The sequence below is a fragment of the Rhinoderma darwinii genome, chromosome 6 (assembly GCF_050947455.1).
Source record: "Rhinoderma darwinii isolate aRhiDar2 chromosome 6, aRhiDar2.hap1, whole genome shotgun sequence".
NCBI classification, from domain to species: Eukaryota; Metazoa; Chordata; class Amphibia; order Anura; family Rhinodermatidae; genus Rhinoderma; species Rhinoderma darwinii.
Genome location: NC_134692.1, coordinates 11,366,527 through 11,508,344, shown reverse-complemented (window position 1 = coordinate 11,508,344; position 141,818 = coordinate 11,366,527). Strand labels below are relative to the sequence as shown.

Sequence of the window (141,818 nt, the reverse complement as noted above, 5' to 3'; positions counted from 1 at the left end):
AGGCAAAAATTGGGCAACAATGTAACCTACTGGTCATGCAACATGTACGGCATTAAACCAGAACGCTGTAGAAATACAGTCCGTCAGGGCATGCTGGGAGTTGTAGTTCTGCAACAGCTGGAGAGCTACAGATTGGGAACTACTGCTTTAAAGTAAGGTTGGAGCTGGGCAGCGATTACTACAGCGAGCTGGTTTGATGCAGGAAATTTTGCAGGACCAGCAGGTTACATAATGTCGGACAATTTTTGCTAACTGCAACTGATAAAAAGTTGCAAAAGTTTTCACACCCCAGACTCCTGACTGCAGTAAATGCACAGTTGTTACACAAACTTTGTCGGTGACTTATGAGAGGAGAAAAAAAACAAGAAAAACTATTGTCGGCCAGCGCATGGAACAACTGATCATTAGCTCTAGTCTAAATTTTAAAGATGTAGTGCAATTTAAAGGGGTCGACCTTCTGATGTTTTAGATAGTAAGCTCCTCTTTCCTTTTGTAAGAAGTCCTCCTCTGTAACTACCTCTGGTAAGTCAAAGGGATTCTGCTGTGATTCATTATGAATACTTTTTAGGTTAGTTTTATTTACTTATTATAGTTACAGTATTTCTTCTCCTCCATTCACATCCAAAGCTGCATTGATAGTTCTGCTGATTGCACTTGGAAACAGACTTCTTTTTAAAGAGGTTGTCAAGCTGGGACATCCTTTTTACATATAAAAGGTCCTGGATAAAGAGACTATATATGGGGGGGAGGAGGTCCCGCAGAGGGGTCCCCCCCATGATATGCGGTTATCGCCAGGAGAACCGTCTTGGTAATCCTAATATAATTTTAATAAGCCATTTGAATCAATGTACAGAACGGACGCATTGGCTCCTTAAGAGGGAGAGGCGCTCTCTTCTCCCCTCCTAGCTAATGGAGGGGGGTTTGGAGCAGGGGGGACCCCCCTTTATTACATCCAAATGCCTAATAGGAAAGCAGAAAATCCCTTTAACTGAAATCTACAATCAGAGATGTCACCAAACAACTAAGTTCTAATTGTGTAACCGTCAACTGAGCTCCGATTGAGGTAACTGCAAACTAACCGCTTTGGATGTGATTGGAGGATAATATAATTTGCACAAGATAAGTAAATAATATATGATCAAGTCTCATGATACGATGTGTTGAGACCGGACTGCTCCGTCACTCTGGAATCGCTTTGAGTGACAAGACATCTGCGAGGTCTGCGTCCCCCCCCCCAACCCCTGGTTTCCATAACCTCCTGGGAAACTCGCCCCGAATTCCTGAATTCATCATGGACAATCTACCTATTCTAAAAGAGGGTTAACCTTAAAGCCACCGGGCCCCAGTGCAAAATCCGTAACAGGGCCCCCAATTTCTAGGTGTCATTTATTGTACTGCTCCTCATATGGGACACAGAGTCCTAGGGCCCCGCTGCCAACAAAACCTCTGCACCTCCTAGTTACCCCCTGATTACTTGTATAATAAAAAATGTTCTGCAACTTTATAATATACATTGTGTTTTAAGCCTTCAATATTTTTTTTCAATATCACTACTTGCTGTCAGTGAATGGAAATATCTGCACAGGCTAAAAACCTGTGCAGATCATGTCCAACTGACAGTTGCAGGGCTTGCTACAGTGTATCAGAACTCATTGACCTCGGACCCCCCTAGCCTATTAGCCGGGGCAGAGTGCTTCTTTTTCTCTAGACTACCACTGTGCACTAGTCAAGCAGTTCTTCAAGTGACAATATCTCATAGTGGAGGTGCTAAGCAATGGGACATTATCCCCACATCAGCTACAGTAGTTTCTGGGGGCCCTGACTCGGAAAGGTTGCAGAATTTCATTAACGGGGTTGTTTCATGAAGACAGTCCATATCGAAATGCTCTATTATGCCATATGAGCGTCATAACGGAGTGGGGGAGGGGGGGTTATGCCTGGCGGGCTGCTGCTGCGCATGTCAAAACCAGATGTTTGCCAGGGGCTGGCGTGAGCCGGACTGGCAGCGATTAACTCATTGCGGTGGCAGCTACTTCGGTGGCCAATGTAGATTTTTTTGTAACAAGTTATGAAATGATTGTCAGCCCAGTGGTCAAAAACATACAATTATGTGTCTGTTGTGTGCAATAGGGATTTGCTAATTTTTTTTTACAAAAAACATTCACTGGCGACTGTTCACCCTTAGGCCGAGTTCACACGTAAATACTGCAGATTTTCCGCAATGGATTTTTTTTTCAGAAAATCGGCAGCGTAATAGAGTAGCAGCCGAGTGGATAACATTTGAATAAGTCTCATCCACGCGCTGCGTAAATGATGAGCGGAAAAAGCGCTCAGAAATTGACCTGCGATGCGTTTTTTTTAATGTCAATTGAATTTTCGTGGTCGATGCTTTTTTGTCGCAGGTTTTCTCTATTGAATTTAATGGGGAGATGAAACCTGCAACAAATAGTAGATGATGCGGTCTTTGCGTAGAAAAAACTGCGATTCCGGGGCAAAAATAGCAACTCATAAAAAAAAATTAAACCTTCTACTTACCCAGAATTCTGTGCTTCTTCTCCAGTCCGGCCTCCTGGGATGACGTTTCATCTCATGTGACTGCTGCAGCCAATCACAGGCTGCAGCGGTCACATGGGATGAAACGTCACCCCAGAGCTGCAGGACGGCAGAGGGACGCGTCGCGTCGCCATGTATACGAGTAAGTATGAAACTTTTTTTTTTTACATGCATTTTTCCGCAGCAAACATTTTGGCCCAAAAACTGCACCACAATTTGGTGCCGTTTTTTGGACGGAATTCCCTGGGGCGACCAGGACGGATACGCTGTGTACTTTCATGCATCGTATCCGCCCTGTGTGAACATGTTTGAAAAATCGTCCCTATTGTATATATAGGAACAGATCACGGCTTATAGAGGCCATGGCCAACACGAGTGGGGTGCCAGGATTTTTTTTGGAAAGGGAAATGGAGAGAAATATTGTCATTCTATACAGTGGGGAAAAAAAACATAATACCATATAGTACATAATAATGCCATACAGAGAACACATGCCAATGCCAAAATGATAGTCCTAGTAGTGATCAAATAAGAATTATAGTAATAATCCCACAGGTGGCACCAGGACGTAAGTGTAGACTAAAATCTGTGGCAAGGCCGATGAGCCCCCAGGGACATTTGCCCCATTTGCTCATTCTACAATCCGGTCCTGGTTTGGTTGTATTTATAGGATTTTTATATTAAATTGTATGTCCCCAATGTTGGACTACCTGCAAGCTACTGTTCTGTAGATCCCGATGATACCCTTCCGGGTGGCAGCTGAAGCCCGTGCCGGGCCATCACACCCAACGTCCTAATAAGCCACCAAGAATCCTATATGGGAAATACTTCCCGGTTGACGCTGCAGATACTTGGTGAACTCATTGATACTTGGTGAATTCCTCGTAGAAACTCTTAATGAATAATATCCTGAGTTCCTAGATCATCCACGCTCCCTGCACGAGAGGCGCAGGTTATTAGAAACCCCCAGAGCAAGCGAGTGGAACACCAAGGTTAATGGATGACAGAGGATGGGTCTACAGGGAGCAGACAAAGGTTGTCCCGGCCATTGGAAGGAGTCTTGTCCCTATGACCCTCCTCCTCATATCCACAAGAAACCATGGGCTCAGCTATTCCTCAATGACACCTTAGAAGTCGCTACGACCTGGCACAGAGATGTCTATGATCTGCTGTGGGACCGAAAGTACCCGGCAATCTTCCTACCGGCCGCACGAGACCCCTCCATGGCTGCTCAGCTTCTTCTTTGCACTTCAAGTAAGTGAGGGCTGCATGGATCGGTGGTCTGTAACCTATGGCCCTCCAGCTGCTGCACAACTACAACTCCCAGCATGTTTTAGTTTCATACAACAGCTGGCGTACCATAGGTTGGAGACCACCGGCTTTACTGCAAGTGCTGGATTCTGTCACAGTTTGATATATAATTATTACGCTTTCACCCTCCAGCACCTTCTGGTCCAGTCCTCCCTGCTGTGTACCTGCCACAGCCTCTTTCTTCAGCATCGTCCGCTGACGCCCCAAGATCAGAGTAGTTTATTGGCTCGGAGCATCTTCGTCTGTGGTATCGGCACAAGTTTACAAAGTAGTCTGGGAACGAGGTATTGTATTAAACGCAACGGGGCAATATAAAGGGGTTTATTAGTTCATGTCAATTTGGTAAAATCTCTGCACATTCAGTTTACACGCTGCGTAAATACTGCGGATTTTCCGCAACGGAATTCGTTGCGGAAAATCCGCAGCAAATACGGTAGCAGCAAAGTGGATGAGATAAAACAAGTGTCATCCACACGCTGCGTAAATACCGAGTGGAGAAACCGCTTAGAAATTGACCTGCGGTGCGGAATTTTTTCCCGCATCATGTCAATTGTATTTGCGTAATCGCTGCTTATTTGCTGCTGGTTTTCCCCATTGAATTCAATGGGAGGTAAAACCCGCAACAAATAGAAGTTGTTGCGTTTTTTTGCGGCGGGTTTGCAACGATTCGACCGAAAAAACAAACGCAACTCAGGAAAAAACAAACCAACTTATACTTACCCAGAAGTCTGTGTTTCTTCCCCCAGACCGGCCTCGTGGGATGTTTTTTTTGCCCAGGATTCCCTGCGGCGCACAGGTCGGATACGCTGCGTGCTTTTACGCATCGTATCCGCTCCGTGTGAACTCAGCCTTAGAGACTCAAAAACCTATCCTGACCTAGTGCTACCCATAGAGCTGAGGGTTGGTTACAATGTATCAGTGCAAAGAATCCTTTGTCAGCTGAATGCAGCAGCAGCACAAATCTCTTACCTGTCCTGGACTCTAGACTGAGCGCTTCATCTTACACAATATAGCGGTCAGCCAAATGAGCGTTTAGCTGACAACTATGTCCCCCAACCTGCTTAGCTGCCCCCATACAGATTAGAAATCAATGGATCAGACCACTTTTCAGCTAATGTCTACGGCCAGCTTGATACATTGAATCAAACTGCAGATGTGTGAGCAAGAATATGTTTTATGCCTGTTTTCATTCACTGACAGCTAGCAGATCCCTTAAAAATTGTAATGCATTGACACACAAAGTATATAAAAAATGTATCTTAATCAATGTATAGTGAATAGTTCTGCAACTTTCTAATATACTTTGTGTTTTAATCCCTCAATATTTTTTTTAAAATCTCTGCTTGCTGTCAGTGAATGAAACATACTTTGAGGCTGAAACCCTGTTCATCTTGTTACAGCTGCAGAACTTTATATTATACAATGATTAAGCTTTATTTAAATAAGACTAAACTGCAAAATAAATCTCTAAATCTCTGTGGTTCGGGATCAGGTCCATGATTTAATTTTGCGAAGAGCCAAATCCAAGCATCTCCTAGTTTATCCCGTAATCCTGTTAACTATTAGAGCTGCCTTCCCCATTCATTCCTATGTAGGGAGGGGGGCAGTGACCATATCCAAATATAGATGTGACCTTTAGGCTTGTAATGGCCAATTACATCACATATTTTCACATATGGTGATTTAGAAGTTAGTGGTGGCATTCCTGTAATATTTCTGCTGGAGTCTTAGGCAGAAAGTAGACCTATAATTAAATGTTATTTAATGTAAATATGTCCAGATTTATTTTTTCTGATGCCGAGCTCCAAATCCTCTGATTCCCTTCACACAGCCCTTGAGTACAATCATAAAATTCAGTCTTCCTGCAGCCACCACTAGAGGGAGCTCACTGCATAGAGGTTCATGGTGTACTCAATAAAAAAAAAATCATATGCAGTGAGCTCCCCCTAGTGGATATGCCATGTATATCTGAGATGGGAATACTCCTTTAATGACCTTTTAAAGGGGCTGTTCACCTTTTACTCTCATTGGAACATGTCAGATGATAGCATCAGCTGGGGTATTTTAGCACCCACAGAATGAAGGGGCACAGCGTTGAGTCCTTGGCGTTCTCCATATTTTCTACCATTAAAACCAATGGGACTGTAGGAGAGGTTGCCCTAGGCTAAGGAGGGCCCTCCCGGTGGGTCACATGACACTATTTAAAGGCTATGTACATGTTTACAACCATGCATAGTCTTGAATAAAAATCTCTCACCATGGTTACAGACTACAAACAAACCCTGTGTAGTCTGACCCTGCAGTCATGTGTTATTCTGCACCCCCTGCCTCCTCTCCTTGATAACGTTCAGACAGTAACAAAGGAGGAGGATGGAAGAGAGTAACTCATGATTACATTCTTGTTTACATCCAAAGGCTGAAAGCCTGTCATAATCATGTCCAACATACACAGGTGCAGTGCTCGTTACAGTGTATCAGAACTCTCTTGTAATGAATCCTGCACCTGTGATAGTAGAGAACCCCTTTATGTTGGTGGTTTCTTCCAGATAGTTGAAATGTTTTTAACCTTTGTTGTATTTTTGGCTTTGTTATTTTGACGTAATACTAAATGTGACAAATACGTAAAGAATGTTCAGCCCGAAACTTCACAGATTAACTTTTCTGTTTATGAATAAACATATGATCATGTAACTCACTCAGAATATGATGTCATTTGTTGATATGAAACATAAGATATGTAATTATATAGGATTTCTGATTGAATGTGATAAAAAAAAAAAGATCATTAATAATACAAATGACGGTGCTCTGCCGGGGCCCCTGGCTGCTTCTCTGCATCTGTTGTCTACAACTTGTGGCTCTCTAACCATTAGGAAACTACAACTCTCAGCAAGTTGTACTTCCACAACAGGTGGCGAGACAAAGATTGAACTCCATAATAAATGTATTGCAATGTGTAAGCAGTGAGCTCCCCCTAGTGGTGGCTGCAGGGAGGCAGAATTCCATTATTTAAATTAACACTAACTTTTCAAACAACTTATTCTAATCTACTAGTATACCTGATATAGATCAACTTCGTTAATTACTTACTGTTAAAATTTTGTGGTATTATGTATGCAAATTCTGTGTGTAGTTACTGCCACTAGGTGTCTCCTTTCCTGTAATCTGCTGTCCACCCCCTGTTGTCAAGCAAAGCCTGTCCCTCATAAGGGTATGTTCACACGGCTTATTTACGGACGTAATTCGGGTGTTTTACGCCTTGATTTACGTCCGAAAATGCGCCTCGATAGCGTCGGCAAACATCTGCCCATCCATTAGAATGGGTCTTACGATGTTCTGTGCACACGGTCATTTTTTTTACGCGCCGCTGTCAAAAGGCGGTGCGTAAAAAAGACGCCCGCGTCAAAGAAGTGCCTGTCACTTCTTCAGACGTAATTGGAGCCGTTTTCCATTGACTCGATGGAAAAGCAGCTCCAATTACGTCCGTAATGGACGCAGCGAAAAAGCGCCTCAACATGCCATTACGGCTGAAATTACGGAGCTGTTTTCTCCTGAAAACAGCCCCGTAATTTCAGCCATTACGGACGCTGCCGTGTGAACATACCCTTACAGAGCAGAGGAGACAGACTGCAGGAAGTGGGGGGGGGGGTGTCTCTTCACTGCCTGCCAGTGCAAGTCTTTGGAGATGGGAGGGGGGCAGGAGGAGGGAGCAGAGAGAGAAAGACACAGGCTCTCTGCATGTTGTAGTCTATGGAGAGTGGAAGAATGAGCAGGAGCAGAGAGAAAGACATAGACAGCTTCCTGGTAAGATCTATATGTCACCCCAGTGCTGGATTCTCAGCTACACTGCCCATTGCTGCTGTATAATCTCCTCCATGCTGCTGCAGTTTCTTTCATATATATATATATATATATATATATATATATATATATATATATGTATATATATGTATGTGTGTGTAGTAGATAGAGACAGGAAAGCAGGATTCTCTTTTCCTATGTGTGCTGTGTATAGAAGATTGTTATGCTATATGAAGTGTTAGTGGATTTTATATATATGCATTCTAAATGTAAATATTGTCGATTTATTGTATACATTTATTTTTAATCATATTATAGGTTTCTGGATTTATCTGTTTATATTCTGTATTTTACATAAAGAGATACCTAGATATGATCATAAGGAGGGGGGTGCGTGCTGATTTTTTTTTGGGGGGCAATGACATTTCAATATTCAATCAAGATAATGTTAGTGATGTCAGAGCTGCATGTGAAAGGAACATGAGCCAGTGCACAATGTCAGGAGGGTGATATGGACATGTGGAAGGTCACAGATTGGCAGTTTGAGGAAGCAAGGTAAGCCAAGCAGCGCAGAGTATTTTAGGAGGGGAGTGTGATTAACATGTGGGAGGCAGTGACATGTCTTGGTGATGATGATATTGAGGGCAGGATTAAAGGGACAGTTTTATGATGCGATTAGGGGAATGGAGACAAGTGGGAGATCAGAGTCCAGCAGTAGAAGGATCTGGGTTCCCAACAGTGCAGAATAGTGAACCTCAAACTATTGCAGAAAGATTATGGTGACAGGGTGACTCTTCTATAACACAAAGGTCGCACTGTCATCCACCTTGCTTTGTCAGTAGACTCAGTTGATACTTTGTGAACTTTACACTGACCACACAAGCAGCTTTCCTCTTGTTATGTATCACTGAGTAAGGAGACAATCCAGTCATCTGCACTTGTATATTGTGTTACTGTGAATACACAGACTGCAAAGAATCAGACAAACTGGGGTCACCTATAAGAACTGCTGCAGCCAATATTTTTGGGTTAGCGGTGGCATAAATAATATCCCATGAATGTGCCCAATAGTTTTATATTTTTACATTGCTTGGACATTCTTTTCCTCATTCACATTTGGCCAATGGTTTTCTGATTGTGGATATATCCAGAAATGTCGTAGATTCGCACCTGATTGATAAAGTCAATGTAACATTTTTCCCTGTAGTAATAACAGGTCAGACCCGGCGGGAGAAGGATTTTCTAAGGCCTGAGATGTTGCACGCTGCATTGTCAGATCGATCATTTCATCTATTTTATGACATGTGATTTATAAAAGGATATTTCCATCTTTGCCACCATTTTTTATTGTTGCTTCAACACATCTAAATAAGAAATGAGGTAACCTTGTTAATAGTCATGATTTAAAAAAAACAAAACAATTTTGTGTATACAGCTCCTATGCAGATCTATGAGTCTCCATAGTTACAGACTATAAACAAACCCTGTGTAGTCTGATCCTGCCGTCATATTGTCGTCCACCTCTTCCCTACATTTTCCTGACATACATTTGATAGGTTATAAGGAGCAGAGGACAGATAGATGGCAATATAACGGTAGGACCAGAATACAAGGGGTTTGAGTATAGTCTGTAATCACAGATCTGCATAGGAGCTGTAGACACAAAACGATAGGAGAGTTTAAGACTATTTGAAATGTTATATTCATTTAATTTTTAGATGCATTTGAGCAATGCAAAAAAATCTGTCTAGTCTATTGGGCTGAACACATCAGAACACAAATCTCTCTCCTATCCCGTTAGTTTGCTACAATGTATCAGTGCAGGTAAAATATATCAATCTGAAGTCCAGGCTGTTTAGTTCAGAGTATTATCTAGTTGTAGCAAACCCTCAGCTGTGAGATGCATAAGCTCAGGACATGTTTTCAGTCTCTGTATGTAATCAAGAATGTTTCCATTTGCTGACAGCAAGCAGAGATATTGGAAATGATGAGGAATTGAAACACAAATTGTATTAGATAATTGCAGAACTTTTCATGAAATGCTTTAATAGACATAATGTCCTCTCTTTCTTTGTTCTATTCTGGCCAATGGTCCTACCTTATCTTCAGGGTACACCACAATTAGGGGGTGCGGGTCCACATGAACGGTCTAGCGGTCCTCAGAGTGATGATTGGCTAGGACTGCTCCTTGATCAATAACTCTATTTCCCATGATTTAGGTTACCCCTGGTGCAGGCTCCGACCTTCGAGCTGCTGGTCCCGGCTATAATCCTCAGCAAATACTCTGATGTGAATGAAACGAGTGGTGGAGCTGGTGAGTCTCGTGCCGCCATGTAACACAATGAGATACAATGTCAATACGTGGGAGTACATTGTATCACAGGCCCCATGCACACCACCGTATTTTTTCCCTCCCGTAAATACTGGCCGTAAATACGGGTCCGTTGTCATCCGTATTTTTGTACCCATAAAAAAAGGGGGGGGGGCTGGAAATGATGTCACAATCATGTCCAAACCCCTTAAAAGGGTCAAATGATCGCTCAGACGCCATTTTCTCTGCTTCTCTTCATTCAAAAATTGAAATCCCCTGACGTCGCCTAGCAACTCTCCCGTAATTACGGGTGCGCACACGTAGCCACCCGTATTTACGGGAGCCCCATAGACTTCTATGGGCTGCCGTGCCGTTATTACGGCCTGAAATAGGACATGTTCTATATTTTTCAACGGCACGGGCACCTTCCCGTACGCAAATTACGGCGTTTTTCCGGTCGTGTGCATGGGGCCTTACTATGTAGAAGTAGTCTCCAACCTGTGACTCTCCAACTGTTGTGAAACTACAACTCCCAGCATGCCGCTGCCAGGGCATGCTGGGAGTTGTAGTTTTTCAACAGTTGGAGAGCCACAGGCTGGAGACCACCACTATATGGGATAGATTTACAGCTCTTGTTGCTCGGTATGTAATTATTCCCTGAATTTATTGGACGATATACATTGGGATCAACCAAAAGGTTTGCCAGAGGGTAGACCGAATATTTACCTATCTGTCCCCATCTGTCCCCTTGTGTCCCCATCTGTCCCTATACTGCTGAACTCTCTCCTTCCAGATGCTGACGCATCAGTAAATTGTACGGGCAGCTCATGTGAACTGCGGCAAAGTGACCTCCAGCCAATCAGAGAGGTCAGTAGAAAAGAATGATATATATATATTTGGTCATTTGTTTTCTAGATTCTGTTATTGTTATTTTTAGGGTATGAATATTTATACCTTCCATTTTTTTGTATTTAGTAAATGTAATAAATTGTAGATCCCTTTGTTTAGATTAGTATTTACATTGGTACATAAAGAGGTTGAGGGGTACAGCAGGGACCCCCTTTTATCACATAATAGGGCTTTTGGAAAGGGGTTGTCTTCATGTTAGTAAATATATTTTTCGGTTCATTGATGGCCGTTTGAATCCCCTGGGATACAATGTTACTAAATCTGAAATAGTCCAGGGGGTGAATACTTTTCATAGGCGCTGCAAGAAGGGCACAGACATTGGTGAACTAGGAAGATAAAGGGCACGTTCAGACGTGGCGGAATTGCTGTGGAATTCTGCAGCAGACTTTTTTTTTTTCCATACTTTCTGTGGCTTTTTAGGTAACGTAGTGCAGTCGTTGCGGGAAAATACGCCGCGGTGGCGAATTTTCACTCCGCAGCAGGGAAGCAGTGGATTTTCACTGCGGATTTCAGCCTTTGCAATGTAAAGTCTGAAATCTGCAGCAAGTCCGCTGTGATATCCGCAACATCTGAATTGCCTGTCAATTATGCAAATCTAGCTGCAGATTCGTTGCGTAATTGCCACGAATTTGCGGCAAAATCTGCAGTAGAAACTTTCTGCCACCTCCGAATATGGCCGGAGGGGGGGGGGGGATTTTTCACCTATCCGCTGGACCCCCACCGATCGCAGCTGGACTACGTATGCTCCGCCTCTGCTCTATTCAAACTCCTCCTAGTTGCCTTCTTGCGGCTGGAGGGAACAGGGGTCCCCAGTTCTGGCGATCGGTTGGGGTCCCAGCGCTCTGAGACCCCCCACCAATCTAGTATTTTTCACCTGTCCAGTGGATAGATGGAAAATACTGGAAGCTGGAATACCCTTTAAGGAGGTTTGATAGAGACCATGAGGCTGGTATGGGGCCCTTGGAGAGAGGGGGCCCAGCCCTGGTTGGTCCCATCCCTTTTGCTATTGGGTGGTGAGAACCTGTGCTGGACCCTTCTACTGATGAACTGACTTGGGGTGGGGAATTGTCCCAAGGGTCATGGAGGGGGAAACAAACCTCAGGCCCCTTTGTTCTGGGTAGTAAAACATTTGGCCCGTCCTTTTCAGTCACTATTATTATCATCGGCTTTTGCAGGTTTCGGGAGCCCTCCTCGTCACTGGACTCCTGCAGGTTTTCTTCGGAGTCTCTGGACTTTGGGGCTGCATTTTACAGTTTTCTGGCCCGATGGTCATTGCACCAGTGCTCTCCATTATCGGACTTTCCTGTTACAAACCTGCGGCCGTGCTCTGTGCCTCCAACTGGGGTATCTCCATGAGGTGAGTGTTCAAAAAAGTTTTACCTGGTAGCGTGAGAACTTATACTCCAGTCACATACAGAGCTGCATTTATAACACTGCTGTTACATCATGTTTTATACTCCAGCCACATCCAGAGCTGCATTCACAATTCTGCTCTTATATCATGTATTGTACTTCAGTGACATCTAAAGCCACATTTACATTTCTGCTGTTCCTGGACATCATGTTTTATACTCTAGTGACATCCAGAGCTGCTGTTGTACTCAGGGTTATAGATCACACCTCCCTGCTGCCCCCTGCTGGTTTGGTATATTTAAGGAACATCAACCTCTGTTGTGCTTTATAGTAGATGTAGTTTTTATACCAGGCACTCTACACTAGTCTGAAGTAGAAAAGGCTACTTCCCCCACAATGCAATACAACACAGCGTTGACTGATTCGTAGTGGCAATCATTATTTTCTAGGTTAAATTCTGAAATGATGTTTTTTGTGTTGCAGCTTCATTGCAGTAAGTGGATTATTGTCCCAGACCCTCCGCTGCGTGCACGTCCCCCTGTATACCTGCGGAGCGGTGGAGAAGCGGTACGCCCCGGTATTCCGCATGCTCTCTGTAAGTCCACAGATTAGGGACAGTAATGTGCACAAGGCGTTAAACTGAAAAACTCTCATTTACATTTGTCCCTATTTCTTTGCTGTCCTGACAGATTTTCCTCCCTGTTTCTTGCATCTGGATTGTCTGCAGTTTTTGGGTTCATGATCCGGTGGAGTTTACAAGTGACGTCCGTCTGGTACAGAACACATCAGACACGCCGCACCGCACGCTCTCCGCACTTATAGGGAACTCCACACAACCGGCCCCATGGTTTCAATTTCCATATCCAGGTACGAATAATAATCCTATCATGTGTGATACTGTCTGCTGAGCTGCTGTATCTAATCCTATCATGTGTGATACTGTCTGCTGAGCTGGTGTATCTAATCCTATCACGTGTGATACAGTCTGCTGAGCTGTGTATCTAATCCTATCATGTGTGATACTGTCTGCTGAGCTGTGTATCTAATCCTATCATGTGTGATACTGTCTGCTGAGCTGGTGTATCTAATCCTATCATGTGTGATACTGTCTGCTGAGCTGTGTATCTAATCCTATCATGTGTGATACTGTCTGCTGAGCTGTGTATCTAATCCTATCATGTGTGATACTGTCTGCTGAGCTGTGTATCTAATCTTATCATGTGTGATACTGTCTTCTGAGCTGTGTATCTAATCCTATCATGTGTGATACTGTCTTCTGAGCTGTGTATCTAATCCTATCATGTGTGATACTGTCTTCTGAGCTGTGTATCTAATCCTATCATGTGTGATACTGTCTTCTGAGCTGCTGTATCTAATCCTATCATGTGTGATACTGTCTGCTGAGCTGGTGTATCTAAGCCTATCATGTGTGATACAGTCTTCTGAGCTGTGTATCTAATCCTATCATGTGTGATACTGTCTTCTGAGCTGCTGTATCTAATCCTATCATGTGTGATACTGTTTGCTGAGCTGGTGTATCTAAGCCTATCATGTGTGATACAGTCTGCTGAGCTGTGTATCTAATCCTATCATGTGTGATACTGTCTGCTGAGCTGGTGTATCTAATCCTATCATGTGTGATACTGTCTGCTGAGCTGTGTATCTAATCTTATCATGTGTGATACTGTCTTCTGAGCTGTGTATCTAATCCTATCATGTGTGATACTGTTTTCTGAGCCAATGTATCTAAGCCTATCATGAATGATGCTATCTGCTGACCCATTATATCTAAAAATATAATATGTGTGATATTGTCTGGTGAGCCACTGTATCTAAGCCTATCATGTGCTATGCTGTCTGCTGAGCTACTGTTTCTAGGCCTATCATGTAGGATATGGTTTACTGAGCTGATGTATCTAATAAGGCCTCGTGCCCACTTCAGTCTTTTTCTTCAGGGTGCTAGCCGTTTTTCTGACGGCTAGCACCCTGACACATTCATTTCAATGGGGCCATGCACACTTCCGTTTTTTTGACGGTCCCAGTGCTCCGTTCCGACCAAAGTAGAGCATGTCCTACTTTGGTCCGAGATTCCGTGACCATGAGGCCCATAGAAGTCAATGGGGCCGTCAAAAAAACTGAAGGCACATGGAAGGCATCCGTGTGCCGTCCGTGTCTGACGGAGCCGTTGCAACGGCCGGGCGGGCAGAAATACATTACAGATATATTACACTAATCGGCAGCCACTTCTCTCTATCCAGCACTGATAGAGAGAAGAGGCTGCTGATAAAAATAAAATAAAAAGCAGTACCCCGGTCGTTGTCTTGGTGACGAGTCCCTCTTCTTCCTCCAGTCCGACCTTCCTGTATGACGCGGCAGTCCATGTGGCCGCTGCAGCCTGTGATTGGCTGAAGAGGCAGTCACGTGGGATGAAGCGTCATCCCTGGAGGCCGGCCTTCTGACATCATACAGACTTGCGTGACCACCACTACAGCCTGTGATTGGCTACAGCGGTGTCATGGGATGAGGCCGGACAGGAGGAAAATGTGGGGAGTTCTGGGTAAGTATAAACTGATTTTTTTATTTTTTATTTCATAAATTGTATTTTGTGAGCGCCGAGCATGGTCATTCTTCAGCGCTAGTCGCTGTCCAGGGTGCTGAAAGAGTTAATGCCAATCAGTGCAGCCCATTAACTCTTTCAGCACCCTGTACAGTGACTAGCGCTGAACAACCCTGCACTTTCAGCGCCCTGGACAGTACCATGCTCGGCGCTCGGAAACGGAAACACGGGAGTGCACATGGAAATCACACGGCCGCTAAAACGGGTTCATGGACCCGTCAAAAACGGCCGTGAAAACGGTGATGGAAGTGTGCACGAGGCCTAAGTCCTTCATGTGTGATACTGTCTGCTGAGCTAAAGTATCTAATCCTCTCATGTGTGATACTGTCTGCTGAGCTTGTGTATCTAATCCTCTCATGTGTGATACTGTCTGCTGAGCCTGTGTATCTAAGCCTATCATGTGTGATACTTTCTGCTAAGCCGCTGTATCTAAGCTTATCATGAGTGATACTGTTCCAGAAAACCGCACAGAACTACATTCCCCATCATGTAATATCATTGAATAACCTCTTCTCTATGACACTGTTCACACAGGAGCTTTGGGTTGGCCACATCTGAGTCTGGAGACGGCTGGTGTGGGAGCAGCGATGGCCCTGATCTCCAGCCTCTCCTCTCTTGGATCTTACATCTTATGCGCTCGGATGTTGAACTCTCCCCCTCTCCCGTCACATTCATGTAATCGAGGGATCAGTATGGAGGGGATAGGGAATATCTTGTCTGGAATTCTAGGCAGCGTGTGCGGAGCCGGATCCAACATCCCCAGCGCTGGTATCACAGGAGTCACACAGGTATATAAACCTCGTATAAGAGGAAATTGGAATATATGGAGAAATCTCTGTATGTATAAACTGAGGAAACCGAGAACTGGCCGATCATAGAACATACTGATATATTATTATCCATCGGGGGCAGTATTATAGTAGTTATAGTCTTGTATATATAGGAGCAGTATTATAGTAGTTGTATTCTTGTATATAGGGGCAGTATTATAGTAGTTATATTCTTGTATATAGGGAGCAGTATAATAGTAGTTATATTCTTGTATATAGGGGGCAGTATTATAGTAGTTATATTCTTGTATATAGGGGGCAGTATTATAGTAGTTATATTCTTGTATATAGGGGGCAGTATTATAGTAGTTATATTCTTGTATATAGGGGCAGTATTATAGTAGTTATATTCTTGTATATAGGGGGCAGTATTATAGTAGTTATATTTTTGTATATAGGGGGCAGTATTATAGTAGTTATATTCTTGTATATAGGGGCAGTATTATAGTAGTTATAGTCTTGTATATATAGGAGCAGTATTATAGTAGTTATATTCTTGTACATAGGAGGCAGTATTATAGTAGTTATATTCTTGTATATAGGGGGCAGTATTATAGTAGTTATATTCTTGTATATAGGGGCAGTATTATAGTAGTTATATTCTTGTATATAGGGGGCAGTATTATAGTAGTTATATTCTTGTATATTGGAGCAGTATTACAGTAGTTATATTCTTGTATATAGGGGCAGTATTATAGTAGTTATATTCTTGTATATAGGGAGCAGTATTATAGTAGTTATATTCTTGTATATAGGGGTCAGTATTATAGTAGTTATATTCTTGTATATAGGAGCAGTATTATAGTAGTTATATTCTTGTATATAGGGGAAGTATTAGGGCATGACCACACGTGGCGGATTTCCTCCGCAACTGTCCGCATCAATGCCGCACAGAATCTGCGTTGCAGATTCTGCTGCGGATCTGCACAAAATGTGCAGTAAATTGATGCGGACTAGCTGCTGCGGACTGCGGTAAAAGTACTTCCCTTCTCCCTATCAGTGCAGGATAGAGAGAAGGGACAGCACTTTCCCTTGTGAAAGTCAAAGAAATTCATACTTACCGGCCGTTGTCTTGGTGACGCGTCCCTCCTTCGGCATCCAGCCCGATCTCCCTGGATGACGCGGCAGTCCATGTGACCGCTGCAGCCTGTTATTAGCCTGTGATTGGCTGCAGCCGTCACTTAGACTGAAACGTCATCCTGGGAGGCCGGACTGGAGACAGAAGCAGGGAGTTCTCGGTAAGTATGAACTTCATTTTTTTTTACAGATACATGTATATTGGGATCGGTAGTCACTGTCCCGGGTGCAGAAACAGTTACTGCCGATCGCTTAACTCTTTCAGCACCCTGGACAGTGACTATTTACAGACGTCTCCTAGCAACGCTCCCGTCATTACGGGAGCCCCATTGACTTCCTCAGTCTGGCTGTAGACCTAGAAATACATAGGTCCAGCCAGAATGAAGAAATGTCAAGTTAAAAAAGCAAGACGGATCCGCAGCACACATAACATGTGCATGACAGCTGCGGACTTCATTGCGGAACTTAGAATCTCCATTGAAGTCAATGGAGAAATTCCGCCATGAGTCCGCCACTGCTCCGCAACAGACAGAGCATGCTGCGGACACCAAATTCCGCTCCGCAGCCTATGCTCCGCAGCGGAATTTTACGCCTCGTCTAAACGAACACTGCTAAATTAAAGTGTAAGTCAATGGACAAACGGCTCCGCTGCGGATTAACGCTGCGGAGTGTCCGCAGCGGAATTTAAGTGAAATTCCGCCACGTGTGAACCCAGCCTTATAGTAGTTATATTCTTGTACATAGGAGGCAGTATTATAGTAGTTATATTCTTGTATATAGGAGTAGTATTATAGTAGTTATATTCTTGTATATAGGGGGAAGTATTATAGTAGTTATATTCTTGTATATAGGAGCAGTATTATAGTAGTTATATTCTTGTATATAGGGGCAGTATTATAGTAGTTATATTCTTGTATATAAGGAGCAGTATTATAGTAGTTATATTCTTGTATATAGGGGTCAGTATTATAGTAGTTATATCCTTGTATATAGGAGCAGTATTATAGTAGTTATATTCTTGTATATAGGGGAAGTATTATAGTAGTTATATTCTTGTATATAGGGGAAGTATTATAGTAGTTATATTCTTGTATATAGAAGCAGTATTATATTAGTTATATTCTTGTATATAGAGGCAGTATTATAGTAGTTATATTCTTGTATATAGGGGCAGTATTATAGTAGTTATATTCTTGTATATAGAAGCAGTATTATATTAGTTATATTCTTGTATATAGGAGGCAGTATTATAGTAGTTATATTCTTGTATATAGGGGCAGTATTATAGTAGTTATATTCTTGTATATAGGGGGAAGTATTATAGTAGTTATATTCTTGTATATAGAAGCAGTATTATATTAGTTATATTCTTGTATATAGAGGCAGTATTATAGTAGTTATATTCTTGTATATAGGGGGTAGTATTATAGTAGTTATATTCTTGTACATAGTGGGCAGTATTATAGTAGTTATATTCTTGTATATAGGGGCAGTATTATAGTAGTTATATTCTTGTATATAGGAGCAGTATTATAGTAGTTATATTCTTGTATATAGGGGGTAGTATTGTACATAGGAGACAGTATTATAGTAGTTATATTCTTGTATATAGGGGGCAGTATTATAGTAGTTATATTCTTGTATATAGGGGCAGTATTATAGTAGTTATATTCTTATATATAGGGGCAGTGTTATAGTAATTATATTCTTATATATAGGGAGCAGTATTATAGTAGTTATATTCTTGTATATAGGAGCAGTATTATAGTAGTTATATTCTTGTATATAGGGAGCAGTATTATAGTAGTTATATTCTTGTATATAGGGGTCAGTATTATAGTAGTTATATTCTTGTATATAGGAGCAGTATTATAGTAGTTATATTCTTGTATATAGGGGAAGTATTATAGTAGTTATATTCTTGTACATAGGGGGCAGTATTATAGTAGTTATATTCTTGTATATAGGGGGAAATATTATAGTAGTTATATTCTTGTATATAGGGGGCACTATTATAGTAGTTATATTCTTGTATATAGGAGGCAGTATTATAGTAGTTATATTCTTGTATATAGGGGCAGTATTATAGTAGTTATATTCTTGTATATAGGGGCAGTATTATAGTAGTTATATTCTTGTATATAGGGGCAGTATTATAGTAGTTATATTCTTATATATAGGGGCAGTGTTATAGTAGTTATATTCTTGTATATAGGAGCAGTATTATAGTAGTTATATTCTTGTACATAGGGGGCAGTATTATAGTAGTTATATTCTTGTATATAGGGGCAGTATGATCGTAGTTATATTCTTGTATATAGGAGCAGTATTATAGTAGTTATATTCTTGTACATAGCGGGCAGTATTATAGTAGTTATATTCTTGTATATAGGGGGCAGTATTATAGTAGTTATATTCTTGTATATAGGGGCAGTATTATAGTAGTTATATTCTTGTATATAGGGGGCAGTATTATAGTAGTTGTATTCTTGTATAAAGAGAGCAGTATTATAGTAGCTATATTCTTGTATATAGTGGGCAGTATTATAGTAGTTATATTCTTGTATATAGGGGCAGTATTATAGTAGTTATATTCTTGTATATAGTGGGCAGTATTATAGTAGTTATATTCTTGTATATAGGGGACAGTATTATAGTAGTTATATTCTTGTATATAGGGACAGTATTATAGTAGTTATATTCTTGTATATAGGAGCAGTATTATAGTAGTTATATTCTTATATATAGGAGCAGTATTATAGTAGTTATATTCTTGTATATAGGGGCAGTATTATAGTAGTTATATTCTTGTATATAGGGGCATTATTATAGTAGTTATATTCTTGTATATAGGGGCAGTATTATAGGAGTAATAGTCTTGTATGTAGGGGCAGTATTATATGAGCAATAGTCTTGTATATAGGGACAGTATTATAGTAGTTATATTCTTGTATATAGGAGCAGTATTATAGTAGTTATATTCTTGTATATAGGAGCAGTATTATAGAAGTTATATTCTTGTAAATAGGAGGCAGTATTATAGTAGTTATATTCATGTATATAGGGGGCAGTATTATAGTAGTTATATTCTTGTATATAGGGGGCAGTATTATAGTAGTTATATTCTTATATATAGGAGCAGTATTATAGAAGTTAAATTCTTTTATAATGGGGCAGTATTATAGTAGTTATATTCTTGTATATAGGGGACAGTATTATAGTAGTTATATTCTTGTATATAGGGACAGTATTATAGTAGTTATAATCTTGTATATAGGAGCAGTATAATAGTAGTTATATTCTTATATATAGGAGCAGTATTATAGTAGTTATATTCTTGTATATAGGGGCAGTATTATAGTAGTTATATTCTTGTGTATATATAGGGGAGTATTATAGTAGTTATATTCTTGTATATAGGGACAGTATTATAGTAGTTATATTCTTGTATATAGGAGCAGTATAATAGTAGTTATATTCTTATATATAGGAGCAGTATTATAGTAGTTATATTCTTGTATAATGGGGCAGTATTATAGTAGTTATATTCTTGTATATAGGGGCAGTATTATAGTAGTTATATTCTTGTATATAGGAGCAGTATTATAGTAGTTATATCCTTGTATATAGGAGCAGTATTATAGTAGTTATATTCTTGTATAATGGGGCAGTATTATAGTAGTTATATTCTTGTATATAGGGGCAGTATTATAGTAGTTATATTCTTGTATATAGGGGCAGTATTATAGTAGTTATATTCTTGTATGTAGGGAGCAGTATTATAGTAGTTATATTCTTGTATATAGGGGGCAGTTTTATAGTAGTTATATTCTTGTATATAGGAGCAGCATTATAGTAGTTATATTCTTGTACATAGGAGGCAGTATTATAGTAGTTATATTCTTGTATATAGGGGGCAGTATTATAGTAGTTATATTCTTGTATATAGGGGCAGTATTATAGTAGTTATATTCTTGTATATAGGAGCAGTATTATAGTAGTTATATTCTTGTATATAGGGGGTAGTATTATAGTAGTTATATTCTTGTACATAGGAGGCAGTATTATAGTAGTTATATTCTTGTATATAGGGGGCAGTATTATAGTAGTTATATTCTTGTATATAGGGGCAGTATTATAGTAGTTATATTCTTATATATAGGGGCAGTGTTATAGTAATTATATTCTTATATATAGGGAGCAGTATTATAGTAGTTATATTCTTGTATATAGGGGCAGTATTATAGTAGTTATATTCTTGTATGTAGGGAGCAGTATTATAGTAGTTATATTCTTGTATATAGGGGGCAGTATTATAGTAGTTATATTCTTGTATAATGGGGCAGTATTATAGTAGTTATATTCTTGTATATAGGGGACAGTATTATAGTAGTTATATTCTTGTATATAGGGGCAGTATTATAGTAGTTATATTCTTGTATATAGGGGGCAGTATTATAGTAGTTATATTCTTGTATATAGGGGCAGTATTATAGTAGTTATATTCTTGTATATAGGAGGCAGTATTATAGTAGTTATATTCTTGTATATAGGGGACAGTATTATAGTAGTTATATTCTTGTATATAGGGACAGTATTATAGTAGTTATATTCTTGTATATAGGGGGCAGTATTATAGTAGTTATATTCTTGTATATAGGGGCAGTATTATAGTAGTTATAGTCTTGTATATAGGGGGCAGTATTATAGTAGTTATATTCTTGTATATAGGGGGCAGTATTATAGTAGTTGTATTCTTGTATAAAGAGAGCAGTATTATAGTAGCTATATTCTTGTATATAGTGGGCAGTATTATAGTAGTTATATTCTTGTATATAGGGGGCAGTATTATAGTAGTTATATTCTTGTATATAGTGGGCAGTATTATAGTAGTTATATTCTTGTACATAGGGGGCAGTATTATAGGAGTAATAGTCTTGTATATAGGGGCAGTATTATAGTAGTTATATTCTTGTATATAGGGGCAGTATTATAGTAGTTATATTCTTGTATATAGTGGGCAGTATTATAGTAGTTATATTCTTGTACATAGGGGGCAGTATTATAGGAGTAATAGTCTTGTATATAGGGGCAGTATTATAGTAGTTATATTCTTGTATATAGGGGCAGTATTATAGGAGTAATAGTCTTGTATATAGGGACAGTATTATAGTAGTTATATTCTTGTATATAGGGGCAGTATTATAGTAGTTATATTCTTGTATATAGGGGCAGTATTATAGGAGTAATAGTCTTGTATATAGGGACAGTATTATAGTAGTTATATTCTTGTACATAGGGGGCAGTATTATAGTAGTTATATTCTTGTATATAGGAGCAGTATTATAGAAGTTATATTCTTGTAAATAGGAGGCAGTATTATAGTCGTTATAGTCATGTATATAGGGGGCAGTATTATAGTAGTTATATTCTTGTATATAGGGGCAGTATTATAGTAGTTATATTCTTGTATATAGTGGGCAGTATTATAGTAGTTATATTCTTGTACATAGGGGGCAGTATTATAGGAGTAATAGTCTTGTATATAGGGGCAGTATTATAGTAGTTATATTCTTGTATATAGGGGCAGTATTATAGGAGTAATAGTCTTGTATATAGGGACAGTATTATAGAAGTTATATTCTTGTTAATAGGAGGCAGTATTATAGTCGTTATAGTCATGTATATAGGGGGCAGTATTATAGTAGTTATATTCTTGTATATAGGGGGCAGTATTATAGTAGTTATATTCTTATATATAGGAGCAGTATTATAGAAGTTAAATTCTTGTATATAGGAGGCAGTATTATAGTAGTTATATTCTTGTATATAGGGGACAGTATTATAGTAGTTATATTCTTGTATATAGGGACAGTATTATAGTAGTTATATTCTTGTATATAGGGGACAGTATTATAGTAGTTATAGTCTTGTATATAGGGACAGTATTATAGTAGTTATAATCTTGTATATAGGGAGCAGTATTATAGTAGTTATATTCTTGTATATAGGAGCAGTATTATAGTAGTTATATTCTTGTATATAGGGACAGTATTATAGTAGTTATATTCTTGTATATAGGAGCAATATTATAGTAGTTATATTCTTGTATATAGGGGCAGTATTATAGTAGTTATATCCTTGTATATAGGAGCAGTATTATAGTAGTTATATTCTTGTATATAGGGGCAGTATTATAGTAGTTATATTCTTGTATATAGGGGCAGTATTATAGTAGTTATATTCTTGTATATAGGGGCAGTATTATAGTAGTTATATCCTTGTATATAGGAGCAGTATTATAGTAGTTATATTCTTGTATATAGGGGCAGTATTCTAGTAGTTATATTCTTGTATATAGGAGCAGTATTATAGTAGTTATATTCTTGTATATAGGGGGTAGTATTATAGTAGCTATATTCTTGTACATAGGAGGCAGTATTATAGTAGTTATATTCTTGTATATAGGAGCAGTATTATAGTAGTTATATTCTTGTATATAGGAGCAGTATTATAGTAGTTATATTCTTATATATAGGGGCAGTATTATAGTGGTTATATTCTTGTATATAGGGGGCAGTATTATAGTAGTTATATTCTTGTATAATGGGGCAGTATTATAGTAGTTATATTCTTGTATATAGGGGACAGTATTATAGTAGTTATATTCTTGTATACAGGGGCAGTATTATAGTAGTTATATTCTTGTATATAGGGGGCAGTATTATAGTAGTTATATTCTTGTATATAGGGGCAGTATTATAGTAGTTATATTCTTGTATATAGGGGGCAGTATTATAGTAGTTATATTCTTGTATATAGGGGCAGTATTATAGTAGTTATAGTCTTGTATATAGGGGGCAGTATTATAGTAGTTATATTCTTGTATATAGGGGGCAGTATTATAGTAGTTGTATTCTTGTATAAAGAGAGCAGTATTATAGTAGTTGTATTCTTGTATAAAGAGAGCAGTATTATTGTAGTTATATTCTTGTATATAGGGGGCAGTATTATAGTAGTTATATTCTTGTATATAGTGGGCAGTATTATAGTAGTTATATTCTTGTATATAGGGGCAGTGTTATAGTAGTTATATTCTTGTATATAGTGGGCATTATTATAGTAGTTATATTCTTGTACATAGGGGGCAGTATTATAGGAGTAATAGTCTTGTATATAGGGGCAGTATTATAGTAGTTATATTCTTGTATATAGGGGCAGTATTATAGTAGTTATATTCTTGTATATAGTGGGCAGTATTATAGTAGTTATATTCTTGTACATAGGGGGCAGTATTATAGGAGTAATAGTCTTGTATATAGGGGCAGTATTATAGTAGTTATATTCTTGTATATAGGGGCAGTATTATAGGAGTAATAGTCTTGTATATAGGGACAGTATTATAGTAGTTATATTGTTGTATATAGGGGCAGTATTATAGAAGTTATATTCTTGTAAATAGGAGGCAGTATTATAGTAGTTATAGTCATGTATATAGGGGGCAGTATTATAGTAGTTATATTCTTGTATATAGGGGGCAGTATTATAGTAGTTATATTCTTATATATAGGAGCAGTATTATAGTAGTTATATTCTTGTATATAGGGGGCAGTATTATAGTAGTTATATTCTTGTATATAGGGGGGCAGTATTATAGTAGTTATATTCTTGTATATAGGGAGCAGTATTATAGTAGTTATATTCTTGTATATAGGAGCAGTATTATAGTAGTTATATTCTTGTATATAGGGAGCAGTATTATAGTAGTTATATTCTTGTATATAGGGAGCAGTATTATAGTAGCTATATTCTTGTATATAGGGGGCAGTATTATAGAAGTTAAATTCTTGTATATAGGAGGCAGTATTATAGTAGTTATATTCTTGTATATAGGGGACAGTATTATAGTAGTTATATTCTTGTATATAGGGACAGTATTATAGTAGTTATAGTCTTGTATATAGGAGCAGTATTATAGTAGTTATATTCTTGTATATAGGAGGCAGTATTATAGTAGTTATATTCTTGTATATAGGGGGCAGTATTATAGTAGTTATATCCTTGTATATAGGAGCAGTATTATAGTAGTTATATTCTTGTATATAGGGGCAGTATTATAGTAGTTATATTCTTGTATATAGGGGGCAGTATTATGGTAGTTATATTCTTAACATTGGTTAATCCTGATTTATCTATTTGTTTTCAGGTGGGCTCCCGCCACTCTGCCCAACTAAGTGCATTACTGTTCGTTCTTCTGGGCTGCTCTCCAAGGTTGGCGCAGCTCCTGATGACTATCCCGTCTGCTGTCCATGGTATGATCAATGACACCATGAATCATAGTCTCAATTATACTGAATACCATTATAAAATAATCTGAAGTAACATTGTGCAGCAGCGTATCTGATCCTGCAATGTGTGATACTGAGAGTCACAGAATATTTTTATATGATGGGGTTGTTGGATCAGTATTGTCAGAGGATCATGGAACAGAAGTCTCGGGTTATGAGATTATAACTTGCTTTTGCAGGGGGTACTCTCTCTCTGACGTTCTCCATGGCAGTGGGTGGTGGAGTCTCCTTCTTCCAGTATGCGGATATAGACTCGGGAAGGAACATCTTCATTGTAGGCTTCACCATGTTCATGGCTTTGTTGGTTCCACGCTGGCTTAATGCTGTACCGTCAAAGCTGGACACAGGTGAGACCAAACGCTAATGTCCTTCGACATTGAAATAACTGACCTGGTCATGGCCATAGACTCATACTTCTCTTTCTTCTTTCCCTTTCTAGGCTGGCCTGCTCTGGACATGCTCTTGTTGTCACTTCTTACCACTCCTATATTCCTGGGGGGGTTATTCTCATTTATTTTGGACAACACAGTAGAAGGTGAGAGCAACCAAAGTCCCAACATACTCATAGTGCGAGAACCTTGTTGCAATTGTGGCATCTGCTGCAAATACGCAGCAAAATCTGCAGCAAAATCCTCCACAAATTGCTGCAGATTGTGGACATACCCTTAAAGGGAAACTCTAGTAAAACAAAAACACACAATAAAAATAAAAATCTCTATTGCTATTATTTATTGGGGACTTCAGCCTTTTTTTTTTCGTGGGTTGTTTTGCAAAGTACGACCCCAATATGTACAAGACCCTGCGGGACATGGCCTAAGCTTCACGCTCCAGTAGAGACCTGCTTGTGTCTTTCTGCAGGAGCTGGTGGCAAGTGATGTGCCAGCCGCATATCCACTCACATCTGTATTGTGCATATCCTGTTAAACGGGTTTTCTGGGACTATGACATTGGTGGCCTATCCTTAGGATAGGCCATCAATATCTGCACGGTAGGGTCCGCCCCGCCAATCAGCTGAATAAAGAGGCCGCAGCCCTGCATTTCATTATTGTTTACCAGGCACGGCGCCACACCTTTGGTTGTGGCTCTGCCTGGTACTGCAGCTCTGGCGCATTTCCTTGAGATCTGTAGCCCCTTTATTTAGTTAATCGGCCACCAGTGGTCAGATATTAATGGCCTGTTCACCTTTGCAACTAGTCTTTATTGCTCCGAAACAATATAATGAAGCAACTTCGCATAGTGTGTTAGTTAAAAATCTATTACCGTTTTGTGTATACAGCTTCTATGCAAACCTAGGTGTCTCCATGGTTACAAGCTATAAATAAATCCTGTTTAGTCAGTTCTTGCAAACATTCTGCCTACTTATTAAATGTATGTTAGGAAAAAGTAGAGAACAGATGGAAAGGAGTGTGACTGCAGGGTCAGACTACACAGAGTTTGTTTGTAGTCTGTAACCATGGAGACACATAGGTCTGCATTTGCAAAGCTGCTTCATTTTTTTTCTTTTCGACCACTTTTTTTCTGTTTTAATCTTGGCTACATTGTTGCAGTCGTCTTATTGGGGTCAGTTTATAATGATACAATCAAAAATAGACTATTAATTTATTCTCTTATGCCCAGGAACTCGGCAGGAACGAGGTCTTCATTCGAATGTCTCCTCCTGGGACTTGGCATTCAAAGAAGAGCCGAACAAGAATCAGGAAAGAGAGCTGGCGCAGGCTTATGGGCTCCCTCCTGTATTGGCACGCCTCGTCCCAGCCACATATCCATTTAACCAGCTGTGCCCTCCGCCAGCTCCGTCCATGGTGATTGTGGAAGGAGAAGATGACAAACTTTTATCAGGACGTCCTGTGACTGACGTAGAGCTGGGAAGTATGAGGAGCACGGACAGCCCTGGAGCCCCCGCGTAGTCGTTACTCCAATATTTATAGTGTTGTTTTTCTGATTTTGTTTTTAAAGGTTTCTTTTTTGTTTTTTATGCATCGGACCATGACTGTAAGGCTATGTTCACACGGAGTATTTTGGGGGAGGAATATCTGCCTCAAAGCTCCAAACGGAATTTTGAGGCAGATATTCCTCCCCCAAAATACTCCGTGTGAATAGCAATGATCGCGCCGTTTTTCGCCCGCGACCATTGAGCGCCGCGGGCAGAAAACACGCTTTCTCCTGCCTCCCATTGAAGTCAATGGGAGGTCGGAGGCGGAAGCGCCCGAAGATAGGGCATGTCGCTTCTTTTTCCCGCGAGGCAGTTTTACTGCTCGCGGGAAAAAGACGCCGACGCCTCCCATTGAAATCAATGGGAGGCGTTCTCGGGGAGTTTCTGCCGAGTTTTGCGACGCGGTTTCCGCGTCAATAAACTCGGCAAAAGACCCCGTGTGAACATAGCCTAACTCTTCTTTCTTATAGAGGATTCCTAAGTCCCCCATAGACGGCAGCCACAGATAAAATAAAATGTGTCCTTTTTATCAGTAATGTTTTAAGATAAAGTATTCATCCTGCAATTTTTAAATTCCATTTGCTTCTGTGCTTGACATTTTCTTCTCTTCATTTGTTGCCAATTTGTTAATAACGTTTAAAATATTACAGTATGTGAAAGCCACAGTGCCTCCATAACAGTGACAGTGTCCACATGATAAACCACAGTGTTTGCATAACAATGACAGTGCCCCCATAATCGGCAACCGTGTCTCCATAACAATGACAGCCACAGTGCCTTCATACCAGTGACATTGTTCCCATGATCGGCCACAGTGTCTCCATAAGGGTATGTGCACACACACTAATTACGTCCGTAATTGACGGACGTATTTCGGCCGCAAGTACCGGACCGAACACAGTGCAGGGAGCCGGGCTCCTAGATTCATAGTTATGTACGATGCTAGGAGTCCCTGCCTCTCCGTGGAACTACTGTCCCGTACTGAAAACATGATTACAGTACGGGACAGTTGTCCTGCAGAGAGGCAGGGACTCCTAGCATCGTACATAAGTATGATGCTAGGAGCCCGGCTCCCTGCACTGAGTTCGGTCCGGGACTTGCGGCCGAAATACGTCCGTCAATTACGGACGTAATTAGTGTGTGTGCACATACCCTAACAGTGACAGTACCCCCATAATCATCCACCGTGTCTCCATAACAGTGACAGTACCCCCATAATCATCCACCGTGTCTCCATAACAGTGAATGTGACTGTGCCTCCATAACAATAATAGTACCCCATAATCAGCCACCAAGTCTCCATAACAGTGACACCCATGAGAGTAAAAGCCACAGTGCCCCATAACGGTGAGAGTCATAGTAATAACAGTTACAGTATCATAATTTGCCAACGTGCTCCTATAACAGTGACGTCCACAGTGTTTCAATAACCGTGACAGTACCCCCATAACAGTGACAGCCACAAGAGTGATAGTCGCAGGCCCCATTCCCATAACAATGACAATGCACCATAACAGACACAGTGCCTCACAACAGTGCCAGCCATAGTGCTCCCACAATGACAGTTACAGTATCCTCATAATCAGCCACTGTAACCCTCTAACAGTGACCACCACAGTGTCTCCATAATAGTGACAGTAACCCCATAACAATGACAGCCACAATGTACTCATATAAGTGATGGCCACAGTGCCCTACAACAGTGACAGTGCCCCCATAACAGTGACTACTATTGTTCCCCCATTATGACAGTCACAGCCACAGTACCCCCATTATCAGCCAAAGTGCCCCGCTAACAGTGACAGCCACAGTGCCCCATCAAAGTGATAGACACGGAGCCCCCATAATGACCGTTATGGCCACAGTAGATCCATAACCATGGAAACCACGGTGCACCTTCAATGGCAGAAACACCCCCCCCCCCCAATAAAATAATGGCAGCTGTGTGATCACAATGACGGTAACGATGCAGTGGTTTTAACTGCAGTCCTACGTAAAACCAAAAGATTACACATTGTGATATCACCGCTAGCTGTGGTATAAGACAAACTCAGCTCTGCTACTTCTGTGTAATCGGTGAGGTCTGCTTTTACTTTCTTTGTCACTTTTTCATTATGTTATCTTGAAAATTAAACTCTGGGCAAAATGGATACATTGTTTTAAACAACACCAATGAGAGGAGAGGCTCCTTGTGTCATGCTCCGCCCCCGCGGCCCGGTACTAGACAGAACACAATCTTCATATACAGTGAGGTCCAGAACTATTTGGACAGTGACACAATCTTCATGATTTGGGCTCCGCTGCCAACATATTGGATTTGACATGAAACAACTGAGATGCAATTGAAGTTTAGACTTTCAGGTTTAATTCAAGGGGTTGAAAAAAAAATATCCTTTAAAACGTTTAGGAATTGCCGCCATTTTTCTACACAGCCGCCTCATTACAGGGGCTCAAAAGTAATTGGACAAATTAACATTACCAGAAATAAAATGGTTTATTTTAATACTTTGTAGAGAATCCTTTGCAGCAATGACGGCCTGAAGTCTGGAACCCATGGACATCACCACACGCCGGGTTTCCTCCTCTAGCTGTTGCTTGTTTATGGGTCTTTCTGCCTTAAGTTTTGTCTTCAGCAGGTGAAATGCTGGATCGGGTGAGATCTGGTGACTCGGCCATTGCAGAATATTCCACTTCTTTGCCTTATAAACTCCTGGGCGGCTTTCACAGTATATTTTGGGTCATTGTCCATCTGTCCTGTGAAGCGACGTCAAGTCACCTGCTGCATGTGGTTGAATCTGAGCAGAAAGTAAATCCCTGAACACTTCAGAATTCATAAGGCTGCTTCTGTCTTCAGTGATATCATCAATAAACACTAGTGACCCAGTGCCAGGCAGCCATGCCCCCACCGTGCCACCTCACTGCCCCCACCGTGCCACCTCACTGCCCCCACCGTGCCACCTCACTGCCCCCACCGTGCCGCCACACCGCCCCCACCGTGCCGCCACACCGCCCCCACCGTGCCGTCACACCGCCCCCACCGTGCCGTCACACCGCCCCCACCGTGCCGTCACACCGCCCCCACCAGGCCGTCACACCGCCCACACCATACGTTACAGAGGATGTGGTGGCTTTCGATCATGAGCCGTTCCAAGCCTTCTCCATACTTTCTTCCTCCCATCATTCTGGTACAGGTTGATCTTAGTTTCATGCTGTTCCAGAACTGGGCGGCTTATTTACATGTTGTCTTCCATGGACGTCCTGGCCTTTTGGAGTTCATGAGATCACCAGTGCGCTCTTATATATATTTTTTAAAAGAATGTACCAAACGATTGATTTGGCCACTCTTAACATTTGTGCGTTTCTCTGATGGATTTCTTCAGTTTTTTTCAGCCTAACGATGGTCGGTTTCACTTGCATTGAGAGCTCCTTTGACCTCATGTTGTGGGTTCACAGCAACATCTTCCAAATGCAAATGCCACACCTGGAATCAACTCCAGACCTTTTACCTGCTTAATTGATGATGGATTAACGAGGGAATAGCCCATGCAGCCCATTAAATAGCTTTTGAGATAATTGTCCAATTACCTTTGGTCCCTTGAAAAAGAGGCGGCTACATATTAAAGAGCTGTAATTTCTAAACCCTTCCTCAAATTAGGATGTGAATACCCCCAAATTAAAGCTGAGAGTCTGCACTTTAAGCCCATATTTGTCATATAACGGGATATTCAATATGTTTTAGTAAACAGCTAAAATGGCAAAACTCGTGTCCCTGTCCAAATAATTCTGGATCTACCTGTACATTACTTATCCTGTAGTATCAGTTTTTCCGGTTTGTTCCTTTGTGCAGTTTAAAAAGATTATGTAAGGAATTATCTCACCAAGACAACGTCTTTTTAAACAGGTCCGGTTTCTCTTACACCTGATCAGCGGCTGTCACCAGGGAAGCCGCATCTGGCAACTCATTACCCCAATAGCGGTACAGTAGTCTTCTCTGATTTATTTAGGGGGGGGGGGGGGTCTCAAGAAAGGTACTCTCGTTATAAAATTCATAGGCCCTGGTAGAATATATGCACAGGCAGGGGTGGACGGCAGCAACAGAGGCCCCTGTACAAGAACAGTTTATAGGCTTTAGGTTTTAGAACTGGTAATTTGATGGTATATATGGTATGTCCACCCTGAGCTTACCTAACACTAGTTGTGATGTCACAGCAGCTTTCTTGACAGAAAGAGAGTTGTGATATCACAGCAGGGTAGAGTTGTGATGTCATAGAAGCTTATCTGACAAAAAGAGAGTTTTAATGTCACAAGACATTACCTGACTAACACTTTTTCTGATGTCTCAAAAGCTCACCTGACAGAAAGATATTTGTGGTGTCACCTGGCTAACACTAGTTGTGGTGTCACAGTAGATTACCTGACAGAAAGAGAGTTGTGATGTCACAGCACGTTATCTAACACTAATTGTGATGTCACAGCAGCTTACCTAGGGGGCAGACAGTGGCGGATTAAGTAAACCATGGGCTCAGGGCTGTTACCCAAACTTGGGCCCCCCTTGCGCACCGCTGCCCTGCCGTGCCATAGCTATTTTTAAAACTACCTTTTTGGGCAAGCATTAACAAATGGGTGTTACGATTCCCCTTGTCACAAGGCTGTGTCCCTACATACTGACAGTATCACACTGTGCAGGGACATGTCCTCCTGACAAGGGGAATTGTCTATCAGTCCTGGACTGCAGAAAGAGTTTTTGTGAAATACAAGGATTTACTATAATAAACATGTCAGGAGAGGCGACAGATTCTCTATAAATCTAGTGACTCACAGGTGACGACATCTCAGATTCTAGTAGTTTTTTTCCTCTTTTCTTCTCCATCCGGTCCAGCGCTCATGACGACTTCTCCCGGCCATGACTCATTTCTGCAGAATTTGCCACTCAGATGTCTGCGGCTCCTCACTTTTCCAACATTTCCACACCTATAAATGAAAATAAAGTTATCATGGTGCCACATACTGTGCCCCTAAATATAATAGCACCAAACACTGCGCGCCTGAATATAATAATACCACACACTGTAAAACACCACATACACACAGCCCCCTGTACATAGTGCCACACACAGCCCTCTGTACATAGTGCCACACACAGCCCCCTGTACATAGTGCCACACACAACCCTGTAGATATTACACACACCCATAGATATCGCCATACACAGCCCCCTCTATATATCACACATCCCCCCCGTAGAGAGCGTTACACACAGCCCCCTATAGATAGTGCCATACAGCCCCCTGTAGAGAGCGCCACACAGCCCTCCCCCTCTTGTAAATAGCACCAAAAAGCCCCCCCTATAAAGAGCGCCACACACATACTGCTGTGGATAGCACTACACAGCCCCCCTTCTATATAGTGCTACACAGCGTTCCCCCTTGTATATAGTGCCACACAGCGCTCCCCCTTGTATATAGTGCCTCACAGTGCTCCCCCTTGTATATAGTGCCACACAGCGCTCCCCCTTGTATATAGTGCCTCACAGCGCTCCCCCTTGTATATAGTGCCTCACAGCGCTCCCCCTTGTATATAGTGCCACAAGGTTATGTACACATTTAAAAACTTTATATTATAATTACATATATATATATATATATATATATATATATATATATATAGTGTGTATCAGTGTGATTGATGGATTTTATTAAAAAATATTTTTTACTTTTTGAGATACAGCTGCTTTGTATCCTGTATCTGTCAGGTCAGCCTCGGGCCCCGAGCGGCCGCCCGAACCGCCCATATGATAATCCGCCACTGGGGGCAGATATTCACAACAGAGGCCCCTGGGCAAAACCATTATCTGAGCTCCTTGATTTCACATTCCTCCGAACACTTTCCATCCAAAACCTGATGTAATAATGTGGTCTGCAACGCCACCTAGTGACAGAAGGGAAAACTTACACATAGATTTCTGTATCAGGAGTTGATTCTAAAAAGAAGAAAATAAGAGATCTATCGTATTTTACTTTTACAATTTAAGTTTTTATATCATTTTACACTTTTGGTGCTAATTCCTGGATCCTCTCCTGGTTTTGCTCATAAAAAGTCATCAAAAGCTGCACCAAAACTGCCTTGTGTGGATGTGGAAAACTTTTCAAAAGCCTGAATGTAGCCAGTAATCTAATATTATAGAAAAAGAATCCTGATGATGCAAAATGATTAATTTATTACTCGCTGTGGGACTAAATCTTTGGGTGTATTCCCACCGTTAGATCTGAGATTGGAATCAGACAGGATTGTGCAGTAAGGGAATGTTCACACGTGGTGGACAGTCCGCAGTGGAATTCTGCAGCAGCCATTTTTTTACATTTTTAGGAAACTTCGTTCAGACGTTGTGGAAAACAACAGTACGGAATTTAGGCTACGGTGCAGAATTCTCCCTCCGCAGCAGCTCATGACGTTGCGGAGAATAAGCTGCAGATTTCAGCCTTTGCAATACAAAAACTGAAATCTGTGGCAAGTCCGCTGTGATATCTGCAACGTCTGAATTACCTGTCAGATTCGTTGCGTAATTGCCCCGAATCTGCACCAACATTTGCAGCAGAAAAATTCCACCACGTCTGAATAATATTAGTGATGACAGGGCTGAGGTAGAGTCAGGATATGAAGATGGGGGTGGAAGAAAGCATAGTCACCAGCAGCACAGAGTATTCCAGAAGAGGAATATGTTGTAAGTATCCATGACATGCTATCCAGAAATTAAAAGTTATGGAAATAAATACTTTCATCATGCTTCTGTAATATATGCTCTCCCTATGTGGATATATATATATACGGTATATATATATATATATATATATATATATATATATATATATATATATATATTTATATATCAATTGACTGATTTAAATACAATTATATAAATAGCATTACTCGTTAATTATAATAAGTAAAGAAGAATGGTGAGAATAATCAATATTTCGGTTTACACAAATGTTAGTAAATACCTCCAGTACTGACAAAGTGACACTGCACTGCTCAAACGATCCTCTAGATGTCGCCATTACAAATGTGATTCTGTATTCACCAAGGAATGTTTGTTGCGCTGCACCGTTTCCGGGGGAAGGTTGTAGTAGACGGACTGGTTGACAGCAGCAGGTGAGAAAGTGGCCCTGGGTATTATGGGATGGTTAGTGTCAGTTGTGTGCTGTGTGTGAGTAGCAATTGTATTCATTGTGTATGTGGACTGATCCATTGTTACTGCAGCCTGATCCATTGTTACTGCAGCCTGATCCATTGTTACTGCAGCCTGATCCATTGTTACTACAGACTGATCCATTGTTACTGCAGACTGATACATTGTTACTGCAGCCTGATCCATTGTTACTGCAGACTGATACATTGTTACTGCGGACAGATACATTGTTACTGCGGCCTGATCCATTGTTACTGCTGACTGATCCATTGTTACTGCTGACTGATCCATTGTTACTGCAGACTGATCCATTGTTACTGCAGACTGATCCATTGTTACTGCTGACTGATCCATTGTTACTGCTGACTGATCCATTGTTACTGCTGACTGATCCATTGTTACTGCTGACTGATCCATTGTTACTGCAGACTGATCCATTGTTACTGCAGACTGATACATTGTTACTGCTGACTGATCCATTGTTACTGCTGACTGATCCATTGTTACTGCAGACTGATACATTGTTACTGCAGACTGATACATTGTTACTGCTGACTGATCCATTGTTACTGCTGACTGATCCATTGTTACTGCTGACTGATCCATTGTTACTGCAGACTGATACATTGTTACTACTGACTGATCCATTGTTACTGCTGACTGATCCATTGTTACTGCTGACTGATCCATTGTTACTGCAGACTGATACATTGTTACTGCAGACTGATACATTGTTACTGCAGACTGATACATTGTTACTGCAGACTGATACATTGTTACTGCAGACTGATCCATTGTTACTGCAGACTGATCCATTGTTACTGCAGACTGATCCATTGTTACTGCAGACTGATCCATTGTTACTGCTGACTGATCCATTGTTACTGCGGCCTGATCCATTGTTACTGCGGCCTGATCCATTGTTACTGCGGCCTGATCCATTGTTACTGCAGCCTGATCCATTGTTACTGCAGCCTGATACATTGTTACGTTGCTTGAAAACAGAGGAATTGCTACAGAGAGGATATTGGAAAATGGTGTCACTTTTCATTATACAAAGAATAAGCTGCAATATCCCTTTAATTATATCCTCCCCCAAATGTCACAGCGCTGCACCCCATAAGCTGCAGCCAAGGATTACATCTGAGCTTGCACCCCATAAACATTATAACATGGATGTCCTAGGATAAGGCCGGGCACCGGGTAATGTTATAGAAGAATGAAAACCGGGAAGGGGCGATCACATAGCCCCCTCCCCAGACTGCAGCAACAACCTGAAATGAAGTTGGGTTGTCATAAATGTACATTCCTGTTAGGGGCTCCTGTAAAAAAATGTCGCTGGTTTATTTAAAGGTGTAATATGGCAGCGGGTGCCGGGCGGTCTCTACATAAAATAGACAAGGGAAAATTATATTCCTGTATTTAGGTCAAGGTTTAGATCCTAGTTTAGCTGGTGTGTTGGTGCAGAGGGGAGCGGATGATATGGACCCCCATCGATTACATCGGGGACCTTGTTAAATGGGTGGAAAAGGGTTAGAAAAACCTGGCTGCTTTCTTCCAAAAACAGTTCCGCACCCGTCTGTGGGTTGTGTCTGGTATTGCAGCTCAGCCACATTGAAGAGAATGAGGCTGAGTTGCAATACCACACAAAACCAGTGGACTGGTGTGGTGCTGTTTCTAGAATAAAGTAGCCAGGTTATTCTAATCCTGGACAACCCCTTTACATTTTTCCTGCAAATATTGGGCTCCTCTTGTCACAGTCACCTCCCCCAGACTGTTCATCTGCTGAAGAAGCACTTATAACCGATTGATAATTCTAATAAGGGGTTTATTCTCCTGAGGACACTACTATAAAAGTGGAGTCGCTGTGTACATACATTACATTACTTATCCTGTACTGATCCGGAGTTACATCCTGTATTATACTCCAGAGCTGCACTCACTATTCTGCTGGTGGAGTCACTGTGTACATACATTACATTACTTATCCTGTACTGAGCCTGAGTTACATCCTGTATTATACTCCAGAGCTACACTCACTATTCTGCTGGTGGAGTCACTGTGTACATACATTACATTACTTATCCTGTACTGATCCTGAGTTACATCCTGTATTATACTCCAGAGCTGCGCTCACTATTCTGCTGGTGGAGTCACTGTGTACATACATTACTTATCCTGTACTGATCCTGAGTTACATCCTGTATTATACTCCAGAGCTGCACTCACTATTCTGCTGGTGGAGTCACTGTGTACATACATTACATTACTTATCCTGTACTGATCCGGAGTTACATCCTGTATTATACTCCAGAGCTGCACTCACTATTCTGCTGGTGGAGTCACTGTGTACATACATTACATTACTTATCCTGTACTGATCCTGAGTTACATCCTGTATTATACTCCAGAGCTGCACTCACTATTCTGCTGGTGGAGTCACTGTGTACATACATTACTTATCCTGTACTGATCCTGAGTTACATCCTGTATTATACTCCAGAGCTGCACTCACTATTCTGCTGGTGGAGTGCCTGTGTACATACATTACATTACTTATCCTGTACTGAGCCTGAGTTACATCCTGTATTATACTCCAGAGCTGCACTCACTATTCTGCTGGTGGAGTCACTGTGTACATACATTACTTATCCTGTACTGATCCTGAGTTACATCCTGTATTATACTCCAGAGCTGCACTCACTATTCTGCTGGTGGTGTCACTGTGTACATACATTACATTACTTATCCTGTACTGATCCTGAGTTATATCCTGTATTATACTCCAGAGCTGCACTCACTATTCTGCTGGCGGAGTCACTGTGTACATACATTACATTACTTATCCTGTACTGATCCGGAGTTACATCCTGTATTATACTCCAGAGCTGCACTCACTATTCTGCTGGTGGAGTCACTGTGTACATACATTACATTACTTATCCTGTACTGATCCTGAGTTACATTCTGTATTATACTCCAGAGCTGCACTCACTATTCTGCTGGTAGAGTCACTGTGTACATACATTACATTACTTATCCTGTACTGATCCTGAGTTACATCCTGTATTATACTCCAGTTTGTTTTTTTTTACATTAGGTGACTACAGTACAAATAAACAAAACTCTCTGTGCAGACACTGAACAAGCAGGGAACGCTGGGAGATTTCAGCCTGCATAATTGTAAAACGAAATTAAAGTTTTGTACGTTCATTTACACTGCGTGCAATCTATTGTTTGATGTTCTCAACCATTGTGAGGTTTGCTTTGTATAGGAATTGATCTGACTTCATGATCTTGATTTCTCCAATTTTATCCTGACAGGACGAGACACTATGGCGCTGTCGCAGGATATAGACGCTCGCCTCTTGAAGATGCCATGGCAGACCCTACACATTAGTGACTGCAGTTTCTTCACTAAAGTTTATTTTACAGATTCCTCATATTGTCTTCTTGTGTCCGACCTCAGCGGCGCCTGGTGTGAGGAGGCTTCAGCTGATGTCATACAGGAGAGGTCGAAGGTGAGGATTTGGCGGTTCCTTATTGCAGCAGGCACTTGGCGGTTACTGAAGTAGTCACAGGACCTATAGAAATCCTGCACCTGCATGTTATGTTAGTCACACACATTACTTGTTGAGCTTGACTGATACACTGTGCATGAAATGTGCGTAGAGTGCTGTGAAAAAGTATTTGCCCCCTTCCACATGATCTCTAATTTTGCATCTTTTCTCAATTAATGATTTCTTATCTTAAAACATCATGTAATATTTGGAAAATGGAACCCCATCTTGTAATGATCCTAAATTACAGCCTGGATTATACCCCAGAGCTGAACTCTCCCAGCGTCCCCTGCTTGTTCAGTGTCTGCACAGAGCTTGCACTGCTAATTTGTATTCTGACAAGTGTCATCTTTACAAAAGTGACTGTACAGCCCTCTCATGTAGCGAAAACTGACCGTCCCCCTGCATTATAGACGTTCAGCTAAGCTGTTAGTGGTGTGTCTGTCCACAAGCTTGCTGATTGTTTCCAATGACAGTTTATTGTATAGTGGTTAGCGTAAACATAACACGTCCCAGAATGCAAATCGCCAGAACAAGCTCTGTGCGGACTCTGAACAAGCAGGGAATGCATATAGATTTCAGCTCTGAAGCCTGCAGAATTGTGAATACAGCTCTGGAGTATAACACAGGCTGTAAAACTGATAGACTGTTAGAAGCTATCCATGACTCATCATGTTCTCTCCCATCTTTCTCCTGTAGGAGCTGAATAAACGCTTGAAAGCTCCCATCGCCTCGTTTCTCGGCCACTTGTCCCAGTTCATACAGCCGATGTTGGATTCTAAGGAGAAGACACCAAACGCATTGTCCTGTAGCCGCACCCAGGGGGCTCTGATGCTGCATGTGAAGAGTCAGCTCTCAGGACTCCCATTCTACTGGGACTTTTACTGTAAAGAGGCGCGCGTCAGCACGGTGAGAGATATACAACAGTGGACCCAATATATAAAAATATGTGAACCCCCTCCTCCTAATTATTGATTTCAGGTGTTTCAGCCGCACCCAATGCAAACCAGTGTATAAAATCAGGCACAAAGACATGTAATCTACATAGAAAAATATGGCTAGTAGCATGGGTCGCACTGAAGAACTCATTGACTTTACACAGGGCACTGTTGTAGCATGTCACCTTTGTCCTAAGTCAGTAGGTGAAATTTCTGATCTGATGGATCCGCCCCGGTCACCTGTAAGTTTTTTATTATTATCTGCTTTGGTCACCTGTAAGTGCTATTATTATCTGCTAGATCAGCACCGGTCACTTGTGTTGTTATTATCTGCTAGATCTGCCCGGTCACCTGTAAGTGTTGTTATTATTTGCTAGATTTGGCCCGGTTACCTGTAAATGTTGTTATTATCTGCTAGATCTTCCCCAGTCACTTATGTTATTATCTGCTAGATGTGCCCCGGTCACCTGTAAGTGCTATTATTACCTACTAGATCTGCCCGGTCACCCGTGGGTGTTATTATTAACTGCTAGATCTGCCCCGGTCACCTGTAAGTGTTGTTGTTATTATCTGCTAGATTTGGCCCGGTTACCTGTAAGTGTTATTATCTACTAGATCTGCTCCGGTCACCTGTAAGTGTTATTATTATCTGCTAGATCTTCCCCGTCACTTAGGTTATTATCTGCTAGATGTGCCCCGGTCACCTGTAAGTGCTATTATTACCTACTAGATCTGCCCGGTCACCTGTGGGTGTTATTATTAACTGCTAGATCTGCCCCGGTCACCTGTAAGTGTTGTTGTTATTATCTGCTAGATTTGGCCCGGTTACCTGTAAGTGGATTTGGCCCGGTTACCTGTAAGTGTTATTATCTACTAGATCTGCTCCGGTCACCTGTAAGTGTTATTATTATCTGCTAGATCTTCCCTGTCACTTAGGTTATTATCTGCTAGATGTGCCCCGGTCACCTGTAAGTGCTATTATTACCTACTAGATCTGCCCTGTCACAGGTGAGTGTTATCAGTTCAGCAGTAGACCGCGCAAACTCACAGAGCTGGGCCGCCTATTGCTGAAGCACGTGGAGCATAAAAATCGCCTCTCCTCAGTGGTATAACTACAGAGATCCCCTCTTCTTCTTGAAGTGACATCAGCACCAAAACTGTGCGCCCAGAGCTTCGTGAAATGGGTTTCCACTGTCTAGCGGTGTTGTGCCTGTCAGACCACTGCCGATAGATTTCAACTGGCAATCTGCAGATTTTGAATGCAGCCCTAGATGTGAATGATGCATAAACTATAATATATCTCCAGCCATAATCGGGTTCAATTCTAACAGATTGAAGAATAAAAATAAGGAATTTTAAGTTTAAATTATGTGGTGATCCGGTAGTTTGCTATCTGAGCACTAGATGGCGCCATTTCTCTAGCTTCGTTTACAGTGATTCTAACCTGTTCTGCTCCGTCTGTTGATTTTTTTGTGGCGCGGAGGTTGCTCACTGATGTCTCTGGATGTGAAAGCAAATAAATATTTCTGGGGAAAGGCAGGGTGCTATTTATGCAGGAGTGGGCAACCACACCATGAGCCACTGGTCCCTATTTGTCACCAGCATACATACATTTTTGATTATTAGGACCACATAGCCATGAAAGCCCCAGGTTATCATGATGTAGGGGATTTGTAGACCAATTGACTGCGTTTTGTTGGCAATGAATGTTACAGGTCACGTGTATCGGACAGTTTTATCGCCAGTTCGGTATTTAACCCTTAGTTCTATTGTGGTTATAACCAATCAGGAGACCATGTTCCTCTGTTTGATTGACAGGTGTGCCGCCACTTCCTGCAGCCTCTGATTTCCATGACGAAGACCTTGGATTCTCAGTGTCTGGAGCTCTGCACCTTACTGAGGAGGAAGGATGAAGAAATTCAGGATTATCAGGAGGGCGGAGCGGTGCTATCCCGGGGTAAGGAACGTCCTCCGACTGAGACCACTGACCGCTAAATATCTCATCTATACGTTGGGAATGTAGAATATATCTTGTAGGACGAACTCTCTTATTATGAAAAGTATTGGTTCCCGCTATAAATATTAAAGAGAGAACATGCAGCTTCACTTTTCTATAAGACATTGATTCAAATCACCATCCACATCAATGTCCACACATATCTGCCGCTATTCAAATCACCATCCACATCAATGTCCACACATATCTGCCGCTATTCAAATCACCATCCACATCAATGTCCACACATATCTGCCGCTATTCAAATCACCATCCACATCAATGTCCACACATATCTGCCGCTATTCAAATCACCATCCACATCAATGTCCACACATATCTGCCGCTATTCAAATCACCATCCACATCAATGTCCACAGATATCTGCCGCTATTCAAATCACCATCCACATCAATGTCCACACATATCTGCCGCTATTCAAGTCTTCTGGGATGTAGAAATCGGTGTATTTGGTTATTCGGATCCTCCTAAGGTCTCCCAGGGGACATGTTGACGGCAGAATCTGTCAGTAGTGCAGCCTCAGACTATGGGCCTGTACCTTTAAAAAATCACATATCCCAAAAAGTGATTAAATCGCATCATAAATGTGGTTCTCCCCGTGTCCGCCAATTTTTGGCACAATTTGTGCGCGTTTTCCTTAGTAAGTCTCCCCTGTGCGGACCCAAATCCCTATCCTTATCAACGTCTGCGTGCTGATTGCCCTGAATTGCGGACATTGATGCGGATGGTGAAGATGATGGGGAATCTCTTTTTAATATTTTGTTGAACATTTTATTCATTGCAATTTTTTTTTTTTGCAGATCGCTTGAAAACGGAGACTTTTGATGAGAATTCCTTCTACAGGTCTTTCATGAGTAAGGTAAGAAGTCTCCACGCATCAGACAATGAAGATTGGGGTCATGAGCTGGAAATGAAGGGGCTCCTCCCGTTCTATGTAAATAAAGTTTAACCAGTTTATAATAAATCATTCCACTAATTTCTAATATACTTTGTGGTTCAAATTAGCGTCGTTTTCAAGATCTCTGCTTTCTGCCAGTGAATAGGAACACTCATGTTTACATCCATAGGCTGAAAACCTGTACAGACCTGATACTTCTCACAGCTGAGGGTTTGCTACAATGCGTCCAGTCTAGATAATCCGTATTTCTTAGTTATGTTTGATTCTTCGTGCTATAATATGCCCACGGCGGTCTAGTTATACAGTCCTATATCCACTGCGCCCAGATCTTTGCTCATCCCGGCAGATTTGCTGTTTAGGAATCTGTGAAATATGAGTGACAACCATTGTGGATGGTATAATGATGGTCTTACTGGTCGTCACCCACCCACCCTATTGTTATGGGGAAGAGTCTTTAATATATCACTTATATGAGGGGCTCCGCGGCCCGGACTACTGCACTCCGAGGGGTAAATAACCCTTTATTCGTCTTTTGTAGGATTTCGTGAATTGTGTTAGTCTTCCTTATGTTGTAATGTATGTGATATATTGTAAGCTGATATTTGGGGTGGCATCAGTTGGCATGAGCTTGGCGTTTCGTGGTATGACTTCAGCACACGCCTTATACAAGGTGGGTGTATATAAACACACGGGGCTGCAGGGACTTGCCTCCTGCCCGCGCGTTCCCATAGCCTGGGATGTCATGATGTTTATTCTAACCACGTGTCAGATAATCCACAAGGTGCCGAGAACTGATAGGTGATAAAACAGACACTACACTGGGTAATATTGAAAACTGGTGCACAGTCCACTCAATAGGGGGCGCTGCACCCAGAGCGAATGGTGGGCCCTTCCCGATACTGTCAAAACTACTGGAAATAGTTCTAGTTCTGTCTGTATTTTTGGACTCTTAGACACTCCCAAGTTAAGAAAACACAAATAAGAAAAAAAATATTTCCGACGACCCTGGTGGTTTAGGTTAGTGGAGAGGTAATTGACTGTTTCCCTGGCGGTCCGGTGTAGTGAAGGGGTTAACAACTGCTTCCCTGGTGGACTAGAGTAGTGGAAGGGTTATTGCCTGATTTCCTGGGGGTCTAGGGTCGAAGAAGGGCTGATACCACCATCCCTGATCATTATTACGATTTCATTGATGAATCTTGTGGCAGCACGGAGGTCGCCACTAGGAGGCGCCACTTCAGATTATTCCTCTAGGCACACACTGGACTTCATTAAGTATAAGGGCGTAAAAGGACAGATGTAAGGGAGTATGACTGCAGGATCAGACTACACGGGGATTGTTTGTAGTCTGTAACCATGGAGACACATAGACCTGCCTAGGGGCTGTACACACTAGACTGTAGGAGATTTTTAATCAAGACTATATGCAAAGTTGGTTTATTTTTTTTATTTAAGGTGCATTAGAGGAATTAAAGAAATTGGATACAAAAATTTGCTGATTGTTGGGACCCCGGCAACCAACTGTTACCACCAAAGGTTTTTTGGTTATTGAGAGAACAAGTCACGTGACCCTCAGCCAATCACCCGCCTATCATAGCGACATCTCTCCTTACACCACTTAGGCCGGGTTCCCATGGGTCAGATATGCTGCGTAAAAACTGCGTAGCGTATCCGACCTGGAACCCGCAGTACATACAAGAGCTCATACTTCAGACGTATGAAGGTTCCTATTGAATGACAGCAAGCAGAGATCTTAAAATCTCTGAAGAATTGATACAGAAAATATATTGGAAAATTCTATAACTTTTCATTATCCATAAAATAAATTTTTTGCGCTGAAACTGGAATATTCCTTGAAGAAATTCTCGAATTTCCTTCCGTCCGCACATTTCTCGGTAGCTGTCTTCCGTCTGTAGGTAATTTTCTGTATACTCTGCAGCAGCCAATCACAGGAGGCTTTTCTAACCAGGTGACTGAGCCAGGTATGAGAATATTCTGCTGCGCGGGGCGCGCGCCTTGTGTGTGTGGGCACGGCGGTAATTAAACACGATGTTTGTAGAGTAAACAAATTAAAAAACTCTTACCCGCCGCGCCAAGATTAACAGCCGGCAAAGTCTTAATTAGCCTTAACCAATCAAAGCTTCCGTCCACAGATCACCTGTGTCTTAAAGGGGCCGCGCGTAGGTTTGTTGACGGCGACGTCGCTTGTTGTTTTTGGATCCTGCTGTTTTTGCGGAAGCTTTGAGTGTGTGAATCGTCTCTCGCCTCTTTGGTCTCGGCCGCCGCTCGATTTACAGAATATTATTTCTAGCCGTTGATTGTTTTCATCGCTGTGTCGGCGCTTTTCTTCAGGCGTAATAAGCCGCGTCTAATTGTTTGTGTTGCGGAGAGATCATTAAGGTCTCACAACATTGTCAGCCGCACATGGAGCTGGCGGTCGCCCAATGGGCGGAGCCTGGGCTACAATGTAACCTTTCTGCTGCGACTTATGCTGATGTTTTACATGTAAATGTTTCCCGTAATTTCTCTTTATTTGGCATTTTTGGTTCTAAACGGGGAGGGGGGGGGGGGGGGATTGCAAATCCTCCCCTCCCTTTTTTTCCATTATAAAATGTTGTTGCTGATTACAATATAAAATGTGGGGGGAGGGGAAGGTTTACATTAATAGTATGGTGTGCACAATGTTACTTTTTGTTTGATGTTTCGATTCTATGTCGAACTTTAGGGTACAATTCCTGTATTTATTTATTTTTTTTACGATTTTTTTTTTTGCAAAAATGGAATTGAAAACCGCGTAACATACGGTATCGATCGCTGCTTGAGACGGTTTCTGAGTAAAAAAAACAACCCGGATTCTCTGCCTCAGGCCTCGTTTGCACGAGCGTGATATACGTGCGTGTGACGCGCGTGCTTTTCACGCGTGTCGTACGCACCTATATTAGTCTATGGGGGCATGCAGACAGTCCGTGAGTTTTGCGCAGCGCGAGTCCGCTGAAAAAAACTCACGACATGTCCTACCTTTGTGCGCTTTTCGTGCATCACGCACCATTGAAGTCAATGGGTGCGTGAAAATCACGCATGTCACACGGAAGCACTTCCGTGCGAACTGCGTGATTCGCGCAACAGCTGTCAAAAGGATGAATGAAAACAGAAAAGCACCGCGTGGTTTTCTGTTTACAAACATCCAAACGGAGTGTCATAATGATGGCGGCTGCGCGAAAAGCACGCAGCCACGCATCATACGCTGATGACACACGCAGCTGTTAAGTGCCTTTTGCGCACGCAAAACGCCACTTTTTTTGCGTGCGCAAAACGCACACGTTCGTGTAAATCAGGCCTCAGGGTATGTTCACACAACAGATTTGGAAGGTATAAAAATCTCACGTGGAATTCAAGCGGAATCCACATCAGAAATAAAAAAATGGACGCAGATTTCCGGTTTATGTGCTCACGGATCCACGTGCGGATTAGCCCAATAAGTTGCGCAAATCCGTTGCAAAAATCTGCATCAGTAAGGCCCCATGCACAAGACCGTAAAAATCTCCGTAATTGCGGTCCGCAATTACGAACCCATTCAGCTATTGTCCACGGACACCTTTCCGTATCACTACGGATAGGTGTCCGTGCCGTAGAACTGTACCGCATCTTTACGGGCTGTGATTACAGGCACGGCCGTGTGCATGAGGCCTAAGTAACCTGTCACTTATTGACACGGATTTTAAATCCGCATCAGAAAATTCCGTTGCCGTTTGATTGGCAACACGGATTCGGTGTCATCAGGAAGAGAAACATATCTAGCAGCTGCTCCAAATTTATTATGCCATGTGCGCCATTTTGATATATTTTGCTCAATTTGCTTAATTTTTGGGAGATTCCGACATGCTGTCATCCCATCGCGAGATCTCCCCGTGGTCTTGTACGTGTGTAACCGTTTTTGGCTTTGATACATATCTCGCAATATCGTGGCACCTGTTCACACTGGCATCATGGATTCCGTTATGACTGATATGATGGATCCATTTTGATCAGTTTTGTAAAGGATTAGAACAGATCCAGTAAATTTATAATTGGATCAATTATGTTTCCCGTTTTTTTTCCCGGTAGAATAGCGCTGCCGATTACACTGTTCTGCCCAAAAAATTTGAGCTTGTGCTTTAAAATGGCGCATTAGTTATCTAAATTTTGACGCTATTTTTAGTGCATTATTCCCAGGAATCCTTGTACAAGAAATTTCCTTTAATCCGGAATCAGTAGGACTTTATAGGTGCTGGATTATCAAATATTCTGGATTATCAGACAGTCATGGGAAAGGATATTGAACCTGATAGGTAAAGGATTATCAGGTCATGGGAAAGTGTATAGGAACTAATAGGTGCCAGATTAGCAAATACTCTGGATTATCGGACAGTCGTGGGAAAGTATATAGGAACTAAACGGTGCCAGATTATCAAATATTCTGGATTATCGGACGGTCTTGGTAAAGGCTATGGAACCTAATAGGTAACGGATTATCAGGACATGGGAAAGTATATAAAATCTAAAAGGTGCCGGATTATCAAATTTTCTGGATTATCGGACAGTCATGGGAAAGGATATAGATAACCTGACAGTTTTGGGAAAGTAGGAAAATGCTTAGAAACCATTAGGAATAAATCCCCAAATTGTAACCAAAATTTGCTGCTTTCTCACGTTCCTAATTGGTTCTCTCTTCTGCTTCTGAAATTCTACATTAAATTTCTGTTATTTGCTGCAAGAAAATGCCGGATTATTAGATTTTCTGGATTATCAAATGCCGGATTATTAGATTTTCTGGATTATCAAATGCCGGATTATTAGATTTTCTGGATTATCAAATGCTGGATTAAAGGAATTTAACTGTGTAAATATCTTTGACAAGGCATGAATACAGACCATGACCAGAGATTGGTGAAATATAAACATTCAGTAGTCTGGGAAAGCTGGGTGATGGCCTCGGTCGGAGCTGTAATGGCAGCCATATTATTTGTCAGCAACCAATACAACTTTTTTGGCGAGAACCATACGGAAAATATCTTAATATGTACACATTGGCGGAGCTATGAGCGAGGCGTGAGACCCTTTGTGCCCCGTGATTTTACTAGCACCTTTCAAGTTCAAAGGCTTCATCTCCGGTCAACCCGCAAAAAGAAAAAAAAAATGGACGCCCTCAATTAAACGACGCCACTGGCGAACCTTAATCTATCCTCGGAAAATAAGAACCTTCTATATAAGATTTTACGTGTAAAAAAAAAATTATTCTTTTGATAGTCGATAATCTGTTTGGCCGTTTTCATCAATATTTTTTTGGTAAGCGCTTCGGTCTATTTATTTGCGTATGCAGAGAAGGTCGGCCATTCATGTAAACCATAAAATCATTAAAATAGCCACGTATCCATATTTAGCCCGTGTGCTGAGGCCGAGAGGTAAAAGCTAATAGATGCCTAAGTGATGTTTTTGGCTTTGAAACGGCTTTAAAATTTGTTCTCGAGGAGTAAAAAAAAATAAAAAAATTAGAAAAAAAAAATAATCCTGGCCCGATGCCGAAGCTACTGTACAAACTTAATAAAACTTTGTGTGTATGTGTCTGTATGTATATAAACGTATATAAATTTTATTAGTTAAAGGAGCCTGTTAAAATATGTGCATGTGGCTGAGGGAAGTATTCAGATCTTCAGAGGAATCGCTGGCTGCCCAGTAGCAGTCAATTAGCCGCTGGAAGGAGACACGCTGCTAAGTCAACAAATTAGAGAGAGTCAAAAAGTGAATGTAACAGTCTGCTGAAACGCTCCCTGGAGGCCGAGGTGACAGAAAAGACTTGTTAGAATGTGCCAAAGTGTATACATAAATAGATTTAGAAAAGGGGGGGCGCAGGGGGGCACATACATTTTTTTTTTTTAGGTACAACAATAACTTTTTTTATTTGAAAAAATTCTATAAGTAATATCTCTTTAAATCGAACCAGATTTCCAGGCTCCTCCCATTTATTAGGACTCATTCTCCTTGTATTCCCAATATCCTTTTTTGTTTTTCTAACTGGTGATTATTATTTTTTTACTTTTAGTTTATAATCATTCTGTCCTTGCTGTAGTCTGCTGAGCTTCTGTTTGTACACAGCAACCAAATCTGAACAAGCAGAGCTGCAGTGTAAAGCATGGAGGAGGAGCAGAGCATTAGCCTGACCCTTTAGTGAGACAGGAGGTAGATTTCAGACTACCTCAGACTCCAACAGACAATGCAGCTAAGCTGGAGTCACTAATCGTATCAGGATCAGGGGGAGTACTACCTGTCTAACCTCAATAGCAGTTTGTGATTTGAGAGGGGTTCTCCCACAAAGACGTAGGACATATGGATGACATAGGGGGGGGGAGGGTTGGGAGCCACTAACCAAGAACATCTCTCACTATGACAGACCTAACCCCTCCATGTTTCATGTGAAGGCCCAGCATGTAATACTACATTCCTCCTGCAGGGGCCACTGTGAGGCCAGCCGCGTCTTTACGCCGATACGGCTGGCGGACGGGGTTTTCTGCAGGCAGGCCCATGACGGGCCAGCTTCAATCTGTAATAGCGGTGTCTTGTTGAGACAACCCCTGTAATGATTTTGGGGATAGTTTGGGGAGTCTATTAAATTAATAAAATATTATTCACGCCGCTTCCCCAATGGTCTCTTCTGGAGGATCTGATTTGCCGGATCCTTGGATACTAAGCAACAGAGAAATGTTTTGAGTATAATTTGTCATAAAGAATACATATATATTGTTACAATTTAAGTGTTTTCAGTGATGTTAGTAACAGGGGGCGGGGCTGTGACTCCTCCTCTTCCTTTGACAATGGTTGTCACCCTCCATAGAAGAACTAGAAGGACCAGTGATGGATCTGGAGAAATCCTGGTCAGAATTTAAAATGATCGCACATGTAAACCGTGGATAATCCAGGGAATTATTAGGGAAATGATCTCTGTCTTGCGGAGTTACATTTTTAATTGGCCGTGTATTGTGTACGATTCTGTAGAACGGTTAATGTAATCCCATTTATAATATGAGGCTTCTTGTATAAAGTCTCCGTGGTTATATTGGTGTATATGAGCAGTTTGGCGCTAGTCGGCGCGGTCGTATGTAACCATGGCTGTGATGTTACCGGACAATAATAAATACCCCACCTGCTGTTTACCGTCTGAGTACTGAGAGCACGTCCTTGTTACTTTCCCTCCTTTGGCCTTGTTTGCGGCGACCCACATTTTCCTAAAAGGCGCTGGGCTGTGAGTCACCTCTGTGTTTACCCACAAAACGGACCCAGAATAGGCAGCGAGCGAGCTCCCCCCACACACGCTTCTTTATACACCTCGGCTCCGGCTCCAGGGCTGACCTTCCACGTTCATTGCTCGGTACACAATGTGTATGTGAGTCTTCAACACAACTCCATAGTGTTACCCGCACACAAAAACCACGTTCCAGGATCAACACCAATTATGTAGCTGAAGATTTCTGGGCATAGGACAGTCATAGAATCGTCTGCTCGTCTGTAGGATTTATTCATACAGAGTTCGTGGTGATGTCCTATGATCGGTGTTCTCCGCTATGGACAATCCCTACTTGTTAGAAGGGTCCATGGACAATAAGTAGATCACAAAGTGTCGTCCTGCTGAAAACCCCATCGATCGGCTGTGATCTGTGGGGAAATCTGGCAGTAAGTGCTCAATTTCTCTGCAGCGCCGCCACAGGAGAAATGAAGTATTACACAATGCCCATTCATATCAATGTGTAGTCTGTGTAATACAGGACGGGTCCTCCAGAGAGAGACGCAGAACTTACTGTACAATGAATAAGCTTTATTAACTAAAACCAAGAGACCCCTTTTAAGTATTGGTAGGGGCCATAAGGGTGAGGATGAAATCGTGGGAAGAGGCATTGGGCATTCTGGTAAAGGGGGGGAATAAGGGGTGCGGGGAGTTACCTGGTCTCTCGCTGGATCATTGGGGGGGTTTCAGATCCTGCAATATAACTGTTCATGTACTTTATATGTGGCAATTTGATGTAATCAGGGGCCACAGTGACATGGCAGCGGACAGGACTGGCCGATTAGTCCGTAATAAAAGTTAGAAAGAGAAGATTCAGTGTTGGCCGTCCTGGAAAATGAAGAAACCTCAGAGAGTTAAAAACAGCATCACAGTAAACAGTGGAGGCCGGGACAGAACCTTTATTAATACCGCTCTGACCGCTCTCGTCAGAGACATTAACATCCTTATATGTGACTGATATCAGCCGCTCCTCTTATAACACTCCAGTACTATTATATCCTCCAGAGACATTACATCACATGTGTGACTGATATCAGCCGCTCCTCTTATAACACTCCAGTACTATTATATCCTCCAGAGACATTACATCATATGTGTGACTGATATCAGCCGCTCCTCTTATAACACTCCAGTACTATTATATCCTCCAGAGACATTACATCATATGTGTGACTGATATCAGCTGCTCCTCTTATATCACTCCAGTACTATTATATCCTCCAGAGACATTACATCACATGTGTGACTGATATCAGCCGCTCCTCTTATAACACTCCAGTACTATTATATCCTCCAGAGACATTACATCATATGTGACTGATATCAGCCGCTCCTCTTATATCACTCCAGCACTATTATATCCTCCAGAGACATTACATCATATGTGTGACTGATATCAGCCGCTCCTCTTATAACACTCCAGTACTATTATATCCTCCAGAGACATTACATCATATATGTGACTGATATCAGCCTCTCCTCTTATATCACTCCAGTACTATTATATCCTCCAGAGACATTACATCATATGTGACTGATATCAGCCGCTCCTCTTATAACACTCCAGTACTATTATATCCTCCAGACATTACATCATATGTGACTGATATCAGCCACTCCTCTTATAACACTCCAGTACTATTATATCCTCCAGAGACATTACATCATATGTGTGACTGATATCAGCCGCTCCTCTTATAACACTCCAGTACTATTATATCCTCCAGAGACATTACATCATATGTGTGACTGATATCAGCTGCTCCTCTTATAACGCTCCAGCACTATTATATCCTCCAGAGACATTACATCATATGTGTGACTGATATCAGCCGCTCCTCTTATAACACTCCAGTACTATTATATCCTCCAGAGACATTACATCATATGTGACTGATATCAGCCGCTCCTCTTGTATCACTCCAGTACTATTATATCCTCCAGAGACATTACATCATATGTGACTGATATCAGCCGATCCTCTTATATCACTCCAATACTATTATATCCTCCAGAGACATTACATCATATGTGACTGATATCAGCCGCTCCTCTTGTATCACTCCAGTACTATTATATCCTCCAGAGACATTACATCATATGTGTGACTGATATCAGCCGCTCCTCTTATATCACTCCAGTACTATTATATCCTCCAGAGACATTACATCATATGTGACTGATATCAGCCGCTCCTCTTATAACACTCCAGTACTATTATATCCTCCAGAGACATTACATCATATGTGTGACTGATATCAGCAGCTCCTCTTATATCACTCCAGCACTATTATATCCTCCAGAGACATTACATCACATGTGTGACTGATATCAGCCTCTCCTCTTATATCACTCCAGTACTATTATATCCTCCAGAGACATTACATCATATGTGACTGATATCAGCCGCTCCTCTTATAACACTCCAGTACTATTATATCCTCCAGAGACATTACATCATATGTGTGACTGATATCAGCCGCTCCTCTTATATCACTCCAGTACTATTATATCCTCCAGAGACATTACATCATATATGTGACTGATATCAGCCTCTCCTCTTATATCACTCCAGTACTATTATATCCTCCAGAGACATTACATCATATGTGACTGATATCAGCCGCTCCTCTTATAACACTCCAGTACTATTATATCCTCCAGACATTACATCATATGTGTGACTGATATCAGCCGCTCCTCTTATAACACTCCAGTACTATTATATCCTCCAGAGACATTACATCATATGTGTGACTGATATCAGCCGCTTCTCTTATATCACTCCAGCACTATTATATCCTCCAGAGACATTACATCATATGTGTGACTGATATCAGCCGCTTCTCTTATATCACTCCAGCACTATTATATCCTCCAGAGACATTACATCATGTGTGACTGATATCAGCCGCTCCTCTTATAACGCTCCAGCACTATTATATCCTCCAGACATTATATCATGTGTGTGACTGATATCAGCCGCTCCTCTTATATCACTCCAGTACTATTATATCCTCCAGACATTACATCATATGTGTGACTGATATCAGCCGCTCCTCTTATAACACTCCAGTACTAGTATATCCTCCAGAGACATTACATCATATGTGTGACTGATATCAGCCGCTCCTCTTATATCACTCCAGTACTATTATATCCTCCAGAGACATTACATCATATATGTGACTGATATCAGCCGCTCCTCTTATATCACTCCAGCACTATTATATCCTCCAGAGACATTATATCATATATGTGACTGATATCAGCCGCTCCTCTTATATCACTCCAGTACTATTATATCCTCCAGAGACATTACATCATATATGTGACTGATATCAGCCGCTCCTCTTATATCACTCCAGTACTATTATATCCTCCAGAGACATTACATCATATGTGACTGATATCAGCCACTCCTCTTATAACACTCCAGTACTATTATATCCTCCAGACATTACATCATATGTGTGACTGATATCAGCCGCTCCTCTTATAACACTCCAGCACTATTATATCCTCCAGAGACATTACATCATATGTGTGACTGATATCAGCCGCTCCCCTTATAACACTCCAGTACTATTATATCCTCCAGAGACATTACATCATATGTGTGACTGATATCAGCCGCTCCTCTTATATCACTCCAGTACTATTATATCCTCCAGAGACATTACATCATATGTGTGACTGATATCAGCCGCTCCTCTTATAACACTCCAGCACTATTATATCCTCCAGAGACATTACATCATATGTGACTGATATCAGCCGCTCCTCTTATAACACTCCAGCACTATTATATCCTCCAGAGACATTACATCATATGTGTGACTGATATCAGCCGCTCCTCTTATAACACTCCAGTACTATTATATCCTCCAGAGACATTACATCATATGTGTGACTGATATCAGCCGCTCCTCTTATATCACTCCAGTACTATTATATCCTCCAGAGACATTACATCATATGTGTGACTGATATCAGCCGCTCCTCTTATAACACTCCAGCACTATTATATCCTCCAGAGACATTACATCATATGTGACTGATATCAGCCGCTCCTCTTATATCACTCCAGTACTATTATATCCTCCAGAGACATTACATCATATGTGTGACTGATATCAGCCGCTTCTCTTATATCACTCCAGCACTATTATATCCTCCAGAGACATTACATCATGTGTGACTGATATCAGCCGCTCCTCTTATAACGCTCCAGCACTATTATATCCTCCAGACATTATATCATGTGTGTGACTGATATCAGCCGCTCCTCTTATATCACTCCAGTACTATTATATCCTCCAGACATTACATCATATGTGTGACTGATATCAGCCGCTCCTCTTATAACACTCCAGTACTAGTATATCCTCCAGAGACATTACATCATATGTGTGACTGATATCAGCCGCTCCTCTTATATCACTCCAGTACTATTATATCCTCCAGAGACATTACATCATATATGTGACTGATATCAGCCGCTCCTCTTATATCACTCCAGCACTATTATATCCTCCAGAGACATTATATCATATATGTGACTGATATCAGCCGCTCCTCTTATATCACTCCAGTACTATTATATCCTCCAGAGACATTACATCATATGTGACTGATATCAGCCACTCCTCTTATAACACTCCAGTACTATTATATCCTCCAGAGACATTACATCATATGTGACTGATATCAGCCGCTCCTCTTATAACACTCCAGCACTATTATATCCTCCAGAGACATTACATCACATGTGTGACTGATATCAGCCGCTCCTCTTATATCACTCCAGCACTATTATATCCTCCAGAGACATTACATCATATATGTGACTGATATCAGCCGCTCCTCTTATATCACTCCAGTACTATTATATCCTCCAGAGACATTACATCATATGTGACTGATATCAGCCGCTCCTCTTATAACACTCCAGCACTATTATATCCTCCAGAGACATTACATCATATGTGTGACTGATATCAGCCGCTCCTCTTATATCACTCCAGTACTATTATATCCTCCAGAGACATTACATCATATGTGTGACTGATATCAGCCGCTCCTCTTATATCACTCCAGCACTATTATATCCTCCAGAGACATTACATCATATGTGACTGATATCAGCCGCTCCTCTTATATCACTCCAGCACTATTATATCCTCCAGATACATTACATCATATGTGACTGATATCAGCCGCTCCTCTTATATCACTCCAGTACTATTATATCCTCCAGAGACATTACATCATATGTGTGACTGATATCAGCCGCTCCTCTTATATCACTCCAGTACTATTATATCCTCCAGAGACATTACATCATATATGTGACTGATATCAGCCGCTCCTCTTATAACACTCCAGTACTATTATATCCTCCAGAGACATTACATCATATGTGACTGATATCAGCCGCTCCTCTTATAACACTCCAGCACTATTATATCCTCCAGAGACATTACATCACATGTGTGACTGATATCAGCCGCTCCTTTTATATCACTCCAGTACTATTATATCCTCCAGTACTATTATATCCTCCAGAGACATTACATCATATGTGTGACTGATATCAGCCGCTCCTCTTATAACACTCCAGTACTATTATATCCTCCAGAGACATTACATCATATGTGTGACTGATATCAGCCGCTCCTCTTATATCACTCCAGTACTATTATATCCTCCAGAGACATTACATCATATGTGTGACTGATATCAGCCGCTCCTCTTATAACACTCCAGCACTATTATATCCTCCAGAGACATTACATCATATGTGACTGATATCAGCCGCTCCTCTTATAACACTCCAGCACTATTATATCCTCCAGAGACATTACATCACATGTGTGACTGATATCAGCCGCTCCTCTTATATCACTCCAGTACTATTATATCCTCCAGAGACATTACATCATATGTGTGACTGATATCAGCCGCTCCTCTTATAACACTCCAGCACTATTATATCCTCCAGAGACATTACATCATATGTGAGACTGATATCAGCCGCTCCTCTTACAACACTCCAGCACTATTATATCCTCCAGAGACATTACATCATATGTGACTGATATCAGCTGCTCCTCTTATAACACTCCAGCACTATTATATCCTCCAGAGACATTACATCATATGTGACTGATATCAGCCGCTCCTCTTATAACGCTCCAGCACTATTATATCCTCCAGAGACATTACATCATATGTGTGACTGATATCAGCCGCTCCTCTTATATCACTCCAGTACTATTATATCCTCCAGAGACATTACATCATATGTGACTGATATCAGCCGCTCCTCTTATATCACTCCAGTACTATTATATCCTCCAGAGACATTACATCATATGTGTGACTGATATCAGCCGCTCCCCTTATAACACTCCAGTACTATTATATCCTCCAGAGACATTACATCATATGTGTGACTGATATCAGCCGCTCCTCTTATATCACTCCAGTACTATTATATCCTCCAGAGACATTACATCATATATGTGACTGATATCAGCCGCTCCTCTTATATCACTCCAGTACTATTATATCCTCCAGAGACATTACATCATATGTGTGACTGATATCAGCCGCTCCTCTTATATCACTCCAGCACTATTATATCCTCCAGAGACATTACATCATATGTGTGACTGATATCAGCCGCTCCCCTTATAACACTCCAGCACTATTATATCCTCCAGAGACATTACATCATATGTGACTGATATCAGCCGCTCCTCTTATATCACTCCAGCACTATTATATCCTCCAGAGACATTACATCATATGTGTGACTGATATCAGCCGCTCCTCTTATAACGCTGCTGAGCTATTATAAGCTGCAGGCTTTAGTACTCCTATAGGCTGTGCCCATAGGGGCTTTTTACCCGGATTTCTCAACTTCTGCATGAATAGTTTTGGGCAGAGGGAAGTCGCACACTGCATAATTAGGCAGATTTATTCAGGAAAATCTGGGTGACAACACTTCAGCTATAATGGCGGCCATATTGGTTGTCATCCAGGCTTCTTCAAAAAGGGTTCTAACTCGGCCACGGCTGAATGGAATTTTTCATAACTTGACAGACGAGGACGACTGAAGGACTTCTATTAACTGGGGATATTTTTGCTTTTTGTGGAAATGTACTTTAAATATCCGGTCAGTGAACACGTAAGGTTGGCCATTATAAAGTCATTAGTGCAATCACCTTTCTGAATCCATCCCCCCTGCTGTGTAGCCATAACACGTGTCGCTCGCTGGCTTCAGGGTCTGCGCGTTTCCTATTATCCCTGTGTCGGGCGTCCCTGCGCTCGTGTTTATTTGGCTGCCGTCTCCCTGTGATAATGGGATGGATACAATGACAGGGCTGTGGTTACTCTACCCGGCGAGTGGTCAAAGTGACAACACAATGAAATGATTTCAAACCCATTGTGGCAATCGGCGTCATGTTTTACATGTTACCAGGGGGACGTTACATGACCTTTTGGCCACCGCCAGACCTGCGTTACAATGTGTCATTGATTTCTATCCACAATTCTATTACAGTTCATTTCCTCCGAATATCACGAAATCCTTGAGTCGTCCTCTTTGTTACATATTCTGTTCAGTTTCTAAAAAAAAAAAAACTTTTGAATGTTCAGTAAAATTCCACCAATGCTGCACCTGGTGGTCCGGAAATCCTGATAATCCAGAATAGGAAAAATGACATGATTGTCCGGTACTTGTCCTCTGCGGGGGATGGGCAGCTGGATTAGGCGGGGGGTAAGTCATACTCTGCACCTGCATGCTGTACCTTAATCTATCGGTCTCCAGGCCCAATAATTCTCAACACAATCAATACCAATGAGGCCACCAGCATGCAGATGGATCCCTATGTAAGTGTCAGAACAAACATTCCCATCATGCCTAGGGGTACTTGTAAACGATGACGTCATCACATCGATGCCCAGTAATGTGTTGTCCACAGTGACATCATATCACACGGCACTACGGAGAACATGTCTGCGGACATTTACTTGATGGAACAGCTAGGGCGCTTAGGACTTTTTAAAGGTAAAAAAAAAATATATATATATATATATATATATATATATATACTACCATTCAAAAGTTTAGGGTCACTTAGAAATTTCCTTATTTTTGCAAGAAAAGCACAGTTTTTTTTTCAATGAAGATAACATTAAATTTATCAGAAATCCACTCTATACATTGTTAATGTGGTAAATGACTATTCTAGCTGCAAACGTCTGGTTTTTAATGCAATATCTACATAGGTGTATAGAGGCCCATTTCCAGCAACCATCACTCCAGTGTTCTAATGGTACATTGTGTTTGCTGTGTTAGAAGGCTAATGGATGATTAGAAAACACTTGAAAACCCTTGTGCAATTATGTTAGCACCGCTGTAAACAGTTTTGCTGTTTAGAGGAGCTATAAAACTGACCTTCCTTTGAGCTAGTTGAGAATCTGGAGCATTACATTTGTGGGTCCGATTAAACTCTCAAAATGGCTAGAAAAAGAGAGCTTTCATGTGAAACTCGACAGTCTATTCTTGTTCTTAGAAATGAAGGCTATTCCATGCGAGAAATTGCCAAGAAACTGATGATTTCCTACAACGGTGTGTACTACTCCCTTCAGAGGACAGCACACACAGGCTCTAACCAGAGTAGAAAGAGAAGTGGGAGGCTCCGCTGCACAACTGAGCAACAAGACAAGTACATTAGAGTCTCTAGTGTGAGAAATAGACGCCTCACAGGTCCTCAGCTGGCAGCTTCATTAAATAGTACCCGCAAAACGCCAGTGTCAACGTCTACAGTGAAGAGGCGACTCCGGGATGCTGGCCTTCAGGTTAGAGTGGCAAAGAAAAAGCCATATCTGAGACTGGCTAATAAAAGGAAAATATTAATATGGGCAAAAGCAGACATTGGACAGAGGAAGATTGGAAAAAAGTGTTATGGACAGACGAATCGAAGTTTGAGGTGTTTGGATCACACAGAAGAACATTTGTGAGACGCAGAACAACTGAAAAGATGCTGGAAGAGTGCCTGACGCCATCTGTCAAGCATGGTGGAGGTCATGTGATGGTCTGGGGTTGCTTTGGTGCTGGTAAAGTGGGAGATTTGTACAAGGTAAAAGGGATTTTGAATAAGGAAGGCGATCACTCCGCAACGCCATGCCATACCCTGTGGACAGCGCTTGATTGGAGCCAATTTCATCCTACAACAGGACAATGACCCAAAGCACACCTCCAAATGATGCAAGAACTATTTAGGGAAGAAGCCGGCAGCTGGTATTCTATCTGTAATGGAGTGGCCAGCGCAGTCACCAGATCTCAACCCCATAGAGCTGTTGTGGGAGCAGCTTGACCGTATGGTACGCAAGAAGTGCCCATCAAGCCAATACAACTTGTGGGAGGGGCTTCTGGAAGCATGGGGGGACATTTCTCCCGATTACCTGAGCAAATTAACAGCTAGAATGCCAAAGGTCTGCAATGCTGGAACATCTTTTCTTACAACTCGACATTTTGTCGTTAAGAATAAATTGACAACTGGGTGTTAGCAGTTTAGGGGGGGGGGGGTCTCTACACAGACTGACAATGTCCAATCAGTGCCTTGGTGACACCCAGTTGTCAATTTATTCATACATTCTAGGAGGAATAACAGAGTAACGGCACTGCGCAGAGTTCTAAGAGAAGACACCTCAGAATTGTTTTTCATGGGTAATGCAAGTGTAATATATCCTAGCGAATACCCCTTTAAAAACTCAAATTAAAGGAACACTCCAGGCGTAAACGATGCTGTGTTATGACTATTGTAGGGCCAAAGTCTATTCAAAGTGAGAATGTCTGTGTCATGCACCTCCCCCGTAGGCACCGCACTGGGCATTACCGTGTATACGCTTTTCTTGTGGTGTCCCATTAAAATAAAATAAGCTGAAAAATCTTGTATATTCATATGATGCTTTGTATCTACTGCACATATATATTGCACTTAATAGCCAAGGTCACGTCTTTATAGTAAGTTTTATCTGTTATGGCTTCCCTTAAAGGGCCAGTAAACCTATAGAAGAAAGCTTTTAAAAGTAAAACTTATAGTAGGGCTGGGCAATTAATCGAAATCAAAATTCAGCTCAATTAATCGACGCCATCTTGCAAATTTCGGTTTTATCAATTATTTTTCCCCAATTTAAACTCTATCTGCATCTTCATGACGCAGATACAGTTGAATCCAATGGTAGAGCAGGAGATCTGTTCTAGCATTCACTATGTATCGCCGGACGTGAAGCAGTGACGTCATCGCGCCTGTCAGCGCCGTGCCGCACAGACCAGAGGGATCTCCTCCACTCGTCGTTGGAGCAGGGTTAGGTGAGTATGTATGTTATTATTTTTGTCAGGCACCATTGGGATCAGCTATGGGGGCATTATACAGCGTGGGGGCAGCTATGGGGGACTTTTTACTGTTTGGGGTACAGCTATGTGTGCAATTATGGGGGCATTATACTGTGTGAGGGCAGCTATAGGGGCATTATACGGTGTGGCTGTCAGTTATGGGGGCATTATACTATGTAGCGTCAACTATGGGGCATTATACTGTGTAGGTTGCAGCTATGGGGGCAATTATGGGGGCATTATACTGTGTGAGAGAAGCTATAGGGGCATTATACTTCGTGGCAGTCAGTTATGGGGGCATTATACTATGTAGGGGCATTATACTGTGTGGAGGGCAGTTATGGGGCATTATACTGTGTGGAGGGCAGTTATGGGGCATTATATGGTGTGGAGGGCAGTTATAGGGGTATTAGTATGGAGGGCAGTTATGGGGGCATTATACTGTGTGGTGGGCAGTTATGGGGGCATTAGTATGGAGGGCAGTTATAGGGGCATTATACTGTGTGCAGGGCAGTTATGGGGGCATTATACAGTGTGGAGGGCAACTATATGGGCATTATACTGTGTGGAGGGCAGTTATGGGGTACTATACTGTGTGGTGGGCAGTTATAGGGGCATTATACTGTGGAGGGCAGTTATGGGGTTCTATACTGTGTGAAGGGCAGTTATAGGGGCATTATACTGTGTGGTGGGCAGTTATGGGGGCATTATACTGTGTGGGGGCAGTTATGGGGTATTATACTGTGTGGAGGGCAGTTATGGGGCATTATACTGTGTGGTGGGCAGTTATGGGGTATTATACTGTGTGGTGGGCAGTTATAGGGGCATTATACTGTGTGGAGGGCAGTTATGGGGACATTATACTGTGTGGTGGGCAGTTATGGGGGCATTATACTGTGTGGAGGGCAGTTATGGGGTATTATACTGTGTGGAGGGCAGTTATGGGGTATTATACTGTGTGGAGGGCAGTTATAGGGGCATTATACTGTGTGGGGGGCAGTTATGGGGTATTATACTGTGTGGAGGGCAGTTATGGGGTATTATACTGTGTGGAGGGCAGTTATAGGGGCATTATACTGTGTGGGGGGCAGTTATGGGGTATTATACTGTGTGGAGGACAGTTATGGGGTATTATACTGTGTGGAGGGCAGTTATAGGGGCATTATACTGTGTGGAGGGCAGTTATGGGGTATTATACTGTGTGGGGGGCAGTTATGGGGTATTATACTGTGTGGTGGGCAGTTATGGGGTATTATACTGTGTGGAGGGCAGTTATAGGGGCATTATACTGTGTGGGGGCAGTTATGGGGTATTATACTGTGTGGAGGGCAGCTATATGGGCATTATACTGTGTGGAGGGCAGTTATGGGGGCATTATACTGTGTGGAGGGCAGTTATGGGGGCATTATACTGTGTGGAGGGCAGTTATGGGGTATTATACTGTGTGGAGGGCAGTTATAGGGGCATTATACTGTGTGGGGGCAGTGTCAGGGGGTATATTCTATACTGTAGTATACAGCAGGCTCGGGATAATAATGGCATGGCATGCAAATAGGGGTGTGACCTAAATAATCAATCAATAATGGTAATCCAGGTTACATGTTCAATTAATCAAGATTGCGATTTAGGTCATAATTGCCCAACCCTGACGTGTAGTAAAATTTTCTAATATCACTTACCAATATGTTTGGAAAAGTTTTAGGAATTGGATATAGGAAAGATAAAGGATTGAAGACTGTGCGCCCAGCCTCTGCCCAACCTGACACGGCTGATAACCGGGAATAATAAATGGCATTCACCTCCACATTGAATTGGGGAATAGATAGAGTTTGGTTTCAGTGTCATAAATGTTCAGTTGATAAATGTGTAGGGTACACACGCGTTTCTCTTGTTTTCAGTGACAGAGGAAGCCGTCTTGCATTGCTGGAAGTGAGGGGCTCTGTCTCATCTCCCTTGTTTATGTGAGATAACTCCATGACCCCAAAACTGTCCTTTATCTCGCCTCCAAAAACCTGAACGATGGGACTTGGAAAGCTTCCGGGGTTGAACCATTTATAAGATATTGCTTTTCCTTTTAGGTGGGGGTCCTACCCAACACATTTAAGAGATGAGCTGAAATTTCTCGGTCCTCTTCGCTCATTGTTTGTTTAATATGGCCGGAGTGAAGCCGGCTGACCTGGGAGGAGATGGGTTGGCAAACGACATTGTGTTCCAGGCAAAAAATAACTGTGTGTATTCTTGGAGAGGCAGGAAACGCTCTATTAAGTGTATCCGAGGCAGAGGGGACCTGGTGTCACCCCCAACCCAACCTCTACTTAATCATTGGAAGTGTAGGAGAAATGGAAGGAGTTCAAACAGAACCTTACTGGAAGGATCCTCCTCTAGTATTCTCCTACTACTTCTGAAGGAAACTAGTGCTATATTTACCTGGGACTCTCGTTTTCTAGCGTTGATTACCAAACTTTCTAAGCCCCAAGCCAACTACAGATACAATTGAGTAACCTTAAACATCAGAACTGACGACACGCCATTTGACCGTAGCGGCCAATTGACTTCCATCATCAGGTGGGGTGTCGTTGGTATGTATAATACGTCATCATGTACAGGGAGAAGCAGAAGGCGGCATTAGATTGAAAAAGAATCAATACAGTGGGTAGAGTATCAAGACCCCTATGGGCAAGGAACTTGTCCATCCAATTTGGGTGCAATATCATATATATATATATATATAGTGGAAAAATGTTGGTGTTTAAGTTTACATAAATTGGTTACTTCCTTGACATCCCAAAGTAGAAAGTGTAAATATGTGGGATCTAGTCTTTTTTTATGTACAAGAATATAACTCCTATAATACTGCCCCTATATACAAGAATATAACTACTATAATACACTCTGCACATACAAGAATATAACTACTATATTACTGCCCCTATATACAAGAATATAACTACTATAATACTGCTCCCTATATACAGGAATATAACTACTATAATACTGCCCCTATATACAAGAATATAACTACTATAATACTGCCCCCTATATACAAGAATATAACTACTATAATACTGCACCCTATATAAAAGAAAATAACTACTATAATACTGCCTCCTATATACAAGAAGATAACTACTATAATACTGCTCCTCTATATACAAGAATATAACTACTATAATACTGCCCCTATATACAAGAATATAACTACTATAATACTGCCCCTATATACAAGAATATAACTACTATAATACTGCCCCTATATACAAGAATATAACTACTATAATACTGCTCCCTATATACAGGAATATAACTACTATAATACTGCCTCTATATACAAGAATATAACTACTATAATACTGCCCCTATATACAAGAATATAACTACTATAATACTGCCCCTATATACAAGAATATAACTACTATAATACTGCCCCCTATATACAAGAATATAACTACTATAATACTGCCCCCTATATACAAGAATATAACTACTATAATACTGCTCCCTATATACAGGAATATAACTACTATAATACTGCCCCTATATACAAGAATATAACTACTATAATACTGCCCCCTATATACAAGAATATAACTACTATAATACTGCCCCCTATATACAAGAATATAACTACTATAATACTACCCCCTATATACAAGAATATATCTACTATAATACTGCTCCCTATATACAAGAATATAACTACTATAATACTGCCCCCTATATACAAGAATATAACTACTATAATACTGCTCCTATATACAAGAATATAACTACTATAATACTGCCCCTATATACAAGAATATAACTACTATAATAGTGCACCCTATATACAAGAATATAACTACTATAATACTGCCCCCTATATACAAGAATATAACTACTATAATACTGCCCCCTATATACAAGAATATAACTACTATAATACTGCTCCTATATACAAGAATATAACTACTATAATACTGCCACCTATATAAAAGAAAATAACTACTATAATACTGCCTCCTATATACAAGAAGATAACTACTATAATACTGCTCCTCTATATACAAGAATATAACTACTATAATACTGCCCCTATATACAAGAATATAACTACTATAATACTGCCCCTATATACAAGAATATAACTACTATAATACTGCCTCCTATATACAAGAATATAACTCCTATAATACTGCCCCTATGTATAAAAATATAGCCACTATAATACTGCCCCTATATACAAGAATATAACTCCTATAATACTGCCCCTATATACAAGAATATAACTACTATAATACTGCTCCTATATACAAGAATATAACTACTATAATACTGCCCCTATATACAAGAATATAACTACTATAATACTGCCCCTATATACAAGAATATAACTACTATAATACTGCTCCTATATACAAGAATATAACTACTATAACACTGCTCCTATATACAAGAATATAACTACTATAATACTGCTCCTATATACAAGAATATAACTACTATAATACTGCCCTCTATATACAAGACTATAACTACTATAATACTGCCTCCTATATACAAGAATATAACTACTATAATACTGCTCCTATATACAAGAATATAACTACTATAATACTGCCCCCTATATACAAGAATATAACTACTATAATACTGCTCCTATATACAAGAATATAACTACTATAATACTGCCCTCTATATACAAGACTATAACTACTATAATACTGCTCCTATATAAAAGAATATAACTACTATAATACTGTCCCCTATATACAAGAATATAACTACTATAATACTGCCCCTATATACAAGAATATAACTACTATAATACTGCCCCCTATATACAAGAATATAACTACTATAATACTGCCCCTATATACAAGAATATAACTACTATAATACTACCCCTATATACAAGAATATAACTACTATAATACTGCCCCCTATATACAAGAATATAACTATTATAATACTGCTCCCTATATACAAGAATATAACTACTATAATACTGCTCCTATATACAAGAATATAACTACTATAATACTGCCCCCTATGTACAAGAATATAACTACCATAATACTGCCCCCTATATGCAAGAATATAACTACTATAATACTGCCCCCTATATACAAGAATATATCTACTATAATACTGTCCCCTATATACAAGAATATAACTACTATAATACTGCCCATATATACAAGAATATAACTACTATAATACTACCCCTATATACAAGAATATAACTACTATAATACTGCCCCCTATATACAAGAATATAACTATTACAATACTGCTCCCTATATACAAGAATATAATTACTATAATACTGCCCCCTATGTACAAGAATATAACTACCATAATACTGCCCCCTATATGCAAGAATATAACTACTATAATACTGCCCCCTATATACAAGAATATATCTACTATAATACTGTCCCCTATATGCAAGAATATAACTACTATAATACTGTCTCCTATATACAAGAATATAACTACTATAATACTGCCCCTATATGCCAGAATATAACTACTATAATACTGTCTCCTATATACAAGAATATAACTACTAGAATACTGCCCCTATATACAAGAATATAACTACTAGAATACTGCCCCTATGTACAAGAATATAACTACTATAATACTGCCCCTATATACAAGAATATAACTACTATAATACTGCCCCTATATACAAGAATATAACTACTATAGTACTGCCCCCTATATACAAGAATATAACTACTAGAATACTGCTCCTATATACAAGAATATAACTACTAGAATACTGCCCCTATGTACAAGAATATAACTACTATAGTACTGCCCCCTATATACAAGAATATAACTACTATAATACTGCCCCCTATGTACAAGAATATAACTACTATAATACTGCTCGTATATACAAGAATATAACTACTATAATACTGCTCGTATATACAAGAATATAACTACTATAATACTGCCCCATATATACAAGAATATAACTACTATAATACTGCCGCCTATGTACAAGAATATAACTACTATAATACTGCTCCTATATACAAGAATATAACTACTACAATACTGCCCCTGTATACAAGAATATAACTACTATAATACTGCTCCTATATATACAAGAATATAACTACTACAATACTGCCCCTATATACAAGAATATAACTACTATAATACTGCCCCCTATGTACAAGAATATAACTACTATAATACTGCCCCCTATGTACAAGAATATAACTACTATAATACTGCTCCTATATACAAGAATATAACTACTACAATACTGCCTCTGTATACAAGAATATAACTACTATAATACTGCTCCTATATATACAAGAATATAACTACTACAATACTGCCCCTATATAAAAGAATATAACTACTATAATACTGCCCCCTATGTACAAGAATATAACTACTATAATACTGCCCCCTATGTACAAGAATATAACTACTATAATACTGCCCCCTATATACAAGAATATAACTACTATAATACTGCTCCTATATACAAGAATATAACTACTATAATACTGCCGCCTATATACAAGAACATAACTACTATAATACTGCCCCTATATACAAGAATATAACTACTATAATACTGCCCCCTATATACAAGAATATAACTACTATAATACTGGTCCTATATACAAGAATATAACTACTATAATACTGCCCCCTATGTACAAGAATATAACTACTAGAATACTGCCCCTATGTACAAGAATATAACTACTATAATACTGCCCCTATATGCAAGAATATAACTACTATAATACTGCCTCTATATACAAGAATATAACTACTATAATACTGCCTCTATATACAAGAATATAACTACTATAATACTGCCCCCTATATACAAGAATATAACTACAATAATACTGGTCCTATATACAAGAATATAACTACTATAATACTGGTCCTATATACAAGAATATAACTACTATAATACTGCCCCCTATATACAAGAATATAACTACTATAATACTGCCCCCTATATACAAGAATATAACTACTATAATACTGCTCCTATGTACAAGAATATAACTACTATAATACTGCCCCATATATACAAGAATATAACTACTATAATACTGCCGCCTATGTACAAGAATATAACTACTATAATACTGCTCCTATATACAAGAATATAACTACTACAATACTGCCCCTGTATACAAGAATATAACTACTATAATACTGCTCCTATATATACAAGAATATAACTACTACAATACTGCCCCTATATACAAGAATATAACTACTATAATACTGCCCCCTATGTACAAGAATATAACTACTATAATACTGCCCCCTATGTACAAGAATATAACTACTATAATACTGCTCCTATATACAAGAATATAACTACTACAATACTGCCTCTGTATACAAGAATATAACTACTATAATACTGCTCCTATATATACAAGAATATAACTACTACAATACTGCCCCTATATAAAAGAATATAACTACTATAATACTGCCCCCTATGTACAAGAATATAACTACTATAATACTGCCCCCTATGTACAAGAATATAACTACTATAATACTGCCCCCTATATACAAGAATATAACTACTATAATACTGCTCCTATATACAAGAATATAACTACTATAATACTGCCCCCTATATACAAGAATATAACTACTATAATACTGCTCCTATATACAAGAATATAACTACTATAATACTGCCGCCTATATACAAGAACATAACTACTATAATACTGCCCCTATATACAAGAATATAACTACTATAATACTGCCCCCTATATACAAGAATATAACTACTATAATACTGGTCCTATATACAAGAATATAACTACTATAATACTGCCCCCTATGTACAAGAATATAACTACTAGAATACTGCCCCTATGTACAAGAATATAACTACTATAATACTGCCCCTATATGCAAGAATATAACTACTATAATACTGCCTCTATATACAAGAATATAACTACTATAATACTGCCTCTATATACAAGAATATAACTACTATAATACTGCCCCCTATATACAAGAATATAACTACTATAATACTGGTCCTATATACAAGAATATAACTACTATAATACTGGTCCTATATACAAGAATATAACTACTATAATACTGCCCCCTATATACAAGAATATAACTACTATAATACTGCCCCCTATATACAAGAATATAACTACTATAATACTGCTCCTATGTACAAGAATATAACTACTAGAATACTGCCCCTATGTACAAGAATATAACTACTATAATACTGCCCCTATGTACAAGAATATAACTACTATAATACTGCCTCCTATATACAAGAATATAACTACTATAATACTGCCCCTATATACAAGAATATAACTACTATATTACTGCCCCCTATATACAAGAATATAACTACTATAATACTGCCCCCTATATACAAGAATATAACTACTATAATACTGCCCCCTATATACAAGAATATAACTACTATAATACTGCCCCTATATACAAGAATATAACTACTATAATACTGCTCCTATATACAAGAATATAACTACTATAATACTGCCCCCTATATACAAGAATATAACTACTATACTACTGTCCCCTATATACAAGAATATAGCTACTATAATACTGCCTCCTATATACAAGAATATAACTACTATAATACTGCCCCCTATATACAAGAATATAACTACTATAATACTGCCCCCTATATACAAGAATATAACTACTATAATACTGCTCCTATATACAAGAATATAACTACTATAATACTGCCCCCTATATACAAGAATATAACTACTATAATACTGCCCCCTATATACAAGAATATAACTACTATAATACTGCTCCTATATACAAGAATATAACTACTATAATACTGCCCCCCTGTGTACAAGAATATAACTACTATAATACTGCCCCTATATACAAGAATATAACTACTATAATACTGCTCCTATATACAAGAATATAACTACTATAATACTGCCCCTATATACAAGAATATAACTACTATAATACTGCTCCTATATACAAGAATATATCTACTATAATACTGCCTCCTATATACAAGAATATAACTACTATAATACTGCCCCTATATACAAGAATATAACTACTATAATACTGCCCCTATATACAAGAATATAACTACTATAATACTGCCCCCTATATACAAGAATATAACTACTATAATACTGCTCCTATATACAAGAATATAACTACTATAATACTGCCCTCTTAGTCTATTGCATGCTTATTCTCTATTTGAAAATTATTAGTAGATGGAAATACTGTTCCCGACCAATCAGCGCTGAAGACGGCTGCTTTCTGATTATCAGGACCAAATACTTTACGGCCATTTATTTTACAGTAAACTTCTAAACTGTTCTATCACTGTGCTATGTTTTCTTTGTGTGAGGGTTATGCTCATGACCGCTTCTTCTCCTTTAGCTGGGTCCAGGAAGTACCTAAATAACGGCCACTATTTTAAGTAGCCAAGGAACCATCATGTAGTCACTGAGTCACCCAGTCTTTACAGAGAATGCATAGCCCCTGCTCCCCTCTCTTCGTTTACCTCTCCTGTATTTGTGGCTGTTTTTTTTTTTTGGCTTTCTACACTGAAATCAGGTACATTAGGTAACATTTGTTTTGTTTTTTGATGAAACTGTAAATGTTTTTTCAGGACTGTATACCAGGATGGCCCAGTTTCTACCATGACATGATTTCATTTACAGTATTCATATCATAGACTTTTTTGCAACCATCTGGTCTAGTAAACATGGGAGGGTTCCTCTACACATGACCCACATCCCCTGTAAAGTCTACCCCTCATTGCCTGAAGCATCTTCTGGAACCTTGGAACATCCCTCGAAGCAATTATGGTTTAGCAGGAGCGGCCGGCCGTGGCTTGCCATTAGGGATAAGGTCAACATGTCACTCCTTGGAACCACAGTTTGAAGTCATTGCAAAGAAAACAAACAAGGCAAAGGTTGTCTTGTTCTTAGACAGGTTTGTGGCCTCCTGGAGGAAGAGAGAGGTGATTTGTCTTTGAATCACTATGACGTAGCCGTGAGTCCATGTCCTCGTTGCGTGATCCTCAGTCCAGTCATCTTGTTTGTCCATCTTACTCACTTCCAGTGGGTCTGCTCTATGTACAGTCCAGGACTTGTCACAGCCGAGACAAACAATCTCTTCCTGTACCGTGAGACCGCACAATTTCTTAATTAAAGAACTTTTCCCTTTAAAATCCCAAGATTTCTTCTTCAGCTTTTTAAAATACATTATCGAAGATCATCTTCATCCATGGCAACTCCACCCAAACTCGATGATAGTAGGACTTTGGCCCTTTTCTGGGTGCATTAATCATGGGGTGGTTAGAAGTTTAGCAATTGCGCTTCGACTTGCCTTTAATTTTTTTAGTCATTTCGAAAGGCAGTAAATAACGTGAAATAAAATCTCCTTATCGGTATAATTCGCCATTGGTGCAACACCAATGAATGGCCGAAGTCTACTCTCTTCTCATTGAACGCATTACCATATAATATTCATACAATATTTGTGTTCGAGATGGAGTAAGCTGGCCATAGACCTGCTATAACTGGTGGTGACAGTCAATGGTCCCAACGCAGTAGATAGAAGGAGATGAACACCTACTAGATACCTCTAGTGTCCCCAGAGAAAACGAAGGATCAGACTGGTGGAAAGCCAACCTGTTGGATCCTTGTTTCTTCAGATGGACATTAGATTGTCAGTGGATGCGTCAACATCAGCAGGAGTCTTTGTCCAACAGTGACCAGACAGGAAGACGTTCCTTTGAAGAGGAGGTCATGTCTGGTGTGATCATCTCAAGTAACCCGTCTAATACCCAGTGGTCATTAGTGATCTATTAAAGGCATAGCACTTTTTTTTTATGGCAAGGTGGATCTGATCATGCAATGCCAAAGTTTTCCCTACATTTATTGATCCATAGAGCTAAAAAGTAGAAAACTTTTTGAGTGCCATAATGGGTGCACCTTTCCAACACATCAGTGACGGCTCATGGAGATCTGCTCAGGTTTAGGTGAATCCAACGCTTTACTGAATACCAACTGGAGCAAGTGGTCCCCATAGCAAGAATCAAAATTGGACAGCACTTCCCAAAACTTGCTGGTTGTTGCTCCTGTAGGAGAGAAGAGCGGCGTGGCTCTCTGGCTGTTTAGTCTAAGATCTTCTCATTGGCTCCATAGCTGCCACCATGGTTTGTCCACCCGTGCTGAATATCATGAGGGTCCTCAATTAAAGGGTTCCATGTTCATAAATGAATGCTCCATATGGAATTGCTTTTTTAAAGGGTAACTAAACGTTCAACAAACTTCTGACGTGTCATATTGAGATGTCAAAAGTTTTGATTGGTGGGGGTCCGAGCACTAAGACCTCCACCAATCGCTAAAACGAAGCAGCAGAAGCGCTCATGTGAGCGCTCAGATACTTAGTTTCTGTTCAGCTTTTTCCGGAAAGTCGATGTAGCGGTGTACGGGCTCATAGACTTTCTATTGAGTCTGTACTCCGATACATTGATTTCCGGAAAAAGCCGAAGACACGAAGCGGCGGAGCGCTCACACGAGGACTTCTGCTGCTTTGTTTTAGCGATTTGTGGGGGTCTCAGTGCTCGGACCCCCACCAATAAAAACTTCTGACATGTCACTATGACATGTTAGAAGTTTGTCGAACGTTTAGTTACCCTTTAAGACGAAATTGATCATGACTAATTTTCCTAAACCCACAACTCTTCTTAAAATAACGGGACCACACCAATTTTTTTGAGCACCCAAGCCCTTAGCGACTACTTAGGGATTTCTATTCAATGAACATTGTGATGGAGATCGGAGCGATCCAGAAAGCACTCGGGTTCTCCAGTGTGGCCCCGTTGGAGAAGATTTTTGGGACTATGCATACGGACCAATCAAAAAGGCAGGTTTACCCCTTTAAGATACTTCGGTTCCAGCTCATGATCGGGACGAGGGGCATTTGTACTTTGCGTTATTAACCCTTTTTTTTGGTAATCAAGTCCAGAGGTTTGGAACCCATTGACTCTTGGTTTTCGGATGATGATTTTTGCAGGATGACCCGGCTTCCTGTGCAGTTTTTCTGCTATGATCAATGTTTGCTTTTGTGTACGACGTTCTGTTCCCCAATTAGAGTAATTGCACGTGGGGTTTTTTGTTTCCTATGTGTAACGCTTGGCAGTTAATATATTGAGTGGCGCACACTTCGGCATGGCACGGGCTCAGAGCAGCGAGATAGGATAACGGAGCCGTGGTTTTTGGACGGGCTTTTTTGTCTCCCCTCGTAAGGAAGCCGTGAACTTAAAGCAGATGCTGTGCGACAGAATGTAGTGCGGTGTCTGTACCCTGAGCCCTATAAAGCTGCCCTGTAATCACCCTGCCAGCGCTGTTCTCCTGCCTTGTAATAAACACACCCTATATTTGTCCTCCTCGCATCCTCCTCTGTAATAACACCGTGGCACAACTTAAGGATTTGGGATTTTTGGTCAGATCTGTTAAGCATTTTGAGGGGAGACCAAGGTAAACAGATAAAAGTTTCTGCGGATCCCGCTGACATTTTCTGCCAAAAGCGAACTGGATACAGATGCGGCACCTGGCCTAATGCACATTTGCCATATATGTGGCCGGGAATCCATCCTATACATGGCGGGACGGCGATTAAAATGTACGTCAGGAGATATGTTTCAATGGAACATACAGGAGGCTTGTATGGGGGGGGGGGGGGGCACTGATTTTTATTTTCTACATCTGTTATGCCGATCTTATGATCATGGGTTTTTGTGTGGATCTATATTTATTAGCACACGGATGTAGCAGAGCTGAGTTTGTCATTGTGATTTGGGGTCAACATTGGGTTTTAAAGCAGGTGAGCTTACGCCATTATCTGCATTGGCTATTGATCGCTCATGCAGACGAAGTGACACATTTAGCTCTGCTACATCTGTAAAGGCATTACGCAAAAAGGAAATGACCCATTTAGTAATAGATGAATCACATTAATGAGTGAATTAAAAACAATTTTCACCCATTCCCTTGGCAGGGGATGAGCTCCCTAGCCCACGGTGGTAATGCAGCATTTATACGTGGAGCCATGTGTGCATTGACACATAAATATCTACTGGGTGGAATTGCGCTTTAAATAGTATCTGTCACCTCTCCGGACACATCTGTTTATTAAATAATTGTATTCCCCATAAAATAACAGTTCTGGAACATCTTTTCTTAGTACTCTACATTGTGCCATTCCTCCGTTATTCCTCCTAGAAATGTATGTTATTCCGCCTAGAAATGTATGAATAAATTGACAAGTGGGTGTTACCAGCTGGGGGTTTGCCACTTCACAGAGAGACACTGTCCAATCAGTGCTGACAGAGTGAGACTAGGTAAGGACACACCCCTTTAACAAGGAGAATGGTATCACCCAGTATTCATAAATTTCTAGGAGGAATAACAGAGGAACGACAAAACTCAGAAAATATGTTCCGGAATTTTTATTTCATGGGAAATACAAGAATTTACTAAAAAAAAGGTCATGACCGGAGAAAGACAGGGCTACTTGAATTCAGGTTTTATTGTATTACCCTGGAGTACCCATCAGAAGAAAACAGTCCAAACAGGCTGCCATAAACAGCATCTGCTGACACAACCGTTACCTGCCAGGTTTATGATATGCATGCCCCTGCTTGTAAATGGAGCCATTCGGTATATAAGGGCATTTCCGAATATAATAACTAAAAAAAATGGCACAAAGCGGGAGGTTCACTTTAAGCTGGGTTTTTTTTGCGGCACTTTTTGATTTTAAAGGGGTTGTTCCGGATTGGAAAAACATGATTGCTCACTTCCAAAAACTGCGCCACACCTGTCAATGTGTTATGTCTGCTATTGCAGCTCAGCTCTATTGAAGTGAATGAGACTGAGCTGCAATACCACACACAACCTGTACACAGGTGTGGCGCTGTTTTTGGGAGTAAGTTATGTTTTCCCGATCCTTTGCAAACCCTTTCAATGCAAACGTATTTAAAAAAAAAATTTGGGAAATTTCGTTTATGTTCGGACATTAACGACCGCGTTTAGAATAGAATCAGAGATCTAATTGCGCCAGCGGCCTTGTCGTTCCGGTTTTCTCCAGCTCATGTAGACCCATGGTCTGAATAAGCCAGGCTGTTCCCCCTCGTCTTGTCCGGCAGTGACTGGGTTAATTTCCCCACCTTGCGTCACAGTGTTGTGTTTTGGTGGAGTGAGTGAGCTCCAGCCGCTGACCGAGGCTTATCTTGGCCTAATCCCAGCTGGGAGCACAATGGGCGTGAGTGTGATATGCCAGGAATGCTGTTTTAAAACATTAGGAAAGGGAACACAGGGATGGTCAACCAGTAAAAATAGCTCAGGCCGCGGCTGGCATGTCAGTGTTGTGGTTGTACGCTGCGAGGGATGGCATGGGGCATGCTCTGTAAGAGTTGGGCACCAGGTGCCAGACTCCGGACGGTCCTGGTCCCTGTCTAGTCTGTGCATTGAGGTTACTGGGGTAACAATGAAAGCGCGGGGCACGGAATATTTACACGCGGTCATTTAATGAATGGGTTATTTTAGCCGTCTTATAGGAGAATGCCACTGAGGACAGGCGGTCTGCGTGAGGACAGCGGCTAGACGTGCCATGTGCTACTGGGGTTAAAGGGAAACTCCTCACATATTTTTAAGCAGAATTCATTTAAATGACCTAAATAAAATCTGAATTATTAAATTATGAATATGAGAAACAAATATGTCCTGAAGGTGTCAATTACATCCGCTGGTTTCCGAATACCGCAAGTATTCTGGCCTTAAAGTGGTTTTCCGGTAGTCTCAAAAATGTGCCTAAAATGGGATCAAATAAAAAAAAATAACCAATACTCACCTGTTAAGTCTCCCACAACTCCAGCAGAGCAGAGTGACCCCCAGAGTAAAGTTAACATGTCATTTTTACCGCAAGGTGAACGCCGTAAAATCAAAACCCAAAAAACAAAGGAGAAATTGCTGTTATTATTTTTATACACATAGTATTTAGGTTTTTTGTGTGTAATAACTGTTTTTATTTTTTTCAAGTATTTTTTTTAATCATGTACGGGAACTGAAATAGAATTTTATATTTGCGTCTGCTGTCGTATTTTCGTTGATTTATATCACGGCTTAGTTTGTAGAATTGCATCGGCCCGAGGGCTTTGGGCACATTGGCAGACGGTTTATTAGGGTTCTTCTTTTTTTTTTTTTTTACATTTATGATTTATTTATTTTGTATAGAATTATTTTTATTATTATTTGGTTTATTTATTTATTTATTTTTTCTTTGTGCTGCAACTTGTCCTCCAGAAGATCAAGAAAGACTTTTGGGGACATTGGTTATTTTTACACTAAATATTTCCTTTTATAACTGGGGCTGTAAGATCTTGAGGGCAGAAACCAAGAAGAAAAATATTTAACCCTTCTCTACTGGTTACACGACTCTCCGTGTTTTTACAAGCCTCAAACAAGATTACAACAGAGCCTGGGAATTTTGTCTTGTGCCTTTCCTCTGTTATTCCTCTGGGAAATATAAAAATAAATTGACAACTAAGTTTACCATTCCCTTTCTGACATTGCCAAATTAGGGTGTAGGGACACATTCTATTGACAAAGAGAGAGGTACATTTCCAGGAGGAATAACTGAGGAACGGCATAATTCCGAGTTCTGAGAAAATATGTTATGTTCATGGGAAAGACAAGTATTTACTAAAGCAGACATGTCAGGAGAGCTAGCAGGTCCTCTTTACTATTCGGTTATAGGTGTGGTTCCCTCACAAAGCTGAAGTAGTAGTGACTGTTGCACCTGCAAATGGTTCTCTAAAATGCCAATCCATTAGCCAAAAGAAGGGAGCCTCACCCCTGACTACTAAGACAATAAGCTCCCCTGGGCAGCATTGGCCCCTTTAGATTCAGCAGATTGGCTAAGAGGGATCCACAGAAAAATGGCAAATAGTCCCAGATTTTTGCAGCCCTCCTATAAGCACTGCAGGCGGCAGGGTCGAGCAGTTGCGGCAGGGTCGAGCAGTTGCGGCAGGGTCGAGCAGTTGCGGCAGGGGCGAGCCGTTGCGGCAGGGCGGAGCCGAGCCGTTGCGGGAGGGCCGAGCCGTTGCGGGAGGGCCGAGCCGTTGCGGGAGGGCCGAGCCGTTTCGGGAGGGCCGAGCCGAGCAGTTGCGGGAGGGCCGAGCCGAGCAGTTGCGGGAGGGCCGAGCCGAGCAGTTGCCGGAGGGCCGAGCCGAGCAGTTGCGGGAGAGCCGAGCCGAGCAGTTGCTGGAGGGCCGCGCCGAGCAGTTGCGGGAGGGCCGCGTCGAGCAGTTGCGGGAGGGCCGAGCCGAGCAGTTGCGGGAGGGCCGAGCCGAGCAGTTGCGGGAGGGCCGAGCCGAGCAGTTGCGGGAGGGCCGAGCCGAGCAGTTGCGGGAGGGCCGAGCCGAGCAGTTGCGGGAGGGTGGAGCCGTTGTGGGAGGGTGGAGCCGAGCAGTTGCAGACACTAGATTTATCAGAGAATTTGTCAGATGCTAAAAAAAAACGTTGGGTTGAAGTTGTATTTAGATTTAGGAATCAAATCTAAAGAAAAACCCTTTATTTTTGTCAACCACTATGTCACCGGAAGACGGGATCTAGAGAGAGAGGAAAACCCTCTTATTTACCCTTATGTGGGAATAGAAGCAAAAAACCTCCCCATAAATTCCAAATTTTATGTTTTTAGGAATTTTTCCTTTATTTCAGGTTCATAGATATAACTTAAAGCTCTTGGCCCCAGTGGAAAATCTGCAACAGGGCGGCTCACCGTCCATGTGCTATTTATAGTACAGGCGCTTTTGAAGCTCCTCAGGCACCTGGGTTCAGGTGTGACTCTACCTCTGCACCACCCCTGTGCCAGTTGTTTAGCTGTTAGTGCAGCCTTAAAGGGGGTTGGACGGAATTAGAAAAACATGACTGCTTTCTTCTAAAAATAGTGCCGCACTTGTCCACAGGTTATGCGTGGTATTGCAGCTCATCCCTATTCGCTTCAATGGAACTGAGTTGCAGTACCAGGCCCAACCCATAAACAGAAAGCAGCCATGTTTTTCTAGTCCTGTAACACCCCTTTAAATGCCAACACATGTGTTATTTACTAAGTGGTGGTGACATCACTGGGATACTTTTATGATGTCACCAGGGGGTGGACTGAGCAGGGACTAGTGATGTCACTCCAACATTAATTTAGAAGAAAACCTATTTCTTGTTACTTCCGACTAACCAATATAACTGCAGTAGGCAGGATGCGGATGGAGAAGACAACCCTGAGGGTATGTGCACACGTAGTGACCAAAAACTTCTGAAAATACAGAGCTGTTTTCAAGGGAAAACAGCCCCTGATTTTCAGACGTTTTTTGAGCAACTCGCATTTTTCGCAGCGTTTTTTACGTCCGTTTTTGGAGCTGTTTTCATTGGAGTCTATGAGAAAACCGCTCCAAAAACGTCCAAAGAAGTGTCCTGCACTTCTTTTTACAAGGCGTAATTTTACGCGTCGTAATTGCCGTACGACACGTAAAATTACGCGTCGTGGGAACAATACAGCGTTATACCCATAGAAAGTAATGGGCAGATGTTTGACAACGTATTTGAGACGTATTTTCAGAGGTAAAACGAGGCAAAAAACGCCTCGTATACGTCTGAAAATAGGTCGTGTGAACCCAGCCTTACAGTCAGACAACCCTTACAGTCAGACAACCCTTACAGTCAGACAACCCTTACAGTCAGACAACCCTTACAGTCAGACAACCCTTACAGTCAGACAACCCTTTCCTTTAATTCATGTTACTTAGTCTATCTTTCCATGTCAGCACATGTGAAATTCACTAGATGGTATTGACTGACATCACTGAGATACCTTTATGATGTCACCAGGTGGAGGACTGAGCATGGTTCTCTGAGCAGGAACTAGTGATGTCACCCTGGCCACGTGGTGATGTCATCTAATGTGAGGCACTCAGCAGATCACCTGGCCAAGTGTCAAAAACTGTTGGTGGTACGTGCCGGAAAGCAATCCTCTCCACCGGGCCCCTCATCTTCATCGGACAGAAGGGTGAGAGAAGTTCAGATTTCTTCGGTAGAGCTGTGGTCTGAAGTATTAGAAATGGATATGTTTCCCTTGAAGGCCACAAATTTCTCTTGAATGTTCTCCTGATCTCCTGGGCCTTTTTGTGGACAACCCGACATTAAACATTGTCATCACCCCTTAATGTGTGTTAGCAGAACTTCCTGCCCATGAATATTCCTGACCCCGAAATGGACGGCTCCAGACTTTCCAGGGAACTAAATGACCATGACACGTCGATGCTGCTCTAGAAGACTGCTCCATGGCACCGAGGACCTGGCTGCCGTCGCGCCACCCCTATATCTCTCTGCGGTTTCTTGCTATAACTGCCTTGGTTCGGCATCTGATTTCTAAAGTGAAGAGCAGATGAAAAGCCCAAGTCATGACGGAGAATCTGGAATTAATGGGTTCAGTGTGGCTTCATTAAGCCGCACAGTGCTCACCTGGCTATTCATAGCAGCCCTTTCATGAGAGCCTGTGCCTCACGGTCCTTTAGCCCGGAAAGGTTGGTGGCCGCACTGTCTGAGAGCCCACATTGGGCCCTACTGTTTTCCTTGGTGTTTACTGTTCTCTGTGGGATCTGGGGTTGGCCCTGAGGACGGAAGGCTTGTAGAATTAGGGGTGAGCAGAGAAGGTAACACACAGTCCTTGTAACCAGAGGGGATGTGCAAGGAATAGCTCTGACAGACCAGATAAATCACCCGGGCGGCAGGATTTCAGGTCACCAGGGGTCAGGAAGGAGCTCATGCACCGAATAACAGTGTGCTACTGTACGGGCGCGGTGCCAACGTCCGATCTTATGTCTGCGCCATTTATTGTTTGGACAGAAAAGATACAAGACTTAAAACTTTTCTACATAATGACTTTTCTGCAATTGTCCATATTCTCTCTAGTCGGCATTTCCCCCCTAATATCCCCCAAAAATTAATAAAAGTCCAGGAGTCGCTCTCTCTTAAAAATTTCTATTCAGTGGTTTCTAAGTTGGAAAAACCTCTGTAGGAGGCAAATATAATGATTGTCATCCAGCTTTCCCAAAAATATCTGGGCCAAATACAAATTGGGGAACAGATCCTGGCATCTGCAGGTAGTCGTCTAGAAATCATGTCTTCCTGAATTAGATTCCCAATTACTGGGCACTAGATTGTAATGTTTATGGGGGTACTTACTTTATGCCCCTTAATCACAGTAACACTGCACCCTCCTCCTCCTCTTCTGTTAACTCTTTCAACACCCTGATTAATATTGATTGTGGTGTTTAAAAAAGAAGCCCTATAATGTCATAAAGGGAACCCGTCAACGTGATCATTGGGGTTCCCCTATGTGAGCAGGTGTCCCGGACGCTTAAAAAGGACCCCCCCTCCTCATACTATAGGTATGTCATAATAATTGATAATTTATGCAATTTATTTTAATTGGTATGGTGAGTATATTCAACACTGTATTATTTAAACCTTTTATAGCGGTCACCTCTCCTGACACGTCTGTTTTAGTAAATACTTGTATTCCCCATGTAGTAACAATTCTAGAGCATCTTTACTTAGAACTCTACATTGTGCCGTTCCTCTGTTTATTCCTCCTAAAAATGTATGAATTAATTGACAACTGGGTGTTACCATTCCCCTTGTCAAAGGGGCGTGTCCCCACACACTCATTATGTCAGCACTGATTGGCCAGTTTCAGACAATACAGGGACACACCCCCAGCTGGCAACACCCAGTTGTCAATTTATTCATAAATTTCTAGGAGGAATAACAGAGGAACGGCACAACATAAAGTTTTAAGAATAGATGCTCCAGAATAGTTATTTCAAGGGGAATACAATTATGTACTAAAACAGACATACATGTCAGGAGACGTAACCGGTCCGCTTTAAGGCCAATTGGCTGGCTGCATCCTTCAGGGATTAAAGACCCCTCAATGGAAATGTAAGAATCCAGATGAAAAGGATTGTGCAGTGGTGGGCTCTGAGACCCCTGATGATGTGCTTGGCTGTGGTTGCCCTCATAAGTAATGATACATGCTTAGGTAGAATACCAACACCCCTTTGACTGCTATGACCTCAGACCTAGGGGGCTACATTTTTACTTGACCATCAATAAGCGGATCAATGAACGTAATTCCACAGCGCAGTTTGCGATGACACTGGGACACACGCAGAGAGCTGACTGTAGATTTGTGAGCATGCAATGGAGAACGGATAAAATCTGTCTACATTGTGCGATGTGCTCAGAAGGACCCTCACCTCATTATACCTAAAACCAGCCTCTTGTACTATTGGTTGGCACAGAGGATTAGCCAGGAATGTGTCTCTCTCTCTAATTACCTCTCATTCAAAGCGAGCTGCGTTGCTCTATCTTTCCCCTCGTTCTTACTTCTTCCTCTAGTGGCGGAAAGCGATTAAGCTGTGGTTTGCGTCTCGCTCCCTTTTTTTATGTTGGGCACATGGCCGGCTTATTTTTGTAATGCATCGGTCTTGGAATGATGGAATTCCTCGCCCAGCCCGCACTCTAATGTTGCTGCCTTTTTCAAGTGGTTTCAGCGTTACAGGTTTGAGGGCACAGGCCGCTGTTGCAGTTAGATTTAATTACAGGGGGCTCGTTCCTTTGCTCCCATTACTCACAGGCTTTCTATATGGCCTTTGAATTTTTTTCTTTTTTTTTTTTCCAGTTCGTTTGGGGCTGAATGAAGCGTTCTGTTGTCAGAAGTTCAGATTGAGATTTTACTTGCTGCAAATATATCAGTCTGGGAGACAATAGACATGCCAAGGCTGAGCGGCGCTGGGGGGAAGAAACCAACATGCAGGGTCATTTGGCACCAACAGGGGGCGAAGTATTCTGGGAGCTGGTGCAGGAGGCCAAGGATTCATTCTCGGGACCAAAGAGGATGTATGTGTTGGATTTTTTTTTCGGCTCGCCCCGTCTCCCATCGTGGATATAAGTATACGTTTAGCTGCATGTGTTAGCAGTAATTGACTGCTATCTAGTGCACTGCTATCTGTCATCTAAGTTCTCACAATGCTCTGCTTTCTGGTCACATAAAATAGGCAGGTTTCTGAACGCAGCTTTGGTTGTGACTGGAGTATAAGTCTACGTTTTAGTAGAAACATTGTAAAAAGTGGAGAATAGTGACCAATAGTGCATCTAGGATTTGCAGGTTTTGATTTCTCGACATTTTAAAAATTTCTGCTTGCTGTCATTGAACAGAAACCGTTTTATATTCAGAGGCTGATCTAGTCCTGCTTACAGCTGTATTTTTTTCAATGTATGACATATATTATCTGATCCGATATCCCAGCATAACCAGGCATACGTGCCATTTAGACAACCTCAGTGGGAGCTGTCATGTCGGCCATATTGGTTGTCACCCAGCTTTTCCAGAACCAGATCTAACGACTCAATCATTTAATATTTCTGGGATTTTTTTATTTATTTTTTTCAGTTCTTCCATGGATGAGGGTGAACTATCTAGCAGAAAGCTCCTTCTGCATTAGATCATTTTTTCCGCTAATACTATTGGAATCCACAAAACGCCTAAAGTGAAAGCAGCCGCTGGTGTGCGAGCAATTTGATATTTAATCTGTATACGTTTCCGTATACATTTCAACCCATACCCATTAATTTTCTGTCTACCACAATTCTGCAGTAATAAGGCACACAGACAGGCTGTCAGGATACGTTTTATATGCAGCGCCGGTCTCCATTAACCCTTTCTGCGCGGAGCGGTCTTACCATTCATTTTATTTCTCCGCACATGAACGTGTAATACGTTTTTCTCTATATAATTGCAGAGAATCTCCTCTACTTTCCTTGTCACGACGCGATGGATCATTATGTACCTGCCCCCCCCCCTCCGGCCATCGGAGACTTTGTGCCTTTTTCCGGTAATTATTCCAATGACCAATCTGTCTGTGGCTTCCCCCGTGGTTTGTCCACACTGTTGGCTTCAGCTTTCTCTTCACCAGATGCTTTTGTGGGTTTTGCTTTTTTTATTTTATATTTTTCCCTGTGGTCCGAGCCAGACTCTTAACCCCAAAGAACAAACAAGCCTATCACAGTCCGATGACAGACCATGGGGGACAAGCTAAATAAATATTGATTACAGTGTGACGATAACTTGTGGTCTCCGTAATGGAGGAGCAGCGTCACGGACCTCATGACATTTGTCTTGGTTATTTTGGAGCCCATTACATGATATTAGTTTTCCAAATTTGAAATCCTTGGAAAGGTTTTATGGTGGGGTCGGTGTTTGAGGTGCGGAGACGGTAGAATCGTCTTCTTTGTGCCTTGTGTGTAGCAAGCGGTTGAATTGTGGGGGTGTTATCCCACAATGTGTATGTCTTGCTTCGGGCGCGTGGAAGAAACCAAGTTACACACGTCGAGGACGGTCTCTGGACACCGAGTCCCTGTTGTGTATCTTTTTTGAATCACAGAGAAGCCATAGTTTGTAGGGTGATGATGGACAGGTAGACCGGTCATCGGCTCTGCTCCATTCGCTATGAAAGCAGTCTTCTCTGGAAGGTCTCAAGTTTTGGGTGGGTGGAATATTGCACTTTTTGAACACTTTTTCAATAAACAATTTTGGTTCACCACCTCGAAATTAGACCTTCTGGTTCCTCGTTCAGATAGAAAGATGTTTTCTTCTTTGTGGCTTCTACTGAACCTCTCGTGATGTTGACGTTGCTGTAGCTATAATTAAGGAACAACCTGTTTTCCAAGACAGGTTCCCTTTACATTATGGCATCTGTACTAATTGGCCCTAGTGGACTACCAGTCAGAGGGCAAGACTTCTGCCCCAGCTCCTTAGAAACAGGACTATGATGAGAACGTAGTAGTGGAGCAGCATCAAAGACCTCATGACGGTTGTCTTGGAGGTCACTAAATCATGTTGGTTTTTCGAAATATAAAATCCTTGGTTTTATGGTGAGGACAATGTGAGGTGTGGAGATGAATGGTTGAATTAGGGGTGCATTATCCCACATTGTGCATAGTGTACCCTATTGCTTATGCCCATGTGTTTCTGGACACCACGCTACGATGATTCCTTTTTGAAGCTCAAAGAACCCATAGTTGGCAGGTTGATGATGGGCAGTTAGACGGGACATGGGCTCTACTCCATTCGTCATGCACAAAGTCTTCTTTAGAAGATCTTAAGTCTTCAGTAGGTGGAAAGTTGCACTTTTTGAACACTTGTTGTTCACCACCTTAAAATTAGACCTGGTTCCTCGTTCAGTTAGAAAGTGGTCTTTGTTTTCTTCTCGTGTGGCTTCTACTGAACTTCTTGTGATGTTGATTTTACTATAGACATAATTGAGGGGCAACCTGTTTCCAAGACAGGATCCCTATATATTATGCCATTTGTACAAACTGGAGGGTGCATGTGTGCTCATTAATTGTCCCCAATGGAGTACCAGTAAAGGACATGAAGAAGACCCTACAACCCAACTCCTTAAAAACAGGGCTCCTTCCTGTGGTGACAACTTAGAAGAGGAGCAGCATCAAAAATCTCATGACGTTTGTCTTTATTATCTTGGAAGTTATTAAATTAGGTTGAGGATGGTGTATGAGGTGTGGAGATAAATGTTTGAATTAGGGGTGCCTTATCCTACCTTGTGCATTCCTACCCTATCACTTTTGCCCAGCTGTTTCTAAGAACGCATAGTTGTTCGGTTGATGATGGGCAGTTAGACCGGTCATATGCTTTACTCCATTTGGCTTGCAAGAAATCTTTAGAAGAGGTCAAGTTTTGGATGGGTGGAAGATTGCACTTTTTTTAGCACATCTTCGGCTAAGAATTTTGGTTCACCACCTTCTGGTTTCTCGTTCGAATAGAAAGATGTTTTCTTCCCTTGTGGCTTCTACTGAACCTATTGTGATGTTGACATCTCTGTAGCTATAATTAAGGACCAACCTGTTTCCAAGAGAGGTTCCTTTTTACATTATGGCATCTGTACCAACTGGTGAGTGCGTTTGTGCTCACTAATTGTCCCTACTAGACTACCAGTCAGAGGGCAAGACAAAACAAACCCTGCCACCCCAGCGCCTTAGAAACAGGACTATGAGGACAATGTAGTAGAGGAGCAGCATCGAAGACCTCATGATGTTTATCTTGGAGGCCATTAAATCATGTTGGCTTTCGAAATCTGAAATCCTTGGTTTTATGGTGAGGACAGTGAGAGAAGTGCAGATGAATGGTTGGAATAGGAGTGTGTTATCCTACATTGTGTATGCCTACCCTATTACTTACACCCAGCTGTTTCTTAACACCATGCCACCATGTTTCCTGTTTTAATCTCCGAGAAGCCATAATTGTTAGGTTGGTGATGGGCAGTTAGACGGGTCCTAGGCTCTGCTCCACTCGGCATGCAAAAAGTCTTCTTTAGAAGATCTTAACTTTTGGAAAAGGTGAAATGTCGCACTTTAGACCTTAGTTGGACCCTGTTAGATGATTTCTTCTCTGATGGCTTCTTCTGAACTTCTTGTGATGTTGATATCGTTTTAGCTAGAAGACGTTTGTCTTGGTTATTTGGAAACCATTAAATGATGTTGTTTTCCAGATTTGAAATCCTTAGTTTTATGGGGAGGACAGTGTTTGTGGTGTTGAGATGAATGTTTCATTATGGGCGCATTATCCTACATTTTTTATGCCTACCCTATAACGTACTATCCGGTGTCTCTGGACACTATGTTACCATGCTTCATTTTTGAATCCCAGAGAAGCCGTAGTTTGTAGGTCGATGATGGACAGTTAGACCAGTCATCGGCTCTGCGCCATTCACTATGAAAGCAGTTGTCTCCAGAAGATCTCAAGTTTTGCATAGTCGGAATATTGCACTTTTTGAACACTTCTTCATCAAACATTTGTGGTTTACCTACTTGGAATTCTATCTGGCTCCTCGTTTAAGCAAAAAAAAAAAATGTTTTTATGGAATTTCTTGTTACCCTTCAACCTTAAGTCCTGAGAAACAGGGCTCTCCTTGTGGTCTTCATAGTGGACCCAATCAATTCCTGCTAGTTTTCCAAATTTTAAATTCTTGGAAAAGTTTCTCGGTGAGGATGGTGTTTGAAGTGGAGAGACAATAAAATTGTCTTTGTGCATTTTGTGTTTTGTTTTTTTTCTCTCGCAATGTATATGGCTAAACTTAAGGCCCTTTTACACCTGTCGATATTTGGCTGGTGCAGCGAGCGCCGATCAATGAGACCTCATTGATCGGCGCTCATTTGCTCCTGTCACACGGAGCTATGGATGGGGACGAGTGGTTGTTACCCCGATCGCTCATCCCCATAGATTATCATCATGTCGGCATCGCGTCTCCCTGTTTACACACCAAGATGTGCCGCCGAGAACGATAAAATTTAACTTTTTTAAGACGATTTGATCAGCAGGTGATCGAGCGTTTGCTCGTTCATCTGCTGATCTCTGCCCTTTTTACACAGCGCAATTATCGGCAACGAGCGTTATATGAACTCTTGTCTGCCCAATAATCGTCCTGTGTAAAACCCCCTTTACACCCAGCTGTTTCTGGACACCGGTCTTCTCTTTTTTGAAGCCATAGTTTGTAGGGTGATGGGCAGTTTTTCCGGGCATAGGCTCTGGTGAATTTGGCATGAACGTAGTCTTCTCTATTGTACCACCCCGATTCCTTGATGGCTTTGATTGACCCTCTATTGACGTTGAGATTGCTGGAGCTATATTCATATGGAGCACCCAGCAGGATAGGTTCTGATGTCCTACTAAAGCTGATCCAGAGGGAGCAGAACGGATCCAGGGCATGACAATCTGGATGACAAGTGAATCCGCTCCTGCCGGGGCTGCAGGGAGGTTTCCCATGTGACTCCTGGATGGTCTGTTGAATTTCTGAGAGTTTACAGATAGGGAAATATGACAAGCTGCTTTCCAGTGACTGGCACTTTGGGAGGCCATTTAGTAGACACCATTGTATACCATTAGACTCTACGAATCTCTAAAGACCAATATCCAAAGTATCCAAAATGGAAATTGGCAGCCAAATACTCTGTTAGGTGTTTGTGTTTTCAGCCATTTGAAGTGGAAAAATTCCAATTTTAATAACAAGAAATCTGTTACATAATCGGAGCACGGAACATGCAGAACAAAAAAGCAATTGCCCGAAAATTAATTACTATTTGTTTCTATATTTGGTTTGTCTGCTTTAATTTTTAATTTAGGAAATGTAATCCTTGTGTCCGTCTGTGCAGAACATAAAGACCGTGACTTCCATGTTCCAGCCTCTTCACTAATTAACTTCTTATTATAGAGATGACAACTCTATGGTCCCATGGACTGAGTCACACGGTCCCCTGGTCAATTTTTGGTCCCTGTCAGTATCGACTATTGTAGCGGTACAGAATTTTCTACTATCTTTAACATGTGAGAAGTTGTGTTGGTCCATGAGCTGCTAATCTCACCAGTTCCCAGAACAAAAGGACTGCGATGCTCGATATGTCCCACCCTTTAGGTGCTGGCTGGATATTTTCATTACTTGGAATCTCCACCACGTTGGTTTTCATGGCAGCCTTTATCGTTAAAAGATCTTGAAATCAGTGGCCCTTCCGAAGAGCTGCAATCGAGATCTCCTGCCGACCCTACATTATTTAGGGCTATTACTAACCACTTGGCTACTACAGTGAATCATTGAGGTCCCAGTTCATGGACCAACACCAATCTCTCCTTAATTGGTGCAGAGTGCCAAATGGAAGAAGAAAAGTTTCTCCTTTTCCAAGACGGTTTCGGTTTCCCAGAAAATTAGCTAATCGGAGTGTCCTGCTACCGGGACTCCTATGGCTCAGCTGTAATCTGTAAGGGAGATCAGCAGCAAATGTTCAATTCCCTAGCAGCGCCACCACAGGAGAAATGTAGTATTGCAAGCTGTCCATTGAAACCAATGGTCTGTCCTTGTAACCTGTTGGGTCCTCCAGAGTGGGAGACACTCTTTGCAGCTCTTCTCCTAATAGATAGTAATCCCGAATGTCGGACCACCCTCTATAAACTCAAAATACCCTAATAGGGTATTTAAAATGTATTTTCTAAACCAAACAACCAATTTAACTTGCTTTTGAAAGGTAGAAACTCCCGTCTTGTGCGGCTCCTTCATTAAAAACAATGGGATTTACAGAAACCTACAGCGGAGATTGAATATAGGTTTGTCATTGATTTCATAGGTAAGGTGACCACACGTGTAGCCATCTCTTCATTTAAGGTGTTTAGAATAAAAAAAATTAAAAAGCCCCTTCCTCCACCTTACCCCCCAGTCCTTAAGAGTCACTTTTAGCAGTAATATATTTGCAGCAAATGCTTTGTTTCCCCCTTGCTTTACACTGCAGCTTACCTTGTGCAGATTGACTGCTGTGTATAAGCCCAAAGTCAGTACATGAAGAGCGGATTTCCATTACAGCAAGGACAGGATGATTATAAACTACAAACCACTAATCCATTAATAGGTTATCAGGTGATCGCTGCACATAGAGGGGTGGAGCTTCAATAAGGGGAGGAGCCTGGATATCTGATAAAGAGGTAATTTCTTGTAATTTTGTAAAAATATGAGTGTCTTTATAAAATCTGCACTGAGTGGTTTAGGACTCATTCACACAAACATTGAATACGTCCGTGTGACGGCTATTAAAACAACGGCCGTCACATGGACGCATGTATTTCAATGGGGCCGTTGTTTCAATGGACCGTGTGAAGGATTCGTTGAAAAATAGAACATGTCCTATTTTCTTCCGTTTTCACGGATCCCTCCACAGACTCAAATCTATGGGGATCCGTGAAAACGGGTCCCACACGGGTGAAACTTGGACGCGAAAAACTGCTGTTTTTCATGTCCGAGTTTCCCCACATTCGTGTAAATAAGCCCTTAAGGGAGAGAGAAACGTTCCTTTTTACAAACTTTATAGGACACAACACCCGGGGGCTGCATGTTGTTCTTCACAGTTTCATGTGAAAATCTTCCCTCTATGAGAAATCCCATGTAGAGAATTATTGGCATCCGAGAACCGCAGCAGAACTGTCCGGAAGTCCTGACACGTGTGTGTCCTGTATATAACCCTCCCTATTGTTCTCTGGTGACAGCCCAGACACCTTTCACCTTTTCGGCTGCTGGTGTAGACTCCTCTGGGACAGATCCATCCCTCTGCCTGTAAGGGCTTAATAATTTTCTCATCGGTGTTACTACGTTTGTAAATATTTTTGGCTGTTAAAGGGCAACTGCGCTGTATCTGTGCACAACGTACAGTATAAAAGTTATTAACCTCCTGTGTCTTTAAAAAATAAAAATGTAAGTATTCCTCACTAATTTTGGGGACTGGCGACCATATTTCTCTGCATAATGGAGGCAGAAATACTGGTGCATTACACTCCACCAAAACTTTTTCAATAAAGTCCACAAGAACGTGGAGATCCTGAGTGGTCACCCTCATCACGATCCGTCCTCCCACGCTCTTTTTTTAGGCACTGTCAAGTAAGCGCAAAACTTGCAACGATTAATCCTAAATCATAAGCACGTTCACTCTCTCGATGGGATTAATTGTATATCATTAGTCTAGAAAAACCAACAGTTGATTTTATCACCAATTATATTTTTGTGGCCTTTGCGGCACCTGATTGACATTGAGCGCAATCACACAACTTTATTAAAAGGCTGCAAAAAATAATCCTTAAATTCCAATCCTTTTGTTACCCCCGTCCTTTAAGACAACCAAATGACCGCCATTGCTACTCCCACAGTTGTTACCCAGCTTTCTGAGAGTCCTGATCGGCAAATCTAGATAGTCCGCGATAGTGGAGCAGTGGACTTGTTACATTTATAGATGACACATTATTTACATATTTTATGTATCATTTCCTTTTATCTTTTTTTGGGTGTGTCTGGACTAATAGGGGTGGCGGAGTATCACCGGTAATTAATATGCCTTTATAATTATATTCTAATGTGTTTGGCAGCCGGGGTTGCTTGTTTAGAGTAATTAGAGCAGGGTGTTCTGTTTATACATCTGCTCCGCGTTCTTTACATCGTATGGGGGTTGTTGTATTCACTGCTGTAAACAGTAAAATGAGGTCTGATATCCCCTGACATTTATATAAGCCATGAATAAGGGAAACGCAAGCAATAAAGTGCCCCCACTACGTTCCCATCGAGGGTCTGAGCGCCACTTTGTTGTCCTTCTCCATCTGCTTTTACTAGAAAAGAAGCTAAGACCATAGAATTAAAAACAAAATGGAATGAGCGGGACCCCACAGCAGCACAGAGTATTTTAACTAATTAATGTGATGATGCTTGTGGGGACAGGGTTACATGTGACAGGGCAGTGTCATGATATAGGAGGGGAATAAAGACAAATGGACTGAAAAATAGCAGATGTAGCAGGGATCCCAGCAGCACAGAGTATTTTAGGTTAGAGTGTGCTTATCTTGTGAAAGTCAGGGTAGTGTCCCTTTATTATGTTAGTCAGGACAGAGCTGTATGGATCTGGGGCTGTATTACAACGTAAGAAGGGTAATGGAGACAAGTGAAAGGTTAAGGACGTACACTGGAAATACAGCGCAGAGTATTTCAGGGGATGGGATGTAGTGACAATGTTAGACTAGTGAGGACCTGAGTCATAATGTGAAGAGAGGAATGGAGACAAGTAGGAGTCTCAGACTGTGAGTTACATAGTGGAAAGAACAAGGTTTACAGCAGCACAAAGTATTTCAGGAGGAGAGTGCTGATCTTGTGGGGGGCAGTGACTTGTCCACTCGTGTGATGATGTTCGTGAGGACAGGGCTGCTTGTGACACGGGCAGTATCATAATGTGAGGAGGGAAATGGAGACAAGTGGCAGCTCACCGATAAAAGACAGGGCCAGAGTATCACAGCATCACAGAGTATTTCAGAAGAGAAGTGGGAAGCAGTGACCTGTCTATTATACATGGTGATGTCCGATTTAACAGTTTAGAATGGAGAATCCGGGTCCTACTTCTCTCCCTATATTGAGACATTTCATCTTAGGTTTAATGTTCTAATAGAAGGTGAAGGCGACGAATCTGATGAACGCCTTTTTTTTGTGCTAATTTACAGGAATGACTTCATTATATTTATACAGCTGGATGAAAACGTTTCCTTCAGCGCCGACTGCATTGACCTTGAATACATTTGGATAAAGTTATTATATGCACGAAGATGTGTCTATTTTCATAACCGAGATCTTTCCTCCTCCTTGTTCGTTCTGCTGTCTGTCCCTGAATCACATCCACTCCCTCGATTGGATTGAATGTATTACTTTATTCTTGGGGACAAACAGTTGATTTTATGGCCAGTTATATGTTGTGGCCTTTGCGGCACCTGATTGACATTGAGCAGAGTCACACAGCTTTATGTAAATGGCTTCTTAGCCTCTAATACCGAGTATTCAGCTACTGTAATGTGTGAGCCGAGACCTCGGGGGCCACAGCTGTGCAGACCCCCGTCTATTCTCTGGACGCATTGTTTACATCTATCTTACGTACTAAGATCTATGGTATGTGGCGGATCCTCACTTGTGCTTGAACTTAGTAACCTGGACTATAACTAGGATCTAAAAGTCTGCAATAGATCACATGCACGAAGTGGTATCTTATTACAAGGATAATTATTAGTTTTCTTTTTTAATTAAATATTTATTAAAGAACAAAAGATATCAGTACAAGGAAAAGTCACACAGTGATGTCAGAGTACAAGGAAAAGTCACACAGTGATGTCAGAGTACAAGGAAAAGTCACACAGTGATGTCAGAGTACAAGGAAAAGTCACACAGTGATGTCAGAGTACAAGGAAAAGTCACACAGTGATGTCAGAGTACAAGGAAAAGTCACACAGTGATGTCAGAGTACAAGGAAAAGTCACACAGTGATGTCAGAGTACAAGGAAAAGTCACACAGTGATGTCAGAGTACAAGGAAAAGTCACACAGTGATGTCAGAGTACAAGGAAAAGTCACACAGTGATGTCAGAGTACAAGGAAAAGTCACACAGTGATGTCAGAGTACAAGGAAAAGTCACACAGTGATGTCAGAGTACAAGGAAAAGTCACACAGTGATATCAGTACAAGGAAAAGTCACACAGTGATGTCACAGTACAAGGAAAAGTCACACAGTGATGTCACAGTACAAGGAAAAGTCACACAGTGATGTCACAGTACAAGGAAAAGTCACACAGTGATGACACAGTACAAGGAAAAGTCACAGTGATGTCACAGTACAAGGAAAAGTCACACAGTGATGTCACGGTACAAGGAAAAGTCACACAGTGATGTCACGGTACAAGGAAAAGTCACACAGTGATGTCAGGGTACAAGGAAAAGTCACACAGTGATGTCAGGGTACAAGGAAAAGTCACACAGTGATGTCACGGTACAAGGAAAAGTCACACAGTGATGTCACGGTACAAGGAAAAGTCACACAGTGATGTCACGGTACAAGGAAAAGTCACACAGTGATGTCACGGTACAAGGAAAAGTCACACAGTGATGTCACGGTACAAGGAAAAGTCACACAGTGATGTCACGGTACAAGGAAAAGTCACACAGTGATGTCACGGTACAAGGAAAAGTCACACAGTGATGTCACGGTACAGGGTAATGCACACAGTGATGTCACTGTACAGGGCTAATACACACAGTGATGTCACAGTGCAGACATTGATGTCACAGTACATCCATAATCCACATAGTGATGTCACAGTACAGGGATAATTCAAAGAGTGATGTCACAGTACAGGAATAATGTACATAGTGATGTCACAATACAGGGATAACAGTAATGTACAGAAATAATGCACAGAGTGATGTCACGGTACAGGGATAACACAGAGTGATGTCACAGTACAGGGATAATGCATAGAGCGATGTCACAGTACAGGGATAACACATACAATAGTGTACAGGAATAATGTACTGACTGATGTCACAGGGATAATGTACACTGTGATGTCACGGGGATAATGTACACAGTGATGTCACGGGGATAATGTACACAGTGATGTCACGGGGATAATGTACACAGTGATAATGTACACTGTGATGTCACGGGGATAATGTACACTGATGTCACGGGGATAATGTACACTGTGATGTCACGGGGATAATGTACACTGATGTCACGGGGATAATGTACACAGTGATGTCACGGGGATAATGTACACAGTGATGTCACGGGGATAATGTACACAGTGATGTCATGGGGATAATGCAAATGATGCATTATAGTACAAGAATAACCCACAAGAAATGTCACCATGCAGATCGTGATATCACAGCACAGGAAGAAAACCACATAATGATGTCACCGCGCAGAAATAACGCAACAAGCAACGGCGGCGCTCCATAGAAAGACTTGGAATGGGCCGTCATCTAGTATTCCGCACCCCCCTTATGCTACTCTTCTGATTATGAAACATTTTGATAGCAGCAGCCGGTCCATTTTTGGTTATTCCTAGAAAATTCTAAATACTTTTACATCCAGTAACCAAGAACATTCGATAATTCAGCCCGGACGACGATCAAATGGCAGATTAAGGGAATTTTACACTAAATATATGTGCAGCTTTTTGTGCTGTGTTTCCGTTTTCTAACTTTTCTTAGTTTGGATTTTCCATATTTCTGGATATAAAAGTACCTGAAAACACCTCGGGCCAAATGAAAGGGCTTTACTGTGTTTGTGGACATCTATATTTACTTCGTTTTTTCATATGTTATTTATTTACATAGGACTGCAGCTTATTTTTCTCTAATCTCCCGATTTACAAACGATGCTACCCTCGTAGCGTCCGGTGTCCTACACTATTACCAAATAGCGCTAGACGCAAATCTGCGTCATGGCTTCCATTGATAACGCAGTGACGGATATCACCGACGCGCGATGGACCTCATTGCCTTCTCATTAGATCTGTCACGGTGCCTGAAACAGAAGCGCTTCATGCTGGCGGAATTTGCAACAATGTGAACAGCGCCTTACTTCTAAGAACGGGGTGCGATTAACATATAGGACCACACGCCGAAGCCACGCGCCCCCGGTCCTGATGGCGGACATATTTTTTTTTAATGCCATAGAATCCCTTTAAATGACACATTCAGCTCTGCTACATCTGTCGCTTTATAGACGTCTGTATCTATATATACCGCGCTCTCGTATTGTTTCGCTCCCGCAGGTCCTCGCTAGACGGGGCTGACCCTCCGTGAATGGGGTATTGATGTTCGGTATCACTCCGGTGACCCGGCGCAGCAATAGTCTCTTGTGTTACGGTGTCACCCGCTGGACACAGGCCTTGTGTGTGTGAACACTTTATATACGAGCCTTTGTGGCACTGGCCTAGTCAATGGCCTCTTTTTTGGTGGCTTGCGCGCAGACTGCTCCTCGTACTGTCTCCATTCCCCTTCCTGTCCTGTGCTCCTTACCTCGTAAAATATACAGTAGCTGCCATTGTTTCCGCTGCGCTAAACCTATCACTTCCCTGACAGGGGTTTTTGGCTGCGCCCCCCTTTTCCCCCCCTCTCTCCTCCGCTACCTGTATTGCGGTGACTCGCGTCTCCCATACTTCTCCGCACTTGGAATGCTGATCCCTGATTGGCTACCCTCCAGGCCAAACATCCCTGATTGGCTACTCTCCAGCTCAAACGTCCCAATCCCACTTCAAGTGACCCGGAGCTCGGACACATCAAAGGGCCAATCCTCACCCCCCTTCCCCGTTAGTTCAGCCGTAATCCGGGCTTTTAATTCTATGACCCCGTGACCCAAAAATGGCTATTCCGGGACGCTACTTTTCGTTCCCAGTCCCGGAGCCCTCCACGGCCGCCCTCACTCCCCTCTTCTCCCTTATCTGTCGCTTTCCAGCGGCTCGGGCTGCTTCTGTTCCCTGGGTAATCCGGGGTCTGGACGCTCGGTCTGACAGGCAGGCGCTTTCACCTCTCGGCTAACCAGAGTTATTTTCGCATGAATACAGGGGAGTGTCTCGCCTTTTATTATGTTTGTTTTTCTGTTTGTGCGTGCGTGGGTATTTTTAGTTTTAAAAGCCGGAAAAAAAAAAAAATATATGGTGAAAAGTCCCCCTTCTTTACACAGGGCCGGCTCTCAGTCGGATTTCGACGGTAGGTCCCTATGGACTCCGAACCTGAGAGTCAGGTTTCTCAATAAAACGGCGGGGCTCTGTCCCCAGCAGCAGCCAGACCAGGAGCTTGGAGAAAGCTGGGGCCAGACTCCTTAAACCCCCTTCATCTCCCCTCATAAAGCCGCAGAGGTGATGTGTGCCTGGGACTGTTCCTGATAATGGCACCGGAGAACACAAACGTCATAATTAGATTTCCTTTGCAGCCGGCTACAAGTTTAAAGGGAAACGGGGTTAAAATTCCTTCCAGAAGACATTTAACTGTTTAAAGAGACACTAACCCTAAAGTCAGCAACGTGTAAGGCTGTGTTCACACGGCCAAATCGGAAGCAGAACGCCAACAAACATCTGCCCATTGATTTCAATGGGAAAAACGGCGTTCTGTTCCGACGGGCCGTTTAGAAAAACGGCTGCGTAAAAAAATGGCCGCGAAAAAGAAGTGCTGTTCACTTCTTGGGACGTTTTTGGAGCCGTTTTTCATTGACTCTATAGAAAACGGCTCAAAAAACGCTGCGAAAATGTTTATGTTCACACACAAACTCAAAAACGTCTGAAAATACGGAGCTGTTTTCAAGGGATTTTCAGACGTTTTTTAAGCCACTCGCGATTTTCGCTGCGTTCGTTTACGGCTGTTTTTGGAGCGGTTTTCAATAGTCTATGATAAACAGCTCCAAAAACGTCCCAAGTAGTGACCTGAACTTCTTTTTCACGGCCGTTTTTTTTACGCGGCCACTTTTCATAACAGCCGTGTAAAAAAAAAAAACGGCTCGTCGGAACAGAACACCGTTTTTCCCATTGAAATCAATGGGCAGATGTTTGGAGGCGTTCTGCTTCCGATTTTTCGAAACGGCCGAAAATGGGCCGTGTGAACATATCCTAAAAGTGCAGCAGCTTTATAAGAGAAACGGTTTATGGAGGTTCTCGGCAGATATATGACGTCAAGTAGGGATCAGTCAGCCCTGGCTGATAACAGAGAGCAAAAGATTGTTTGTAACAGCACGGAGGAGAGATAGAGTTAAGGTTTAGTTTCCCTTTAATATAGAACTATTTATGTATCTTTTGCAGATAAAACTTGCTGTCTGATGGAAATTTGCTTATTAAAGGACAGGTCCCTTTAAATGATAGCAGCTCCGGGACATTCGCTACTGGGTGCATCTGTACAAACTAATCTGCCCCTCTAAAGTGCTGATCTGGGAGGAGGCAAAATCTAGAGTTGGATCTTGAAATCTGGGCTAGATAATTTCATAATATATTTTTAAAGGGATCGGTGCTCTGTTTTTCTGTTCCAAACCATTATTTTTATGGCTCCAATACATTTAAAATGTTAAATGCAGCAGCTTTGCTAACAGCCTTGATTAAAAATCTCCTACCATTTTGTGCAAACCTATGTATCTCCATGGTAACAGACTACAAATAATCCCTGTGTGTAGTCTGATCCTGCAGTCATGTGTTACTCCACTCCCTCTTCTTGATAATTTACAGGCAGAAGAAGAGGGCTCCGTTAGAAGGGAGTAAAGCATCAGACTACACATTGTTTGTTTGTAGTCTGTAACACATAGGTCTGCATAGGAGCTGTAGACCCAAAACGGCAGGAGATTTTTAATTAACGCTGTTTGCAAAGTTGCTTTTTTTTTTTTGGTTTTAAGATGCATTGAGTAGATTAAAAAAAAATGGTTGCAGAACTTGACACCTTTCGGAGCCTCCAACGCATGTTTGACGGGAAAATAGTCCTGCATGCAGCGTTATTTTACAGTCAAAATGACGGACCCCCATTATAAGTCAGTGGGGTCCATCAGCTGCCGGCGGTATCTATCGTACGACAGATTTGACTCTGCGTCCTGGTTTAAATGGAAACTAGGATACAGATGTTATAAAAGCCTTAAAGAATAACTAAACATTCAAAAAAACTTCTGAAATGTCAGAAGTTTTGATCCATGGGGGTCCGAGCACTGAGAACCCCACCGATCGCTAAAACGAAATGGCAGAAGCGGTCGGGTGAGTGCTGAGGTGCTTCGTCTTTGATCGTCTTTCTCTGAGCAGTTGGTGCACAGACTCAGTCTTTCTATTGAATTCGTACACTCAGAAAAGACGATCAGAGACAAAACGGCTCAGCGCTCACCCGCGTGCTCATGCCGCTTTGTTTTAGTGATCGGTGGGGGTCTCCGTGATCGGACCCCCACTGATCAAAACTTCACTATGACATGTCAGAAGTTTTTTTTGAACGTTTAGTTACCCTTTATATCATAAAGTTCTGTCTGCCTGTAGCCACCACTAGGGGGAGCTTATTGAATACAGATTTGTTATTGAGTAGTATTCAGCAAGCTCCCCCTAGTGGCCACAGCTTTGAATGTGTCTGCAGGGCAGGGAAGCAACTACATGTGAAACTTTTTAGAAATTTACATCCAGTAGGGATTCAATGCATTCGATAGGCCGCGGCGTTGTTGATAAACGGTCTCAGTCGTCTTTACTTACCTTTTGAGTGGGACGATTCCTGCGTACCCGGTTGCTGTTTATGAGTTTTCAGCACTCTGTAAAACGTGTGAAATTTCCATGTCTCTGATCTGTTAATATGATGTTTAAATCTTCAGGTGCCAAAAATAACATATAATATTCGAGAACACACTGTAAGCCGATCACAGGGGCGAGAGCCTTAACAACAGCCTAAAAACAGCAGATTTACCCCCTAAATTTTTTTAAGGGCCCCTAATCCTAAAGTCAGCAGTTTATAAATGTACAGCAGCGTTATAAGAGGAGCGGCGATAAGTCACATGATGGGAGAAAATAACTGGAGGGTCTCGGCACTGGCAACATAGGAGACAAAGTAGAGATCATGGGGGGGGGGTGGGGGGAAAGGGATCATCCTGCCAATCATCACTACACTCAGCCTCTCCCCAGCCTCAAATGGCTGATAACAGGGAACAACAGAGTACAAGCCCCTGCGAAGAAAGGATACATTTCAGCTTTAGTGTCCCTTTAAGAATACCCTCTCAGATTTACACCATCACTTGGGGTATATACCCCCGGAGTGCTCTAGGCACCTTAGTTTGCAGGGTTTCTGCTACCTGTATTTTTTACCTAGGGGTCTGAGGTCTAACGATCTCTCTCCTATTTTGTACTTGGACAATGTGGGCGTTGTAACTAAACCTCAGCTGTGTGAGTAGCTCTTAGTGTAACCCAGAATATTTCTATTCACTGACAGCAAGCAGAGATCTTAGATATATATGTTAAAAAGTTGCAGAATCTCCAATAATACAACAATTAAGCTTTATTTACATAAAGCCAGAAAACACCAGAAGATATAGCAAACACGCCTCTGCTATATCTATACATATGGACAGCTCCTATGCAGACCTATGTGTCTCCATGGTTACAGATTACAAAACAAATCCTGCTATCATGTGTTATTCCACTCCGTCTGCCTCTTTCTTGAGAACCTGCAGACAGAGGGAAGAAAGTAACAGAACACATGATTGCGGGATCAGACGACACAGGTTCTGTTGGTAGTCTGTAACCATGGAGACACATAGAATTTCGTTAATGCAATGTTGTAACTTCTCAATCTCCAGTAGCTACTCACATTTATGCCGGCTTTTTTAGGTTAAAGAAGGTTTATTGTGTGTACGCAGAGCTTTGAGTTCGTTAAGTTTTCCTTATGAAACTGCATAGGAGCTGTATACACAAAACGGTAGATGTTTTGCAAAGTTGGTTCATTTTTTTTAGATTTTATTTTAGATGCATTGGAGCCTTATAGAGAAATAGGGGCATTTGTTATTGAACTGTTATTATCCTTACACATCATAATATCACTATTGTTTAATTCACATTCAGCTCTGCTACATCTGTATGTTGCAACATGCATTAATCTTACTTCCTAGAATAAAAACATCCCTATTGTTGCAAATTATTCTCTTTGCAAACCCTGCACCCCCATCCCCCCTCCTCCTCACTGTGAAGTAACTGTAATAAGCTCGTATACGTCCCCTCGGATCAGCGTCTATTTATGTACATTTATTTTATAACAAATCCAAATAAGCTAAAAAAAATAATTTTGACGATGTTGAACCTCGGCCCGACGACTATGAATAAGACGTTGACTTTCTATCCTGTTTATTGAACACAATACACACTTGTAATACAGCACTGTAAATATTTGTCTGACCCCCTCCCCTTCTGCCTATTGCGGTGGCACCTCTGTGACAGGGTGCCGTGCTGCCGCTGTCTGATTGGATCGGTAAGCGCCGGGGGTCCCTGCTCTCTTCCTTTACTGTGTCTCCCAGATGTTTCATGTCAACCCTGACCATCGAGAGCAGGTCCGGCCCGTGCCAAGCCGCAGTCAGCTGAGACCCGGAGACTGAAATGTACAGATTCTGGTTGTGCAGGAAGCGGCATATTTTAAGGTGAAGACTTTCAATCCCCCCGTTGTGATGAGGGGTTCACGGCCTCCGGCTACCTAAGAAGGTGCTCTCTTTTCTTCTGTGGCTCTGACCTACTTAGTAAGATCTGATTGCTGGCACAAAAAATCTCCATGCCCCTCACCCTCCCCTCACCCTCTGTGTATTCAGCTCCTCTGACGAGTTCCACCTTGCTTGTCGGGTTTTCTGCTTTTTATAAGGTGACACCAAGATGGTACTAAGGTTCGTTTCCAGATACAAATCCACTCCATACACGGCAGCATCGTTACTACTTATTATATAGACGTTACTTATATTTTTCCCCACAAATAAAACTTCATTAAACTCCGGTCGTTAATCCACCTTTACAACCATTATTTTTATTGCTCCCGTACATTTAAAATAAAAAAATTAAACAACTTTGCTAATAATTTTGATTAAAAATCTCCTTCCGTTTTGTGTATACAAGTTTAATGCAGACCTATATGTATCCATAGTAACAGACTACAAGCAAAGCCTGTGTAGTCTGATCTTGCAGTCATGTGTTACTATTTTCCATCTGCCTTTGCTTCTACTGTCTATAGGTTAGCAGAGGGAGCGGGGTCAAGGTCCTCTTACACCGGCCAATTTTTGCCGGTTCATCGAGGGCCGATCAACGAGACAGCTCGTTGATCGACGCTCGTTTGCTCCCGTCACACGGAGCTACGGATGGGGACGAGCGCTCGTTGCTCCGATTGCTCGTCTCCATATATTATCATGTCGGCAGCGCGTCTCCCTGTTTACACACCAAGATGTGCTGCTGACAACAATAATATTTCACTTTTTTAAAACGATGCGAACAGCTGCAATTTGAGCCTTTCGGCGCTGTAATGGTGGCACGTTGATGGTCACCCAGCTTTCCCAGAAACCTATAACTAAGGAATGACTGAATAAAATATTTAGCTACTTTAAGGAATCGTAAAATCCTGAGGCTTTTCCGGTTATATGTAAATAGAGTTCAGTCTTTGTAGAATGAAAAGCTTCAATTTCATAAATTTTTAAGCTCTATCCTTGCTGTCAGTGAATGAAAGCATTCTCCAGTGAAATAAAGTTCTGCCTTGATCATGTCAAAAAAGACAAACCTCCTAACGAACCAATTTTTCCATGGGATTGTTTTGCAAAACGGACCCTCAAAGGGGTCAGTGCTTGTGCCAACGTGCTCCAAAGGAAGTAATTCTGGGAGGTTTTGTGGGCGTTCTTGCGTGGAATGTCTGACAAATGGGGGTTTAAAGTGTAGCTAAACATTTAACAAACTTCTGGCATGTCATAGTGAAACGTCAGAAGTTTTGATTGGTGGGGGTCCGAGCACTGAGACCCCCACCAATCGCTAAAACGAAGCACCTGAAGCGCTTCTGTGAGCGCTCAGCCGCTTCGTGTCTGTCTGGCTTTTTCCAGAAATAAATGTATCGGAGTACGAGCTCATAGACTTTCTATTGAGTCCGTACTCCGATACATTCATTTCCGGAAAAAGCCGTACAGACACGAAGCGGCTGAGCGCTCACAGAAGCGCTTCAGCTGCTTCGTTTTAGCGATTGGTGGGGGTCTCAGTGCTCGGACCCCCACCAATCCATACTTCTGACATGTCACTATGACATATCAGAAGTTTGCTAAACATTTAGCTACACTTTAGATATTGAGAGCTTTGGAAAAACTGTAACGAACCCTGCACCTGTGTGAGCAGCACATGATCAGGATGGGTTATAAGACTGGATAAAAAAAAAAAAAAAAAAAATATCCATTCACTGACAGCAAGCAGAGATCTTTAAATTTTGCGGAAATTGAAGCAGAACGTATATTTGAAACTTTGCAGAATTTATCATCATCCAATGAATAAACTGGTTAATTCCTCGGATTAGGAGATTTTCCGCTGGCTGAGGAGCTGTGAGCGCTGGTACGGGATTACTGGATATTACGGGGTTTAGGATTCAGTTACTTTAGGAAATAAAGGCTCTAGATTATTAAGCTCTCACTTCCCATATGAAGGGAACACTTACCACGCGCTTGTCACTTCCCTACTGTTCAGGGGTCGGCATCCAATGGAATGTATGGAAGATGGCCAGACTTGTGAGTGTCAGTGACGGTGCCCCCTGGCACACATTGTGTATGGCATGCTACAGGCTGCAGCCAGGGCCTGCTGAACCTAGTCACTCCCCGCAGGAAGATAAACATGTAGGCACTGAAAGATTCCTTCATCGCTGCTTGCTGCCTTAGAGCTTGCCAGGAATGACACCCTCCGGGAAGAAAGGCGAGCTTGTGATGTAGCTAATGGGGGAGAGTGAACGGCCGTGCCGTTCCTACAATCCCCGAAATACAAGTGTACAGCGACAAGTGGCAAACATTACCCCTAAATATCTATTATACAGTAATACATCCACCGACTGCCATGTCTATAAATAGTCTTCAGTTTCATCATATACTCCAGTCACATCCAGAGCTGCATTCAGAATTCTGCAGGCAGCCCCTTGAAATCCCCTGTAAATATAAACCCGAGTGGTTCTGTCCTGTAAACGTGTTAACAATACTATGAAGTCGCTTGTTTGTTATATTTGTTTCTGGAAAAGCTGGGTGACAAACAATACTGACGAAGCCAGTCCGTGGCGAAACGCGCGTCGAGGCGTTTTTGCTCCTGTGTTCCATCTCAGCTCTCTCCCATCATGTCCCTAGGTATGTGAGTTTCCTTTAATTTTAGGATGTCAATTGATGCTGTTGTTTCTGCAATTTTCCTGCTTGATTCTCTGCACACTTTTTGCTAATATTTCCAGAGCTTTATAGCAGATTATTGTTCCTTACATAGTAGGCAGTCTCCATAACATCTCTTGTTAAATTCATTCCTACAACTCATATCTGTTATTTATCTTTTATTTTTGGGATTCGACTTTGGATGGTAGACTCTGAGCTGGGTCAGGTTTGCTTAACCCTTTGGTATACTTATTAGTCTACCGTGCTGCTGCTCTCCATATGTTTGTTTGTATGTTTATTGTATTTCATGTGATACCATGTATTGTTATTTATTAATAAAGATCTATATATTCTTTTACAATACGTGACTATTATATTTTGAATATTATCCATTGGGGTGTGTTATCCCCCGTGCTTCATTGCTTCTCGGTTGTCTCTATAGTTTCTTGGGGACCCCCCCGCTTCCCTTTTTAGAGGTCTCTTTGTAGGTTTACTATGACAAACAATATGGCTGACTTTACAGCTTCCCAGCTAGATCATATACTCCAGTCACATCTAGAGCTGCATTTAGATTTCTACTGGCTGCCTAATGGAATCCCCTGTAAATATAAACCCTTGAGTCACGCTCTCCTTTCATCTTGTTAACAATTCTATGAAGCTGCTTGTTAGTTATATCTGTTTCTGGGAAAGCTGGGTCACAAACACTATGGCTGCCATTACAGCTTGCTTTACAGGTTGACTCCTGAGTAGCAAATCTTTTTAGTTATATAGTACATCCCCCTATTCCTATATCTATAACTGATCTTGAGTTATATCATATACTCCATTCACAACCAGAGCTGCATTTAGAATTCCCCCAATAGCCCCCACCCACCCTTCCTTTCACTAGTTCAATCCCAGGACAACTACAGTCCACCTGTGGTGGTGATAATAAATGGCTGCTTTTTCCCGGGCTGCTGGTGGGCACATTTTCCCCCCGTACCAGTCCGTAAGAGCCTAAAGTTCTGGCCAATTTTGTGTTGGATATAAAATGATGGGCAGATCTTTATCTGTGGTAAACAGACTATCTGAGGCAGAAGTGGTGTGCCCAGATTGCCACGGGCCCACGAATAGACGTCTGTCGGCCATCGGTGTCGGCCCACTGGCCACTTCAATCAGGACGCTGCAGTCTGATGGCGAGAGCGCTCCGGCCACATAAAGCGGTGTCAAGTTTTGTTTAAGCAATTTGTTTTCTTGTTGTGGATAAATATAAATTTGGGCGTATTTTTAGATTTGTGGGGTTGGTGAATGCGGAGTCCATCTGATTATAGACCGAGGGGGCATTTATTTATAGCAATTACAAAAATGAAGATCAAAGACTGAATTATAAGCGAAGCTGCAAAATAAGACACAAAGCCAATGTAATAATGTAAAGTAACGAGGCAAAATATTCACAACATTTCTAACAGATCTTGAGTTACATCATGTCTTACTCTAGTCACATCCAGAGCTGCATTCAAAATGTTGTTACCTGCCTTTTGGAACCTGTCCATACTGCGCAGACAGACACACCTCTAAGGCCTTATTCACACAAACTTATTTTACGTCTGTGATACGCACGGACCTATGTTAGGCAATGGGGACATTCAGACTGTCCGTGATTTTCCCTCAGCGTGTGTCTGCTGCGTAAAACTCACGACATGTCCTATACTTGTCCGTTTTTCGAGCATCACGCACCCATTGAAGTCAATGGGTGCGTGAAAATCGCGCACGGCACTCGGAAGAACTTCCGTGTGCCGCATGTGATTCCGCTTCAGTTGTTAAATAAATGAATGAAAAAATAAAAGCACCTCCTGCCTTTGTTTGTAAACATAAAAACAGAGTGTCATAACAATGCCAGCTGCGTGAAAATCACACTAGCACGCACCAAACACTGATGCCACACGGAACTGCTACGCACGCAAAACGCCACATTTTTTGCGCGTGCAATGCACACATGCTTGTATGAATAAGGCCTTACAGATAAGGTATAAAATCTGATGTCATTTCTCATACATCAGATTACTTTATAGAGCCTGGTGTTAAAACGACACTTCCCAGAAAGCAGAATACCAGAGCAAGCTCTGTACAGACACTGAAGAAATAGGGAATGCTGGGAAATTTCAACTCTGAAGCCTGCAGAATCGTGAGTGCAGCTCTGGAATATACTACAGGCTGTAACGCAGGATCAGTGTAAGATATGTAATGTACGTACACAGTGACTCCACCAGCAGAATAGTGAGTGCAGCTCTGGAGTATAATACAGGATATAACTCAGGATCAGTACAGGATAAGTAATGTAATGTATGTACACAGTGACTCCACCAGCAGAATAGTGAGTGCAGCTCTGAAGTATAATACAGGATATAACTCAGCATCAGTACAGGATAAGTAATGTCCTGTATGTACACAGTGACTCCACCAGCAGAATAGCGAGTGCAGCTCTGGAGTATAATACAGGATGTAACTCAGGATCAGTACAGGATAAGTAATGTAATGTATGTACACAGTGACTCCACCAGCAGAATAGTGAGTGCAGCTCTGGAGTATAATACAGGATATAACTCAGGATCAGTACAGGATAAGTAATGTAATGTATGTACACAGTGACTCCACCAGCAGAATAGTGAGTGCAGCTCTGGAGTATAATACAGGATATAACTCAGGATCAGTACAGGATAAGTAATGTCATGTATGTACACAGTGACTCCACCAACAGAATAGTGAGTACAGCTCTGGAGTATAATATAGTATGTAACTCAGGATCAGTACAGGATAAGTAATGTAATATATGTACACAGTGACTACACCAGCAGAATAGTGAGTGCAGCTCTGGAGTATAATACAGGATGTAACTCAGGATCAGTACAGGATAAGTAATGTAATGTATGTACACAGTGATCATCCCTCAACCAGGACAGATTTTTCATCCATTTGAAGTAAACAATGAAGGCTCCCATTGATGACAGCAAGCAGAGATCTTGAAAATTGTGAGAAATTACTACAGAAAGTATATTGAAAAGTTTGCTGTAACTCATGTACTACATTTACTGCCCCTCACAAAGCAATGGGACACATAAAGAAGTGAAGAGTATAGCTCGGGGAACAGACGGCATCAGGAATCACATTGAACCGACCCCGCAGCCTGTTCGCTGTACACAGATGGTTATTAAACATGACTAGGTGATTACTTGATATCAGTGTTACTACAGCAGTAATGAATCTATAATGTCAGCACTCTATAAATAATGCATAGAGCACAGCGGGCTTATGTGGAGAACCGTGCGGGATTGTCCTATTATATTAAGATTAATGACTTGGTTTCTTCTGGACTAGATGGGTATTTGGCCCTTCAGTCCATTCACATAGGTACAAGTTTCCTTCAATCCTTTCTTAAAGAGGACCTCTCACCTCTCCTGTTTTAGTAAATACTTGTATTCTCCATAATATAACTATTCTGAACCATCTTTTCTGACAACTCTGTGTTTCACCGTTCCTTTGTTATTCTTCCTGGAAATGTAAGCATAAATTGTCAACTGGGTGTTAGCAGTTGGGGGTGTGTCCCTACAAAGTCTGACATTGTCCAATCAGTGCTGACAGAGTGAAACTGTGTAGTAACGCCTCTTTGACAAGGGGAATGCTAACACCCAGTTGTCAATTTATTCATACATTTCCAGGAGGAATAACAGAGGAATGGCACAGTGCAGAGATCTAAGAAAAGATGCTGTAGAATTGGGATTTCATGGGGAATACAAGTATTTACTAAAATTGACATGTCAGGAGAGGGGACAGATCCTATTTAAAGTCGATGCTCATTGACTTATTTGAGACCCATGCTAAATGCAGAACTCTAATAGATGAGGGGGGGGGTCAGTATAGGAATTAAATTGTAAGCTCTTGGGACAGAAGGTGGCTGTGTAGGATGGCTGTTTCCAGAGACATTTCCACGTTACTGCCATTCATGGAAACCTCTCACCAGAACAGGTCCCTTTAAATTAGGGAGTGGCCCAATGTTCAAAAAGATCTCCTGAAGTGATCTGATCCAATCACATCCTTCCCCTGCTTTCTGAGCCAAATTACCCAATAAAAGGCAGTTATTACTAGTGGCGCCCTCTACTGGTCCCATTCACTAACGATCTGTTAACCCTGCAGCATGCAGGCATACACAGCACAGAGCATGGATACAATGCGCCCAAGAAGATTATTTGATCAATTTTACAAATATTTCAAGACCTAAAGCTGCTGTAATTGTCAGTAGGACTGCCGAGTCATAATGCAACCAGGCTGTTTTAACTTGCCTGATAACAGAGAACAGTAGCTGCACCACGGAGCCTTTTATATGCTGCCAAACAATGTGAACCAGCGCAGATGGGGGTGACAAGTAGTTGTTCTATGCACAGTAGTTTGTACTTGGCCCTTAAAGAAAAGTCAATTGATATCATTGAATATCATAATGCACAAAATCCCAATTTATTGGAAGTTGTCATGAACTGTCTGCATCCCACATCATGGATTAAAAACTCTCACCAGTCAGCAGATTTTCTGTCAATTTGTTTCCGTTTCATAAGTGAAGTCCTTTTATTTACATCCTCCCCTGGAGCAGGAGCGTGGGAACATAGTTGTCAGAGATTTCCCTGCTTCATTTCCCCAAAAGATCCATGTTCTGAAGGGTCCCACATGCCTTCTTGGATTCTATATAATCGTGTCTTCAGTACGGGACAGTTTTCCCGCAGCGAAGCAGTGACTCCTAGCGTCATAGATAACTATGACGCTAGGAGCCCGGCTCCCTGCAGTATCTTTGGTTCGGGAAATGCGGCCGAAATACGGACCGTATAACACGGACTGAACACGCTCGTTTGAAGGCTACATTCACACGAGCGTGGCCAACCTCGGAGGTGAAAAACTGCCGTTTTTCACGTCCGAGGTACACCTGTGCTAGACACGTCATTACGCATCCCCCATAGACTAGAATCTATGGAGGGATGCAAAAAAAAAATTGGATTTGTCCTATTTTTTTCATGAACCCTTCACTCGCTCCGTTGAAATTTGAGTAAAATTTTATTGAACTTTCATTATCTTTTCATTTCTTTAGTTCATTGGGTTCAGTTCTGGTTTAACTAATCCTCAGAGTCAGCAGTTCATTTGTTAAATGATTTATAGCAAAATGTTAAAGAGGATTCTGGAGTATGAGACTGTGACTTATAGGTTACCATGCCACACGGGGACGGTGCCAGCGGGAAACTGGGTCTGATGCAGATCAAAGAGCTATGGCATAAGGTAATGGTGATTCAGCAGAACGGGCGATGCCAGGCAGTCTGGTCAGGGTGAGAGTTTACAGATCAGCCTCCAATTCTCCAGTCTTGTCCCTCAGGATACTGTAATATAATAAAAAAATATAATAATGTATCTGATTTATTGTAATAGCTTTTTCACTTCCAGGCCACCTAGATCAGGCATTGAATTTAATGTAGAATAGAAGAGCCACAAAGAGAGGAAGAAGAGAGCAGGGGCTATGTAATTCTAAGAAGCCTGGGTGACTCTGTGACAAAGTAATAGCTCCATAGCTGCTAAAAATGGCTGCTGCAGCTTAGTATGTCTCGGGAGTATGACTGCTTGACCTAGGAAGCTGAGTTTTTATGTACTTTTATGTATTAGCCTGTCCTGAAGCCCCAAGTCCCAGTTTGATGGCCAGTGCTCTCTGCTTATATCACACCAAGCTCTACACTGTAGGTGAGGAGGAGTTAATAATCTTTGGTCCTGTCTCACCCGCAGTGGTGAAAATAGCCCAGAGCGGAGATGGATTTTAATGTTGCACAGAGATACTGGAAGAAGGGGGGAGAGTAAGGACCAAAATACTCCTCATGCAGCCCAGAGGACACATTAGTGTAAGACGGCGGCTTTAATGTGGGAAATGGAACGGTAGACGTTGTTCTCTGCTGTGCCCTGTTATTTATGATGTAAGATCTGGCACTGCGTGTCTCGGAGTAAAATGACAATATGTAACGAAGCAACGAGGGCAGCAGCTGCGAATAACCTCACTGGTTGTCAGTGACCGCCGGATGATGGGTAATGAATGTCCGGAGTCAAGTCATTGCTATGAACAGTCCCGCAGTTTAGGTTGTGGTCGTCCCATCGTATGATAAAATCCTAGGAGATCACAAGTACAACACATAAGGGGGGGGGGGGGGACGACTTATTGACTTTATGGGTTATAAATGTAGCTTTTCGCACACTGCAGCAGATACATTGTATATAGCGGTTATACAACGTGTCCACGGTAATGTTCTAGGAAGCTCTTTTTCAATTTGTGCCCTGTAACTCTAGCGTTGGGTCACTTTGCAGTCATCGGATGGGTGGTCAAATCACTCATTTGCGCTTAGAAAGGATGTCCAGTTTAGAAAACTCCTTTCCATACACCCTATTAGGGATTGCTGAGTTAATAGGGGGGGGGGGGGTCCTCCTTATCTCTTAGCCAAAGTGGAGAGCGGTTACATAGAGAGTCTCTCTCTCTCTGGAGGACCTGTCCTCTACCACACAGACAACACATTGTAATGAATGTACACTGTGTAATGCTTCGTTTCCCCTGTGGAGGCGCTGCAGGGAAATTGAACACTTACTGCCAGGTTTCCCTTACAAATTACAGCTGATCGCTGGGGTTTTCAGCAGTGGGACACTTTGTGTTCAGCTTATTGTCAATGGACCCTTCTAACAAGTAGGGATATTTTTTTATTTTTTTTAAAGCATCTCTCCAGGCTCCTCCCCTTTATTAAGGCTCCTCCCTTCAGTCAATGTGTGGCAGTGTCTTTATCATTTCCTTTTTCTCACTGGTGGTTTTCAGTTTCTTGTATTTATGATCATTCTTTCATTGCTGTAATGAAAATCAGCTCTCCGTGCACGAACTTCCAGCTGAGCTTTTCTTTATGCTCAGCAGTCACATGGAACAAGCAGGGATGCAGTATAAAGCATGGGGGAGGAACATAGCGACAGCCTGAGCTTCTCTTGAGACAGGAGATGGATTTCAGACTACCTCAGATTCCAATAGACAATGCAGCTAAGCTGGAGTCACTGATCATAGCTGTGTCCTAATGGAGAAGGGATAAAAAGCTTCCAACACTGAAGAATAGATAGCAGGTAAGGACACATACAGCACATAAATTCAGCTGATTTAAAGGGGTTGTCCAGTAAGATAAAATTGATGGCCTATCCGCAGGATAGTCCACAATAGGCTTCAAACCAGATGCCTAAATTATTTCAGACCCCAGAACAGACCCCTACATTAATTCAGAACCCAGTCCAGACCCCTAAATTAGTTCAGACCCCAATCAATTCAGACCCTAGACCCCTAATTCAGAACCCCAGATCAGACTAAAAAGAAAAAAATATGTACTTACCACCTGTACTTTAATTCCCTGACAAGCTTTATGGAGACGCTGATTTTATTTTCCAGCAGGACTTGGCACCTGCCCACACTGCCAAAAGTGCCAATACCTGGTGTAATAACCACAGTATCACTGCGCTTGATTGGCCAGCAAACTCACCTGACCTAAACCCCATAGAGAATCTATAGGATATTGTCAAGAGGAAGATGAGAGACACCAGACCCAACAATGCAGACGAGCTGAAGGCCGATATCATACAACCTGGGCTTCCATAACACCTCAGCAGTGCCACAGGCTGATCACCTCCATGCCACGCCGCATTGATAACACCTCAGCAGTGCCACAGGCTGATCGCCTCCATGCCACGCCGCATTGATAACACCTCAGCAGTGCCACAGGCTGATCGCCCCCATGCCACACCGCATTGAGAACACCTCAGCAGTGCCACAGGCTGATCGCCCCCATGCCACGTCACATTGATAACACCTCAGCAGTGCCACAGGCTGATTGCCTCCATGCCACGCCGCATTGAGAACACCTCAGCAGTGCTACAGGCTGATCGCCTCCATGCCACGCCGCATTGATAACACCTCAGCAGTGCCACAGGCTGATCGCCTCCATGCCACGCCGCATTGATAACACCTCAGCAGTGCCACAGGCTGATCGCCCCCATGCCACACCACATTGAGAACACCTCAGCAGTGCCACAGGCTGATCGCCTCCATGCCACGCCGCATTGAGAACACCTCAGCAGTGCTACAGGCTGATCACCTCCACGCCGCATTGATGCAGACTGGACAGACTTTCAGTAGGACGACATTTTGGTATTATAAATCATTTTTGAAGTTGGGCTTATATAATATTCTCATTTTATGAGACACTAAATTTTGGGTTTTCAGTAACTGTTCCCATAATCATCAACAGTAACAGAAGAAAATGCTGGAAATAGATCCCTCCGTGTGTAATGAATATATAGAATATATCAGAGACACTTTTTGATGATATTCTAATTCATTGAGAAGGACTAGTGTATATTACAAATCACTTCTACAGTCCAGGCGGTAATCATACAGACTCCTCCGGTCTTCGGCTTTATCAGCTCTTCTTACGTCTTTTGCACAACCTTGAGTCGTTGTTTGTAGCAGAATGTCAGAGGAAACGTCTTACCGGCGTTATCTTCCGTCCCCAGTCACAAAGGACCCGACATATAAAGCTGTAGACATCAGTTGTGGCTCATGGTCCTTAAAGGACAATTCCAGTCACACAGGACGTAGCTATCAGGAGTCAGTAGACATTGTTTAATAGTGAAGTTACTCCCAGCATTCCTCAGGATGAAGCACCAATTTCTCTGGGAGAAGTTTTTGTTTTTACTGTGCTCATTGTCGCCCCCTGCTGGGTAATGGGCTTTGTATGAGCTGCCTAGAGGAGTGGGGGAAGGTAAGTGACAACCTCTCTGAGCACATTAAAGACTTGTGACCTTATAGTAAATACTTGCCTTCACCCAAGAAATAACAATTGTTAGCACTTTGTGTTGTACCATTCCTCAGTTATTCCTCCTGGAAATGGGTGAAATAAACTGACACCATTCCCTTTGTCAATGGGGTGTGTAACACTGATTGGAGAGTGTCAGACTGTTTAGGGACACACCCCATTGACAAATAAGATGGTGACACGCAGTTGTTAGTTTGTTCATCCATTTCCAGGAGGAATAACAAAGTAACGGCGCTATGCAGACTTCTAAGAAAAGGTGCTCTAGAATAGTTATTTCATGGGCAATACAAGTATTTTTGCTGGAACAGACATGTCCGCAGAACGGAGAGGTTCTCTTCCATCGGGAATGAGACGGGGCAAGAGAATTTTAATTTGCGACAAATTGATTTTTTTCTTAAAGGGATTTAGAATTCACAATAACAGAGGCATCTGCTGACACTAGGACTGGACTAGAACTTGACGCAGGACTCGTAGCCCCCTCCTTACCGAACATTCCTATAACATGAGATTTTACCAGTATTCCCCCCCCCCCCCCCCCGTGCCTGTAGTGACCCGCAGTACACTAGAGAAGAAGCCACTTCTGCCCAGCACCAATGTAATCAAATGGTGGCACCCACTAAAAATTGTTAATAGACCCTGAAAATACTGACGGGGATTATTTCAAGACAAAAAATGAATGTAAGTATTTGGTTAGGAAGGTGGAAGATGACAAGTCCTCGTTGTTGCTGATTTCTATGGGATATATTGGGGTGAATAGACTATGGAGGACGGACTGACGGGATCACTGAACGGTGCATCATTTCACGGACGGTGGTGGCTTTGTGTTAAGGCTTTTGGCTTGCAGACCCCTCACTCAAGGACTGACACCAAGGGAAACGTACGTCGGACAAGATGGGTTTCTTATGTTGAAACCTTTTAGTTCCCCTTAGGGGATAAGAGGCGACCGTAGTTAGTATGACCCTGCAGTACTGGGGCTCCTGCTGGTGCAGTGGTTAGTACTGTCTTCTGGCAGCATCGAGGCTCTTCACCTGGCTCAGTGGTTAGTACTGTGTCCTGGCAGCAATGGGACATTTCACCTGGCTCAGTGGCTAGAATGGCACCTTGGCAGCACCGGGACTCCTCTGCCAGCTCAGTGGGTAGTGCGGTCTCCTGGCAGCATCGGGCCCCAACACTGGCGCAGTGGTTAGTACTGTCTTCTGGCAGCACCGGGGCTCTTCTCCTGGCTCAGTGGCTAGCATGGCACCAGGGCTTCTCTGCCGGCTCAGTGGTTAGTACAGTCTCCTGGCAGCACTGGGGCCCTTACACTGGTGCAGTAGTTAGTACTGTCTCCTGACTGCATCGGGGCTTTTCTCGTAACTTAGTGGCTAGTATGGCCCCTTGGCAGCACCAGGGCTCCTCTGCCAGCTCATTGGTTAGTACTGTCTCCTGGCAGCATCGGGCCCTTACACAGGTGCAGTGGTTAGTACAGTCTCTTGGTGGCATCGGAGCCCTTACATTGGTGCAGTGGTTGGTACTGTCTTCTTCCAGCTCATTGGTTAGTACTGTCTCCTGGCAGCATCGGGGCCCTTACACAGGTGCAGTGATTTGGTACTGTCTTCTGGCAGCACCGATGCTCTTCTCCAGTCTTAGTGGCTAGTATGGCTCCTTGGCAGCGCTGGGGCTTCACACTGGCTCAGTGGTTAGTACAGACTCCTGGCAGCACTGGGTCTTCACACTGGCTCAGTGGTTATTACTACCTCTGAAGCTCTGGCTTTGAATCCAACCTATTTAAGAACTACATATAATTTCCATGTTCTCATCATTTGTGAGTTATTCTAGATAATCTGGCTATCTACCAAAATCCAAAAATCCCAGTAGGATAACAGATTCTGTGTTCCTAGTAGGTATTTGTACCTTTCTGTGGAAATTAGATTGTAAGCTCCTCTGCCCGCACATCCCCTGTTTGCTGCTATCCAGTATTATTCCTGATTTTGTGTCGGATCGCTGCTTCATAGTCTCATGCTTCCATATTACGTTGTTTCAGAATATCCCCCAGCAGTGCGTGTCGTCAGTGCTCAGCGAGCGGCTGCAGCGGTTATACAGCGACCTGATCATCACTCCAGAGCGGCAGGGGCAGAAAGACACCGGTAAGGCGAAGGGTTAATTAAAGCGCATTTTTTCCCTAAAATCAACATTTGTCTTGTATGTTTAATTGTTCTATTACCATAATCCGTTTCTTGAAAAGCTGGGTGACAACCATTGCTGCTATTCACACAGGGGTTTGGATTATCCAGCTTTTCCAGACACCTGCATGGTCATGTCTCCCAGTTAGGCAGTGATACATTGAACTGGTGATGTATGGCTGCAAACTAGGCAGATCAGGCATCAAGAAAAGCGGAGTGACAACCTCTGCAGGATCTGTAGTTCCAGCCATATTAGTTGTCACCCAGCTTTCCCTGGAACAGATATAACCAAGAATTGGCTTTTAAGAATTTTTTAAATCAAGGTCGAATCAAGGACTTATATTTATGATTGTCACCCAGCTTTCCACAAACCCTGAACAGCATATATAGCTACATGGAGTGCCGCCCTCATGAGCAATAATGTATTTAGATCATATAGTTATTGGGATAAACATTGTTATTTGTTTCCTTAGGAGCAGGTGATGGAGCCGGCCCGATGTCGGAACAGTCGCTCGAAAGTAAGAGCCGCGGTTGTGCTGGGACAACTCAGCAAGATGTGGATAATAGACCGATACAGAAACCCTCCAAGGTGGGATAAGATTTTCTTACTACTACATAGTGTCTTGCACAAACACAACAACTCCCACAATGCACTACAACAGAGCACGCACTGTGCAGACACTGAGCCAGCATAGGACGGCAAGAACAAATGCAATTCTGTTGTCTGAGAGCTAACGGGAGACCCACAGGATTTTAAACGCAGCTCTGGATGTGAATAGAGTATAAGTATTTGCAGAAAATCAGAATACCCTTTGACAGGGAGGGAAACATTTAAAGTGACAGTTCACATCTGACATGTCATTGAGTTGATGGGGGTCTGAGAGACCGTTCAATGAGAAGATATTTACTGATGATCCTTCATTGGCTGTCATCTATTCATTTCAGATTAGGCCTAAAAAATCCTGAGCTAGATCAGCAGCTTCCTGTGACCTTGAGAAGGACTCGCTATCTCCCGGCTTTCCAGCCACTCTGAGCAGCTTGTCCTCACCCTTCCCCTCCACTAGCAGGATTTACTGTGGAAGAGTACAGGACTATATTGTAAATTTGGGATATTGTCAATTCTTAGGCTTCGTTCACATCTGCGTCGGGGCTCCGTTCATGGGTTCGGTCGGAGCTTTCCGACAGGGGAACGGAATCCAAACGGAAACCATAGGTTTCCGTTTGCATCACCATTGATTTCAATGGTGACGGATCCGGTGCAAATGGTTTCCGTTTCTCCCCGTTGTGTAAGGGTTCTGTCCTTTTCCGTAGTCGTACTGCGCAATTCATTCTGTGAAAACGACGGAACTCTTACACAACGGTGACGAACGGAAACCATTTCAATGGTGATGTATGGCTGCAAACTAGGCCGATCAGGCAGCAAGAAAAGCTGAGTGACAACCTCTGCAGGATGGTGATGCAAATGGAAACCTACGGTTTCCGTTTGGATTCCGTTCCCGTCGGAAAGCTCAGACTGAACCCATGAACGGAGCCCGACGCAGATGTGAACGAAGCCTTACTTGCCAACATCCTTCCACTTGTGATGTCATTGATGATGTCATCAGTGTGACTACTGTTGCACTTATGTCAATTTTCAAAGGGAAGGTGGATGAGGGAGGTGAACGAAGCGGTGAAGGTTTTTGCTCTGCTGATCAGCAGCAAAATACGCCGGGAACGCTGTGACCCAGGAGATCCTTTGATCTGATGCCCACTACTGTCTTGTGACCTCCTGAGAGCACTGTATTGGACCAGGCAGGTCACTATGCTCAGGAGTTAAGACAGCGACAAGGGGGGAACAGGTGAACTTCTCCGGCTCCACTATGGAACCGCTCAAGGACAGACGGAGCCCTTTAAAGGAGACCGGGTCCATTAAGACATCCCTGGTTGGAAGAAGGGGTTTTATAGTGACTGACAAGTCGGTTCTATTCGTCTGTGTTCACACCCTACAGTCGAGCTGCTTGTTTGTTTTTTAGAAATGTAGTTTACCTACTGAGGTAAATAAAGGGTTAATGTGAAAGAAAAAAAGCCCCTCCCCCACCGATAAAGTTTGCTACAATTGTATCCAGTATCCGGGCAATCCTCTGATCTACACACAGCAGCACAAAAATGTCTCCTATGCTGATAGTTTGTTACAATGTATCAGTGCAGGTAAAACGAATCAGCCTAGAGTCCACACAGGGGCTTGTCTAGACCGGATACAATTGTAACAAACCCTCAGCTATGAGAAGTATTAGGTATGTACAGGTTTTCAGCCTCAGATGTAAACCAGAATCTTCCCAGCAAGCAGAGATCTTGAAAATGTTGAGGAATTGGAACACAAAGTCGTTGCGCAAGTTTTCATTATACAATTATTATTGACCTATACTATAATCTGGTCATTTACTACCCGCAGGACCAGCAGGGAACATTGATCCTTCCTCTACCTGTATATGATGTAAATGTAAGAGCTGGTATATATCTTGATTTTCACAGGTGCGTCCAGATGACGTCCTCTCAATGACACAGCGCCCATCAATTGTAGTGTCCAAAGCCAAGAAAAGGAAAGCTAAGGGACTGTTCACATGATAAACCTGGACAGGAGGGAGATGCATCATTACACAGGACAGAAGCCGTGTCCCCGCATCTTCCAGCACCAGATCTTGTCATCTGACAATCAAGGGATTGATTCACTGCAGACCACGTTTCCATCTGATAAGCTGTGGCCCCCTAGTGGTTAAGATGCAGATCACACGCATCATGTAAGGTTCCTGCATGTGTGTGTCAGGATCCGGCTGCAAGGAATCTACCGTGGATTCTCATTTTATACTCTAGTACGTTGTTTGCAGGTTTAGATTTTATTTAAAGTCGATCATTTTCAATAAATGTGTTTGTTTTTTCCATTACATATTGTTTTATTTGCACAGTGAGAGCAACATTGGCTGATCTGTAGAAATAGGGTGGGTAAGTTCACACAGGGCGGATATACGGCGTAGAAGTACACAGCGCATCTGTCTTGTGGACCGCAGGGAATTCCGGCCCAAAAAAACGCACCAAATTGTGGTGTCGTTTTTTCGCCTGGAATGTCCGCTGTGGAAATCCTGCAATGAAAAAAAAAAAAATGGATATACTTACCATGACGACGCGTCCCTCCTGACGTTCTGCAGCCCTGGGATGATGATGTATCCCATGTGACCGCTGCAGCCTGTGATTGGCTGTAGCGGTCACATGGAATGAAACATCATCCCAGGAGGCCGGCCTGGACGAAGAAGCAAAGAATTCTGGGTAAGTATACGATTATTTTTTTTGTCCCTGACTTGCGATTTTTGCGACGGAATCACAGCTGTTTCACCACAAAAATCGCAACATTCAATGGGGAAAACCTGCAACAAAAAAGCAGCGATTACGCAAATACAATTGACATGCGGCGGATTAAAAAACTGCACCGCACGTCAATTTGAGCGGTTTAACGTTTACGCAGCGTGAGGAGGAGACTTGTTCATCTGCAGCTACCGTATTAAAGGGGGTTTTACACTGGACGATTATCAGACAAACAATCATTCATAGAACGCTCCTTCCGATAATTTCCCAGTGTAAACAGATCAGCGATCAGCAGGTGAACGAGCAAACGCCGGATCATCCGCTGGTCGTATCGTTTTAAAAAAGTTAAATATTATGGTTGTCGGCAGCGCATCTTGGTGTGTAAACAGGGAGACGCGCTGCCGCCATGATGATAATGTATGGGGACGAGTGATCAGAGTATCGAGCGCTCGTCCCCATCCATAGCTCCATGTGACACAAGCAAACGAGCGCCGATCAACGATGTCTCGTTGATCGGCGCTCACTCCACCGGACGATTACCGGCCGGTATAAAAGGGCCTTTATGCTGCAGATTTTCTGCAACAAAATCTGCAGTATTTACGCTACGTGTGAACTGACCCTAAAGGTCTGCAGGTCGAATGTTCTGTAAGGATGGTGGGAGGGGGCAGGGCTGTATGTGACGGGGCAGCGACATGATGTCAAGAGGGGAATGGAAGGAATAGACATAGGAGGCCACTGGAAACAGTCAAGCAGCAGACCGTGCAGGGTCACGAGCAGCACAGAGTATTTATACTATTTTCTAGTTGGAGCCCAGATAATATTCCATTGTGAGCCCTGCCCTAGGAGTATTACCACTGCAGAGCCTGTCAATAATGATCACCATATTAATGAAACTACTTGTGCTCCCCACCTTTCACCACAACGCAGAGGGGGCAGCACCAGACAGCAGATCCCTGGCTTCATATCTAGGATTCCATCAGGATCTTCCTCATTATCAGAATTCATGTATAGAGCTGTCCAGAAGATCTGATACTCCAGCATCACACATGTCCCATGGATACTGAATTATATGACATTTGCTGTATATATCTTATATATACCGGACAGAGTGGGGATCTCTAGACTGTAAGGCGACATTCACACAGAAAGTTTGACTGATTTTCATTCTCGATTTCACCTTATATTTTAGCCTATAAGCTACGGACAGTTCAATTAAGGGTTCACCAGCAGAATAGTGAGTGCAGCTCTGGGGTATAATACAGGATGTAACTCAGGATCAGTGCAGGATAAGTAATGTAATGTATGTACACAGTGACTCCACTAGCAGAATAGTGAGTGCAGCTCTGGAGTATAATACAGGATGTAACTCAGGATCAGTACAGGATAAGTAATGTAATGTATGTACACAGTGACTCCACCAGCAAAATAGTGAGTGATGCTCTGGAGTATAATACAGGATGTAACTCAGGATCAGTACAGGATAAGTAATGTCATGTATGTACACAGTGACTCCACCAGCAGAATAGTGAGTGCACCTTTGGAGTATAATACAGGATGTAACTCAGGATCAGTACAGGATAAGTAATGTAATGTATGTACACAGTGACTCCACCAGTAGAATAGTGAGTGCAGCACTGGAGTATAATACAGAATGTAACTCAGGAACAGTACAGGATAAGTAATGTATGTACACAGTGACTCCACCAGCAGAATAGTGAGTGCAGCTCTGGAGTATAATACAGGATGTAACTCAGGATCAGTACAGGATAAGTAATGTAATGTGTATATATACAGTGACTCCACCAGCAGAATAGTCAGTGCAGCTCTGGAGTATAATACAGGATGTAACTCAGGATCAGTACAGGATAAGTAATGTAATGTATGTATATAGTGACTCCACCAGCAAAATAGTGAGTGCAGCTCTGGAGTATAATACAGGATGTAACTCAGGATCAGTACAGGATAAGTAATGTAATGTATGTACACAGTGACTCCACCAGCAGAATAGTGAGTGCAGCTCTGGAGTATAATACAGGATATAACTCAGGATCAGTACAGAATAAGTAATGTAATGTATGTACACAGTGACTCCACCAGCAGAATAGTGAGTGCAGCTCTGGAGTATAATACAGGATATAACTCAGGATCAGTACAGAATAAGTAATGTAATGTATGTACACAGTGACTCCACCAGCAGAATAGTGAGTGATGCTCTGGAGTATAATACAGGATGTAACTTAGAATCAGTACAGGATAAGTAATGTAATGTTTGTACACAGTGACTCCACCAGCAGAATAGTCAGTGCAGCTCTGGAGTATAATACAGGATGTAACTCAGGATCAGTACAGGATAAGTAATGTAATGAATGTACACAGTGACTCCACCAGCAGAATAGTGAGTGCAGCTCTGGAGTATAATACAACTGTAACTCAGGATCAGTACAGGATAAGTAATGTAATGTATGTACACAGTGACTCCACCAGCAGAATAGTGAGTGATGCTCTGGAGTATAATACAGGATGTAACTCAGGATCAGTACAGGATAAGTAATGTAATGTATGTACATAGTGACTCCACCAGCAAAATAGTGAGTGCAGCTTTGGAGTATAATACAGGATATAACTCAGGATCAGTACAGGATAAGTAATGTAATGTCTGTACACAGTGACTCCACCAGCAGAATAGTGAGTGCATCTCTGGAGTATAATACAGGATATAACTCAGGATCAGTACAGGATAAGTAATGTAATGTCTGTACACAGTGACATTTCTCCAGCAGAATAGTGAGTGCAGCTCTGGAGTATAATACAGGATGTAACTCCATATCAGTACAGGATAAGTAATGTAATGTATGTACACAGTGACTCCACCAGCAAAATAGTGAGTGCAGCTCTGGAGTATAATACAGGATATAACTCAGGATCAGTACAGAATAAGTAATGTAATGTATGTACACAGTGACTCCACCAGCAGAATAGTGAGTGATGCTCTGGAGTATAATACAGGATGTAACTCAGGATCAGTACAGGATAAGTAATGTAATGTATGTACATAGTGACTCCACCAGCAAAATAGTGAGTGCAGCTTTGGAGTATAATACAGGATATAACTCAGGATCAGTACAGGATAAGTAATGTAATGTCTGTACACAGTGACTCCACCAGCAGAATAGTGAGTGCAGCTCTGGAGTATAATACAGGATATAACTCAGGATCAGTACAGGATAAGTAATGTAATGTCTGTACACAGTGACTCCACCAGCAGAATAGTGAGTGCATCTCTGGAGTATAATACAGGATATAACTCAGGATCAGTACAGGATAAGTAATGTAATGTCTGTACACAGTGACATTTCTCCAGCAGAATAGTGAGTGCAGCTCTGGAGTATAATACAGGATGTAACTCCATATCAGTACAGGATAAGTAATGTAATGTATGTACACAGTGACTCCACCAGCAAAATAGTGAGTGCAGCTCTGGAGTATAATACAGGATGTAACTCAGGATCAGTGCAGGATAAGTAATGTATGTACACAGTGACTCCACCAGCAGAATAGTGATTGCAGCTCTGGAGTATAATACAGGATATAACTCAAGATCAGTACAGAATAAGTAATGTAATGTATGTACACAGTGACTCCACCAGCAGAATAGTGAGTGATGCTCTGGAGTATAATACAGGATGTAACTCAGGATCAGTACAGGATAAGTAATGTAATGTATGTACACAGTGACTCCACCAGCAGAATAGTGAGTGCAGCTCTGGAGTATAATACAGGATGTAACTTAGGATCAGTACAGGATAAGTAATGTAATGTATGTACATAGTAACCCCACCAGCAGAATAGTGAGTGCAGCTCTGGAGTATAATACAGGATGTAACTCCATGTCAGTACAGGATAAGTAATGTAATGACAACTTTCTATGTAGATTTATTCTATATTTAGCCTGTACAACGGTGGTCAAATAATTTCTTCTTGCAGAAAAGGGGGAAACATTGCAGCATATAAACAGGACTGTGATTTAACAGGTTCAGTCCATGAAGGCTACAATGTTACACAGGCAGGGAACATCTTGAAGCAGCCTCTCAGCAGACGCCGCTCCTCACCCCTCTCTCTGTACTTTAAGACCAGGGGTGTGGAAACCGTTCCCTTTCAAACCACAGACAAGCCGACGAGCTGCAGGGTCCGTGTTATAATTATGGCTTCGGGTTCCGCCTTTACGGAAAAATACAGACGCAAATGTTGTGCTACCAGCATCAATAATGATAAAAATACGACCGTGTAGGAACCTTCCAGCTCTTACTCCACCCAAATGCAGCAAATGTTTAGTAACAGACATGAAATTAACATGAAAAATTAACACGTGCAAAAAGCTGACGGAGCTATGCCTGTTCTGTTTGTGGATCCTCTATTTATGGATTTTAAGGAAAGGCAGTGAAAAAAAACAACATAATATGTAGGAAGGACGAAAAGGCTGAGAACTTGTTAACATTTTATGGCCCTTGATATGTTTTTGGTCTGACATCTAATGATCCAGCAATATTGCAGCATTCACCATAGCATGAAATTGTGAGTTTCGGAGCTGCAGGGTTGGACCTCTGGGAGCCCGACACCGCAGGATCCTGGATCTTCTCTCCTCACTATTGGAACTTCTGATAGTCTGGACCATCTGGAGTTATTTGCTGACCATCATTAGAAGCAGGAATTATTCATCTCTGTCATGCTATACTAGAGTCCTGAGGAGTAGCACAAAGTATCAGGATGTTTTAGCATAACCCAGAGGCGTAGCTAGGTTCTCCAGCACCCGGGGCAAAGATTCAGGTTGGCGCTCCAACCCCCCACTCGAACCTCTTTCCCGACGACATCTTCCCCTCGCCATGTTTGTTTTCCCTAACAATCAATGAGGTGTCTTTTTTTCCAATATTTTTTTTTATGTAACTCGAGCATAAAACCATTTCTACATTTTACAAGCAATATAGTTCTATATAAAACACCAGAACCAAGCTCAGTACATATATACAGCACCAGAACAAAGCTCATTACATATATACAGCACCAGAACCAAGCTCGTTACATATATACAGCACCAGAACAAAGGCCATTACATATATGCAACGCCAGAACACAGCTCATTACAGAACCAAGCTCAGTACATATATACAGCACCAGAACAAAGCTCATTACATATATACAGCACCAGAACAAAGCTCATTACATATATACAGCACCAGAACAAAGCTCATTACATATATACAGCACCAGAACAAAGCTCATTACATATATACAGCACCAGAACCAAGCTCATTACATATATACAACACCAGAACAAAGCTCATTACATATATACAGCACCAGAACAAAGCTCAGTACATATATACAACACCAGAACAAAGCTCATTACATATATACAGCTACAGAACAAAGCTCAGTACATATATACAACACCAGAACAAAGCTCATTACATATATACAGCACCAGAACAAAGCTCATTACAAATATACAGCACCAGAACAAAGCTCAGTACATATATACAACACCAGAACAAAGATCATTACATATATACAGCACCAGAACAAAGCTCATTACATATATACAACACCAGAACAAAGCTCATTACATATATACAGCTACAGAACAAAGCTCAGTACATATATACAACACCAGAACAAAGCTCATTACATATATACAGCACCAGAACAAAGCTCATTACAAATATACAGCACCAGAACCAAGCTCATTACATATATACAGCACCAGAACCAAGCTCATTACATATATACAGCACCAGAACAAAGCTCATTACATATATACAACACCAGAACAAAGGTCAGTACATATATACAACACCAGAACAAAGCTCATTACATATATGCAACACCAGAACACAGCTCATTACAGAACCAGGCTCAGTACATATATACAGCACCAGAACAAAGCTCAGTACATATATACAGTGCCAGAACAAAACTCAGTACATACATACAGTGCCAGAACCAAGCTCAGTACATATATACAACACCAGCACGAATACAGCTCAATTTAGTGCAACTCCTGTAGTATAGGTTTGCACTAAATTGTATACAGCTCCCAGCATGGCCCAAACACTGATAAGGATATGCTGGGAGTTGCTGTTTCACAAATAAAATATCATACCACCCATTATCTTGCTGCAGATCATACAGTGACTTGCTGATTAGAGGCAGAATAAACATTTACATGAAGTGACTCACCGGTGACGTCTCAGATTCTAAATGTTCTTTTTCTCTATCCGGTCCAGACCTCTATGATGACTTCTCCTGGCCACAGCCTATTTCTGCATTTTGCAACTCCGATGTCTTCAGCTTCTCACTGTTCAAACATTTCTGCACCTATAAACAAAGATAGAGTTATCATGGAGCCAGACACTGCACACCTAAATATAATAGCACCATACACTGTGTCGCACACACACACCGTGCCCCCTGTAGATAGTGCCCCCCATAGAGCCCCTTGTGGATAGTGCCCCACATACAGCCCCCTGTAGATAGTGCCCAAATATAGCCACCCCTGTAGATAGTGTCCCACATATAGCCACCCCTGTAGATAGTGCTCCACATATAGCCCACCCCTGTATAGTGTCCAACATATAGTCCACCCCTGTAGATAGTGCCCTGCATATATCTCCCCCTATAATTAGTGCTGCACATATAGCCCACCCCTGTATATAGTGCCTCACATATAACTCCCCGTATAGTGCTCCATGTATATAGCCCCTCTTGTGGATAGACTATAGCCCCCCTTGTAGAAGGAGTCGACCTCTGTATATAGCCCCCTGTAGATAGAGCCCCCCCTGTATATAGCCCCCACTGTAGCTAGTGCCTCCCCTGTAGAAAATATCACTCACATTTTTATTAGGATACAAAAACACAAAACTTTACATACTCTCCTTAATCCCGTTCCCGCACCATCCGGTGGCAATTCAGACCTGCTCCCTTCTGAGCAGGTCTGCTGGGGTTAAACGACGCAAGATACGCGATGACGTCCTCGCACCGCTTACATTGTTGAAAAGCGCTGATTGACAGGGCAAGTTATTCTGCCCTGCCAATCAGCACCTTTCATAGACGAAGGCGCGATGCCGTCATCGCGCCGCTTGCGCCTATGAAATGCGCTGATTGGCAGGACACTATGACTTGCCCTGTCAATCAGCGCTTTTCAACGATGCAAGCGGCGCAAAGAAGTAATCGTTCCGCTTGAGTAGTTGAAAGGCGGTGAATGGCCGGCATGGAACGTACCCGGACATTTATTGCCTACAGTGCAGAAGGGGGTGGTGGATTCAGAGCGGCCGCTGTCATGGACGGTGTGGTCCTGGTGTCCCCACCTACCTTCCCTCTTAGTTGCGCCCGGGGCACTTGCCCCGCCTGCCACCCCTAGCTACGCCCCTGCACATGTGTGATCGCTGGCGCCCCCAGCGATGAAAATTAAAGGGGTTTTCTGAGATTTAATGACTTTGTGTTAATTCTTGTAATTTATAAATGTAAATACATTTATAATATACTTAAATTTTCCAAAGTGGCCCCGTTTCCAGATCCTGCCGTGGGGAACTTGACGGGTGACGTCATTCTCTGCTCTGGCTCCGCCGCTGTGTTGATCTTGAATTATTTGCCGGGTATACGACACGCCACTTGTGACTTGGTGTATATCGGCTTGTTCTGCTTCACAGCCCGTAACGCGCATGCGCTGTCACTTCTGTTCCTGCGGTCCCTGCTGTTCTCGAGATAACAGCAGGGGCCGCGCATGCGCGTTACAACAGAACAAGCCGATATACACCACGTCACAAGTGACGTGTCGTATACCCGGAAATGAATTCAAGATCAACAAAGCGGCCAGAGCCAGTGCAGAGAGTGACGTCACCAGTCAAGTTCCCCACGGCAGGATCTGGAAACGGGGCCACTTTGGAAAATGTAAGTATATTACAAATGTATTTACATTTATAAATTACAAGCATTAACACAAAGTCATTAAATCTCGGACAACCCCTTTAAGGACCGAAATTCCCCTGTAGTAGCAAGCGCTCCATTCATTTCCATGGGACAACTGTCTCCTGCAGCTCCATAAAAATAAACGAAGGAATTCTCATTCAGGGGAATTTCGGTCCCCTGTTCTCATCGCTGGGGGTCTGACCACTGTATGATGTATCCCCTATACAGTGGATGGGGGATACATATGGTTGTGGGACAACCCCTTTAACTAGCGTTTCTAAAATCATAAAATTTCATTTATTTTATGATTTTATAAACACTAGTGTTCCCAGGCACTAAATTGCTTTTACTTTATACTCGCCACTGTGTTTACTTTACTCCGCTTGGTGCCGTGGTGCTCAACGCCCTGCTCCGTCGCTCCACTAAAAGCGCTGTTACGCCCAGCGTCATAGTGACGTGGTCCCGCTGTGCGCAGGCAGCTCGCGGGGGGCGTGGCTGGCTGGCTGGCGACAGGAAGCACAGCGGAACATTTTTCAGACGCCCCTGGAGAGCGGTAAGAAACCTGGACTGTCCCTCCTGATCTGGCAGTTAGGACCTATGTCAGTAGCGGCAGCTGTCCCAGCGGCCCCCCCCCCCCCCGTTCCTACATTCTATTTGCGCCCGGGGCACATGCCCCACCTGCCCCCCCCCCTAGCTACGCCCCTGGAATAACCAGTTGTAAAAATATCGAATACATGTAATATGTAAAATATATAAAATGATGTCGGCACAGATAGTACTAATTCTCTGTCTCACCCTGTAAATTATGTAGGCTAGAAATTGCCTTACCCCAGCCTATAAATGATGTAGGCACAGAAAGCATCGCCTCCCTTTCTCTCCCTGCAAGTTATAAGAGGTACAGATAGTACTGCCTTCCTGTCTCACCCTGTAAATGAAGTAGGTACAGATAATACTGCCTCCCTGTCTCACCCTGTAAATGAAGTAGGTACAGATAATACTGCCTCCCTGTCTCTCCATTGAATTAATATAGGTACAGCTAGCACTGCCTTCTTATTTCTTCTTGTAAATGATGTAGGTACAGATAGTACTGCCTCCCTGACTCTCCATGTAAATTATGTAAGTACCGATAGTACTGCCTCTCTATAAATTATGTAGGTGTAGATAGCATTGCCTCCTTGTCTCCCCCTGTAAATAATGTAGGTACAGATAGTACTGCCTCCCTGTCTCTCCATGTAAATGTTGTAGGTACCGTTAATAGTTCCTCTCTGTAAATTATGTACGCAGGTGTAGATAGCATTGTCTTTGTCTCCCTCTGTAAATGATGTAGTTACAGATACTACTGCCTCCCTGTCTTTTCCTGTAAATGATGTAGATACAGATAGTACTGCCTCCCTGTCATTTAGGGCCTGTTCACATCACCGTTGCCCTTCCGTTGATTGGTCCAATCTGAGGTTTCCGTCGGGTTAACTCCTCAGCAGAAAGGCAAACCTAAGCTCCCGTTTCCCTCACCATTGATATCAATGGTGACGGAAATATTGCTAATGGTTTCCGTTTGTCACCGTCGTGAGAGGGTTCCGTTGTTTTGACAGAATCAATAGCGCAGTCGACTGCGCTATTGATTCCGTCAAAAACGACGAAACCCTGTCACAATGGTGACAAGCGGAAACTATTAGCTAGGTTTCCGTTTGCCTTTCCGCTGAGGGTTCAACCCGACGGAAACCTCAGACGGAACCCCTCAACGGAAGGGCAACGGTGATGTGAACACAGCCTAACTGGTAATGATGTAGGTACAGATAGTACTGCCTCCCTATCTCTCTTTGTAAATAATGTAGGTACAGATAGTACTGCCTCCCTATCTGTCTTTGTAAATAATGTAGGTACAGATAGTACTGCCTCACTATCTCTCCATGAAAATGATGTAGGTACCGATAGTACAGCTTCTCTGTAAATTATGTAGGTGTAGATAGCATTGGCCCCTTGACTCCCCCTGTAAATCATGTAGGTACAGATAGTACTGCCTCCCTATCTCTCTTTGTAAATAATATAGGTACAGATAGTACTGCCTCACTATCTCTCTTTGTAAATAATGTAGGTACAGATAGTACTGCCTCACTATCTCTCCATGAAAATGATGTAGGTACCGATAGTACAGCTTCTCTGTAAACTATGTAGGTGTAGATAACATTGCCTCCTTGACTCCCCCTGTAAATCATGTAGGTACAGATAGTACTACCTCCTTGTCTCTCCATGTATATGGTGTAGGTACTGATAATAGTTCCTCTCTGTAAATTATGTATGTAGGTGTAGATAGCATTGTCTTTGTCTCGCTCTGTAAATGTGGTCAGTTGAGATAGTACTGCCTCCCTATCTCCTTGTATATAATGTAGGCACAGATAGCACTGCCTCCCCGTGTCTCCCTGTAAGTTATGTAGATACAGATAGTAGTGCCTCCCTGCGTCTCCCTGTAAATTATGTAGATACAGATAGTACTGCCTCCCTTTCTTACCTTGTAAGAAAATGTAGGCACAGCTAATACAGCCTCCCTGTAAAATATGTAGATACTGATAGTACTGCCTCCCTATCTCACTATGTGAATGATGTAGGCACAGATAGTACTGTCTCATCATATGAATGATGTAGGCACAGATAGTACTGTCTCACCATATGAATGATGTAGGCACAGATAGTACTGTCTCACCATATGAATGATGTAGGCACAGATAGTACTGCCTCCCTTTCTATGCTGTGAGCACAGATATTAACGCCTTCCTGTGTGGTGAATCCCGTTGCAGCCTCTCTCATTTGGTCTCCCAATACTAAGCAATGAAAGTAGGTAATTTCTGATATATAGGTCAGTGATTAAAGTATGGCGGCTGGACAAGAACAGAAGATTGCACAACAGCATGTAACCCTTAACGGGCAGAATTATGTGTGTTGGCATCAAATCTAGCCACAGTACATTGTTGGTTCATCATTATTCCAAAGGTGGATTAATACCCTTGAACTTGTTTCATGTATCTAAATAGGTCCCATACAGAGCTCTGAATACCCTGCAAAGACATTATGAGTTAAATAATACAATTCTGCCTACCTGCAGCCACCACAAGGGGGAGCTTTCTGCATATTGTTTATACATTAATTTCAATAATAAAACATGTAGTTAACTCCTAAGCTCCCCCTAGTGGTGGCTGCAGGCAAGGTATATTAGGGAATGAATCTGCACAGAATGTTGGACCTAAAAATGACGTGATGATAAAAGGTGGAGAGTCACTTTAAGTTACATAATAAATACATTAGAAAAATTTGTTTGGCTAAAATGGAAAATAAACATTCTGCGAATTGTCCCTCCCATCATGCCGCAGGATGAGGCACAGACTACATATTCCTGTGCTTAGCGTCATCGCTAATCTACTGACCTGCAAATCATCTCCTCCAGACCTGGAGGCACAAATATTTCATCTGATTGGAAAATGGTTTTATCAATTTGTGTGTCTATGGTAATGAAATGGTTAAATTGGTTTATATAAATCAACACCTCTGGGTATTCCTCACCTGCTACCTCTGGAGCACAGTTCGTTACATTTACATAATGTGTATCAGAGCTGTGTCTTCTAACGATCCATCACATGACCATGTACAGGATTGTAGCCACTGGAAGTAAACAATGAATGTTCCTACTGAATAACAGCAAGCAGAGATCTTAAAAACCATGAGGAATGAATACAGAAAGTATATTGGAAAATTGTAGAACTTTTAATTCTACAAAAAAAATAGCATTAATTTTCTGAATCTGGACAACTCCTTTAATGTCCACCCATTTTATTTTCTATTCTAAATAGATCCACATTTTTGTGCGGATTCATTTTTTTGTTCCAAACTCCCTGCACAGACATAGAATCATAAAAATGTTACTGCCTGCAGCCACCACTAGGGGGAGATTACAGCATACAGTCTTATCATTGAGTTGAATGAATCAACAGTATGCAGTAAGCTCCCCCTAGTGGCGGCTGCAGGCAGTCAGAATTTTATCATTTACCTCTGTGTCGGGGATTTGGAGCTCTGTATTATAAAAACAGAGCGTCAATTGTTACACAGATATACAAAAGCAGAAAGTGTTGGACCTAAAAATGACATGATGATAAAATGTGGAGAATTTTTTTTAACTGACATCTATTTGTTAGGTCTATAGTTGTTTGTATTTAGATTTCTACAAGTAAAATGTCCCCCCACCTTGATCCCATCTCCAGTCCTGCTGCCCAGAACCAGCCAGGTACAGTATATGGAACGAGAAATATTGGGTGGAATAGTCTGCAGATTGCGGGTTACACAGAGGAGGAGGAGGAGGCGGCGGCGGCACAGTGAGGGAATTGAAATAAAACTTACTACAGACTTTTTAAATGAAAAGAAAAAAAATCTCTAGATCGATTTGTCGGGACGGGTGGAGTAGTGTGTCTAAGATTCTACATCAGAAACAACCTACAAGCGCAAGGGACATAACATCCCAATAGAATATGAAGATAACTACCATGGATAGTAAAAAATATACAACTTTATTAGTACATAACAATACATGGTATAACAATAATAGATATAGTAAAAAATACGGGGGATCATATATCAAGAGGAGTAGCGATCAGGTAAAGATGGCAACATACCATGAGGAACACAAGAGACAACCAACCTCAAAAAAACGTCCCAGTACTAACATGCCATGGATACAGGTAAAATAGAGTGTCAATAAGACAAAAGATGTATATGCGGCTATATCCGTTGGAGAAATACCGCCCGTTACAAAGTATACATAGCACAGATATGCTAAGGATAAATAACGTGTATGCAGACCAACATTTACAGATAAATGCCAGATAGAATGGGTGAGAAAACTTAGATACCTGTAGACATGATGGAAGCAGGGGACGTGAAGAGATGGCACAAAGACGCCTCGACGCGCGTTTCGCCTGCGACCGGCTTCGTCAGGAGGCTCAGATACTACTGTAAGATTCTACATCAGATACTGACATTGAAATGGGGAAAATTACATATTCTGAGGGGTGTCAGATTCTGTGTAAACCCAAACTGAAGGGAAGAATGTGCGACTCCGAAATTAATTAAATGTATTCACCGCTCAATTAGATATTCCAGGATGAGCTCACACCAAGATACAGGCAGAGGATTCAGCGCTGGTTCTAAGTATAATGGAGATATAGAAGAAGAAGAATAATATCTCTCTCATAGCGATCATTGTATCTATCTATCTATCTATCTATCTATCTATCTATCTATCTATCTATCTATCTATCTATCTATCTATCTATCTATCTATCTATCTATCTATCTATCTATCTATCTCATATCTATCTATCTATCTCATATCTATCTATCTATCTATCTATCTCATATCTATCTATCTATCTATCTATCTATCTATCTATCTATCTATCTATCTATCTATCTATCTATCTCTCTCATATCTCTCATATCTATCTATCTATCTATCTATCTATCTATCTATCTATCTATCTATCTATCTATCTATCTATCTATCTATCTCATATCTATCTATCTATCTATCTATCTATCTATCTATCTATCTATCTATCTATCTATCTCATATCTATCTATCTATCTATCTATCTATCTATCTATCTATCTATCTATCTATCTATCTATCTATCTATCTATCTATCTATCTCATATCTATCTATCTATCTATCTATCTATCTATCTATCTATCTATCTATCTATCTATCTATCTATCTATCTCATATCTATCTATCTATCTATCTATCTATCTATCTATCTATCTATCTATCTATCTCATATCTATCTATCTATCTATCTATCTATCTATCTATCTATCTATCTATCTCATATCTATCTATCTATCTATCTATCTATCTATCTATCTATCTATCTATCTATCTATCTATCTATCTATCTATCTATCTATCTATCTATCCCATATCTATCTATCTATCTATCCCATATCTATCTATCTATCTATCTATCTATCTATCTATCTATCTATCTATCTATCTATCTATCTATCTCATATCTATCTATCTATCTATCTATCTATCTATCTATCTATCTATCTATCTATCTATCTATCTATCTATCTCCTATCTATCTATCTATCTATCTATCTATCTATCTATCTATCTATCTATCTATCTATCTATCTATCTATCTATCTATCTCATATCTATCTATCTATCTATCTATCTATCTATCTATCTATCTATCTATCTATCTATCTATCTATCTCATATCTATCTATCTATCTATCTATCTATCTATCTATCTATCTATCTATCTATCTATCTATCTATCTATCTATCTATCTATCTATCTATCTATCTATCTATCTATCTATCTATCTATCTATCTATCTTAGAATGTAAACTATTATGGGTCGGTTCCTCTCTTTCCTTTTCTCCGACTACTCATTTGTTTTGACTACTTTATACTGTTTGTTGCTCTCCGGATTGTACAGCGCTGTGGAATATAGCGGCGCTATGTAAAGAATTTTTTAAGAATCTGCCCCATTTTTTAACTACCATGTTGTGATAACACATTTTGGCACATTTTTCTGTTTCTTTTTTCTCATTAGACTCTATGGGGGCAGCCGGCACTTTGTACATGTTGAGAGTTATAATCCTTGTTCTCATAGTACTGTATATCCTTTTCTTCTATAGATATTGAGAAATAAATTTAAATGTGTGAACTCCGTCTCTTGCAGGAACGATCTGATTCCTAGTTGCCTTGTTAACCCCTGAGGGCTGTGTATTAACCCCTGGTTAGGATGTTATTATTGGCAGTCTAGCAGAAAAGTTCGCCCCAGGTTGTAAATAGTGACTTTACTGGCCGGCTCAGTATTCATATAATATGGCGGTGCCGTCCCCCCCCTCCACTGCCCCACCCTGCTAATTTGTCACTTTTTTTTTTTTTATCGAGTGGTTTTCGGGGAGCCAAGCTTGTTTAAAGACCTCTTTGATTGGCCCGGGAGTATTTTTAGAATGGGGATAACAAGGGCAGTGAATGAACAAGGCTTCTAGAGAGGCAGTCTAGCTCCTGGCGGGACCTGGTGTCCCCATCTTTCATTAGTGTACCCCCCTCCTTCTTAGTCGGAGACAGCGCGACTGGCACTAAGAGGCTTGGATGTCGCTTATGGGGGCACCACAATGCAGAGGTCAGGGAGGGTTTTATTAGGGTTAAACCACAGTTTATAATTAGCTGTTTCTGCAACAGATCGTGTTTTAACCATTTCATACCTGCGGCTTTATAACACGGTTCAGGACGGAATGAAGTGTAATAATATATGCAGATTGGAGCAACATTGGTGTGCGAGATATTAGTGTAACTACATTTTATAACATGCATAAGAGATCAGTAATATGCAACCAGCAAAAAAAAAACTAAAAAAATCTGCATTCAGAGCAGGTTTTCTGAGCAGTACAGAGTATTTCAGGAGGGAAATGTGCTGACCATGTGGGAGTCAGGGAGTAGACCCTACTTTGTTAGTGAGGTTGAGAATGTAGGGAAATAAGAGCTTTCGGAATAAAGGTTAGTGTACGGGACAAGGCCCCCAACAGCAGGGCCGGCGTCAGCACCCGGCGAACCCTGGCAAGTGCCGGAACCCACTACCCTTGGGGCGGCCACTTGGCCCCAGGGGTGCTGATGCTGCCGTCATCGCTCCTCCAGGAGTGGAATCCCTGGCCAGAGCGTTGCCGATGCACTAGCTGGGGATTCCGCTCCTAGAGGGAGCCCCTGATGTCACTGTCCATATATGGACAGTGTAGTCAAGGGCTCCTCCTGGAGCGGAATCCCCGGCCAGAGCGTTGCCAACCCACAGGGGACAGTGTGGCCCTACCTACAGTGGGCACTGGCACTATCTACAGAGGGCACTAAATATATGGGGGCACAAACTTCTATATGGGGGCATAAACAGAGTCCAACTTCTATATGGGGGCACGAACTGACATTTTCCGTGAGTTCCCCTGCCAAGGGGCCTGCTAAGTCTGCGTCACCCAAGGACCCACATAAACCTGGAGCCGGCCCTGCCCAACAGCACAGAGGACAGGTCTGCATGTAACAGGGACAAGTGTCAAGAGGTGAGGAGGGGATGGAGACAAGTTAGAAGTCACAAACAGAGTTAGGGTATGTTCACACGACAGCGTCCGTAACGGCTGAAATTACGGGGATGTTTTCAGGCTGAACAACAAAAATGCCGGAAGCGCAGCCTTCGTTGAGGCAACTGGCGCCCGACGGAACCTATTGACTTAAATGAGTTCCGTCAGGTTTCCATGGATTGTTTCCACTATTTGCGCTATTGTTTCCAGGATTTTTGGTGGAATCTGCGACCAAAGACCCTAACACAGCCTCTAACGCAGATGTGAACAGGCCATTAGGATAGGAGGTCCTGGTCCTTCTTTCCTGTCCCTTGAGGGTATGTTCACACGACAGCGTCCGTAACGGCTGAAATTACGGGGATGTTTCAGCCTGAAAACATCCCCGTAATTTCAGCCGTACCGGCATGTGCAGGCGCTTGAACGCCGCGTCCATTACGGACGTAATTGGCGCTGCTATTCATTGGAGTCAATGAATAACGTCTCCAATTACGGCCAAAGAAGTGACAGGTCACTTCTTTGACGCGGGCGTCTATTTACGCGCCGTCATTTGACAGCGGCGCGTAAATTACGCCTCGTGTGAACAGACAAACGTCTGCCCATTGCTTTCAATGGGCAGATGTTTGTCAGCGCTATCGAGGCGCTATTTTAGAACGTAATTCGGGGCAAAAACGCCCGAATTACGTCCGTAAATAGGCCGTGTGAACATACCCTAAGGGTATGTTCACACGGCAGCGTCCGTAACGGCTGAAATTACGGGGCTGTTTTCAGGAGAAAATAGCCCCGTCATTTCAGCCGTAACGGCATGTGCAGGCGCTTGAACGCCGCGTCCATTACGGACGTAACGAGCTGGTTTTCCATGGAGTCCATAGAAAACGGCTCCATTTACGTCTGAAGAAGTGACATGACACTTCTTTGGCGCGGGCGTCTATTTACGCGCCGTCTTTTGACAGCGACGCGTAAATATACGCCTCGTGTGAACAGACAAACGTCAGCCCATTGCTTTCAATGGCCAGATGTTTGTGAACGCTTTCAAGCCGAATTTTCGGACGTAATTCCAGGTGTAAAACGCCCGAATTACGTACGTAAATAGGCCGTGTGAACATACCCTTAGGGTATGTTCACACGAGGTCATTACGTCCGTAATTGACGGACGTATTTCGGCCGCAAGTACCGGACCGAACACAGTGCAGGGAGCCGGGCTCCTAGCATCATACTTATGTACAATGCTAGGAGTCCCTGCCTCGCTGCCGGACAACTGTCCCGTACTGAAAACATGTTTTCAGTACGGGACAGTTGTCCTGCAGCGAGGCAGGGACTCTTAGCGTCGTACATAACTATGATGCTAGGAGCCCGGCTCCCTGCAGTGCGTTCGGTCCGGTACTTGCGCCCGAAATACGTCCGTCAATTACGGACGTAATGACCTCGTGTGAACATAACCTTACATTGTGGAAGAATCAGGGCCTCCAACAGCACAGAGTATTTCAGTGGAAGGAGATGGGTCGCCCAGCAGCACAGATTATTTCAGGAGAGGAGTGTACGGTTATGTTGGGGTCAGTGACTGGTCTACTCGTGATGATATTAGTAAGGACAGGGCTGCATGTGAGAGGGGCAGTGTCATGTTAAGAGGAGGGGATCAGGGACAATTGGGACGTCACAGACTGAGAGCAGGGTCTCCAGCAGCACAGAGTTTTTCAGGAGAGAAGTGGGCTGATGTTATGGAAGGTCAGAGACTGAGAATTACATAGTGGAGGGAGCAAATGTGATACCTGCATTATATTTATCAGTATAAAAACATTCTAACTTTTTATTGAAACACCAAAAAAAAAAAGATTCAAAATATTAAAAAAAAACAACAACATGGAGCATTTCTACTATAAAAATTAGCAATGTGTGCAGGTAAATTATTTCGTTAGAATGATAGTAAATGCAATAGAGAAATACTCACATGTAACTTTCCAGGAATATGACCCCGGTTACTGAGTCGTTCTGTGTACACAGCCACTGCACGCACATTATATTACAGGTCAACCTACAATTCCTGCACAGGAGGAGGAAGTAATGCAGCGATGACATGATTTCCTCCATGTGAAGTACAGGACCATGTAAGAATGTGCCCTACACCCAGTGCCAGTGTTGTTCCTGCATGGCATCATCACAGACAGGCCCATAATTACACTTAATGCCCATTTGCAATGTTACTGGGCAAAGTTCTTATTTATCGTTTATTTCAGTTACTTATATAGCGCCAACATATTCCGCAGCGCAGTACAGAGGTCCTTACTTACTGTCCCCATTGGGGCTCACAATCTAAATTCCCTCTTCGTATGTTTTTGGGGTGTGGGAGGAAACCGGAGTACCCGGGGGAAGCCCACGCAAACTCCATGCAGATGTTGTCCTTGGTTGAATTTGAACCCAGGACCCCAGCGCTGCAAGACAGCAATGCTAACCACTGAGCCACCTGCTAAAAGCTGCCGGATATTATATACATATAATAAAAAATTAAAGGGCATGTCCAGTTGTGGTCTTAAAAATGACATATGGTATAAGTCACATGTCCTTAATTTCCTCTGTATTGCCTGCGAATGATTATGTAACCAGTGAGATATGGAAAGCGATTGGAGGGAAACGTCACAAGAGATAGAGCAGTCAGGAAAGGGGCGTGGCTGGAGAGACATGCAGTAGGTAAAGGGGTGGAGCTAAACTAGCAAATAAGAAGAGATGGGGTTACAGTGATTTCATCGAGAAAGGGGTGGAGTTATATAAGCATATAGGAAAGGGATGGGCCAGAGTTACCGTCCAAAGCCGCGCCCAGTTTCAGGATAAAGGCTGCATCAGTGATTTTACAGGATTAGAAAAACATGACTGCTTTCTAAAAACAGCGCCACAGCTGTCCTTGGGTTGTGACAGGTATTGCAGTTTATCTCCATTAAGGTGAATGAGGCTGAGCTGTAATACCGCATACAACCTGTGGAAAGGGGTGGCACTGTTTTTGGAAGAAACCTGACATGTTTTTCTAATCCTGTACAACTCCTTTAAAGACAAATCTCATATTAATCCAGATTAATTTTAGGATTCGGACTATATCCCTCCGATCTGTGTCTGTATATTTATTTGATGCTGTGTATGTTACTACTGCAGCCAGAGCAGTGACCAGGGACCCAATGCAATAGCGGTATCAGTGCCCCCCACCTACCATGTGCCTTTTATAATACTGGTGTCTTCTTATGTGGCAGAGTTTTTTGTGCCCCCTCAGGCTCCGAGGCCCGGGTGCGGCTTCTACCTCTGTACCCCGTATCGCTACACCCCCATCTGCGCCTGCTGGGAGAGGGAGTGAGAGCTGCTACATTCACAGTTTGGACACAGAGTTGCTGCAGATGCGTCACATTGGCAACTTTGTGTTCACACCCATTGAATTATAATAAATATAATGCAATTTGTACGCGACTTTGTGTCGACCCAGCTGTTTGCAATGCTCTGTGCTCCGTACGATTGTCCTGTATATAGACTGTGCATCCAATAACTCACAAAACATCCAATCGACATGCAGGGTTTTGGGGGCAGAAACTTTAAAGTCTATCAAGCCCTTTCCACTTTTTCTACCATTGAGCTTCAACTTGCTGCTGATAACTTAAAGCGCAATCACTTTGGCTAAATGTGCAGACTGGTACAATTCCAGACTGAGGCCCCATGTACATGGCCGTGCCCGTACTCACGGCCCGCGATGACGGCACGGCCGGCCGCTGGTGGCCGCTCGCATTTCGCTCCGTGCTCCCACACAAAGTATGGGAGCATGGCCCGTAAACATTTCTATGGCCCGGACACCTTCCCGCCAATATACAGGAAGGTGTCCGTGGTCAATAGAAGGGCACGGGTCTGTAATTGTGGACAGTAATTACGGTCCACAATAACGGACGGTTTTTACCATGGTCTGATAACCTCAGGCATATCACGATATCATTGTGATATTATGCAATGCTGTCCCGGGAGGAGGGTCAATCCGCTATTGCTTTGGGTTGTTCCTTCATCTCAAGGAATCAGATCCTTGTGGAATTTCAACACATTTCAATGGGCTTTGCAGCGAGCACGTTCAGCAGAAATCGCCGTGTAGCCCCAGTCTAAGGAGTGCCAGACAATAAGGATTTTACTATAGCCCCACGTTCTGGTGCCCCAAGCCTAAGTCACGCCACCTGGGAAGACAATAGCGTCTTGTCTGCTTTAAGAACCTTCAATACCACCTTTAATATTCCACAGACGACAGAGATCAAAGAGTCAAAACCACAACAACGTTCCCAAACCATCGAATAAAATCAGATGCAAACGAGTAAAAAAGTTAAAAAACGCGTGGCAGCAGAAAGCAGCAGCGGATCTGTGGGGCGGAAAATGAGCGATCCCATTATAAGGGGGAATTAAATAACTTTTACAATCTCATGTGTGTCCCCCCATAACTGCAGATTTTTCAGACTTTTTCCCCATTTTACCTTTGGCGCTGCTCTGCATTTATTACATTTTGGGGGGATTTAACCGCTCACTAAATACACTTTATATGTTGAATAGTAAAAATCTACCCACCATTACAACATAGAAACAAGGTGTTAAGGCTCTTTAGTAGTAGATAACCCCAATCCTCTTTCACGCACAGCGCACACATAACTATTTGCTGCCTGTTGCTACCACTAGGTGGCGGCTTTCTGTATAGCTGTATATAGATCGCCCCCTAGAGGCACCAGATGAATAGAGGAAACTGAGAAACATTGTTCTGTATTAAAGAAATAAAACTCCAGATCCTTATCAAGTATATTAGGAAAAGGTTCCAAATCTTCTAGGCTGATGATTCTTTAGAAAAAAAATTGAATTGGTAGTTTCACTTTCACTTCTATTAGAATAAAAATTGTGAAAGTTGCAGGAGGGCGCACATCCTGCAACTTTCACAAACGTCATTAATTTGGCAGCTGAAGTTGCTGGCCATTACTCCTACTAAAAAATATGCGTCAGGCTAAAAGTCGTCTATAGACAGTGATATCAACAGCACGAGCGCACCTATGAGCACTGTCTGTTACAATGTATCTTTTTTGTTTTGTTTAGAGTTTTGTGAATGATTTGTTCTCCCGGTGACTGCGGGATCCTTGCTGCCCCCATCTATAGACTTCGCATTGATCTTCAGTAAGAGGAATATTCCCGCTAAGGACATTTCTTGTCTGTATTTTAAGGGCGTTTTGCCAATTTATGTTATTTCCACATCTCATTTGCCCCCCGGCCGGCTGATTACACTTTGTATAGACGGTGCGATTAAGGACAAATCTTCAAAGTCTTCGATCAACAGAAATGTGTGTAAAGTACGGTTGTCACCAGCGGCTCATGTGTGTACGCTCGGTATAATCGCCAGGCTCGGTGTGAACATCTGCACTGTACAATGCAGGAACTGATATCAATCTCCCATAATTCCAGCTTATCAGACGAAGACGTAGTGAGAAATATTATGGTCTTCCTGCAATCAGTGACATCACAGGGAACATCCACTCGCTGCATCACCGCAGGACGGGGTCCCCTGTCTCTAGAATACATGTGAAATACCAACCATGCCAGTCCTAGAGGCCGGGGTCATTTAACCATTTCACTGCCAGTGCGTTCTGCTATCCAGGGGTGTAGCTAAAGGCTCATGGGCCCCAATGCAAAGGTCCCACCCCAAACTTCTCATGGCCGACGGACCGCAGCTTTCAGATACATTGCTGGGTCTCCTAAGTGACCAACGACGCTGCATTAGCAGCCGGGGGAGTCACTAAGGTCTTAAAATGTCAGGGGAAATAGCCCCAATCCATATACCCCCCCCCCCAAAAAAAATGTGTGTGCATGTGTGTGTATATAGGAGACAGTATATCTATAGCACTACGACCCTATAGCTATGGATAGGATTAGATACAGCCACTCAGCAGAGTGTATCACACATGATAGGATTATATACAGAGGCTCAGCAGACTATCACACATGATAGGGTTAGATACAGTGGCTCTGCAGACAGTATCACACATGATAGAGTTAGATACAGCCACTCAGAAGACAGTATCACACATGATAGGATTAGATATAGGGCCCAGTTCGCTGACATTACGGCTCCTGCGCTGGACCCAGGAAAGATAAGTATAAGAATTGTTTTGCTTTTTTTATGTGTTACTAATTATTTTTGTGTGTTTGTGTTTTTTTCAGGTTCGGTTGTTGGACTTCGGATACGGGGACTTCAATGACGGCGTTTTTTTATTCTCAATAAAATGGTTAATGACGGTTGTGTGTGTTTATTTTTATTTCAATAAAATATTTTTTCTATGTCCATGTATTTTTTTCAACTTTATTACTACCACCTTAGTAATGGCCACTGGCTGATTGACAACGTCCATTACACCGTGTTCCAAATTATTATGCACATCGGATTTAAGTGTCATAAACACTTAATTATTAGTTTTTCCATTAAACTCATGGATGGTATTGTGTCTTAGGGCTTTTTGCATCATTGTAATCAATCTCAGACACCTGTTATAATTAGTTTGCCAGGTGTGCCCAATCAAAGGAAAACTACTTAAGAAGGACGTTCCAAATTATTAAGTAGGCCACAGGTTTCAAGCAATATGGGAAAGAAAAAGGATCTCTCTGCTGCCGAAAAGCGTGAAATAGTGAAATACCTTGGACAAGGTATGAAAACATTGGATATTTCAAGAAAACTTAAGCGTGATCATCGTATTGTGAAAAGATTTGTGGCTGATTCAGAGCACAGACGGGTTCGTTCAGATAAAGGCATAATGAGGAAGGTTTCTGCCTGACAAATTAATAGGATTAGGAGAGCAGCTGCTAAAATGTCATTTCAAAGCAGCAAACAGGCATTTGAAGCCGCTGGTGCCTCTGGAGTCCCGCAAACCTCAAGGTGTAGGATCCTCCAGAGGTTTGCAAGTGTGCATAAAGCTATTATTCGACCACCTCTAAACAATGCTCACCAGCAGAAACTGTTGCAGTGGGGTCAGAAATACATGAAGACTAATTATCAAACCGTGTTGTTTACTGATGAGTGCCATGCAACCCTGGATGGTCCAGATGGATGGAGTAGTGGATGGTTGGTGAATGGCCACCATGTCCCAACAAGGCTGCGACGTCAGCAAGGAGGTGTCGGAGTCATGTTTTGGGCTGGAATCATGGGGAGAGCTGGTAGGCCCCTTTAGGGTCCCTGACGGTGTGAAAATGACCTCTGCAAAGTACGTAGAGTTTATGACTGACCACTTTCTTCGTGGTCAAAAAGAAGAACCGTGCCTTCCGTAGCAAAATTATCTTCATGCATGACAATGCACCATCTCATGCTGCAAAGAATACCTCTGTGTCATTGGCTGCTATGAGCATAAAAGGAGAGAAACTCATGGTGTGGCCCCCATGTTCCCCTGACCTCAACCCTATTGAGAACCTTTGGAGCATCCTCAAGCAAAATATCAATGAGGGTGGGAGGCAGTTCACATCAAAACCGAAGCTCTGGGAGGCGATTCTGACATCCTGCAAAGATATTCAAGCAGGAACTGTCCAAATACTCACAAATTCAATGGATGAAGAATTGTGGAGGTGATATCAAAGAAGGGGTCCTATGTTACCATGTGACTTGGCCTGCTAAGTTTTTTTTGATTGAAAGAGCTTTTGATTTCTGTAAATATGACCTCCTGATGCTGCAAATTCAGCAAATTACCATTTTAGTCTCTTTACAACCTTTAAAATGTTTTGATCTCTGTTGTACATAATAATGTGAAGCATTTTGAGTTTTTTTTACTTCTAAAAAAAAATCTGTCATCATTAGGAGATTTGTTCAATAAAATTTGCATTATACTCCAACGGTTGATGCTGGAAGATTATACTGACTGTCATTTGCATCGACTATTTAGGAAAATCAGCGAAAAATAACATTTGCATAATAATTTGGAATGTGGTGTACTAAGGAGGGGCTTAAGGCCCCATGCACACGAACGTGGTTTTGCGGCCGCAATTCCCCCGAAAATCCACGGGAGAATTGCGGCCCCATTCATTCCTATGGGGCCATGCACACGACCGTCGTTTTTACGGTCTGTGCATGGCCCGGGAGCCCGCACCGCAGAAACAACGGACATGTCTTATTACGGCCGTCTTCTGCGGTCCGAGCTCATTGAAAATAATGGCCACGGCCATGTGCATGTCCCGCGATTTGCGGGCGGCTCGCGGCTGACGTCCGCTGCCGGCCGACCAGAAAATCACGGCCGTGCACATGGTGTGAAGAGGCTAACACTAACCCCCATTATTAGCCCGGTACCCACCGCCACCAGGGGTACTGGGAATAGCCAGGTACGATGCAGTACCCGACCATCTGTAGTGTAGGTTGGGCACCGGGGCGACCGCAGGCTGGTATTATTAGGCTGGGAAAACCCCAAAACAGTGGCCCTTTCCAACCTGGTAATGCTGCATGCTGCTGTGTTGTATCTGGCTGGTTATGAAAAATAGGGGAAGCCCCGCCAATCAGCTGTTTTGAAGGGGGTGCAGTGCTCGAACAAGCGCTGCTTCCCCTTCATTTGCTTAACTATCTCACTGTGAATTGCTGACACGTCCGTTTTGGCGATTCACAGTTTGAGAAAGTGACCGTAAGGAAGGGGAAGTAGCGCTCGTATGAGCGCTGCACCCCCTTCAAAACAGCTGATTGGCAGGGGTCCCGGGAGTTGCACCCCAACCTATCAGCTCCAGCAGACAGTGGTATTAAACTTACCCTCCTCTTCGGCCTCAGCGGAGGCCTGAATCCATCCAGTGTCGGGATGTTGTGCGCAGCGCATAGCGTCGTGACGTCAGGACCTCCGCTGCGCTCGGTAACGAGGAGGGTAAGTACTGTCAGTTACTATAGTGACTGGGGCCCGCATAGTTTATTACATAGGCCCCAGTTACTATAGTAACTTTTCATTGATGTGGTGCAGGGGGGGGGGGCGCGCTGGCTTCGGGGCCCAGTCGCGATTGCTGCGATCCGATCCCTATAGTTACGCCACTCCTGCTATCCATAGGATACAGGCACCAAAGGGCAAGAACAGTATTAGGAGTCGGACACCTTGATCCCCATAGACAATCGACAAGTCGACATGTTGGATTTTAACATGTCCGATCCTTTGTTCAACTAAGAGATAAGCGTCGCTTGAGGTTTCTGGCAGCTGCTTATCCCCAATCTCCTACGGTAGTAAAGCTGCATGTTTTAATGATGAATATTAATAAATGCAGCATAATAACTTCTACCACATTCTGATACCCTGTCCAGGAAGGGCTGGAGCTGGAGGGAACTGGGTGGTGAAGGCCCCGGGGTTATCGCCCTTTTTGCTGTCTCTATAATTTGGCCTTGACAATGATACATGCTCCTTCTCTTACCAATCCAGTGCCACTGCATAAGTAGGTCGATTTCTCTTTTGAGTCTAGTAAAGATGTCACATTGTTTTCAGAAGTTGTAATAACGGCCATGTTCGTTGTCACCCAGCTTTCCCTGCAATGTACTTCATGGCTTTGATACACTGGATTTTATATAAACAATTACATTATTCCCACTCTTATAATTAATGTTTTATTTAGGACTCTGGAGCGATCATATGGATCTGTAGTGGTCATATGGGGAGAATAAAAATGTTTCTCATTCTCAACCAAAATGGGAGCATCTTGGTTCACACATCTTATGTCTGTGTTACTTCCATACTTTAGAAGGTCCTAAATACAGAACTAATATTAGTGACTGCAGCTATTCACATCACTGAATTATTGTACATTCCATTTTTTTTTTTAAAATATTACAACTTAGATTATTGACTGCATTCAGGACTGGGTTTTACATCTGTATTTGTATCTGAAAAATGGGAGAAAATTAACAGATCAAAATACAGCAAGAAAAACAAAATACAGGTGGAAATATGACAACAAAAAATGAATCCATATTTAGCGTTCATGTTTAGATCAATATTTACACCATATAATTATTCTTTCTTGACTATAGCGAAATGCTACGTAATTATAAGGCCAGCCCCTTATTAATCTTGGAGTGGGGAGTCACTGTGTACATACATTACATTACTTATCCAGTACTGATCCTGAGTTACATCCTGTATTATACTCCAGAGCTGCACTCACTATTCTGCTGGTGGAGTCACTGTGTACATACATTACTTATCCTGTACTGATCCTGAGTTACATCCTGTATTATACCCCAGAGCTGCACTCACTATTCTGCTGGTGGAGTCACTGTGTACATACATTACATTACTTATCCAGTACTGATCCTGAGTTACATCCTGTATTATACTCCAGAGCTGCACTCACTATTCTGCTGGGGGAGTCACTGTGTACATACATTAAATTACTTATCCTGTACTGATCCTGAGTTACATCCTGTATTATACTCCAGAGCTGCACTCACTATTCTGCTGGTGGAGTCACTGTGTACATACATTACATTACTTATCCTGTACTGATCCTGAGTTACATCCTGTATTATACCCCAGAGCTGCACTCACTATTCCGCTGGTGGAGTCACTGTGTACATACATTACATTACTTATCCTGTACTGATCCTGAGTTAC

General features: G+C 42.2%; 2 protein-coding genes and 1 long non-coding RNA gene across 3 annotated transcripts; all 3 read left to right on the top strand.

The window, feature by feature from the left end:
- The first annotated feature begins 3,708 nt into the window (after positions 1-3,708).
- SLC23A3 (solute carrier family 23 member 3) lies at positions 3,709-27,095 on the top strand. Its single transcript, XM_075831073.1, has 12 exons — positions 3,709-3,807; positions 3,997-4,148; positions 9,885-9,979; positions 10,770-10,843; positions 12,061-12,242; positions 12,722-12,833; positions 12,928-13,105; positions 15,390-15,643; positions 24,969-25,074; positions 25,290-25,457; positions 25,550-25,645; positions 26,728-27,095. The coding sequence occupies exons 1-12, from the start codon at positions 3,709-3,711 to the stop codon at positions 27,015-27,017; spliced, it is 1,806 nt and encodes a 601-aa protein (XP_075687188.1). The 3' UTR covers positions 27,018-27,095.
- A 7,032-nt stretch (positions 27,096-34,127) lies between these two features.
- NHEJ1 (non-homologous end joining factor 1) lies at positions 34,128-114,720 on the top strand. Its single transcript, XM_075831072.1, has 8 exons — positions 34,128-34,195; positions 37,557-37,753; positions 38,492-38,701; positions 40,549-40,687; positions 41,548-41,606; positions 111,661-111,763; positions 112,273-112,388; positions 114,311-114,720. Exons 2-8 carry the CDS (start codon positions 37,568-37,570, stop codon positions 114,401-114,403), a joined length of 906 nt encoding a protein of 301 aa, XP_075687187.1. The 5' UTR covers positions 34,128-34,195; positions 37,557-37,567; the 3' UTR covers positions 114,404-114,720.
- Positions 76,647-89,666, top strand: LOC142656180 (uncharacterized). Its single transcript, XR_012849605.1, has 4 exons — positions 76,647-76,718; positions 77,320-78,014; positions 86,848-87,037; positions 89,582-89,666. It is a non-coding gene; the product is annotated as an uncharacterized LOC142656180 (long non-coding RNA).
- Positions 114,721-141,818: the final 27,098 nt, after the last annotated feature.

Coding starts and splice junctions, on each gene's coding strand:
- NHEJ1 (XM_075831072.1), top strand. CDS start 37,568: ATGGCGCTGTCGCAGGATATAGACGCTCGCCTCTTGAAGATGCCATGG. Junction 37,754..38,491: donor TCATACAGGAGAGGTCGAAG/GTGAGGATTTGG, acceptor TTTCTCCTGTAG/GAGCTGAATAAACGCTTGAA. Junction 41,607..111,660: donor ACAGGTCTTTCATGAGTAAG/GTAAGAAGTCTC, acceptor ACGTTGTTTCAG/AATATCCCCCAGCAGTGCGT.
- SLC23A3 (XM_075831073.1), top strand. CDS start 3,709: ATGTCTATGATCTGCTGTGGGACCGAAAGTACCCGGCAATCTTCCTAC. Junction 4,149..9,884: donor CAAAGTAGTCTGGGAACGAG/GTATTGTATTAA, acceptor CCCATGATTTAG/GTTACCCCTGGTGCAGGCTC. Junction 25,458..25,549: donor ACCGTCAAAGCTGGACACAG/GTGAGACCAAAC, acceptor TTCCCTTTCTAG/GCTGGCCTGCTCTGGACATG.